The 144,179-nt window shown below is 35.9% G+C and overlaps 4 protein-coding genes across 18 annotated transcripts; all 4 read left to right on the top strand.

Annotated features, from left to right (window-relative positions):
• The first annotated feature begins 49,753 nt into the window (after positions 1 to 49,753).
• LOC117325568 lies at positions 49,754 to 70,928 on the top strand. Its single transcript, XM_033881893.1, has 31 exons — positions 49,754 to 49,920; positions 50,018 to 50,274; positions 50,461 to 50,585; positions 51,489 to 51,612; positions 51,808 to 51,993; positions 52,137 to 52,259; positions 52,445 to 52,664; positions 52,885 to 53,055; positions 53,153 to 53,409; positions 53,597 to 53,721; positions 54,624 to 54,747; positions 54,943 to 55,128; positions 55,272 to 55,394; positions 55,576 to 55,795; positions 56,016 to 56,186; positions 56,284 to 56,540; positions 56,730 to 56,854; positions 57,758 to 57,881; positions 58,076 to 58,261; positions 58,405 to 58,527; positions 58,709 to 58,928; positions 59,353 to 59,970; positions 60,170 to 60,355; positions 61,088 to 61,261; positions 61,450 to 61,722; positions 63,266 to 63,481; positions 63,755 to 63,946; positions 64,208 to 64,381; positions 65,174 to 65,431; positions 65,585 to 66,547; positions 66,816 to 70,928. Exons 1-31 carry the CDS (start codon positions 49,860 to 49,862, stop codon positions 66,893 to 66,895), a joined length of 6,642 nt encoding a protein of 2,213 aa, XP_033737784.1. The 5' UTR covers positions 49,754 to 49,859; the 3' UTR covers positions 66,896 to 70,928.
• Positions 70,929 to 79,679: 8,751 nt separating this feature from the next.
• On the top strand, positions 79,680 to 120,853 carry LOC117325566 (helicase with zinc finger domain 2-like). Of its 13 annotated transcripts, none has more exons than XM_033881880.1 (39): positions 79,682 to 79,865; positions 83,761 to 83,838; positions 84,660 to 84,758; positions 84,867 to 84,944; positions 85,702 to 85,869; positions 88,746 to 88,844; positions 89,223 to 89,303; positions 89,927 to 90,013; positions 90,221 to 90,304; positions 91,076 to 91,195; positions 92,407 to 92,505; positions 92,632 to 92,715; positions 94,525 to 94,602; positions 94,868 to 94,966; positions 95,404 to 95,484; positions 96,108 to 96,194; positions 96,402 to 96,485; positions 97,257 to 97,376; positions 98,588 to 98,686; positions 98,813 to 98,896; positions 100,711 to 100,788; positions 101,036 to 101,134; positions 101,566 to 101,646; positions 102,348 to 102,434; positions 102,642 to 102,725; positions 104,076 to 104,168; positions 104,576 to 104,638; positions 105,212 to 105,289; positions 105,487 to 105,573; positions 107,800 to 107,848; positions 108,443 to 112,061; positions 112,225 to 112,310; positions 113,341 to 113,478; positions 113,798 to 113,935; positions 114,134 to 114,777; positions 114,898 to 115,206; positions 115,689 to 115,845; positions 116,072 to 116,239; positions 116,557 to 120,853. In XM_033881880.1, the coding sequence occupies exons 1-39, from the start codon at positions 79,809 to 79,811 to the stop codon at positions 116,703 to 116,705; spliced, it is 8,073 nt and encodes a 2,690-aa protein (XP_033737771.1). In that variant the 5' UTR covers positions 79,682 to 79,808; the 3' UTR covers positions 116,706 to 120,853. The 13 variants fall into 13 exon arrangements, with proteins under 13 accessions (XP_033737783.1, XP_033737776.1, XP_033737781.1 ...); XM_033881881.1 differs by having other exon boundaries at positions 104,070 to 104,168; positions 107,800 to 107,830; XM_033881879.1 differs by having other exon boundaries at positions 104,070 to 104,168.
• LOC117326453 lies at positions 116,778 to 122,188 on the top strand. The gene is made up of 2 exons (XM_033883201.1): positions 116,778 to 116,798; positions 120,998 to 122,188. Exons 1-2 carry the CDS (start codon positions 116,778 to 116,780, stop codon positions 122,186 to 122,188), a joined length of 1,212 nt encoding a protein of 403 aa, XP_033739092.1.
• A 10,048-nt stretch (positions 122,189 to 132,236) lies between these two features.
• On the top strand, positions 132,237 to 139,003 carry LOC117325564 (cobalamin binding intrinsic factor-like). Of its 3 annotated transcripts, none has more exons than XM_033881876.1 (9): positions 132,237 to 132,462; positions 133,970 to 134,156; positions 134,413 to 134,693; positions 135,070 to 135,212; positions 136,550 to 136,628; positions 136,915 to 137,010; positions 137,592 to 137,769; positions 137,981 to 138,099; positions 138,473 to 139,003. In XM_033881876.1, the coding sequence occupies exons 1-9, from the start codon at positions 132,411 to 132,413 to the stop codon at positions 138,541 to 138,543; spliced, it is 1,206 nt and encodes a 401-aa protein (XP_033737767.1). In that variant the 5' UTR covers positions 132,237 to 132,410; the 3' UTR covers positions 138,544 to 139,003. The 3 variants fall into 3 exon arrangements, with proteins under 3 accessions (XP_033737767.1, XP_033737768.1, XP_033737769.1); XM_033881877.1 differs by having other exon boundaries at positions 132,238 to 132,462; positions 137,595 to 137,769; XM_033881878.1 differs by having other exon boundaries at positions 132,377 to 132,462; positions 133,990 to 134,156.
• The last annotated feature ends 5,176 nt before the right edge of the window (positions 139,004 to 144,179 follow it).

Here is a 144,179-nt window from a genome sequence, read left to right as displayed (position 1 = left end):
CTGTTAGGTGTCGATGGGGACACTTCCTTACTCAGAACTGTTAGGTGTCGGTGGGGACAGTTCCTTACTCAGAACTGTTAGGTGTCGGTGGGGACAGTTCCTTACTCAGAACTGTTAGGTGTCGGTGGGGACAGTTCCTTACTCAGAACTGTTAGGTGTCGGTGGGGACAGTTCCTTACTCAGAACTGTTAGGTGTCGTTGGGGACAGTTCCTTACTCAGAACTGTTAGGTGTCGATGGGGACACTTCCTTATTCAGAACTGTTAGGTGTCGATGGGGACACTTCCTTACTCAGAACTGTTAGGTGTCGGTGGGAACACTTCCTTACTCAGAACTGTTAGGTGTCGGTGGGGACAGTTCCTTACTCAGAACTGTAAAGTGTTGGTGGGGACACTTCCTTACTCAGAACTGTTAGGTGTCGGTGGGGACACTTCCTTACTCAGAACTGTTAGGTGTCGATGGGGACACTTCCTTACTCAGAACTGTTAGGTGTCGATGGGGACACTTCCTTACTCAGAACTGTTAGGTGTCGAGCTGGACAGTTCCTTACTCAGAACTGTTAGGTGTCGGTGGGGACAGTTCCTTACTCAGAACTGTTAGGTGTTGGTGGGGACACTTCCTTACTCAGAACTGTTAGGTGTCGAGGGGGACAGTTCCTTACTCAGAACTGTTAGGTGTTGGTGGGGACACTTCCTTACTCAGAACTGTTAGGTGTCGAGGGGGACAGTTCCTTACTCAGAACTGTTAGGTGTCGGTGGGGACACTACCTTACTCAGAACTGTTAGGTGTTGGTGGTGACACTTCCTTACTCAGAACTGTTAGGTGTCGAGGGGGACAGTTCCTTACTCAGAACTGTTAGGTGTCGGTGGGGACAGTTCCTTACTCAGAACTGTTAGGTGTCGGTGGGGACACTTCCTTACTCAGAACTGTTAGGTGTCGGTGGGGACACTTCCTTACTCAGAACTGTTAGGTGTCGGTGGGGACAGTTCCTTACTCAGAACTGTTAGGTGTCGGTGGGAACACTTCCTTACTCAGAACTGTTAGGTGTCTGTGGGAACACTTCCTTACTCAGAACTGTTAGGTGTCGGTGGGGACAGTTCCTTACTCAGAACTGTTAGGTGTTGGTGGGGACAGTTCCTTACTCAGAACTGTTAGGTGTCGATGGGGACACTTCCTTACTCAGAACTGTTAGGTGTCGATGGGGACACTTCCTTACTCAGAACTGTTAGGTGTCGATGGGGACACTTCCTTATTCAGAACTGTTAGGTGTCGGTGGGGACAGTTCCTTACTCAGGGTGTCGGTGGGGACAGTTCCTTACTCAGAACTGTTAGGTGTCGATGGGGACACTTCCTTACTCAGAACTGTTAGGTGTCGATGGGGACACTTCCTTACTCAGAACTGTTAGGTGTTGGTGGGGACACTTCCTTATTCAGAACTGTTAGGTGTCGGTGGGGACAGCTCCTTACTCAGAACTGTTAGGTGTCGGTGGGGACACTTCCTTACTCAGAACTGTTAGGTGTCGGTGGGGACAGTTCCTTACTCAGAACTGTTAGGTGTCGGTGGGGACAGTTCCTTACTCAGAACTGTTAGGTGTCGGTGGGGACAGTTCCTTACTCGGTGGGGACAGTTCCTTACTCAGAACTGTTAGGTGCTGGTGGGGACAGTTCCTTACTCAGAACTGTTAGGTGTCGGTGGGGACAGTTCCTTGAGTCGGTCGACTCACAATCTTATCGAGACCTTCAGTAATTACCCGTTGTAAAGATGAATTAATATTTAACTCTGACCCTTTGCAGCAGTACGACAGCGTACGGCCCGGTAGTCGGCATTCACACCGTACTACGCCAATGACACTCCCCGAACTCTCTCCATTGTAGATGTCTTTATCACCATTTGCAATCAACGAACTGGTTCTTAAGTTAAGATTCGGCCCTCCCTAAAGCAAATTGCCCCCCAGACTATTAGTAATGCTTGTGGTATCTAAAGTAGTAAGTCGGGTTTGGTAGCACGCCAAGAAATGTTACATTAATTTTATATCCATACAATTTGAATATATACAATTAGTTCAATGAGATAAAATTGCTATTGTCAGCAAAGATAAAAACAAAAACCGATCCAATGTATAATTCTAACTGTGGCTAGGCTTGTTTAAGACATAGCAATTCTCCATTTTGTCTAGGTAATGGTTGGGTAGCACAATGTTACTTATAATCTGATTCTACTGGCTCACGATGACGGACATAAATATCCTTACTCTCCCCTGGAGAGAACGACATTGCTATTTTCACTAAAACGTAAATGACAGGGATAAATAGAAAAAAAAAGTAAGACCTCATTTTGACATACCCATTACCTGTACAACTATTGTGTGCATTAATGATATCCCTCTCTAGAGACGTGGTCATAATTATTACCCGACCAAGGTACCAACTGATAATTTTCTTCTGTGATTACTTCTGATATAAGGGACATTGTATCATGAAAAAACAGGACATGATGTTGATATATTTAAAAAAAACTATTCAGCAGTAAAACTCAACATGTAAGAACAAGTATGTTTTACTTTTTATGATTTCGTCACGAAAACAATTTCTAGTGAGTTCCAAGCAACCCTTCATGTGAATATTTGTTTGTTTGTTCGGGGTTTAACGCCATCGCAGAAGACAGATTCATATTTGCCGTCTTCATATGACTGGCTTGTGCTAGGACGTTAAATCCAAACAAAAACAAAGCCATACACATTGGGTTGAGTTTAGAGCTCCATTCCTTTAGTACATGCATAACTATAGTTTGTTTCAGACATTCACAACAAAGTCTAGTTTACGTTTCCTAGCGCTGGCTACATACATTGTATCTGGCGTTAGTCTTGGAAACAGAACGAGTACCATTTTATAATAGGGCTGACGTCATACGATTGATAACGTGTTTTATTTTTATTTCTTCATAAAACATAAAACTATTAGGTCTAGCTTAGCAACATTGCCTTTTGAAGTGACACGTTTTATTACTTCTAACAATCCAATTCTTCGAACATTATGGTGACAATGGCAAAACTTCGGATTTCAATCAATACTGGCTGAAACACATGCCAATTCAGTAAAGATATTGCCCTCTCGATCAAACAATTTGTACCAGGAATGTTGTTTACCGATACCGGTTTGATAAAGAGCGTCAGTAGACAGGGCCAGTATCAGTCACACACAGGAAGCGAAAGGACTTTGAAATTCCAGTTATTTCTAGAAAGTGTCAAGTGACAAGTTCTGGAATAGCGTGTTACCCGGGTTTATCACCAGTGGAATGGGGAAATGGAAATTTTAGAAGATTGATTTTTATTTCAGCTTCCGGATCCGATGCGATGATACGTCTCAGTTATCGTGACGTGTTTGTGTATCATTCATCAAGTTATATTGGTTTATGTGACTTGTAGAACAGTGATGCCACTTTTGTATAACGCAGCTTTACAGAGGATCAGAAAGGAAGTGACAAAGGTACACTTAACACAAATACCGTCACTTACCGAATTTTGGAGGTTTTATTCCTACTCCTGAATAACTTCTAACTTCTCAAGCCAACTTCATTTATATTAAACAATCGTTCATTTTTACATATATTTAGTTCCGAACAAGTCTTCGGTGAGGTCCGAGAGGGAACCAGTCCTCGAGGAGACCCGAGAGGGAGACAGTCCTCGGGAATATCCGAGACAGAAACAGTCCTCGGGGAAACCCGAGAGGGAAAGTCCTCGGGGAGATCCGAGAGGGAAACAGTCCTCAGGGAGATCCGAGAGGGTGAGAGTCCTCGGGGAGATCCGAGAGGGAAACAGTGCTCAGGGAGATCCGAGAGGGAAACAGTGCTCAGGGAGATCCGAGAGGGAAACAGTGCTCAGGGAGATCCGAGAGGGAAACAGTCCTCGGGGAGATCCGAGAGGGAAACAGTGCTGGGGGAGATCCGAGAGGGAAACAGTCCTCGGGGAGATCCGAGAGGTAAACAGTCCTCGGGGAGATCCGAGAGGAAAACAGTCCTGGGGGAGATCCGAGAGAGAAACAGTCCTCGGGGAGATCCGAGAGAGAAACAGTCCTCGGGGAGATCCGAGAGGGAAACAGTGCTCGGGGAGATCCGAGAGGGAAACAGTCCTCGGGGAGATACGAGAGGGAAACAGTCCTCGGGGAGATCCGAGAGGGAGACAGTCCTCTGCCGGGGAGATCAGAGAGGGAAACAGTCCTCGGGGAGATCCGAGAGGGAAACAGTCCTCGGGGAGATCCGAGAGGGAAACAGTCCTGGGGGAGAGTTTCGTAATTTGTAAAACACAACAGGGAATATCGACATCAAAACGGAACTGTGGATTTAAATCTAACTCAAAATAATAACAATACTTATAATGATAAGTATATATATATAAAAAAACAAAAACAAAACAAAAAACAAAAAATACAACGATTAAAGCGCGATTGTAGGTGTTGCAGTTCAATATAAACTAATAAAATCATTTTTATATTTCTAAGGGTTTTGTTTATGTCTGTTATCATTTATCTTTTAACTTCAAATTCAAATCCCGATTTCCACTGTTTGGCTGCTGCCAAGAAAGTTTTGTCTGACAACAAATCAAATAAATATCCATATATAAAAACAAAAACAAAAGTCTTTCTATCTACATCCCTATGGGCACGTTTCCATAGTTTTATTTATGTGGCGAATAAATTCCCCCCAAGATAGACTGCCAAGTTACATAGAAAACAATGAAATAAGAGTGTCTGTGCTATGTTTTTACAGTCGATCATGTATTTGTTTCCCCACATCTTAGTTACCTCGGACCAGGTTAGCGCCTCAGACATGTAGATCACGCGCTCACTCGACAGTTGATTTATTTGGTCGGAGGACATTTTGTCTACGTCACTAATGTGTTTATCAATTCTGTAATCCTTTTAATCGACAGATGACAACACCCAGACAGTTTACCTAAAACTTAATCAACTGTTAACACCCAGACAGTTTACGCTATAATCGACAACTGTTAACACCCCGACAGTTTACCTATAATCGACAACTGTTAACACCCCGACAGTTTACCTATAATCGACAACTGTTAACACCCAGACAGTTTACCTATAATTGACAACTGTTAACACCCCGACAGTTTACCTATAATCGACAACTGTTAACACCCCGACAGTTTACCTATAATCGACAACTGTTAACACCCCGACAGTTTACCTGTAATTGACAACTGTTAACACCCCGACAGTTTACCTATAATTGACAACTGTTAACACCCCGACAGTTTGCCTATAATCGACAACTGTTAACACCCCGACAGTTTACCTATAATCGACAACTGTTAACACCCCGACAGTTTACCTATAATCGACAACTGTTAACACCCAGACAGTTTACCTATAATCGACAACTGTTAACACCCAGACAGTTTACCTATAATCGACAACTGTTAACATAACACCCGACAGTTTACCTATAATTCGACAACTGTTAACACCCGACAGTTTACCTATAATCGACAACTGTTAACACCCCGACAGTTTACCTATAATCGACAACTGTTAACACCCAGACAGTTTACCTATAATCGACAACTGTTAACACCCCGACAGTTTGCCTATAATCGACAACTGTTTACACCCCGACAGTTTACCTATAATCGACAACTGTTAATAAACTGAAAGTTTACCTAAAATTGACAGTTTACCTAAGCCTTACTCGACAAATGTTAGCGTTTGGTTTGGTTTGTTTTTGTTTAACGTCCTATTAACAGCCAGGGTCATTTAAAGACGTGCCAGGTTTTGGAGGTGGAGGAAAGCCGGAGTACCCGGAGAAAAACCACCGGCCTACGGTCAGTACCTGGCAACTGCCCCACGTACAGTGTAGGTTTCGAACTCGCAACCTACAGGTGGAGGGCTAGTGATAAGGTGTCGGGAGACCTTAACCATTTGGGCCACCGCGGTCCCCCAAATGTGAGTGTACCTAAACTTTAATTGGAAAATGAAAAGAGTGATTTAAATGAATTCGCCATTGCCTATCCTTTAACGTCAACAAAACGTTTTAGATTGATAAACAAATATACAATGTAGGAACATTCAAATATCTTGAACAATGAAACATTGTTATACAGCTTTTAACGTAGACTTGTCACACAAAAACAATATCCATCACAATGAGACAATACCTAGGTGACGAACAAAAAATTCAGGAGAAAAACATTAACACCGAAGTATATGGCATGTTATTTAAGTTTTAAATAGATAGACAAACGGCGAAAAATGAACAAATGAATGAATTACACGGAAATCCTTGGATAAGTTACAGGTAAACATCACCTTATTTCTATGTCGGAATATAGAATATATCGTAAAGAGTCATATTTCTATAAACAGCAAACAAAGGTTAAAAAACCTATACCACGTGCAAATAAAAACTAAATCGCTCTGTGTGACCTGATGGTATTTGCCGTTAATGGCTATTGCGTACAAGTAATTACTTAGGTCAATACGGAGATCAGGCTCGAGTAAGTATCTGATTAATTGTAGGAAGCATCGAACTCTTACACTGTTCTCGCGTTCAACCAAGATTTGGCGTGTTGGTTAACCTTAGTTCGTAAAAGGAGCAAATTATCACAAAATTCCATTAGTCGTCTCAATCAAGCGCGCCTAAAACCATGTACAATACTGCGCAATACTGAAAGGTACAGCTACTTCCGTGTCTGGTTTGTATCACTAGAACCATAACGTCATACAGTCACCGGTGAATAGGCGTAGGTTTTGTAATTGAAATATTAATGAAAAATGTTCAGTGATATTAGAAAGAATTATTTCTCTAGAGAATTGTAAGATATAAAACCTAAGGGGCGTAATAGAGTTACGGTCCGGAAATGTCATCCGTCCTGATAAAGACTCGGCATAGAAATTAGTTCTACCTTGACCTAGTTTTTTGGTTAAAAAACTCGTCTAAAACACGAATTTATCGTTCCAAACAGAACATAAAAATTTTGCAAATCGAATGACATATGATGTTCACTAGTGAAAAAAACGTTAAGTTGCCGTGACCTATTCATTATGAGAAAAACAACGTCACCATGGACGTTTTAATATACATAACAATGTATCTATGAAAACATTCCATTTATGATGCACTGAAATAGCTTGGTCCGAACATCCCTGACGACTCGTATGATGCAGTTTTGATGCAAATAATCAATTTGTGCCAAATTATTTCAGATAGATAGATCGTTATTGTATTCTAATTTTATATGATGTAGTAAGCCAAAAAGATGATCTCTTAAAGCTTAAAAAAGAAGGAAAGAAAGAAAAATAGACTTTCACGGGAACTATCTTTATTCCTCAACCTTCATTGGAAATATAGAAAAAACGTTTAAAACCTGGACAAGTCGTCTTTAATAATCAAAACTAGATCAGACTTCTTCTGTTACGTTAATGATACCGGGAAATTAAGTCTAAATTTGTTCATACATATATGCATAGAAGACATTGAAATAATTTCTGAAGACAAAACAAAAACTGCACGTGGTAGATATATTCCTGCAGTGGCAGTGCGAGTTACAGGATAAATGATATAGGGACTTATTTGTGTTTTTCTTGTTGTTTCTGGTGAAGACGGAGTATTTACGAAATTGGACAGATAGATCAATGGATTTTACTTCGTTTATTATTTCTTTCGGTATACACAAAGATGTACTAACATAATGTGAAAAATGGTGTCGGCACATTTCAATCCATTTCCCAATACATATCATAAACGTATCCATATGTTAGCTATTTATAGTCTGACAAACGTGCCCTTCACATCAAGTACTTGTTACAACGACAAAAACCAGACAAATTTTATCTGGCAAGTGATAAGCCGTTATTCAAAGTACCAACAAGTATAAAAAGTCTGCGGCGAGTTTGTGCCACGGTATCCTACAGCATGTCTATGAGCACGAGAGTTCAGGTTTGGGTACATTTTGTTTGGCAGCATGACCGTCATTGTAGTCCATCCCACAGACGTAGACTCAACAATATTGTAACACATTCAACCTGTTTTTAAAGTTGATTTGGTTTCGTCTGTTAGACTCAATTCTAAAGGTGGTAAACCTTGCTAAAGCATACTGCGGAAGACACCAAGCAGAACACCATAAATGGTCACATTATACTGACACCACACCCGGTCAAATTATACCGACACCACACCCGGACACATTATACTGACACCACACCTGGTCACATTATACTGACACCACACCAGATCACATAATGCTGACACCACACCCGGTCACATTATACTGACACCACACCAGGTCACATTATACTGACACCAAACCCGGTCACATTATACTGACACCACACCAGGTCACATTATACTGACACCACACCCGGTAGTATTATACTGACACCACACCCGGTCACATTATACTGACACCACACCCGGTAATATTATACTGACACCACACCCGGTCACATTATACTGACACCACACCCGGTCACATTTTATTGACGCCACACCCGGTCACATTTTATTGACACCACACCCGGTCACATTATACCGACACCACACCCGGTCACATTATACTGACACAACATCCCGGTCACATTATACTGACACCACACCCGGTCACATTATACCGACACCACACCAGGTCACATTATACTGACATCACGCCAGGTCACATTATACTGACACCACAACCGGTCCCATTATACTGACACCACACCAGTCCAGGTCACATTATACTGACACCACACCCGGTCACATTATACTGACACTAAACATGGTCACATTATACTGACATCCCACCCGGTCACATCTTACTGACACATCACCCGGTCACATCATACTGACACCACATCCGGTCACATTATACTGACACCACACCAGTCCAGGTCACATTATACTGACACAAAACGCGGTCACATCATACTGACACCCCACCCGATCACATCTTACTGACACATCACCCTGTCACATTATACTGACACCAAACCCGGTCACATCATACTGACACCACACCCGGTCCCATTATACTGACACCACATCCGGTCACATTATACTGACACCACAACCGGTCACATCATACTGACACCACACCCGGTCATATTATACTGACACCACACCAGTCCAGGTCACATTATACTGACACCACACCCGGTCACATTATACTGACACCACATCCGGTCACATTATACTGACACCACACCCGGTCACATTATACCGATACCACACCAAGTCCAGGTCACATTATACTGACACCAAACCCGGTCACATTATACTGACACCACACCAGGTCACATCATACTGACACCACACCAGGTCACATTATACTGACACCACACCAGGTCACATTATACCGACACCAAACCAGGTCACATTATACTGACACCACACCAGGTCACATTATACTGACACCACACCCGGTCACATTATACTGACACCACACCCGGTCACATTATACTGACACCACACCCGCTCACATTATACTGACACCACACCAGGTCACATTATACTGAAACCACACCCGGTCACATTATACTGACACCACACCAGTCCAGGTCACATTATACTGACACCACACCACACCAGGTCACATTATATTGACACCACATCCGGTCACATTATACTGACACCACACCCGGTCACATTATACTGACACCACACCAGGTCACATTATACTGACACCACACCAGGTCACATTATACTGACACCACACCCGGTCACATTATACTACACCCACACCACCCGTCACATTATACTGACACCACACCCGGTAATATTATACTGACACCGCACCAGATCACATTATACTGACACCACACCCGGTCTCATACTGACACCACACCCGGTCACATTATATTGACACCACACCAGTCCAGGTCACATTATACTGACACCACACCCGGTCACATTATACTGACACCACACCAGTCCAGGTCACATTATACTGACACATCACCCGGTCACATTATACTAACACAACACCCGGTCACATTATACTGACACCGCACCAGGTCACATTATACTGACACCACACCCGGTAATATTATACTGACACCACACCCGGTCACATTATACTGACAACACACCCGGTAATATTATACTGACACCGCACCAGGTCCCATTATACTGACACCACACCCGGTCACATTATACTGACACCACACCCGGTCATATTATACTGACACCACACACGGTAATATTATACTGACACCGCACCAGGTCCCATTATACTGACACCACACCCGGTCACATTATACTGACACCACACCCGGTCACATTATACTGACACCACACCCGGTCACATCATACTGACACCACACCAGGTCACATTATACTGACACCACGCCCGGTCCAGGTCACATTATACTGACACCACACCCGGTCACATTATACTGACACTAAACCAGGTCACATTATACTGACACCACACCAGGTCACATTATACTGACACCACACCCGGTCATATTATACTAACACCACACCAGTCCAGGTCACATTATACTAACACAACACCCGGTCACATTATACTGACACCACAACCGGTCCCATTATACTGACACCACACCAGTCCAGGAAACATTATACTGACACCACACCCGGTCATATTATACTGACACCACACCAGTCCATGTCACATTATACTGACACATCACCCGGTCACATTATACTAACACAACACCCGGTCACATTATACTGACACAACACCCGGTCACATTATACTGACACCACAACCGCTTCCACCTGCTGTTATTTAAGACTCTCACCTCAATGGCTTTAACCCCCTCCTTATTCCCACTCGCCATTCACATCTATTTCAGTAACTCTTCCTCTCTCTCTCTCTCTCTCTCTCTCTCTCTCTCTCTCTCTCTCTCTCTCTCTCTCTCTCTCTCTCTCTCTCTCTCTCTCTCTCTCTCTCTCTCTCTCATATATAGCTGTTTCCCTTTGTGGTTTAGCCGGTCATGGACGAATAAAGATGGATTTCTATGATCACTTTTAATATTTACTGTATCCAATACCTATTCCTGACGTAAAGGTGCTATTCACCTTTGTTTCCTTTTACATATCCCTAGCTGTGATATTCAATGATTTTCTCCCTCCACACATCATTTTGGAATTTCATTAAAATTTAGCAAAATGTGTAATACTTCAATTTTAACACCAAATATTTACATTCCGTGTTGCATTTGCCTATATGTCGTTAGTAAACCAAATTGTATTCATGAGACTGTATACTACAATTTACAGTGATTCGGTCAGTGTAGGAATACAGCTTCAGGTGTTGTAGGTTAAAACAATGGTCCCCAGTTACACTCGGCCTAGAGAGCTTTCAAATGCTAGCATTTATCTTCATTAACCACCACAAAAAATAAAGCAACACAAGTTACGAGGAAAAAAAATTAATAATAAAAAAAATATTGAAATCGACACAAAACTATTATAAGCGTTATTCTTGGTCTATACGAAATCGTCAATGACGTCACACACACAGGGGCTCGTTGCCGAATTATAGAAATGCTAAGCTAGACACGAGTCACACGATAATATTATAAGTCCAGCATTTATAAAAAGAAAAAAAAAAAAAGAAAAAAAAGAGCAGTATCGACATGGTTTCCGGTTGTGTATGCATACTGAATTATAGTTTTGTGGGTTATTCACTGATGTCAAAGGCCTACCTTACTCCAAAATCGAGCCCCTGTGAAGTTGAACATCGTCTGCTAAGTCAGCGACTCTGATGTGACGGGTTATAGACTGGAATCGGTTTCGAAAGAAATATCCTTGGAATCGTTATCAACTACTGCCAAGCTGACTTTCATTTAGAATTTAAGAGCTGATATGATATTCCTCTGAAAATAATGTAAATCCAGTCGATAGAAACATAAGTGTTTCCGAGGAATCGAGTCTGTCCTGTGCAACACCCGTTCAACGCCGCATCACTTCTAAATGTTAACCGTATATCATTGCACCGAAAACGGCTTTGATTTTAAACAATCAGAAATTATGCAATTGTGAACAATCTGACGATATCTACAAATGTATATGAAATATAATATAAAGCCAAATTTGTGCAAAAACCGTTTTATGTGATTGCTATTAATAACGACATGATGGACCATATTATTCCTTCTGGAAATTCGGCTGTTCCGGTATTTGAACTTGATGACGTAAGTGATAGGAGAAGCGGCAAATTCAAGCTCGTCTTACGCTACAGTAAATAAAAAGAATATGAGTGTAAATATGAATTATTAGATAAATATTTCATGTCGCCCTAACTATTTATCTGTCACCCAAATTGTATTCATATCGACTGTATACTACCATTTGGTAACAATTCAATGCTTAAATAAACAACACAACTAGGCTTACGCGATTGTGAATTCAATCTCTGTTGATGAATGTATAATTAAATGACGCTATCATGAATTCAATAGTGAATTCAATCTCTGTTGATGAATATACAAATTATAATTCATTGACGCGATAATAAATTCCATCTCTGTTGATGAATATATAATTTAGTGACAATGTCCAATGCTATTACAAACAATGTGATGATATTTTATTTCTATTGAACGATAATGCTATAAAACTCAACTAATATAACCAGAGGAAATTGAAACCATCGATTAAACACATACCTTTTAATGTGACATTCTAGTGAAATGGATAGCTATTGTCATCGACCAGACGGAATGTTATTAAAAAAAACCCACAAAAAACCATGAACTGCTGGCAATATCTAATAAAATATGAAATCATCTATCAACGCTGTGACCCTTAAAACCGTGGCCGAAACGACAATACAAAATATAAACTATTGTAGACAATGATACATATGATGAAAATCTATTTAAAACGGTTACCACTGAAAATACCTTTTCCTCATCAAACAGCATCATGTTACCGGTTTATCTAATCAATACGTCAGTCGTCAGCTATGGTATGGGTTACACTCAGCCGTCGTTACAATTAGATTGTATGTTCATTTGCTGATCATGTCCGTGATTCAGCCGGCTGGTTTTATTGGAGGTACCCCGTGGCTGTTCGAACGTGTCTCTACGGACCTAACATCACGAGTTATAGAGTGTTTGTATAGTTTTTAAATGAATTGCTATAACTACCTTCCTACCCAGAATTACTGATATGACGTTCAGTCAGTTCAAACACAATTCTCATTGGAAGATTTCTAATAGGAAGTGATCACCGGAAGTAGTCAGTATTCTTTTGTTGTTTTATAACAATGCTGTTAAAACTGACGTTTAAATTATATTGTGGTAAAAGTTTCTGACCACGTGTATAGTTATATTTAGGTGGTTAAAAAAGATGACATCTCATGTAAAACAAGCCCCTTATTGATTTCCGCTCTAGAAAGACAGACAGCGGAGCCCAGTCCTTACAAAAAACCTAGCCTAGCCAAACTTTAAGGACGAGGACATATCTAAGAGTCAGTCTAACATCTCATTTTTTAGTGATGAAATGTCACCAGTCGTGTTTAGAGTTGTGCTTTAATTGTATTGTATATTGTTAGAAAATCGATGTCATGTATATAATAAACACGTGGTTCCGTGTGCACCTATGAAAGAATTGTTTACTTAAAATCAAATGATCATTGCTGAAACAAATTTTGAATTTACTCTTTAAACACTACTGAACACAAATTGAAAGAAACATATCATCAACCTGAAGTCGATCATCAGATTTTACATGTCGAGCATTCATAACCATAAATGGAAAATACCCTTCATTTAACGTCCTAAGGTCGACGGACATAAGAGACTGGAACAAATGTAGAAAACCGTTACACAGATAAAAGACTGATATGGATATCATATTAAAGAAAGTATCAATCATAATTATAAAAAATGTACAATAACGAAATGGTTCGGTCAGAAGAACACCATATTATTATCTACCATGTTATTGATGTAGACTGCTTATTGCTTATTTTTGTTAAAACTAAATAAGAAAAGATATCATAATACATGTAATCATAATTAATTTTACATACATATTGTACCAAAGACGATATAGAGCTAATTTTAAGAACAAGGGAAAAATAGGGAAAGAAAGTCACGCACAGTGAATATCACATACATATGGTTTAAACAATAGATGCTGTATACTCCGAATATTTAATAATATATTGTATGATATAATTGTGTCTTCCTTCCAGGACTCGCCGGTGGTGCTAGAGACAAAAGTGTTTGGATACAAATGAAAGGTAAGTAGAACCAGACTAGACTTTAACATATATAATGGGGCTCACTAACTACATTACTACTACTTTAAGTAGATGTTTATATTCTGGCACAACTACCCACAAGCAATAAAACCTGTCAAAACTAACAAAATTAATGATAATAAATCAATTTCATTAGCGATGTTATATGAATTTCAATAGTAATGGTGCCAATCTAAATCATTCAGTAGTATTATTTATGTTGTTGAATAAAAACTACAGGTTCAAATAATATCTATCAATCTGTTTACCTTAATTATTCATGTCCTCGTCTAACAAACTTGATCAATGCCAATTGTTATGCGATATTAATTGAATATGTAAATATGGGTTTGTAATCTCTTAGGAACGCGAGAATATTCATTAAAGGGAATAGAAAACTCGCATACATAAAGTGACAGTATAGATAATTACTAGTATATGAAAGTGCTGACTGTACAGCGGTATACCACACGCTTGTTTTACATTAATGTATCATAGAATCGTTTAAATAATGAATACGCGGCACTGTCTACATGTGTTCCAGTTCGACCGCCGTAATAACCATATAATTATCAGATGAAGCTAAAATGATAGTGGTTATATTGAATTGACAGCAAACACATTAATTATAATGATAACGTTGGATTTGAGACGTTGTGAACACTTTTCTTAATTGAGTAATTAAGAAATGATAATGGTTATTTTAGATTTAACAACACTTTACTGACTGTGAGAACAACACTTTTCTGACTGTGAAAACAACACTTTACTGACTGTGAGAACGACACTTTACTGACTGTGAGAACAACACTTAACTGACTGTGAGAACAACACTTTTTTGATTGTGAGAACAACACTTTACTGACTGTGAGGACAACACTTTACTGATTGTGAGAACAACACTTTACTGACTGTGAGAACAACACTTTACTGACTGTGAGAACAACACTTTTCTGACTGTGAGAACAACACTTTTCTGACTGTGAGGACAACACTTTTTTGATTGTGAGAACAACACTTTTTTGACTGTGAGAACAACACTTTTTTGATTGTGAGAACAACGCTTTTCTGACTGTGAGAACAACACTTTTCTGACTGTGAGGACAACACTTTACTGACTGTGAGGACAACACTTTTTTGATTGTGAGAACAACTCATTTCTGACTGTGAGAACAACACTTTTTTGATTGTGAGAACAACTCATTTCTGACTTAGATTGAAATTGTCCAGACTTTGAGAACGGCACTTTTCTGACTATAATGATGATGATTATTTTGGATTTGAAAACAAAACTTGTTTTTACTATAATAATAATAAGTTATTTAGGCTTTGAAAACAACATTTTATTATTATTTTTTGTCTGGTTGACGATACATAAAACGACATTCTTTATTTATAAATGAGATTGGAAAGCACATATTAAAGCAGAAAAGTCAGTTACAAACAGTAGTGATTCCAAAATAACAAAAGGCGAATGTATCGTCTAAATGTTTGCATAACAAAGTAAATGCTAATTGTACTTAAAAACACAACAAGTATTTATGCCATTACAATGACAGTCAAATATATCTAATTCGACAATGATAGACTTATATATTTGTTTAAAGGATTAAATATTTGTTGTGTTTAGAAAAGTTTCTAACTTCTGGTCGCACCTTAGATTTATGAACGATATGTTGGATCCATAAATACTTGAACGATATGGTCGCACCTTAAATACATGAACGATATGGTCGTATTTTAAATACATGAACGATACGGTTGACCATAAATACATGAACGATATGGTCGCACCTTAAATACATGAACGATATGGTCGCACCTTGGTCGTTTGTTGGTTTACACAGGTTGACGTCACGGTATTGATTTCTGTTCTCAACTCTTGTTGCCAAAATCAATCACATAATTTCTTTACCGGGGCTTCGTTAATACATTACTCTCGAAATAGATTTGTTTTTCTATCAACAGGTGGTAAATTGTACACGAAATTTGTTTTTAACGATATGGTGGACGACTGTATCGATTCCAGAACCCCAAAGAACCCGCACCGTCTTAAGTTCTCGCCACCAGGCCGTAAACCCATGGTGATCAACAGAGGACCCTTGTCTACGCCTGTCTACTCACGTACTACTGCCATGTCAGATATAGAGGTTCGCAACGATTTATTTTCCTTATTGGAATATAATTTTAACAAGTACATGGCTATATATTCAATTTGTAATCAATCTGAATGAGCACCAAGTTAATGTATATATTAATTATTAAACAAACCACACAACATAATAACGTAAGCAGCGTTGAGTGTTTACAGTGATTTAAGTGAAATTAATACAATCTATTGAACAATAATGCTCATTCCGGGCAATGATACGATATGTTTATGTGGAAATAAAACAAGTGAATTTACTACCATATAGTAACCACTACACAACAACATCATACAACTAACCCACAAAACCAACTGCAAACGAGTAAATAACTCATGTGGCCACAGACACATGTTACGATGCATGGAATGGCCGTTCGATGAGTGAGGAGGCAGAAAAATGTCCTGTCTTGTTTATTTTCAATCCCCCATCCATATACTTTATAAGACCTTCAATATATCGCAACGTGTATTGGTGATTTGGCCCACTGCTCCACAACAAACCCTACAGACATTTGTACACCCAGCGAACAAAATAACCATACCAGGCAGTGACTCTCAATTAGCATCAATCTGTAATTAGAAAAGCGCTTGTCAACATGTTCTAAGAAAATCGATAAAGCATTGATTTTAACAAATAAGAAGAAAAGTACAGATTTGTTGAATATTTGCTTGTTATTTTTTATAGAAATTATTATATACACAATGCTGTTCTCGCGACGTCCGAATTGCACATGTTGATTGTTTCTTGCTAAAAAAGACAATTCTATTCATAACTCTGTGTTTATCGTAGTAAAAACATAGAAGGTACCAGCAAGCTCTGAAATCGTATAAGGAACTACGCATCGTTCCATTCCATCCTTCTTAATCATGTCCATGATTCAGTTACAATTGTACATAGTGAAACAGGATGTATAGCAATATCACTGTTATTAGACACTGCCGAACCAGCGGCTGCCAAACAAATCATCTCCGCCGGTAGACTTACGATTTGTCCTAATTCATAAGTTCTAAAACAGGCCGATAATGAAGAAGTTCCATAACCCCACGCGCCAGCACGTGCTAACTTGCTGAAACATTGCCAGGTTCCGTGATCCCGCGCACACAGTGTGAGAGAAACCCTCGGTTACGCCCTCACACGTGGCAACAGTATATTGTGAGATATCTCTAATATACATCAAAAACTCAAATTTGGGGAACAAGTAAATATTACCTTGGTTCATCATTTGACTTACTGATATCACACATTTTTAAAACATATATGCATTCATAAAAATATCCGGACTTGAACTATTATACAGAGTGGAGATTGCATTTTCCTAACACATTTTCCAATGTTATTATTAACGTTAATATATTTGTGAGACGATTCCAAGTCACATGGTTTTCTCTTTTACTGATGATTTTAGAATCCAACATTTCTTGTAACAATCGCAATGCCCTTGAGCTTTATCAATATCCATCCCAGCATGATACATAAAGCTATATATCAGACCCCTGGAGAAACGTAATTAGAAATGACAAGAACAAAGTCTCAATGTTTCCTATAATTTTGTGTAGAATTGATTAACAGCAGGGACATATGGCTTGTGCAGTCGTCCGGGCTGTTGTTGCTGTGTAAACCTAATTGGTATTCGTGCCAGTGACATGGAGTGAAGAGACTTGATATGTAAATAATTCTATGTGCATATTTAAAAATAGATCAGAAAAAGACATGTCTTGATTACAAGGATAATACAGCCTCCGTCAATCTTTCAATCCATATATGTAACAGCATTGGTGACTTATTGAGAGATGCCCCCACTAACAATGACGGATTTAAGTCTGGATTACCAACATAGAGTCCGAGTCATTCTTTAGTTTAATGACAGTTAGTAACTGACGTTAAGTCCGTGTCATGCTTCATTTCTAATGATTGACTCACTCATGTAGAGTCCATGTCATGTTTTTTCTAATGATTGACTCACTGATGAAGAGTTCGTGCCATGCTTCATTTCTAATGATTGACTCACTGATGTAGAGTCCGTGCCATGCTTCATTTCTAATGATTGACTCACTGATGAAAAGGCCGTGCCATGCTTTATTTCTGATTGACTCACTGAGTAAGAGTCTGTGCCATGCTTTATTTCTAATGATTGACTCACTGATGAAAAGGCCGTGCCATGCTTTATTTTTGATTGACTCACTGAGTAAGAGTCTGTGCCATGCTCCATTTCTAATGATTGACTCACTGAGTAAGAGTCTGTGCCATGCTCCATTTCTAATGATTGACTCACTGAGTAAGAGTCTGTGCCATGCTCCATTTCTAATGATTGACTCACTGAGTAAGAGTCTGTGCCATGCTCCATTTCTAATGATTGACTCACTGAGTAAGAGTCTGTGCCATGCTCCATTTCTAATGATTGACTCACTGATGAAAAGGCCGTGCCATGCTTTATTTCTGATTGACTCACTGAGTAAGAGTCTGTGCCATGCTCCATTTCTAATGATTGACTCACTGATGAAAAGGCCGTGCCATGCTTTATTTCTCAGGATTGACTCACTGATAAAGAGTCCATGTCATGTTTTTTTCCCTGATGATTGACTCACTGATGTAGAGTCCATGCCATGTTTTTTCTAATGATTGACTCACTGATGAAGATAGTCCGTGTCATGCTTTATTTCTGATTGACTCAATGATGTAGAGTCTGTGCCATGCTCTATTTCTGATTGACTCACTGATGTAGAGTCTGTGCCATATTTTATTTCTGATTGACTCACTGATGTAGAGTTCGTGCAATGATTTATTCCTCAGTGTTGACTCTCTGATGTTGAGTCCGTGCCATGCTTTACTTCATTTATTTAAAAAAAAGTTAAGCAGAGCAGAATGAAATATTAGAGCAATACAAAAAGATAAATCTTCAATATAAAGTAAATACGAGGTTGTAGCATTAAACAGTGGAAAACAAGCGTTCTGAACAGACATGGATAAAACAAATCTTTCGGAAGATTTAAAACGTTAGTTACACATTATCGGAAACACTGTATATTCTCATAGGAAATCATAGAAGATCATAGACATTGGTTGATTGTAAAATTTGCATATTGAACTTGGAAGGATAATTGTATTACTGCCATTGCCTTCATCAATCTGTAAAAATCTGTGTGGTTAATTCTTCCATTAGTAGTTGACAACTGTAAGTGAAATCGTGAAAATAGAAACAAATCGTTGAATATTGAATCAAGTGGGACATGTTAATATGGTAGGTGAGGGAAGCTGGTATGTTACTATCTGAAAATTAAAATTCAACCCTGGGAATTGAAATCACCACGCTTATCAAACAACTTACTCGTAATCTGTCTCTGCTGGTTACGTTGTAAGTAAGTACAAGTATATAACCTGTCCCTTCTAATCACGTTGTAAGTACATATATAACTATATTATATGTAGTATTAGCAATATATGGCTAAATAACAGAGAAAAATAGTAAAAAACGACCACACGATATAAAACACCAATTCAAAACGTGATATCCCCGACAGCGTCCACAATTCAGCGTTATTGTAGTATGAATACATTTTAAAATAAGAGACAAACACATTATCGTGTGAGAAAAGTTTATTATAAAGTGTAAAACTGGAACACTTTGTGTCAAAATATTAATTACCATGACAACAATCATCTGATCAATTTTAATTCCCTCGACATGCACTATTCGACAGCAGTACAAAAACAAGGGATGTGGAAAAATGATGGGAGTGTGTGTACGTTTTAGAAAAGAACAATACTTTCAAAGAGTTTCATACATAACCAACATTCGCTCGTGCATAGAATGAATAGTTTGCAACATAGACAATTAAAACAAGTAGGACATCGATTGTTTAACGGTAGCGTTGTTTACTGCTTGCGCTACCATTTATCAGGCATTTGCCTGATTACATACTGGGAGAATCCATGGTCCTACATCCCTCTCATTCCCGTTTAATTACCGTTCTCAGCCAACTCAGTTTTGAAAATCAATTTATAAAGACCGGGAGAAAATAACAAGAAATTAAGACAAACCTATTGTGTTCTTAAGGTAACCTCGGCACCGGTGTATTTGATATTGGAATTCGTGAAAGTGATATTTTGCTTATACCGACAAATTCCTTTGAAATAATGCAAAATGGTGGAAACAACTACGACATAAATTCACATGACTTTCTAACAATATAAGTAAAAAAAAAAAAAAAAGAGAATAGATGCGTAATCCGTCTATTTACATCGGGGTTTCAAATTATAAGCTAAGTTGAATTGAATTTAAACCCACACATATCAGAATTTCATGTCGTTCTATGTCTGTCATGATTTACAGGATTACTAAGTTGTGACGTTAGCGGAAATCTTTCACCATCGGACATACTTAATGTAGAGATCACAAGTCAATCTAAGTATCGCCCACGGTAGAAGTCCACAAACAGGACTCATTGTAATTAAGACAAATGGCGAGCATCCTACACAACCAATCTGATTAAATAATCACCTGCCTACAAACATCACAAGCATATAATCACAATATATTTCCATGGTTACAATTCTCTCGAGTTCCGAATCCGTAACAAAAATAAATCGACAATTGATCACATTATGCGGCCTTCAGTAGCTCTTTTTATCGTCGTTCCCGGCACCAAATGCAGTGAAACAGATTAATCCGACTCCAGATTGGACAAAATGTCTTTGTGAACTTTAAAAGTTATCAGCATACAGTATATTCATGGTGTCCTAACATAAAATATCAAACAGGCCGTCGAAATATTTGGTCGTCGTATTAAACAGTTTTCATAAATAATGTATACAAAATCGACAGGAAACAGACGTATTATCCGAAACATGACAATTTTTCGGCACAGTAATGTTAAAGGTATCACTTATGCTTATAAACCTTACTTCCGGGTATTGTACTCCACTTTCTCATCCGTCAACTCACTAAAGATCCGTCTCTAATAGTTTCACCTTACCATTCGTATCATGATAGTTGTGATGGTGGTGATGATAACGATTGTTTTCGTAGGATGACGTTGTCAGTGTATGGAATGCTTTGATAGCCATGTCGTTGACCCGATGTTCATTTATACTTTTTCCTGACGGCATACCTTTGAAGTAATGGTCCATGGCCGTTTCCTCGTCCATCTCTTTTTTCTCCGTTTTTGAGTATTTGATGATCATTATTACGATACCCAAAGAGTAAAAGACTAGAACAGCCACTATATACATCACTGCACCATGGTCACCGTTTGAATTCCACAACGAAGAGTTCGTTGAATTCCGTGTTTTGTTCAGTTGGTGCGTTATGAGAATAGAACCTTGTGTGATGTTTAGCTGGCTTTTGAGGAAGTCTAGCTCCTTTTTCCCTCGACCTGATGCACATACCTTGTACAAGATGGCCAGCAGGTCTCTAGTTAATGTTTCATTACCCATTAGATTAATGGAGGCGGTCAATCCATGTCCATCACTTATGTATGGTTAAACGGACTATGTTGATTTTGTTCATACGCGAAAATATCTATGATAGAGACAAAAATTACTGTCGTCTGTCAACCTGCCTAGACGCCATGTTGACAACTGTCTATGTACCCGGCTTCAGGTGAGCTGATCTCGCCGTGCACAATGCATATTTTATATCTAACCGTGAGGTATAATCAAGATGGCGGGTCGAGCTACAGTAGTTCTGATGTATTTAGTTGTTGCTTACCTTGGGGTTATGTTGGAAACCTCTCCTGAGAACACATCAACAATGAGATGTGTTTATTGACGAACTGAGGCTAAATAAACAGAACACCACCAAGCGAACAATTCGCCGTATCGATATCCCCCAGGGAAGCAAACACAAAACTGCTTTAACAATTCACAACTGTATAATTATTCCGTTTGTCAGCGATACTGTGAATGACCAGTGTCGTGTGTCAATATGTCACCAGGACGTGTTCTGCGAGGTGTACCACTACTTCATCCGTAATAACCAATGGCGTGTCACACAGCACTCACAGATAGGGCTCCCTTGTATAACGGTCAATACGATTGTTTTAATGGTATACAAACACAAATAAATCTGATCTTTTCCGTTATGATGCAGCATCTGTGTAGCTCCCAGACACAATACTATATGAATTGCAGTATGATGTTAATCTTAACTATCCATTTCATAACCTCGAACCTGTTTTTCTTCAGTTTGCTTTACCAAATTCCAGTTACACCGCCGCCAAATATTCCTTGAACTTACACATTAGCGTTAATAGAACTGTAAGAGCAGCCCGGCGGGGACGTGTCAAGTCAGGAGATTGATCGTTAGTCCTTATTTTTCATTAAGTGTTGTCGAAAGTTCCAGTGGTCAATGCGTGTGAAAGTCACCTCTCCTGTAGTCTAATCAATCAGACAGTCCAATCGGAGACAGGCTGTCCAGCGTTGTAAATCAGTTAAAACTTATTTCATAATGAACTCTGTTTCATTCAATAAGGCTGAGTGCTGTGTACAGGCCCGACAGGCGGTGTTATCGGGATGAGCAGAACTGCCTCGCTCTATTCCTACCCACGTGTAACACAGCCACAGGTGATGCCCTACACTGCAGAGCGAATTTGATGATGCTATTTCAGGTGGGTGGACACAAACAAGCCTCCGTGCAGCGTTCGTACGTGAATACAGTACATTGTAACATGTAATTGAATACAGAACATTGTAACATGTGAGAGAATACAGTTCGTTGTACCCATGTGAGTTTATATACTACATTGTATCACGTTAGTTTATATACTACATTGTAACAGCGTTCGTGAGTGAATACAGTACATTGTAACATGTGAGTGAATACAGAACATTGTAACTTGTGAGTAAATACAGAACATTGTAACTTGTGAGTGAATACAGAACATTGTAACTTGTGAGTGAATACAGTACATTGTAACTTGTGAGTGAATACAGTACATTGTAACTTGTGAGTAAATACATAACATTGTAACTTGTGAGTAAATACAGAACATTGTAACTTGTGAGTAAATACAGAACATTGTAACTTGTGAGTGAATACAGAACATTGTAACTTGTGAGTGAATACAGAACATTGTAACTTGTGAGTAAATACAGAACATTGTAACTTGTGAGCAAATACAGTACATTGTAACTTGTGAGTAAATACAGGACATTGTAACTTGTGAGTGAATACAGAACATTGTAACTTGTGAGTGAATACAGAACATTGTAGCTTGTGAGTGAATACAGAATATTGTAGCTTGTGAGTAAATACAGAACATTGTAACTTGTGAGCAAATACAGTACATTGTAACTTGTGAGTGAATACAGAACTTTGTAACTTGTGAGTGAATAGAGTACATTGTAACTTGTGAGTAAATACAGAACATTGTAACTTGTGAGCAAATACAGTACATTGTAACTTGTGAGTAAATACAGGACATTGTAACTTGTGAGTAAATACAGAACATTGTAACTTGTGAGTAAATACAGAACATTGTAACTTGTGAGCAAATACAGTACATTGTAACTTGTGAGTGAATACAGAACATTGTAACTTGTGAGTGAATACAGAACATTGTAACTTGTGAGTGAATACAGAACATTGTAGCTTGTGAGTGAATACAGAACATTGTAGCTTGTGAGTGAATACAGAACATTGTAACTTGTGAGTGAATACAGAACATTGTAGCTTGTGAGTGAATACAGAATATTGTAGCTTGTGAGTAAATACAGAACATTGTAACTTGTGAGTGAATACAGTACATTGTAACTTGTGAGTGAATACAGAACATTGGAACTTGTGAGTGAATACAGTACATTGTAACTTGTGAGTAAATACAGAACATTGTAACTTGTGAGTAAATACAGTACATTGTAACTTGTGAGTAAATACAGGACATTGTAACTTGTGAGTAAATACAGAACATTGTAACTTGTGAGTAAATACAGAACATTGTAACTTGTGAGCAAATACAGTACATTGTAACTTGTGAGTGAATACAGAACTTTGTAACTTGTGAGTAAATACAGAACATTGTAACTTGTGAGTAAATACAGAACATTGTAACTTGTGAGCAAATACAGTACATTGTAACTTGTGAGTGAATACAGTACATTGTAACTTGTGAGTAAATACATAACATTGTAACTTGTGAGTAAATACAGAACATTGTAACTTGTGAGTAAATACAGAACATTGTAACTTGTGAGTGAATACAGAACATTGTAACTTGTGAGCAAATACAGTACATTGTAACTTGTGAGTGAATACAGAACTTTGTAACTTGTGAGTAAATACAGAACATTGTAACTTGTGAGTGAATACAGAACTTTGTAACTTGTGAGTAAATACAGGACATTGTAACTTGTGAGTAAATACAGAACATTGTAACTTGTGAGTAAATACAGAACATTGTAACTTGTGAGCAAATACAGTACATTGTAACTTGTGAGTGAATACAGAACATTGTAACTTGTGAGTGAATACAGAACATTGTAACTTGTGAGTGAATACAGAACATTGTAGCTTGTGAGTGAATACAGAACATTGTAGCTTGTGAGTGAATACAGAACATTGTAACTTGTGAGTGAATACAGAACATTGTAGCTTGTGAGTGAATACAGAATATTGTAGCTTGTGAGTAAATACAGAACATTGTAACTTGTGAGTGAATACAGTACATTGTAACTTGTGAGTGAATACAGAACATTGTAACTTGTGAGTGAATACAGAACATTGTAACTTGTGAGTAAATACAGAACATTGTAACTTGTGAGTGAATACAGAACATTGTAGCTTGTGAGTGAATACAGAACATTGTAGCTTGTGAGTGAATACAGAACATTGTAACTTGTGAGTGAATACAGAACATTGTAGCTTGTGAGTGAATACAGAATATTGTAGCTTGTGAGTAAATACAGAACATTGTAACTTGTGAGTGAATACAGTACATTGTAACTTGTGAGTGAATACAGGACATTGTAACTTGTGAGTAAATACAGAACATTGTAACTTGTGAGCAAATACAGTACATTGTAACTTGTGAGTGAATACAGAACTTTGTAACTTGTGAGTGAATAGAGTACATTGTAACTTGTGAGTAAATACAGAACATTGTAACTTGTGAGCAAATACAGTACATTGTAACTTGTGAGTGAATACAGAACATTGTAACTTGTGAGTAAATACAGGACATTGTAACTTGTGAGTAAATACAGAACATTGTAACTTGTGAGTAAATACAGAACATTGTAACTTGTGAGCAAATACAGTACATTGTAACTTGTGAGTGAATACAGAACATTGTAACTTGTGAGTGAATACAGAACATTGTAGCTTGTGAGTGAATACAGAACATTGTAGCTTGTGAGTGAATACAGAACATTGTAACTTGTGAGTGAATACAGAACATTGTAGCTTGTGAGTGAATACAGAATATTGTAGCTTGTGAGTAAATACAGAACATTGTAACTTGTGAGTGAATACAGTACATTGTAACTTGTGAGTGAATACAGAACATTGTAACTTGTGAGTGAATACAGAACATTGTAACTTGTGAGTAAATACAGAACATTGTAACTTGTGAGTGAATACTATAAAATTATTGACTTTTGTTGAGGTTTACATGAGACTATGCAGACCAGCTCAAGACTTTCTCCATCGAGGCCTCAGTCAGTATAGTCTCGTGTACACCGAACACAAAAGGCAATAACTGTTTTGTAATATGGCTAACTAAAACAAACGAATAAAAAAAACCCATTGCTCCTGTCAGAATCAGGTTGACTTAAGTTTTCAAAGTCGGCATGCCTACTGACTTTTGACATTTTACAATATTGCCGGAATAGTTTTGTTGCACCTGAAGTATTTTACCGGCTGTTTAACTAGTCTTTTTTCGTTAAAATATCTTGCAATTCCTCTTCGTTTATTGTAGCGAAACGTTGTTGGGGTATCTCATCTGACATATTGTGAACAAAGTGATGCAGAACAATCGTTTGTTTCCAGCATTCTGATTGGCTGTTTTCCAGAGTAACACGTTGCGTGATTGGAGACAAAGATGATGCTAAAACATTTAGCTATTGCTAGTAATTTGACTCTTTAAATACACAGGGACATCAAATGGGAAATCATGTTAACATAGAAGCATTGAATATATCTTTAGTAACGTTTTAACCTAGTCTTTCAGCAAAACCATTAAACCGGAAGTAACATTTTCCAGTTTTCAAAAATTGTATAAGAGCGTATTAAATCGTGATTTCCCTGTTTAACAGTAAGATAATGCAATAATAAAATTATATTATGTAACAAGAAGAGCAAATGAGCAGCAAGATGAAAAGTCAATATGACATGGTATTTTCCCAAATCAAACAGGCCGTCTCGTTCTTTCTATTCTATACACAGTCAAATCTCGTTTTCTTCAAGTATGGGCCATGGAAAAATCGAGCTACACGAATATTCAAGGTAACCTAGTGTAGTATATTTACATAGATGTTGCCGTCAGATCTGAATGTCTACTTATTTTAAGCGATTGACACTAAGCATCTATGAACTTTGGAAACCGACTTTCGAAGGTAAACTAATGTTAAGTTATGAAATAGTTATTGCAAATTAATCTTTATGTAAAATTCAATTGAAAAACTGGAACTCAGGCGTTCCTGCTAACAGGTGTGTGTGAAAAGAACAATACCTGAATTCTGGCGTTCGTTCCAACAGGTGTGTCTGACAAGAACAATACCTGAATTCTGGCGTTCGTGCCAACAGGTGTGTCGAAAAAGAACAATATGTGGTTCCACTCTATGTTTACGGATGTCATGGTAACTGGTTAAACAGATAAAATATGATACAAGGCCACTCAACAAACTGTGATTTTTTTTAAAATCTCCATCATATTGCAAACAGTGATGTCGATCTTTCTTCTTTCTTCTGGTGAAAAAAGCCAACTCTGCATTATGTTAGTTTTGTTATGAAAATAAAACACTGCTTGCTGATGTAACCGTTTTCGTTGTATTTTTATCTTCGCCATTAAAATATGTTAATGGATTCGGTGAAATGCTTTGCGAGTAAGTTGATGGTGGTCGGTTTGGATAATGTTTTACGGTGCTGTAGAGCACAGAGGGTGACTATAGATTATTAATAAGTATGTAAGTGTTATATTTGTATAAACCATCCGTTACCATACCATGAACATTTACCCGACTCCGAAATCACCATGGCAACGTATTTATGCCGATAACAATAATTGTCAGGATACGGATATAGAATGGGTTTTATGAGTTGTAATACAGTATAATTGATTAGTTAAATCCGATAAAGTTTTCAGAAGACGAAACAATATTTCAGTAATGAAATATAAGCAGGTGGGATTGGTTCCTGGTAACTCTCGGCAATATTTTACTCCGCTAGAGAACGATATAATTGTTATAAAATAAAATAAAACAAATCAACGCATCAATTATCAATCATCAGATATGACTAAATAGCTGACATCTTATATTTCATTAAAAATTGATAAATAACCTACACGTGGATCCAAAGATGATTGTAATACGTGCACGATCGTATTTCACAGTGAAATAAATCGATAACTACCGACCCGAAGATATACATATCAAATGCATATAATGTGGTTTAGAATTATCGATAACAAGTCTTCTTTCATAGTTCGACTTTGCATGATATACATGTATATTCTATATCAATTACGATATAAGTTATATTAGATAATAATCATGATATACATGTATATTCTATATCAATTACGATATAATTTATATTAGATAATAATCATGATATACATGTATATTCTATATCAATTACGATATAATTTATATTAGATAATAATCATGATATACATGTATATTCTATATTAATTGCCATAATTTATATTAGATAATAATCATGATATACATGTATATTCTATATCAATTACGATATAATTTATATTAGATAATAATCATGATATACATGTATATTCTATATTAATTGCCATATACTTTATATTAGATAATAATCATGATATGCATGTATATTCTATATTAATTACGATATAATTTATATTAGATAATAATCATGATATACATGTATATTCTATACTAATTGCCATATAATTTATATTAGATAATAATCATGATATACATGTATATTCTATATTAATTGCCATATAATTTATATTAGATAATAATCATGATATACATGTATATTCTATATTAATTGCCATATAATTTATATTAGATAATAATCATGATATACATGTATATTCTTGATTAATTACTATATAATTTATATTATATATTGATTATGATTCACATATGTATCCTTTATCAATTATGATATACATGTATATTCTGTATTAATTATGAAATACATGTACATGTATATTCTATATTAATTGTGATATTATAAAAATACAGACTTTGGTGGAGAACCATGGATTGCCCGAAACTAAAGTCTGCATATACTTTATTATATGATTTTTATTAATCTAAAAAAAAAAAAAAAAAAGGTAAAAGTTCCTTTAAAACACCTCATGACATCACCGGGAGGTCAATATAATGTTGCGTCAGGTCTGTGGATGTTTTATTAACCTTTGCTAAAAATACATCTCAGCACAAATGATATAATTTCTATTTTTAAAAGGAGTCAACATGCATGTAAGATTCTAAGAACCTGACAAAACATTATATTGACTCCTCGGCCATGTCACGAGGTGATGTCATGTGATCCCATTAAGACCAATGAGTGATAGTGTTACATATCAATCATCTAATAAATAGAGGATGTTGAATGGTTTCCCATTGAATATACAAATGTACGTGTAGCATAAATTTCACGAGCCTTACTGAATATCGATATCTAATATATATAAAAAAATATCGAAACATTCTGTCATTCGAATGAAATGTACGTTATATGCAAAGGTAAACCATTCAATTAACTTTTATTGCATTTTTATGCTAAACAAACAAAATTAAAAACATCAAAAAATTGATAGTCAGAAAGTGCAACATAATTCATTACGTCGTCTCTTTTTGATGTTACTCCGTGTTAACTTCTTCAGGGAGGGCGCCATTTTGAAAGGACTGATCAACGCAATTTAAGCGTTTTCTGATGTTATTGGATAATCTGTGCATAAAAAGGTTACGTCAAGTGAGTATTTTGTCAAAAACGAAGTCTGAATATTTCAGAAATACAGCAAAATAATCCATTTATATGTATCTTCGATTTGATTGGGAAAATTGGCAAGTTTCAATGAGGTGAATTAAATGGTTCTCACTGATTGGTAAAAAAAAAGAAAAACTTTCATGCAAAACTTATATAAATTTTCACTGCAAAATCTGATATTTTCAATGCTCGACGCTGCAGTGAAAATAAAAGTTTTACAAGCTTGATACATTTCTATAGCTCACTGGCAAAAATATAACAAACCTGTATATTCTGTATTAATTATCAGATACATATGTACATGTAATTACAGTATGATGGATGCATGATTAAAAGTGGCATTTTAGATCAGTAGCTGACCGAGGATATACATTATACACTGTATACATAGTTCATAAGACAAGGGATAAAGTGTAGCAGGAGGTCTTTGTTACACTCTATCATTAACACAAGTAAATTGATCAACTTTTAGTATATATAATGACTACCTACCCATGGACCTTGCTGTTGACATGCAATTTGAGAAGTAATTTTTAGTAAATTTCGACAAATCATACTAGAGATGGATGTTTCAGGGGAACACAATTAATTTATAAGTATCACATATATTACACAGAATACACAGACTGACTGTATCTTGACCTTGAATTGCAAATGGCGGTTGTGATCATTACAGAAGACACAGAAGAATCCAAGAATTTTCAGAGGGCCCACTTTTTATCGCCTCCTACCATTAACATACATTGTGGTTCAACAGGCCATATTCTTGGGCTTTCCATTTTCTCCTGAACAGAAGAAAAAGGATAAACCACCCCCGGAATACAGTGAGATACAGCGGGCATATTCTTCCCCGCTTCTGCACGGGTTCAGAATGGACAGAATACATGTTAACTCATGTACACAAGACATATTTGATATGATGACTAAGCAGAGACATGGTGAAATGTCGCATATGAACCTACATGTAAAATGTCTATAATATGATATTGGATCTAGCATCGTTTGGGACCAGATGTGATAGCGGTTTCTCAGTGACCTTTCACCCCAGCTGGATATTCGGAGGGGTCTACAATGATACCATACCAAGTGCACCTTATAGAGACAAACAGATAGATTTCAACAAATACTTAAGTGTTTCTGACATTTCCAATCGTGCAATGCAGTCAGAACATCGGAGAGATATTCTATATTTGATTCACGGAACGATCGATATTGATGGTGTGTCTACAGATATAAAACAATTATCGTGACAATGGACGAGGATTTCTGGGAGTTCTCCTACGAGATATAACTACATTATAAAGTTTCACGAGGGACTACCACATTCCCTGAGCAGGCGACCGCACGTCAGGTGACTCAATCGATCAGATTCACGTGTCATGTACGGTCATATAATGCATCTGTAATTCAGCTAGGCTTCCATTGACATTTAAATTAGATCAATGGTTCTATAGGCATAGATAATACCGTGTTTCTATCAAATTTGGAACATATTTATGGGATCCATATTGTAATATTATACATTAATCTTAGATTTCACATAGATGGCCGCGATTCAATTTTCCGTTCAGACGTGAAAATGTATGTGTCATGCATCTGCCCGACCACGTTGGTTTTCTCCAGGTACTCAAGTTTCCCCTCACCACAAGGTCCCCCACACGCTTTCATCATATAACCTGTTTCGTAATTGTCAAAAATAAAATAAAAAAAAAAGTTTGCATTTACATCATAATCTTCAAGAAATTTACAAATAGGTTATGGAATGTGATTCTTTAAGCTGAATCATAGAGTGTATCGGTTGAAAGCCTGGGTTGGTCTTGATAGTCAAGGACGCCGCGTGCCATGTGACAGAGCGCGTATTATCGGACTTTTGTTTCAGGTGCGGTAAGGTATCAAAATCTCGGCTATCTTGGTGAACATCGAGTGCTCTCTCCACTGCTCCAACCAACCACCGATTAACCGTCGCCGGAGATTTAGCCGTTCCAGAGTAAACACATCACATTCAAACCTGTCAATATTGTAGTATTTTTTAAAATTACAATATTATCAATATTGTGATAATATTGTAGTGTTTGATTAGGCTACAACATTTTAAATATTGTAGTGTTTTGTTAAACTACAACACAATCAATATTGTAGTGTTCTATGAAACAAAAACATGTCGATATTGTAGTGTTTTATTCAGCTACAACTTGTCAGTATTTTAGTGTTTCATTAAACTACAAAATTATCAATAATGTGGTGTTTAATCAACTACAACATGTCAATATTGTAGTGTTATGGGAAACTACAAAATTATCAATAATGTGGTGTTTAATTAACTACAACATGTCAATATTGTAGTGTTATGGGGAACTACAAAATTATCAATAATGTGGTGTTTAATGAACTACAACATGTCAATATTGTAGTGTTTTATTAAATGTATTAAACTATTACATGAAAAATATTGTAATGTTTGATTTAGCTACTACATTTTCAGTTTTCAATACTGTTGTTTTGCGGTATTTTATTAAGATACAGCATGATCAATATTGTACTGTAGTGCTATTTTCAGATCATTTTCAGTAACTGGGTTTTCATTCCATGCTTGAAAAATAAAGATAGCAATGAATACAAAGGTTATCTTTAGACCATGTAGAGTTGACATAACAAAAATTCTCTTGCTCGACAAAAAAAAAAAAAAAAAAAAAAAAATTGTGAAGTGATGTACACGTGTAGCCTTATCCCATACACTTTCTTATTCCGTTGTTTATGGAACACGGTGACCGGTGACGAAATATTGACAGGAAAAGGCGTATGACGTGTGAGTTTAGAAATACGTCCCGAGAATACGTTTGTTTCATTTTGTTTTGAGATCTGTAAGACAGAACCATTAAACTGTTCCTGGAGTCTATAACGGTACAGAGAATGCCCGATAAAGTTACAACACTCAAACAGAGTGTCTGTGTGGGGAATATGCCTGGCGTGTGGTAATTGGTTCTTGGCTACTGTTTCTCACGACTTTTGCTGTTCTGTTTCAGAGCGATCATTCGGAAGGACACGACGTTCCATTACTAGGTAAACATAGATTAAATTAGGGTTGTTACCATCACGTCTCACCTACATCTTCCCCGAGTGTCTCCTTCCTAAAATGATTTCCTGAATGTTGTTTTCATTACCTGCATATACACATGTTCAATGGTCAACAAAAAATGAAAAAGACTCAAATTGGCATTGATATGTGTTTTGTTATTAAAGATAATGCATTTTTTTTATTACAGGATAGCGATAAATGAAACGATCATTCAATGACCTTCGATGTTTAAAATGTATTTAGACCGACTTACAAATCAGCACTGTCTAGATCAAATTACTATTGACACTACCTATCTGGACAACGAAAGATACCATCTAAACATCACACAGACAGGTTAGAAGCCGGAATCTGAACGTGACAGTGACAAGGCCGTGGTAGTTAGAATGTTAATGTGACGGTGACAAGGCCGTGGTAGTTAGAATGTTGATGTGACGGTGACAAGGCCGTGGTAGTTAGAATTCTAATGTGACAGTGACAAGGCCGTGGTAGTTAGAATGTTGATGTGGTAGTGACAAGGCCGTGGTAGTTAGAATGTTGATGTGACGGTGACAAGGCCGTGGTAGTTAGAATGTTGATGTGACAGTGACAAGGCCGTGGTAGTTAGAATGTTGATGTGGTAGTGACAAGGCCGTGGTAGTTAGAATGTTGATGTGGTAGTGACAAGGCCGTGGTAGTTAGAATGTTGATGTGACGGTGACAAGGCCGTGGTAGTTAGAATTCTAATGTGACAGTGACAAGACCGTGGTAGTTAGAATGTTGATGTGACGGTGACAAGGCCGTGGTAGTTAGAATGTTAATGTGACAGTGACAAGGCCGTGGTAGTTAGAATGTTAATGTGACGGTGACAAGGCCGTGGTAGTTAGAATGTTGATGTGACGGTGACAAGGCCGTGGTAGTTAGAATGTTAATGTGGTAGTGACAAGGCCGTGGTAGTTAGAATGTTAATGTGACAGTGACAAGGCCGTGGTAGTTAGAATGTTATATTTTCGTGACAACCTGGTATAGAACAATATTTAACAATACTAAGTGTTTAGAATTTAATGTGCAATGCAGTCAGAACATCGGAGAGATATTCTATATTGATTCACGGAACGATCGATATTGATGGTGTGTCTACAGATATAAAACAATTATCGTGACAATGGACGAGGATTTCTGGGAGTTCTCCTACGAGATATAACTACATTATAAAGTTTCACGAGGGACTACCACATTCCCTGAGCAGGCGACCGCACGTCAGGTGACTCAATCGATCAGATTCACGTGTCATGTACGGTCATATAATGCATCTGTAATTCAGCTAGGCTTCCATTGACATTTAAATTAGATCAATGGTTCTATAGGCATAGATAATACCGTGTTTCTATCAAATTTGGAACATATTTATGGGATCTATATTGTAATATTATACATTAATCTTAGATTTCACATAGATGGACGCGATTCAATTTTCCGTTCAGACGTGAAAATGTATGTGTCATGCATCTGCCCGACCACGTTGGTTTTCTCCAGATACTCAAATTTCCCCTCACCACAAGGTCCCCCACACGCTTTCATCATATAACCTGTTTCGTAATTGTCAAAAATAAAAATTAAAAAAAAAAGTTTGCATTTACATCATAATCTTCAAGAAATTTACAAATAGGTAATGGAATGTGATTCTTTAAGCTGAATCATAGAGTGCATCGGTTGGTCTTGATAGTCAAGGACGCCGCGTACCATGTGACAGAGCACGTATTATCGGCCTTTTGTTTCAGGTGCGGTAAGGTATCAAAACCTCGGCTATCTTGGTGAACATCGAGTGCTCCCTCCACTCCTTCAACCAAACACCAATTAACCGTCGCCGGAGATTTAGCCGTTCCAGAGTAAACACGTCACATTCAAACCTGTCAATATTGTAGTATTTTTTTTAAAATTACAATATTATCAATATTGTGATAATATTGTAGTGTTTGATTAAGCTACAACATTTTAAATATTGTAGTGTTTTGTTAAACTACAACACAATCAATATTCTAGTGTTCTATGAAACAAAAACATGTCGATATTGTAGTGTTTTATTCAGCTACAACTTGTCAGTATTTTAGTGTTTCATTAAACTACAAAATTATCAATAATGTGGTGTTTAATTAACTACAACATGTCAATATTGTAGTGTTATGGGAAACTACAAAATTATCAATAATGTGGTGTTTAATTAACTACAACATGTCAATATTGTAGTGTTATGGGGAACTACAAAATTATCAATAATGTGGTGTTTAATTAACTACAACATGTCAATATTGTAGTGTTTTATTAAATGTATTAAACTATTACATGAAAAATATTGTAATGTTTGATTTAGCTATTACATTTTCAGTTTTCAATACTGTTGTTTTGCGGTATTTTATTAAGATACAGCATGATCAATATTGTACTGTAGTGCTATTTTCAGATCATTTTCAGTAACTGGGTTTTCATTCCATGTTTGAAAAATAAAGATAGCAATGAATACAAAGGTTATCTTTAGACCATGTAGAGTTGACATAACAAAAATTCTCTTGCTCGACAAAAAAAAAAAAAAAAAAAAATTGTGAAGTGATGTACACGTGTAGCCTTATCCCATACACTTTCTTATTCCGTTGTTAATGGAACACGGTGACCGGTGACGAAATATTGACAGGAAAAGGCATATAACGTGTGAGTTTAGAAATACGTCCCGAGAATACGTTTGTTTCATTTTATTTTGAGATCTGTAAGACAGAACCATTAAGCTGTTCCTGGAGTCTATAACGGTACAGAGAATGCCCGATAAAGTTACAACACTCAAACAGAGTGTCTGTGTGGGGAATATGCCTGACGTGTGGTAATTGGTTCTTGGCTACTGTTTCTCATGACTTTTGCTGTTCTGTTTCAGAGCGATCATGAGGAAGGACGTGACGTTCCATTACTAGGTAAACATAGATTAAATTAGGGTTGTTACCATCACGTCTCACCTACATCTTCCCTGAGTGTCTCCTTCCTAAAATGACTTCCTGAATGTTGTTTTCATTACCTGCATATACACATGTTCAATGGTCAACAAAAAATGAAAAAGACTCAAATTGGCATTGATATGTGTTTTGTTATTAAAGATAAATTTTTATTACAGGATAGCGATAAATGAAACGATCATTCAATGACCTTCGATGTTTAAAATGTATTTAGACCGACTTACAAATCAGCACTGTCTAGATCAAATTACTATTGACACTGTACCTATCTGGACAACGAAAGATACCATCTAAACATCACACAGACAGGTTAGAAGCCGGGATCTGAACGTGACAGTGACAAGACCAGGGCAGTTAGAATGTTAATATCGTTTATACATTGTATCATGTAAGCATATCTTATCCCAACGTCTATGACAATGTAAACTGGTACCGAGATCCAATACTTTTATGTGGTTCACTATTCAACGGGGTCCATTTTCAACGGGTATGTAAAGAAAATTTAATATTTGGTTCCGTTTTCCACGGCATCCCGGTTCCATTTTCAACGTTGAAACGGTTCCATTTTCCATTTTTTGCATGGTTGGTGTTGAAAGAGAGAATGAATTACACGGGCTAATTCTCTTTTACTGTTAAATCTATATTTTATTCCTGAAATTACGATTGGTTTACGTCAGTATATCTTATTATTTACGGGGCCGTTACACTATTTAAAAAAGAAAGAAAAAAGATCGTTATATAAAAAAGGCTTGCTGACAACTGAACTGCGCAACAAATTGATATCCATGTTAACTACTTCATTTATACAATGTATGAAGTGATGGTGTGTACACATCCATGTTTTGACATGTCCATGTTCTGTAATAGGAAATCAATAAGTATGCGACATTTGACTTTCTGTTACATTAACTTTATTTCTTTTATTGAACTGTGAAACAGGCCGAGGTACTAGACGATTACATGATAACTGTTGATGTATTTGTCGCGCCCAACACATTACAACATAATTTCGATTTAAACTATATCAATAAAAAATACTACAGATGTAATTGGAAAAACGGCATTTATTTGATTAAAATTAACAACAATGAGGTTTCCTCTTTTTGAATGTGTTATGGACCAGAGCTTTTTACGACTACCAGCAATTTGCCGTTCTTCAATGACGGAAAATCTAGGTCACCATACATCAACGTCAGTCAATAACGACAAAGCTAGAACAAAACAATTTCTACCGACAGGTAAATCGTATTTTTGAAGCAGAACAAGTTATCTGGTTCTGTTGTTCAACGATGAAACACATTAACGTTTTGTCTATGGCGTGGAACATAACGCCCTGATTTTTGGAGGAGCGCCCTCTGTTGGCGTAGAGCTGGTAGTAATCATGTGCTGTCGGAGTTAATATAGGGCTATTCTCTGTGTACTCCAGTCCCACCACACAACCAATCGAGGTACCAGCCTCCACCAATCACTTTCTACAGCAGTCGGATTTGTCGCCCGTCACTGTTGTTTATCGGTATAGTGCCCTTACCATTGTTTGCTGTCATATTCAATTGATATTGTTACGAGATTTACTGGTTTAGTACATTTTAAGGTAAACATGTAAATAATACGTTGCTAGGAAACGATATCAAGAAATCACGAACCAAAGAGATTAATAACACAACTCTTGAGCAGCTCCTTTCTAAACAGAGGGTCTCAAATGGAAGATCCCCCGCTTTCACAGTACATTTCTGGTTGTCAAATACGTGTAACATATCAAAATCTAATTAACCCATATATTGTCAAATACATGTAGCAAGTTATCTCTAACAAAACAGATGTGGCCCATTCGATTCTTAAACTCTAACGGTACACTGTACAGTCCCCGTCCAAATACTTCCCTGAGGGACCGCTCACCTCTGTAAACCAAGCGGAAAATAACCTTGCAGGGAAAATTTCTTTGTATTACAGCATTGAAAATCTTAAAAAATGCGGTCCCTATCAGAATATATTTAGATAGTTAAGAAATTAATTAATTCGAATTAAAACCAACATTAGATTAGTTTTCGTTTTGAACTGTATCCCACTACTTTTGTCTTTATTCACTTTAACCGATTACTTTATGCAGATTTAGTTTGTATTTTTAATGAATTAATGTAAACAAGGCTGATAGAAAGAAGAGACAGCTGTGATGTAAGGACTATAACGTTCTGGGTATAAACACCATCACTTGATTGTTCAAAATTGTACCCTAACACAGTAGAATGATCATTGGTTCATGACTTAGCAGATCTTACTACAGAGTTTTCTCTAACTACGCGATAGCTTAGAAAGTTAGAAAATGACCTACAACTGGCTTTTAGGTCTGAATAGTTTTACACTCAAACTGTCTGCAGAAAGTTCTTGAAACTGACGTACTGATAAAACCGAGAAGTACTGGACATCTTGTCAAATAAAGGTTATTGACGGTGTTTGTAGAGTTATTATTGTATCGTTAGTACTATGTTATGTAGAGCTGTGGATGATATTAAATCTGTCTACAACGGTACAGTGTATCGCGCATTATTCAGCATCAGTACCGATATTTCTGTGTTGAATATTAGAAGTGTTTCACTACCACGACAAAGATTTGTTCCTGTGACATTTACAACTGTATACTGGTATCTCTGGCAGAATACACGAAATGTGTAAAAGCTGGCCTAAAACTAAACCAAGGGAGGTAACTCTAAGATAATTTTAGTACAGGACGTTTATACATGTAGCTATCTATGTCAACTTAAGGACCTTGTTAAAACTCTATTACTCTTAATACCAAGTCATATGTTCAATGGACGGTCCGACCAAGTATACCGACATAAGGGAGTTAGGTTTGAGTACTCCAGTACCCTACTATCACACGTCATGTCTGGACACAAGGTACCCTGGGTCATCTATATAGCAAAATAATCCTGAATTTTAAACACGAATTGACATATAAAAAATTGCACAAAAATAGTCATGTAATATACCAAAATGTTTGTTAGGACATGCTGTTTCTTACAATTACCAAGAATTTGCTGTAGATGCTATCAGCTTCTTCTATAGAGTTACTTTGTGGTAAGATGTAGCATGGAATAATTCTGAGTCACAAAAATGACCAAACCTAAAAGATACATTGTAGATAAGCTGTTATGCTCACAAGTGTCTATAGCACAGGGTAGGAACATTTGTTTGACCAGATTTGACATTATATACGTATATTCACATTTGTCTGGCATTGTCACTATATAGTCTGTTTGAGAGTTCTTGCATTGATGTACGTTTAAATGCCATCCATCACGCGCTACACTTATCAGCGTATTAATACAACACAAACCGGAACTACAATATCCAGGATAATTAAGTTTAACGACTTATTATTTTGTCTACAATATTTGTTATAAAAAAATATACCATTTACGCATTACGTTGATTATAAAATGATTAATTGATTTAAAAAAAATCCATGTACTATTTTGTTTGCCAAAAAGCACACGACTATGTTCCGGCTGTTCCAACGACTGACAAAAAATCTGCTGACTGTCGGTAAGGCGGGAATTATCAATTTTAAATATGAATTATAGTATTTAGAAAAAAAAGTAAAAGGAATGTAAATATAAGCGTTGAACTGTTTTTGTATGGTATTTATAATCTATTTGAATGCCAGAGCTTTGCAAGCAAACAACATAATGTGATAGAGCTTTAAGCAAACAAATCATAATGTGCTAACGCACATTATGTTGTTTACTTGCAAAGCTCTGGCATTCAAATAGATCATAAATACCATACAAAAACAGTTCAATGCTTAAATAAACACCTATTTTGTTTTGACCTTAAAATGCGAATGGCGGCTGTGAATAATATTTCACGAAGGTAGCATAAAGCTAGGCATTTCAATCAATACTAATGCTCCTATATCATAATTTTAAGACATCTGATCATAGTAAGAATGACCTTTTAAAGTCAAATTGTTAAACTGGTGAGTTTGTGGCCTCTTTCTGAAATAGGCATATTTTACCCCAAACTCAAAAGTTGAACATTTTATTCTAAAAGTAGTCTTCCGTGACGTGTCTAGAGTTCTTTATATTGTCTAATAAGATCATTTTTGATGTTTAGAATACCTCCTTATACGCTATGTTTGTGTGATATTGTTCAAGACCACCATCTGCATTTCAAGGTCAAAATAATAACAGTGTTTATACATATCCTAAAGTAAAATCTGGCCAAACCAATACTCCTATTTTTGCTTTAGACACGACATGGCTATTCTGTGTAATCTATGCGATATAAATGAACGAATTAAATCCCCCTGAAACTTGCATTTTTTGTTTGTTTTGGTGAAATGTACAAGCTTCTTAACAAACTACATTTTAACAACAAGTCCCACGGTTTGTCATGATACATACTAAAAGTTCATCAAGTTATTTCTGTTAAAGTGCATCATAGTAGGAATTTATAGGCTGGTAAAATATCATTGTTTTAACTGAATTTGCTGTTTAGATGCCCTTAGGCACCGACCATTGAACTTCAAGGGGGGAGGGGGGATCTGGGATTTTAATCAGGGTCATTTTTTTTCTCGAACTCGATGAAAAACAGTTTCTTTTTTCTGCCTAGAATGAAAGGCAAACTTTTTTTTTGTCAAAACATTTCAGCAAAAATCTTTTTTTTTCATATCCGTTATATCAAAGTTTAATTACTCTAATATTTTTACTTCCATTTGAACTTTTCAACGTTTTTTTTCAAGTTTCAAATGGCATTGTGAATATTTCATTCGTTTTGAAAATAAAGTGTTGATATTTGCGATTTCATCATCCGTCGCTATCTATAACAGTTTATAAAATTTGATCATTCATCATGTACAGCAGTCCATCTTTTAATTGATAGGAAGGATACAGATCTTATGTATGTCAAATATCAACAAAATACCTTGACTACCCACTTAGTAAAGGGAGATAATAAGTTTAATGAACTAAAGCAATACTAGCTATTATAAATGCATGCAGATTAAAACAAAACAACAATTTAATACATCACATCACTTCTTTATGCTATTGTAAGACAATAGTTTTGAATACATAATTATGAAGAAATTCACAAATTACACATATATTAGATATTAAAAACAATTATGACCTAGTATTCGGGGGCGAATAGATATGTAATAATGTATATCCCAAGCGTTGCCGTCGGTGAAGCAAACTTATATTGGTCACTTTTGTGTCCCTAAGAAAATGGAGAGCACATTCCCAATTCTGAAGGGGTTACCATATTGGTCATCGCTAACACACACTCGGCACATGATCATTGTATGGAATTCTAATTTATGATAATTATTTCGACCAATTCATACTCAATACACATATAGGTACGTATTGTTAGTAACTCAGAAAACTGCCATGTGGTGTTTACATTTTATGGATATGTCGGGGTCTTCAAAGAATTCTCCTGACCTTGAAAGTGTTAAGGACAAAACAGGGACAAAAGAATAATTGATCGTCAGATATAAGGTGAAAGCTATTCAAATACGAAAGCTTACATGTCAACAGTTGTCTTGACTTACTTTTACTGAAACAACGTCAGCAGAAGTAGTTTAAATGATGTCGAACAGTAATGGATACCAGTTGTATCCATTGTATTATAGTAGAATGTCATTCGTTTGTTAGATACCCACGTGTATAGATAGGTACATATATATATTGTAAATCCTCTGTAAAGTTTAGTTGGTACTATAAGATAATACCCAACCTATAAAAATGGTGTCTATTTCAAGCTGGAGCTGTAACATTTAAATTCAAAATAAATTTAAGAAAGTTTAAAATCCAAAGAGACAACATTTGAAGTACTTAACAGGGATCTACGGTCCGTAACGAAAATCACTGGTACAATGGACACTGATAATTCGTTTTTGAACATAAACACACTTACGAAATGTAACTGAATGATATAGAGCCGACCAAGTGTAAACATATACGGTAAACATTTCTTTAGTTGTAATAATATTTTTCCATTTCCCGTGACAATTGAAAAGTTGCAGTAAGAGAAATGTTTCTACAGGGAATAATGATCACAAATGTGTAACGACAATAGCCGCTTCAACGGAATGTCATGTCACAGACAGCCATAACAAATATTGTATCTCATCGCCCATTATATTGACACCGGAATGTCATGTCACAGACAGAAATCACACACATTGTATCTCCTCGCCCATTATATTGACACCGGAATGTCATGTCACAGACAGAAATCACACACATTGTATCTCCTCGTCCATTATACTGACACCGGAATGTCATGTCACAGACAGAAATCACACATATTGTATCTCCTCGCCCATTATATTGACACCGGAATGTCATGTCACAGACAGAAATCACACACATTGTATCTCCTCGTCCATTATACTGACACCGGAATGTCATGTCACAAACAGGTATCACATATATTGTACATAATTGACACCGGAATGTCATGTCGTGTCACTATTTTAGACGATAATAGGCATGAAAGTTACGCCTCCCTTAATTCGTAAAAGTCTCGTGTTAATGTTCGGAATCATAGGATGTCCGGATGGAGCTATGTGGGACATTTTAAAGGATATTACAGTATAAACATTATACCTGGACAGATTGAAACAGTACAGTAAAAACTACGACAAAGTGACAAGAGTCATAAACCAGAGCAGTCAGGATATAAATCAGACAGACATTGATTTTGTCGGGGAAAGTGGTGTTCAGGCACATTGCGCGGCCATCTTGAAATAGTTTACTGTGATCATGTAAGTGTATGAACATTATAGTGGTAATTAACAAATTATCTTGATACTACCTTGGAAAGTTATACATGAAAAACATCATTTAGTTTGAAAACAAAATAAATTTGTTAAAAAAGAAAGTTATCTTAAAAGTAATTAGATTTCTGAAAAATAACATGAACATCATCTGTTACATTGTACCATCCAGGAATGCATTACTACTTTTTGAAAATTAGGATTGCCTAAAGGTGCTTCACCTCCGGCAAATAATATTTTTTAATCAATTAAAAACATGAATAGACTCATATGTATTTTTCTTCATCGATAAAAGTTACACACTTTACACTATTACCACCCTTGGAAATTGTCAAATTGGCATCTTCTTATTTATCTTAAAAATTACCCCCCCCCCCCCCCCCCCCCCCCCCCCCCCACTGAAGAAATTCCATTTCGATCCGCCTCCATATTGAATGGGATACTGATTGCACATGCGCCGTACAGAAACACAGAGAGTTATGGCGCTCGCACTAAGAAGCGAGGAAGCCACAAGTGTCCATCTCCAGAAAAGAAGGAATTAAGCGTAAATAAGATTATGAAACAAATCTAGGGAATGATTAAAAAAACAACAAAAAAAAAAACAGCAACAAAAAAACCGACAACGTGTAACGTCGTTCTCTAGTACATTATATGTGCCGGTCCATTGTGTATAGTCGCTAGAACGCTATGTGATTATTGGTTAAATTATGTATATGTTCAATCAATTTATTATTTCAACATTTTAATTTCAATGGTAACTTTATTCTGAATAACATATTCTGGTTTTTACTGAAAATAAATAAATAAACATTATCTTGTGTTCCGTTTCAAATTTCATTTAAATAGTATTGTTTATGAAAAAAAATGTTTTTGTCATTTTGTTTCTTTTCGAGGTAGGTCTAGCCGATACTTAACAGATGTGACTGAGAGTTTAGACTTGTCAAATTCTCTGATCAGTTCGATCCTTACATACTCATGCTAATTACACGCTAGACAACACATCATCTAAAGACCCCACTTAACCACAACAGTGGTAATCAGAATTTACATATATGTATATCTTAGACAAGGTTACTGATTTAAGCCTTGTTTATTACGGTGACAGTATAACAAAGGTAAGTACCGTGTCAATCTACTGTAGTGTACTACCGATTACTGGAATACGCCGGTGTTAAATGATGCTAACATGATCTGGAATCTAAGTTGATTATCCAATTAACCTATCTCAAAAAAATTCAATGTAGGTCACTGGGACCATTACAACCTGACGACCATCTAATACACATCATAGCTACCAAAGTCATCAAAGTATTTAGTATTTGTAGGTAACAGCGATAAAACACTTCAAACAAAGAGTTTGAACTATGCCATCGTTTCAGATAGAATGCCTGTAGATCCGTAATCACAGAATATACTTTTGAGATCCCAAATAACGGTGTTTTGGAACCAAGTAGATTACCAACCAGCTTTATTACAGGGACATTTATTCGTTCGACCCTGGCTGTTAACAGGACGTTAAACAAAAACAAACCAAACAAACCAAACCTTCGTTCGAACGCCAGATGTGTGTTGTACATTAATTTATAAGATTAACGACTAAACGTAGCTCACACTCATATTTATGGATAACTGTGATGGCATAAATACTATATTTGTACAGAATATCCGCAGAACTCCGTCGCTCTGCATCCGCACTGGAATCATTAAGATATCACGTGACACAACAGACTCGGTTCGCCAAAAATCACACCACTTCAGTAAAAATCACATCGACTGGGTAAAGCTTATCGTACTGTTTTTGTTGTGATGATAAACCCCAGTTATAGCCTGTCTTACCTCAATTACTTATGTTATGGTAACAAACTGAAATGAAGGAAATGGGCTAAAGATAAGAACAATACAGAATTTACTTGTAAAATAATTTATTATAATTCGATGAGGTAATATTTAGTTATAGTGTCTGTGATTTGTCAGCACGGTAACCAGTGTAACTTCGAGCATAACATCATTACGAACCTGCTAGTCTGTTGAGTCGACTATCAGTATATCCTGCAGAACTTTCCAGAAGCAATGCAAATTCCTCGTTTGACTCGACTGACACGGCCTCCTTCGCTCTCTTCCGTCTTTCCAACTAGTTGCCAATATTCATACATTTTTTTAATACGTTCGCTATCTTGTCGTGTCCTCATTTTCACGCCGATTGACCCATTAGCTAACCTTCTTCGTTTCTGTTCGTGAACTTGTCTGCGCATGCTCGTATTGATAGTTCGGTGGCGGCGATTACTTGTGCACTTCGAGTCGAAGTGATTTTGGGTTATCTTTGGGGCTTTGAATGTTGTATTAAGTTAAAGTTTATGACCTTTAGTCGTTGAGAAAAATACAAGATTCCCGTTTACTTAAGTTTTTATAGCATAAACTCATTTCAACGACGGATCGCCTCTTTAAAGATGAATCAACTTCTTTCAAAACGTTTTAAGTACGGACAAATCTATAACAATTTCACCAGTAGACAAAAGAAAGGCGACAGTCGTCATGGACATGATTATGAGACCTGGAAATGACTTGAAGTAACACCTTACATCCATTTGTTTTGGAGACTTGAAGACGGTTTACGTGCTACAACCTCAAGGTTACCTGTCACAACGAGTAAAACTACTGCAAATAAATGGATGTTTGTCAATAAAACCATATTTATGAATGATTTTATAGCCACTTACATCGACTAATTAATATTTATAATAACCAAACTCAGTTGAAATCGTTTAACGGGCAGTAATATACTAGTAATAGAAAATATAATTGTTTTACACTCGACTGCCTTATAGGGTGCCTAACCGGTAGTCAAGCCGTTCGAACACAATATCGTCACAACTCAGTTTTATTCAATTCAGTCATTTGTGCCTTTATAATATATGTTTGGATAATATATCTACCAGTTACGATTGGCTAATTTCTCTAAATAACAACCAATATATATATACTGATAGGAACACATTTAATAGGCTCATAATTTACAGTTATTACTACTGACGCAGATTGTATGTCAATATTTTCACCCGACTGATTCGTCAGGACTACAACTGAAACAGCGTATGTCTAAGAAAGGATCAGACACGGGTCGGCGAGGTCCGGATAGCCAAGCGTTTTAACTGTGCTTCTTCACGGGATTAATCATAGCCTGAATTGTCTTAAGTGAATATTTTATTTAACAATTCTGATACATGCATTTATAACAAATTCATTGGAAGGAGTGAATTCAAAATATTTTTTTAAGGGACAAATATTGAATCCAGGAGTTTATAAGTGACACATTCATTTTTTAACTTGTTACGGGAACCTTATTATATTTGGCGACAAAAACTAATGCCGCCGTCATAAAGAAATACACTTTTGTGAGAAACCAGCGATGGGACACTGCACATTAACCTATCGGAGATAACGACGAAGAGTAATCACAATACACTGATTGTGTAGTCAGTAATGTATGTCTAAATAACGTTTTAGATATGATAGTGTATGTTACAGTGAATAAAGTATCTTTAAAGAGGGGAAACAATTCGATGGAGTAACTATTTAGTCAGCAAAGCATCATACCAGTAAAGTATTCCTGTGGCGTGTCGGCGGAGAAACAGCTGGAATCGCGTTAACTCTTGAATGATGGATTAACTCATAAATGAGTCAATAGAGTAACTCCATTTTGTGGATGATTGTGTATTAGGAATCGTCATCAACATTATAAATGTAAGTAAAACTCTCGAGTACCCGCATATATACGACACTAGTCCAACAGGTAGTAAGTGTGGACACACTCTCATCTGTAATCAGGCCAAGTAGGGAGCTAGGCGACATTAACATGCGGACAAATTTTCGTCTATATATATTCATCCCCTGTAGTGAGGCATGTGCCATTATTCAGCCCATGTAGTGAGGCATGTGCCATTATTCAGCCCCTGTAGTTAGGCATGTGCCATATTCAGCCCCTGTATGGAAGTATGTGCTATAAGGCAGCCCCTGTAGTTAGGTATGTGCTATTATTCAGCCCCTGTAGTGAGGCATGTACCATTATACCGCCCCTGTAGTGAGGCATGTGCCATTATACCGCCCCTGTAGTTAGGCATGTGCCATATTCAGCCCCTGTATGGAAGTATGTGCTATAAGGCAGCCCCTGTAGTTAGGTATGTGCTATTATTCAGCCCCTGTATGGAAGTATGTGCCATATTCAGCCCCTGTAGTGAGGCATGTGCCATTATTCAGCCCCTGTAGTGAGGCATGTGCCATTATAAAGCCCCTGTAGTTAGGCATGTGCCATTATTTAGCCCCTGTAGTTAGGCCTGTGCCATTATTCAGCCCCTGTAGTTAGGCCTGTGCCATTATTCAGCCCCTGTAGTAAGGCCTGTGCCATTATTCAGTCTATGTAGTTAGGCATGTGTCATTATTCAGCCCAACACCTGGGCATGTTCCATTAAAGCGCGGATTGATTGACTTCTGTATTCAGTCCCTGTATTCAAACGCATGACATAATTAGGTGCGGACTGATTGTCCTCTATATACATGTCCTGTATTCAGACGTTGACATAGTTGTAGGAGCTGGTAGATTATCGTCTGAATCTATCCCCTGTAGTTAGCGCACACGACATACTTAGGTGAGAACTGATTATAGTCTGTAAACAGAGACATACCATATTTAGGGATGGATTCAGCCCCTGAAGTCAGAACCATCATTTATATGTATATTTCAGGCATCCAAATATTAAACTTGTTAAAACAGCAATATTCATCTACCTATTCCCGAATAACGCCGTGATCTATATAACGCTTAATGATAAGGACCATCTATTGATGGCTATACATGTATATACGGTTATGAATGATTAATAAGGTTTTGAAATCTTACTACTTAAAATTCGTTAATATGTTTGGAAAGCATATCTCCAACTGTCATCAACAATTCACTTAAAGTCAAATGCTCCATAAACTATATTGACCAGGAAGGTGTCTCCCATTTATCATTGGGATTCATTAAAAAACGAAATAAATATATCTAAATAAAATGTATTTATTACATGTGATCTTCATCGTATTTACTCTCTTCTAGTAAACCACGTGTGAAGTGACCACTGGGCACGCGTTGACAATTGTTTTAATTTCTAGAAGGTATTACTGTTAAAACATGTTCTAGACATAACTCCGAAAGCCAAAGGTATAGACATTTGACTATTTGCTACAATCTGAAGAAATTGTTCTTCCGCGGTGGGTCATTTTATTTTTGTATGTAATTTAGACTCTATCTTTTTTAATGAGTTACAATCATTTTCTGATACTGACTTCTTCAATGGCCATGAACGTGGATGGAGGGTAGTGGAGGGATCGAGAACGGACGTAGTGCGAGGTGTGTCGCTTTGAGGATATATTGAACGAGTAATACTGATTTGACGAGTTATACCGGCTTTTATTATAGAGTAAGGTCCAGGTGTTCGTCACCAAACAACCAAACTGTGGACACTTCCTTATAGACGATGACTGGAACACAGTATCACCATTGGGGGATGTATCAGAAATGATTTCCGAATTCTGAAACTTTCTATTGTTTAATCGCAATTAGAAGCTTTTTAACTTACAATGAGCAAGAGAAAGAATTTTGAATTAATTTCCTCTCAAACTACCTTATATAATTGCCATATACAACAGTATTGTTTCCCTTGTTGTTTTAGATGCCGATACTCTGGACCATCCTGGCAATTCTCAGTGCTCTAACAGGTACATTGTAATGATACAATCCAACTCATATGATTATGATCCTCCCGTGGTAATGTCTAAGCGGACGCAGCATATCCTTAGTAGTAAGCTATGTATAGCTCACAATGTTATTAGTTTCCTGATGCCGTAGTGTTATTTATTAACTATGGGAAATATGAATGTATTAAATATATCAGACTTTAGCAGTGTAGTGAAGGAAACGGCCCCCGTCGATATTTAATTGAATATAACTGCCATGTCATACATAACTCTGGTATGAACCAGTAGAGCGACCCCAGCTTGTTTCTGAAGAATAATAGAGACAGTTGGTAATGTCATTTACTAATGACTTATCACTCATATGCTCCAAACAATTTTTATTGACGATTTCTTCAATCATTTTAAAGATTTTAGCTTGCAAAGGAAACGAACTGAACGATGTTACCCAATATGAAAACAATAACCTACATGTATCTTGTACATACCTGCTAAAGATAAATAGAAGCAAAAGTTCCGGGAAGATCATTTGGTTTGTTTTGTTTGTTTTTGTTGAACGTCCTATTAACAGCCAGGGCCATTTAAGGACGTGTCAGGTTTTGGAGGTGGAGGAAAGCCGGATTATCCGGAGAAAAACGTATGTTTCGAACTCGCAACCCAGAGGGCTAGTGATAAAGTGTCGGGACACCTTAACCACCCTTAACCCCCCCCCCCCCCCCCGAGAAGATACGGGACTAGCTTCTTATTGAGCGTAATTCTATACATGTACCTTATTTGATTAAGCTCCTTAACTCTTTTCACTTAGGAACTTTTCCAGAAGCCTGGTCAACTGGGTGCATTGTACCTGTATATAAGAAAGGGGGTACTGACAGTACAAATAATTATAGAGGAATGACGCTGGTCAGCTGTATGGGAAAATAATTTACATCAATACTGCACGATCGATTGGTGAAGTGTGATATTGAATATGATGTTATTGTCGATGTCCAGTTAGGCTTCAAACCCGGGCGTTCTACTATTGATGCCATTTTTATTCATCAAGCTATAATAGATATATATTCAAGCAACAGTAAAAAAGTGGTTTTATGATAACAAAGAATTAGATGTTTGGAAAACATTTGTATGTAACAGCAAAGATGGGAGTAAAGGCTCATGCAACAAACTTAGCAATAGTGTGTAAACCAATACAATGATTTTATCATCAAAATTTAAAAGGGTCTGAGGGAAGAATATCGAAAAGCATAGTTCACCTTTCAGTAGTCAAAGTTAAATTCTGTGTCACAGGGAAATTGACATAACAAAGAACCTGGCGAAATTAAATATACTAGCAAACTCAATACATATTATGACAGAGATGATCACATTTGGTGTAGCTACGTGTATTAAGACACAACTGTTCGGCTTTATTGTGAACACATCTATTTTGGCAGATATCTTTCGCGCTGTTGAATATATAATGATTGTGCTCAGGGCATTTTCTTCGTATTGTTTTCTACGACAAGTAATATGGTGAGCCAATAATGTTTCCTAGACTGTGTCAATTCAGAGGTGAGCAAAACTTCGGTAAGCCAAAATTAATGTATCAATATCTTAATTTCGGATCGTTATCAGATGTAAAAATGATAATGGATGAAATATATTAAAGGTTTTGTTTACTTTTCAGCTATTTCTACAGGTAATTTCCAATACAAAAGGGTATGTTACTTTACCAACTGGGCGCAATACAGAACGAGTCCAGCAACGTATACAGCTGCCGATATAGATGCCCATCTCTGTACTCACATCATGTTTGCTTTTGCACGGATGAGTGGTAACAATCTTGCTACCTACGAATGGAATGATGAAGGTAAGTATTGCAGCAATATCGGGAACAAATTGAATGAAACATCGTTCAGATAGGTATATCAACTGTGACGAATATCAAATGTATATCTTCACTTTAGCTCAATACGCTGTTGTCATGAGTAAGAAGTTGGCGAATCCTGACCTGAAAGTGATGCTGGCAGTTGGAGGTTACACACACGGTGTTCAAACATTTTCCGCTATGGTTTCATCACTGGCGAATATTGAAGAATTTGCAGCAAACGCCATCATATTTTTGAGACAGCATGGCTTTGATGGACTTGATTTGGACTGGGAATATCCGGCTCATCGAGGTAGTCCTGCAGGGGACAGAGAAAAATTCACACAACTCACGATGGTAAATATAATCTATAATTGATTAGCTAAACAAAGAGGATAAGTCATTTTTAACATACTATTCTCCTAATAATTATGCTGCTACATAAAACTTTATTTGAGTAGTGTCTTTCATCTCCTTCTAACGCTGATCTGCATCTTTAACATTGTACTATTAAATCGAGACCGTGTTTTCATTTTTTTTCAGGTTTTACGGCAGGAATTCGACAAAGAAGGTTCTGCAACAAATCGCCCTGCTTTATTGCTTTCTGCAGCCGTATCTGCAAGCAAAGAAACAGTTGATACAGCTTATGAAATCGGCCTTGTGTCACAGTAAGAACTGTCATGTCTTCCTACAGAATTGAATCAATCAAGCTTTATTGAAAAAAAGTACAAGCGATAAATGAGTTTAACGTTTTGAAATATGTACTGTATACCTGGTAATTTTCGCCCCCGTTTAATTTTCGCCATTTTCGCCCTTTGATGATAGGGCGAATTTAAGATGACGGCGAAAATTTCAAGCTCAATTGCAGGATTAACAAGTTATCGTACATAGGCTACTTGTAGTCGGATCCAAAACATAGCCTCGTACTTTTCAAGTGTTTTATCCTATACACTTACAAGCAACACGTGTTATATATTTACACTAAGATTTTAAAATAAGTTATTGTTTTATTCCCATCTATGCATGTGCAATAAAATCTAGATATTAATTAAGGCCTAGTAAATTTGCGATATCACGTGGAGTTAATCGAGAATAAGGGCTAAGACAGCGTACTACGTTTAGTATATTTGATTTAGAAAAAAACTATAAATACTAAGTAACTTTATAAAACCAGTAATCTTTTAAAATGATGAACACAAATTAGCATTAATTTCTTGCCATTGTGAAGACTGATTTTATGAGTTCCCCGTCGCTTGTGGCTTCAATCGATGACAAATGAACAAGAGAAAACACTGGTCAGTAGACTTCTAATTAGTCACGGCACGGTGAACTTACCACTCATCGTGTTTGCTTAAAATCGACCATGCATACCTGATACTATTTGAATCAATATAGGCTAAAAGTATATCTGACGAAAAATACCAGGTATACAGTATTGTATTTTGTATTCACAGAAAATAGACGTATAAGACAATCTACTTTCATTGGTATCGCTACTTTATGAACTCGTAAATATTTCATGATTCTACAAGTAATACCATTGGCCAATGAATTGGTTGTTGTTATTGCAGGTATGTTGACTTTATCAACCTGATGTCATATGATTTTCACGGAACGTGGGATTCTACTGCAGGACATAATAGTCCGTTATACAATCGTACTGGAGAAAGTGGAAACGAACTCTATAAGAATCAGGTGTGACATATGTATATCTAGTTAAAGTATGACACAGATTCATTACATCTTTCTTCATATGTTCGTATTCATTTTGTCTTTAAGGATTAAGATGACAAGAATTTAACAAAAAAAAATGTCAAGGAAGTCTCAATTCCAATGTTGTGAAATGTTGGAAAGGCGAATATCTCTAACATAGCGTTGTATCCGTTTCAGAATGCCGGAGTTGAACACTGGTTATCTAATGGAACTCCTGCAGAGAAATTGGTCTTGGGACTTGCCTTATATGGCCGTTCATTTACACTGGCAAGCTCGTCCGACACATCAATGGGCAGCGCAGTGGTCGGCGCAGGCAACATGGGGACCTACACAAGTGAATCTGGTTATCTCGGTTATTTTGAGGTATGCCTCTATTACTAAATTCCCATTCAAACATGGTGTCCATCGAGATGATATTTGAACACTCCTACTCATAAACAAGGCATGATCGATTGTTATATATCTTTGTACAATGGTATGAAACATTACCCCATTTCGATTTGTAGATATGTGATAGAATTGAAAACAACGGATGGACTAGGATGTGGCATAACGAGCACCAGGTTCCTTTTGCCTACGCTGGGAACCAATGGGTCGGTTTCGATGACGTCCAGAGTTTTGGAATAAAGGTAAGTGATCAAAACCTATCTTATTAAGGTTGAACAATTTGAGTACAATAATGGCAATTCTGTTTCTTTTCTCATTTTGGACTGTTGTACGTATATTTAAAATGGGAGAGTTTAAGCTTAAATATTCCCTACAACTGATATGGAACATGTCTGCTATAGTTTGACTCACTATGTATCTGTTAAAGGCTGAGTACATAAAATCTATGGGCCTTGGAGGTTCGATGGTTTGGGCTATGGATTTGGACGACCATAACAACATATGTAGACAAGGAGTTAATCCAATGATGACTGTTCTTAAAACTGTCTTGGAATCAACAACTACTGCTTCAACGATGTCACAACAGCCAACTGTGACTGCCATACCAACAACCACCAATCATTTAACAGTTGTACCGTCTTCGCCTGGTGAGCGTTTCATCATACCTGATAAAAGAATAAGTGCTCTGTGGCCAAAATTGATAATGAATTTCTCATTTTTAAATGCAATATGTTTTGTGCGTAGGAATCAAAATCATCAATCAATCAAAGTATATCTACCTAAGAGTTTTAAATTGGCTTAAAGAAAGCGAATGTTTCATGTATTACGAACCTTTCTGACTGAATGTTTCATACTATAACTGTGCAGGTAATTCCCAATACAAAAGGGTATGTTACTTTACCAACTGGGCGCAATACAGAACGAGTCCAGCAACGTATACAGCTGCCGATATAGATGCCCATCTCTGTACTCACATCATGTTTGCTTTTGCACGGATGAGTGGTAACAATCTTGCTACCTACGAATGGAATGATGAAGGTAAGTATTGCAGCAATATCGGGAACACATTAAATGAAACATCGTTCAGATAGGTATATCAACTGTGACGAATATCAAATGTATATCTTCACTTTAGCTCAATACGCTGTTGTCATGAGTAAGAAGTTGGCGAATCCTGACCTGAAAGTGATGCTGGCAGTTGGAGGTTACACACACGGTGTTCAAACATTTTCCGCTATGGTTTCATCACTGGCGAATATTGAAGAATTTGCAGCAAACGCCATCATATTTTTGAGACAGCATGGCTTTGATGGACTTGATTTGGACTGGGAATATCCGGCTCATCGAGGTAGTCCTGCAGGGGACAGAGAAAAATTCACACAACTCACGATGGTAAATATAATCTATAAATTGATTAGCTAAACAAAGAGGATAAGTCATTTTTAACATACTATTCTCCTAATAATTATGCTGCTACATAAAACTTTATTTGAGTAGTGTCTTTCATCTCCTTCTAACGCTGATCTGCATCTTTAACATTGTACTATTAAATCGAGACCGTGTTTTCATTTTTTTTCAGGTTTTACGGCAGGAATTCGACAAAGAAGGTTCTGCAACAAATCGCCCTGCTTTATTGCTTTCTGCAGCCGTATCTGCAAGCAAAGAAACAGTTGATACAGCTTATGAAATCGGCCTTGTGTCACAGTAAGAACTGTCATGTCTTCCTACAGAATTGAATCAATCAAGCTTTATTGAAAAAAGTACAAGCGATAAATGAGTTTAACGTTTTGAAATATGTACTGTATACCTGGTAATTTTCGCCCCCGTTTAATTTTCGCCATTTTCGCCCTTTGATGATAGGGCGAATTTAAGATGACGGCGAAAATTTCAAGCTCAATTGCAGGATTTACAAGTTATCGTACATAGGCTACTTGTAGTCGGATCCAAAACATAGCCTCGTACTTTTCAAGTGTTTTATCCTATACACTTACAAGCAACACGTGTTATATATTTACACTAAGATTATAAAATAAGTTATTGTTTTATTCCCATCTATGCATGTGCAATAAAATCTAGATATTAATTAAGGCCTAGTAAATTTGCGATATCACGTGGAGTTAATCGAGAATAAGGGCTAAGACAGCGTACTAGGTTTAGTATATTTGATTTAGAAAAAAACTATAAATACTAAGTAACTTTAAAAATCCAGTAATCTTTTAAAATGATGAACACAAATTAGCATTAATTTCTTGCCATTGTGAAGACTGATTTTATGAGTTCACCGTCGCTTGTGGCTTCAATCGATGACAAATGAACAAGAGAAAACACTGGTCAGTAGACTTCTAATTAGTCACGGCACGGTGAACTTACCACTCATCGTGTTTGCTTAAAATCGACCATGCATACCTGATACTATTTGAATCAATATAGGCTAAAAGTATATCTGACGAAAAATACCAGGTATACAGTATTGTATTTTGTATTCACAGAAAATAGACGTATAAGACAATATACTTTCATTGGTATCGCTACTTTATGAACTCGTAAATATTTCATGATTCTACAAGTAATACCATTGGCCAATGAATTGGTTGTTGTTATTGCAGGTATGTTGACTTTATCAACCTGATGTCATATGATTTTCACGGAACGTGGGATTCTACTGCAGGACATAATAGTCCGTTATACAATCGTACTGGAGAAAGTGGAAACGAACTCTATAAGAATCAGGTGTGACATATGTATATCTAGTTAAAGTATGACACAGATTCATTACATCTTTCTTCATATGTTCGTATTCATTTTGTCTTTAAGGATTAAGATGACAAGAATTTAACAAAAAAAAATGTCAAGGAAGTCTCAATTCCAATGTTGTGAAATGTTGGAAAGGCGAATATCTCTAACATAGCGTTGTATCCGTTTCAGAATGCCGGAGTTGAACACTGGTTATCTAATGGAACTCCTGCAGAGAAATTGGTCTTGGGACTTGCCTTATATGGCCGTTCATTTACACTGGCAAGCTCATCCGACACATCAATGGGCAGCGCAGTGGTCGGCGCAGGCAACATGGGGACCTACACAAGTGAATCTGGTTATCTCGGTTATTTTGAGGTATGCCTCTATTACTAAATTCCCATTCAAACATGGTGTCCATCGAGATGATATTTGAACACTCCTACTCGTAAACAAGGCATGATCGATTGTTATATATCTTTGTACAATGGTATGAAACATTGCCCTATTTCGATTTGTAGATATGTGATAGAATTGAAAACAACGGATGGACTAGGATGTGGCATAACGAGCACCAGGTTCCTTTTGCCTACGCTGGGAACCAATGGGTCGGTTTCGATGACGTCCAGAGTTTTGGAATAAAGGTAAGTGATCAAAACCTATCTTATTAAGGTTGAACAATTTGAGTACAATAATGGCAATTCTGTTTCTTTTCTCATTTTGGACTGTTGTACATTTGAAATGGGAGAGTTTAAGCTTAAATATTCCCTACAACTGATATGGAACATGTCTGCTATAGTTTGACTCACTATGTATCTGTTAAAGGCTGAGTACATAAAATCTATGGGCCTTGGAGGTTCGATGGTTTGGGCTATGGATTTGGACGACCATAACAACATATGTAGACAAGGAGTTAATCCAATGATGACTGTTCTTAAAACTGTCTTGGAATCAACAACTACTGCTTCAACGATGTCACAACAGCCAACTGTGACTGCCATACCAACAACCACCAATCATTTAACAGTTGTACCGTCTTCGCCTGGTGAGCGTTTCATCATAACTGATAAAAGAATAAGTGCTCTGTGGCCAAAATTGATAATGAATTTCTCATTTTTAAATGCAATATGTTTAGTGCGTAGGAATCAAAATCATCAATCAATCAAAGTATATCTACCTAAGAGTTTTAAATTGGCTTAAAGAAAGCGAATGTTTCATGTATTACGAACCTTTCTGACTGAATGTTTCATACTATAACTGTGCAGGTAATTCCCAATACAAAAGGGTATGTTACTTTACCAACTGGGCGCAATACAGAACGAGTCCAGCAACGTATACAGCTGCCGATATAGATGCCCATCTCTGTACTCACATCATGTTTGCTTTTGCACGGATGAGTGGTAACAATCTTGCTACCTACGAATGGAATGATGAAGGTAAGTATTGTATCAATATTGGGAACAAATTGAATGAAAAATTGTTCCGATAGATAAATCAACTGTGACGAATATCAAATGTATATCTTCACTTTAGCTCAATACGCTGTTGTCATGAGTAAGAAGTTGGCGAATCCTGACCTGAAAGTGATGCTGGCAGTTGGAGGTTACACACACGGTGTTCAAACATTTTCCGCTATGGTTTCATCACTGGCGAATATTGAAGAATTTGCAGCAAACGCCATCATATTTTTGAGACAGCATGGCTTTGATGGACTTGATTTGGACTGGGAATATCCGGCTCATCGAGGTAGTCCTGCAGGGGACAGAGAAAAATTCACACAACTCACGATGGTAAATATAATCTATAAATTGATTAGCTAAACAAAGAGGATAAGTCATTTTTAACATACTATTCTCCTAATAATTATGCTGCTACATAAAACTTTATTTGAGTAGTGTCTTTCATCTCCTTCTAACGCTGATCTGCATCTTTAACATTGTACTATTAAATCGAGACCGTGTTTTCCTTTTTTTTTCCAGGTTTTACGGCAGGAATTCGACAAAGAAGGTTCTGCAACAAATCGCCCTGCTTTATTGCTTTCTGCAGCCGTATCTGCAAGCAAAGAAACAGTTGATACAGCTTATGAAATCGGCCTTGTGTCACAGTAAGAACTGTCATGTCTTCCTACAGAATTGAATCAATCAAGCTTTATTGAAAAAAGTACAAGCGATAAATGAGTTTAACGTTTTGAAATATGTACTGTATACCTGGTAATTTTCGCCCCCGTTTAATTTTCGCCATTTTCGCCCTTTGATGATAGGGCGAATTTAAGATGACGGCGAAAATTTCAAGCTCAATTGCAGGATTTACAAGTTATCGTACATAGGCTACTTGTAGTCGGATCCAAAACATAGCCTCGTACTTTTCAAGTGTTTTATCCTATACACTTACAAGCAACACGTGTTATATATTTACACTAAGATTATAAAATAAGTTATTGTTTTATTCCCATCTATGCATGTGCAATAAAATCTAGATATTAATTAAGGCCTAGTAAATTTGCGATATCACGTGGAGTTAATCGAGAATAAGGGCTAAGACAGCGTACTAGGTTTAGTATATTTGATTTAGAAAAAAAACTATAAATACTAAGTAACTTTAAAAATCCAGTAATCTTTTAAAATGATGAACACAAATTAGCATTAATTTCTTGCCATTGTGAAGACTGATTTTATGAGTTCACCGTCGCTTGTGGCTTCAATCGATGACAAATGAACAAGAGAAAACACTGGTCAGTAGACTTCTAATTAGTCACGGCACGGTGAACTTACCACTCATCGTGTTTGCTTAAAATCGACCATGCATACCTGATACTATTTGAATCAATATAGGCTAAAAGTATATCTGACGAAAAATACCAGGTATACAGTATTGTATTTTGTATTCACAGAAAATAGACGTATAAGACAATCTACTTTCATTGGTATCGCTACTTTATGAACTCGTAAATATTTCATGATTCTACAAGTAATACCATTGGCCAATGAATTGGTTGTTGTTATTGCAGGTATGTTGACTTTATCAACCTGATGTCATATGATTTTCACGGAACGTGGGATTCTACTGCAGGACATAATAGTCCGTTATACAATCGTACTGGAGAAAGTGGAAACGAACTCTATAAGAATCAGGTGTGACATATGTATATCTAGTTAAAGTATGACACAGATCCATTACATCTTTCTTCATATGTTCGTATTCATTTTGTCTTTAAGGATTAAGATGACAAGAATTTAACAAAAAAAATGTCAAGGAAGTCTCAATTCCAATGTTGTGAAATGTTGGAAAGGCGAATATCTCTAACATAGCGTTGTATCCGTTTCAGAATGCCGGAGTTGAACACTGGTTATCTAATGGAACTCCTGCAGAGAAATTGGTCTTGGGACTTGCCTTATATGGCCGTTCATTTACACTGGCAAGCTCATCCGACACATCAATGGGCAGCGCAGTGGTCGGCGCAGGCAACATGGGGACCTACACAAGTGAATCTGGTTATCTCGGTTATTTTGAGGTATGCCTCTATTACTAAATTCCCATTCAAACATGGTGTCCATCGAGATGATATTTGAACACTCCTACTCATAAACAAGGCATGATCGATTGTTATATATCTTTGTACAATGGTATGAAACATTGCCCTATTTCGATTTGTAGATATGTGATAGAATTGAAAACAACGGATGGACTAGGATGTGGCATAACGAGCACCAGGTTCCTTTTGCCTACGCTGGGAACCAATGGGTCGGTTTCGATGACGTCCAGAGTTTTGGAATAAAGGTAAGTGATCAAAACCTATCTTATTAAGGTTGAACAATTTGAGTACAATAATGGCAATTCTGTTTCTTTTCTCATTTTGGACTGTTGTACATTTGAAATGGGAGAGTTTAAGCTTAAATACTTCCAACAACTGATATGGAACATGTCTGCTATAGTTTGACTCACTATGTATCTGTTAAAGGCTGAGTACATAAAATCTATGGGCCTTGGAGGTTCGATGGTTTGGGCTATGGATTTGGACGACCATAGCAACATATGTGGACAAGGAGTTAATCCAATGATGACTGTTCTTAAAACTGTCTTGGAATCAATAACTACTGCTTCAACGATATCACAACAGCCAACTGTGACTGCCATACCAACAACCACCAATCTTTTAACAGGTGTACCGTCTTCTCCTGGTAAGTGTTTCTTCCTATCTGATAAAAATAAATTTCATTGAAAATTGTAGATCTTCTTTTCATTGAGGTTGTATTAACGTAGCCGGTGACTACCTCTTTGAACAGCACATCTCATGTCATGTCTCATTTCATTAGGAGAAATTAGGAAAAGTGTCTTGCCCAAGGCCATAACCCTTACAATGCATACAGGCACGGGCAGGAAGCTTGGAAACACACCTGGGATAATAAATCTTACATTATATTGACTGACGTCCTTTCCGACTGAGCTATCGTAGACCATTCCAATGATGAAAGAAAAATATAATTCAATGTATGTTTTAATTAAAAGAAATCCAAATTGTTCATGATTCTTGCGTTTCTAAATGCCTGTCAGAAACTTTTAATACAAAATGATTTAATCTCACCACGATGATTTTTTTAACAGGTATGGTATCTACAAGTACATTGACGTCAAGTACTTCCCCATCTAGGCCTGGTATCTCAATTACATCTTCTACGGTCGTCTCTATTCCAAGTACAGTAACATCTACGAGCGCCTCAATGTCAAATACAGTATCACCTACGAGCGCCTCAATGTCAAATACAGCATCACCTACGAGCGCCTCAATGTCAACTACAGCATCATCTACGAGCGCCTCTGTGTCAAATACAACATCGCCTACGAGCGCCTCAATGTCAAATACAGCATCACCTACGAGCGCCTCAATGTCAAATACAGCAGCATCTACGAGCGCCTCAATGTCAAATACAGCATCACCTACGAACGCCTCAATGTCAAATACAGCATCATCTACGAGCGCCTCTGTGTCAAATACAGCATCACCTACGAGCGCCTCAATGTCAAATACAGCATCATCTACGAGTGCCTCAATGTCAAATACAGAACCACCTACGAGCGACTCTATGTTAAGTACAACATCATATACAGGCGTCTCGATGTCAAGTACAATATCATCTACAAGCTCCTCGATGTCAAATACAGATCCTTCTGTGATAGGTGCAACATCATTTACGATTGCATCTACGTCTTCGAACAATTGCGGTATGATATTTTTTATATAGATGTTATACAACCCTAAGGTACTTTTATCATTTGTACAGAAATATAAAGTAAATATTCGGGAGCACAAAGTATACTTTCATTCCATAGCATGACTTTTACATTAAGTCGTTTTTAAAACATTCATCGCAACCATATTCGATTCCTCAGTGACGGTGTCGTGTTTAAATCATTAAAACAGAACCTACAGTGTGTCCAGGCGGCCAAGTCTTACAATCCCTCTGTGACTCGTCCTGTGTGTTCCAATGCTGTATCGGAGGGAACATACAACACTGCTGTCAGTCTGGCTACACGTGGAATAATGCCGAGGAGAAATGCCAAATGATAGCAACAAGTACCTCCTACAGCAACGTCCCAAACTGTGACGGTATGTTGTGCTGTATATTCCATTATTTAAGCAATGAACAATGGTTTTAATGTTGTTATAGTCGATATGGCGGCAAGATGCATGGTGGGCAAATGGCATGGGAACCCGTTAGGGTTCCAAGCTACAGTTGTCCACCATACATCTTGCTGACATTTCCACTATAACAACATTAAAACCACTGTTCAATACTTATATTTACATTGTCTTACCATTTTCCTCAACTTTGAAAAAAACTAAACCAACACAAACACTCCCGCCTTTTTAATATCACATGACCCACTGGGTGTTATAGCCTTAGGCACTGGGTGTTATAGGCGTATGGTGGCAACTGTCTCTTAGCATTATGTCAATGGGGAAATGCGGAGCAAATGTTAATATATCACAATAACATGCACATATGTTTGATTTAATATAACATTTAGAAATGAAAAGAAAGATAAAGTATTCTAGGTTTTAAGCACACTATGTACTTACAGCTTACATTAAACGCAGACACAAGTTCGCTAAATATATACATGTATAGGGTAAAGCTCCCATGCGAAATTTGAGTTGAATGAAACACTTTTATTATTTTCGTTAAGCTCGATCGAAGATACGAACATAGTTTCTACTATATAAAATGATATTTTAATTTCAATCGGTAGATCATTGCCCTTGTTCTGAAGGACACACTAAGTTATCTGATCTAGTGAGTTTTCAAATTGATCAACATACTTGGCGTATCTGTTTCAGTGCCTACGTCCTGTACTCACGGAGAATTCCTCGCTGACCAGTGTGATCTACAGTGTTACTACAACTGTGCCCATGGTACAGCCTACCACTACTGTTGTGCTGCTGGAAGTCTTTGGGACGATTTTATAAAGGCCTGTAACCACCCCCACCTTATACAGTACGACCAGGCGTGTCGTAAGTATTGTACGATTGTACTGTTGTATTATTATAAATGAAGCCAGATAGAACATGAATTTGCTATGACATTTTCGTGTAGGTATTGATATCAGTACACTTTATTCGATACATTCATTAACAAAGTAGAAAAGAAAAACTTTAAATGTAGCAAAGATCACCTCTCGAATTTTCCTTTAACCTTGTAGATCACAGTGTTTGTCCACCACATGAATTTCTTCCTGATCCGTGTGTTCCTGAATGTTACTATCAGTGTTCCCCTACTGGCGTCGACTTCCGATATTGCTGTTCTGAAGGACTACTTTGGGACCAATCTATCAAAAACTGTAACTATCCGGGAGCAATACCTCCTACTACTTCAGCGCCAACAACAAGCACGCGCCAGGCCAATACGTCTTCACAGACTAACGGAGAGCAAACCGGAACAGCTATATTTCATTCGATTATAGTTTCAGACTGCAGTAAGTTAAAAAATGTATCAATCTTTCGCAGATCTATTTTCTTATATCAATTTATAGTGATATAATTGTTATGTAGAGTTTGGATCAAATACCGTAAGGTATGAACACTACGTGTGTATGTACTTTTGATAAAGAATATATATGAAAAAAACATTGTTTTTTTTTTTATATATTTTTTTTATTTTCCAAAACACATATATCATTAACAGTCAATAATTTTAATATATCACCTGCACACTACTGCCATAATCTTTTAACAATTATCCTAACTACTCACACTTATCTTCATCCTCATCATCCTTATCATATCATCCTCTTCCTCATCCTTATCATCACCATCACCATCCAATCATCATCATCATCATCATCATCATCATCATCATCATCATCATCATCAGCACCACATCATCAAAACATCATCAATAGTCATCATCCTCATCTGCAATAATCATCCTCGTTCTCACCACCACCATCATCATCATCAATCATCATCAAACATCAATCGTCATCATCATCATCATCATCATCCTCACCATCATCATTCAATTACTATCATCCTCACCATCATAATCATCATCATCATCATCAACATCATCATCATCATAATCATCATCATCATCATCATTCAATCACCATCATCCTCACCATAAAAAAAACATTGTTTATACAAGTAATAGTTATTGTAATATAGAACGATACCAATTTAATTGAACACAATTCTATAGAATTACCTGATGCTATACACATTTACGACTTAAATATATAAATCTGATTGTTCAGTATGGATTGTATGTGATCAATAATATTTACCTCATCACTGTAGTATATTCCCGATGGATATGATCTTTCTCACATACTTCACAAAATTATCCCGCGGTTGCTAGGGGAAAGATAAATCGGTCTCACACAGCTCAAATAGCGTGCACGTGCTATATGACGCCGCGCACAATAATGTGACGTCATCATTTTACCTTCAGCAACCATGACGTAAATGATGAGCTCATAAGTTTTGACGAACATTTAAGGAGCAATGCAGATGGCGCGATGCTTTTGTTTTCATAAAAAATTACATGTGCCTGCAAGTATGTGAGAAAAATGATCAAATATAGGTCTGTTTCGCGAACAAGAATATCTTAACCCTCGTGAAAGAGTTTAGCTGGCCAGCGCTCGGTTAAAAAACCTCGTGCTGACTGGTCAAACATCCACTAGTTAAAAAATATGATATTCCACTTGCCTTTCCAAACTTATGAGTGTTCATAACCTAGCTCATATTTATGGGAATGTCAATGAAAACGCTGAAATTTATTTCTATGTAAGAGTTTTGACTAGGATGATATGTTTTTCTCTAGAGACGGTAATATATTGTTACATATCAATTATGACGTCATCAAAAATGTATGACTTCATAAAAGAGTTATATCGCGTGTGACATTTGATTATATTTACATTTTATGTAATGGTTGTATCGCGTTATAGAAGGTAGTACAGACTATTCAGGTTAGAAATATGTTACATAATTTGTTGGTAATTACGATATTCACAGATGTACCAATGACATCGCAAACTGAATCTACAAGCATGCATACGCCAAGCATGACGTCTTTAACTGGCAACCCGACTCGAGTGACAGACCAATTCATTACGACATCCAGTAGTGACGCAATAACACCAACAATGACATCAACACATGTGCCTGCTTCAATTATGACGACAACAGGGGAATCTAACACATCGTCGAATTCATCTCTAAACATTTGCGGTAAGCTAATATGAATAGAAAAAATAAGAAGTTATGCTCAACGATAATAAAAGAGTTGACTTGTTCTTTTATCAATGACGACCATAATTAAAAATGCATGCATTTGTTTAATTTTGTCAGGGTCAGAAATATATAGATAAATTCGTTTTTGCAACTACATGAACCAGGGTAAACAAATTAGCAAATCATACGAAAATGTCACATAACTGTGTCTGCCGCATGACAACATATATAATACCTTTTTCTAAGGTTATTTTTTTTTTATTAAAACAGAGCCCACAGTGTGTCCAGACGGCCAAGTCTTACAATCCCTCTGTGACTCGTCCTGTGTGTTCCAATGCTGTATCGGAGGGAACATACAACACTGCTGTCAGTCTGGCTACACATGGAATGATGCCGATGAGAACTGTCAGATGACAGTTACTGTGTCAACGACATCTGCCAATAACATACCTAACTGTGATGGTACGACACATATATTCATATATGTTGTACCATATCTCTGTTATATCTTATATCGAACGGTGATTATTATGATGAAATAAAATCAAATAAAAATAAAACAAAAAAAATTCTACTTACAATTCAAAGGCGATTAAAGAAAACCTTTTCCCTATTACTTATATATTTTTGTGATTGGACTTTCACGGTCCACTTTGCCGAACTCCTGCATAAATTAACGGGTTATCTCTTCGATCTTTGACATATGTGGTGTATCTGTTTCAGTGCCTACGTCCTGTACTCACGGAGAATTCCTCGCTGACCAGTGTGATCTACAGTGTTACTACAACTGTGCCCATGGTACAGCCTACCACTACTGTTGTGCTGCTGGAAGTCTTTGGGACGATTTTATAAAGGCCTGTAACCACCCCCACCTTATACAGTACGACCAGGCGTGTCGTAAGTAACAGCTCACATCTACGATGCCATTAGCAAAATATAATTTAATTATATTCATGAAAGGTTGTTTATTAACAGACTTAATATTGTGATTGTTTTATTTGTGTATCGAACGAATAAAAAATCTGTATCCAGATAAACATCAAGTGTTTCTACATATCATAAACTGTTAAAAAATATTTTTAAGGTCTCGTCCCAGTTGTTCAAAAGGCAATATAACTTTTATCACTTGATTAATTGAAATCTTATTTCACCTTTATTCTTTCCTTAAACTATACAGGTTGGAATTTTGGTTTGCAAGATATTATTTTATCAGGATTTTAAAGTTGATATGAACAGATGATAAACGTTCTCACCTTTTGAACAAATGGGCCCTGATATCAAAGGTGTGTTCATCACAGGAAAACTCGTTTTGTTGAATTTAAAGAACGGAAAAGATGTTTTAATAGTTTTGGTTTTTGTGTAAAAGTGTAAAATAAATATAATGCCATTGGTTCTAATATTTATCCATACTGTTTTAAAAGCGTCGAAATAATTACTATGTAAGGCAGGTGTCGGCTATATAGACATTTAGTCATTTATATTGTTGTTAAGCACTATCTGAGCAACTCTTTACCAAAAACATATTGTACTAAAAAAAATAAAGTGATTTCATATTTGAACTTGCAGTAGGAATATAAAAACGTAAGATAATTCAATTGTGAGGAAATTGATATTGATTATTAAGTGCAGTGTCCAATATGTCATGTGTTATGCACAAGGTGCTGTTGAGGTAATGCTTTCAATTTTCAGATCACGATATTTGTCCACCTCATGAATTTCTTCCTGATCCATGTGTTCCTGAATGTTACTATCAGTGTTCCACTACTGGAGTCGACTTCCGGTATTGCTGTTCTCAAGGACTACTTTGGGACGAATCCATCAAAAACTGTAACTACCCCGCCGCAATGCCACCTACTACAGCGCCAACAACAGGAACGAACCATTTACAAAATGGCGGACAGACGTCTGGAACAGTCGTTATTCATCAGATTATCTTCTCTAACTGTGGTAGGTTTAAACACATTTTAATTCTGTATTCTCAGTTGATAACTTGGTAATATACTTAAGCATAAAATAAGTTTTTGTTTCTAGATGACCTCTGATAATTGTAAAGATTATGTTTTTATTCATATGTATGTATCCATTTACCATCACTTATAGTTTCTACTGGGACTACAAGTAACGACTTGTCTGAAAACTCGTCGTCTCCGACATCTACCAAATCAGATCCAACATCAGCAGCGGAAGTCGTTAGTTCTACCTCATCGTCAAGTGCTTCACATGCGATGATCTCTACAAGTTCGACGTCAACATCATTAGAAACCAGGCCATCTTCCCCTTTAATCTCATCGCTCATACCAACTTTTCCCGCAAGTTCTACCACACAGCCAACCTCCACAACTCTAGGGAGATCCTCCTCTATATCAACGAGACAGGAGACAACCTCATCACGTGCGACTCTGCCAACAACAGAGGTATTATCATCGAGCTCTGTATCAAAGACATCCGCAAGTTCTACAACACCGCCAACCTCAACAACTCTGGGGAGATTCTCCTCAACGTCAACGAGACAGGAAACAACCTCATCACGTGCGACGCTGCTTACAACAGAGGTATTATCATCGAGCTCTGTATCAAAGACATCCGCAAGTTCTACAACACCGCCAACCTCAACAACTCTGGGGAGATTCTCCTCTACGTCAACGAGACAGGAAACAACCTTATCACGTGCGACGCTGCTTACAACAGAGGTATTATCATCGAGCTCTGTATCAAAGACATCAACAACACCGCCAACCTCAACAACTCTAGGGAGAACATCAACTGGCTCAACAACACAGGAAACAACCTCAACTAGTGCAACAATGACAGCAACAGAGACGACGGCGTCTTCTAGTGAAACATCAGTACCAACATTTTATAGCTCAACAACAGCGGAACTATCTTCAATATCTACGACAACCCCAGCAGCACTTTCTGGTTTTACATCAAAAAGTAAAACGACATCAATTGCGACATCAACAGTGAAAGCGACAACAGTACCGTCTGCATCCAGTCAAGATGTACCTTCATCAAGTTGTGCTTCTGGTTTATGTGACACCGACAGTTTTGGAAATAATAACGGTAAGATAACTAATATTTCCTTTCTGTGGATCAGATCTTCTGTTTTACATACACACTTGTGTGTCGTATTTACTTATCTATTTTTACTATTGGTAAAAGTACATATTTCCAATTAAATTTATAATGTAGGCAAAGAATTCATTTCATCACTTCTCAGAAATGTCCGAATTTTAGACCTCGATTTACTAAAACCGACACAGCTGTTAACAACATTGCCTAAGATATTGTTCTTCTATAATGTTCACAATTCGTTTAATTTTATTTTCAGGTTGCACCATCACGTCACCAAACGGAACATTTGCTGTTTATTTGTCCATTTTAATAGCAGCATGTTATGTTTTGATGTAGATTCAACAGTAGGATAAGTGCTATTAGTTTACATTGCACTTTCTTAAAATATATTTTAACACATGTTTTGTTAAACAGTAACGTGTTCAAACCTTTAGTAAATAAACAAAATATATGTTGGCGTGAACGATTAATACTATATATATATACTATATCATTGATACATCAACGTCATCAAACTGGAAGTTAATTTGTAGCGTGTATTGTTTCAACAGACATCTAAAAAAATAACCATCTTCTATACAGAAAACTTGAAAAGCTTAAATCATACTGTAAAGTGCTTTTATTTGGCGGGGTCTGTATTTCGCCATATTCGCGGTTTGCTATAAAAACGTGAGTCCAAAACCTCTGCGAAAATTGTGTTTACGTGTTAGTCATTATTAAATTATTAAAATAAATATTTGATGAGCGTACGTATGTATACCAAGTAACTCGTACCTCCTATTATGCATGAATACATGCACACATGATTTTGTCTTCAATGATTTATAAAGATATATTATTAGATACAACAGGTTTGGTTTTAAATATTTGATTTCCAAATGTATTATACAGAGCATTTAAATAACACAGTTTAGCCAAAGGATTAAACGGTGTAGCCATATCACTTGCACCGTTTCGAGTAGCGCGAAATTAAGACCCCGCGGAATAATTAAAAAGAAGTAATTTAAAAGATATTTGAAATGGAGAGATATCGATATGGATCCATAAATCTTACATGGAAGATATGTGCTATAGAGGGGTACGTGATGTCTGACCTTTAGGTGATACCCGCCATTCTAAGTCTGGTCACAACTTTAACAATATCAGTTGTAATACGTAATATACCTGTAATCAAAGCTGGTACCTGTAATGATTTCTTCTGTAACCATAGGTGTTGACCCTGATGATTTCTTCTGTAACCATAGGTATTGACCCTGATGATTTCTTCTGTAACAATAGGTGTTGACCATGATGATTTCTTCGGTAACCATAGGTGTTGACCCTGATGATTTCTTCTGTAACCATAGGTATTGACCCTGATGATTTCTTCTGTAACAATAGGTGTTGCCCATGATGATTTCTTCGGTAACCATAGGTGTTGACCCTGATGATTTCTTCTGTAACAATAGGTATTGACCCTGATGATTTCTTCTGTAACAATAGGTGTTGACCATGATGATTTCTTCTGTAACCATAGGTATTGACCCTGATGATTTCTTCTGTAACCATAGGTATTGACCCTGATGATTTCTTCTGTAACCATAGGTATTGACCCTGATGATTTCTTCTGTAACCACAGGTGTTGACCCTGATGATTTCTTCTGTAACCATAGGTGGTGCCCTGATGATTTCTTCTGTAACAATAGGTATTGACCCTGATGATTTCTTCTGTAACCACAGGTGTTGACCCTGATGATTTCTTCTGTAACCATAGGTGGTGCCCTGATGATTTCTTCTGTAACAATAGGTTTTGACCCTGATGATTTCTTCTGTAACCATAGGTGGTGCCCTGATGATTTCTTCTGTAACCATAGGTGGTGCCCTGATGATTTCTTCTGTAACAATAGGTATTAACCCTGATGATTTCTTCTGTAACCATAGGTATTGACCCTGATGATTTCTTCTGTAACCATAGGTATTGACCCTGATGATTTCTTCTGTAACAATAGGTGGTGCCCTGATGACTTCTTCTGTAACAATAGGTGTTGACCCTGATGATTTCTTCTGTAACAATAGGTATTGACCCTGATGATTTCTTCTGTAACCATAGGTATTGACCCTGATGATTTCTTCTGTAACCACAGATGTTGACCCTGATGATTTCTTCTGTAACCACAGATGTTGACCCTGATGATTTCTTCTGTAACCATAGGTGGTGCCCTGATGATTTCTTCTGTAACAATAGGTATTGACCCTGATGATTTCTTCTGTAACAATAGTTGGTGCCCTGATGACTTCTTCTGTAACAATAGGTGTTGACCCTGATGATTTCTTCTGTAACAATAGGTATTAACCCTGATGATTTCTTCTGTAACAATAGGTATTGACCCTGATGATTTCTGCTGTAACAATAGGTGGTGCCCTGATGATTTCTTCTGTAACAATAGGTATTGACCCTGACGATTTTTTCTGTAACCATAGGTATTGACCCTGATGATTTCTTCTTTAACCACAGATGTTGACCCTGATGATTTCTTCTGTAACCATAGGTGGTGCCCTGATGATTTCTTCTGTAACAATAGGTATTGACCCTGATGATTTCTTCTGTAACAATAGGTGGTGCCCTGATGATTTCTTCTGTAACAATAGGTGCTGACCCTGATGATTTCTGCTGTAACAATAGGTATTAACCCTGATGATTTCTTCTGTAACAATAGGTATTGACCCTGATGATTTCTTCTGTAACCACAGGTGTTGACCCTGATGATTTCTTCTGTAACAATAGGCGGTGCCCTGATGATTTCTTCTGTAACCATAGGTATTGACCCTGATGATTTCTTCTGTAACAATAGGTGGTGCCCTGATGATTTCTTCTGTAACAATAGGTGTTGACCCTGATGATCTCTTCTGTAACAATAGGTATTAACCCTGATGAATTCTTCTGTAACAATAGGTGGTGCCCTGATGATTTCTTCTGTAACAATAGGTATTGACCCTGATGATTTCTTCTGTAACAATAGGTGGTGCCCTGATGATTTCTTCTGTAACAATAGGTATTGACCCTGATGATTTCTTCTGTAACAATAGGTGGTGCCCTGATGATTTCTTCTGTAACAATAGGTATTGACCCTGATGATTTCTTCTGTAACCATAGGTGGTGCCCTGATGATTTCTTCTGTAACAATAGGTATTAACCCTGATGATTTCTTCTGTAACCATAGGTATTGACCCTGATGATTTCTTCTGTAACCATACGTATTGACCCTGATGATTTCTTCTGTAACAATAGGTGGTACCCTGATGATTTCTTCTGTAACAATAGGTATTAACCCTGATGATTTCTTCTGTAACAATAGGTATTGACCCTGATGATTTCTTCTGCAACCATAGGTATTGACCCTGATGATTTCTTCTGTAACCATAGGTATTGACCCTGATGATTTCTTCTGTAACAATAGGTATTGACCCTGATGATTTCTTCTGTAACAATAGGTGGTGCCCTGATGATTTCTTCTGTAACAATAGGTATTGACCCTGATGATTTCTTCTGTAACAATAGGTGGTGCCCTGATGATTTCTTCTCTAACAATAGGTATTGACCCTGATGATTTCTTCTGTAACCATAGGTGGTGCCCTGATGATTTCTGCTGTAAAAATAGGTATTTACCCTGATGATTTCTTCTGTAACCATAGGTATTGACCCTGATGATTTCTTCTGTAACCATAGGTATTGACCCTGATGATTTCTTCTGTAACAATAGGTGGTACCCTGATGATTTCTTCTGTAACAATAGGTATTAACCCTGATGATTTCTTCTGTAACAATAGGTATTGACCCTGATGATTTCTTCTGTAACCACAGGTGTTGACCCTGATGATTTCTTCTGTAACCATAGGTGGTGCCCTGATGATTTCTTCTGTAACAATAGGTATTGACCCTGATGATTTCTTCTGTAACAATAGGTGGTGCCCTGATGATTTCTTCTGTAACAATAGGTGTTGACCCTGATGATTTCTTCTGTAACAATAGGTATTAACCCTGATGAATTCTTCTGTAACAATAGGTGGTGCCCTGATGATTTCTTCTGTAACAATAGGTATTGACCCTGATGATTTCTTCTGTAACAATAGGTGGTGCCCTGATGATTTCTTCTGTAACAATAGGTATTGACCCTGATGATTTCTTCTGTAACAATAGGTGGTACCCTGATGATTTCTTCTGTAACAATAGGTATTAACCCTGGTGATTTCTTCTGTAACAATAGGTATTGACCCTGATGATTTCTTCTGTAACCATAGGTATTGACCCTGATGATTTCTTCTGTAACCATAGGTATTGACCCTGATGATTTCTTCTGTAACAATAGGTATTGACCCTGATGATTTCTTCTGTAACAATAGGTGGTGCCCTGATGATTTCTTCTGTAACAATAGGTATTGACCCTGATGATTTCTTCTGTAACAATAGGTGGTGCCCTGATGATTTCTTCTGTAACAATAGGTATTGACCCTGATGATTTCTTCTGTAACCATAGGTGGTGCCCTGATGATTTCTTCTGTAACAATAGGTATTAACCCTGATGATTTCTTCTGTAACCATAGGTATTGACCCTGATGATTTCTTCTGTAACCATAGGTATTGACCCTGATGATTTCTTCTGTAACAATAGGTGGTACCCTGATGATTTCTTCTGTAACAATAGGTATTAACCCTGATGATTCACTCTGTAACAATAGGTATTGACCCTGATGATTTCTTCTGTAACCATAGGTATTGACCCTGATGATTTCTTCTGTAACAATAGGTGGTACCCTGATGATTTCTTCTGTAACAATAGGTATTAACCCTGATGATTTCTTCTGTAACAATAGGTATTAACCCTGATGATTTCTTCTGTAACCATAGGTGTTGACCCTGATGATTTCTTCTGTAACAATAGGTGGTGCCCTGATGATTTCTTCTGTAACAATAGGTGTTGACCCTGATGATTTCTTCTGTAACAATAGGTATTGACCCTGATGATTTCTTCTGTAACAATAGGTATTGACCCTGATGATTTCTTCTGTAACCGCATAGGTGGTACGACTGGCTGTTACCTTTGTCACAACGTGTGGTATCTCTGATGGTTTATTGATGGGTTGTTCCCATCACGGTGCATTTTCGCCAAATATGATAGGTGTCATTGAGTTTACTGTCACCACATGTGATAGATGTCATTGTGTCTACTGTCACCACATGTGATAGGTGTCATTGTGTCTACTGTCACCACATGTGGTAGATGTCATTGTGTCTACTGTCACCACATGTGATAGGTGTCATTGTGTATACTGTCACCACATGTGGTAGGTGTCATTGTGTCTACTGTCACCACATATGGTAGGTGTCATTGTGTCTACTTTCACAACATGTGATAGGTGTCATTGTGTCCACTGTCACCACATGTGGTAGGTGTCATTGTGTCTACTGTCACCACATGTGGTAGGTGTCATTGTGTCTACTGTCACCACATGTGGTAGGTGTCATTGTGTCCACTGTCACCACATGTGAAAGGTGTCATTGTATCTACTGTCACCACATGTGGTAGGTGTCATTGTGTCTACTGTCACCACATGTGGTAGGTGTCATTGTGTCTACTGTCACCACATGTGGTAGGTGTCATTGTGTCTACTGTCACCACATGTGGTAGGTGTCATTGTGTCTACTGTCACCACATGTGGTAGGTGTCTATGTGTTTGCTGTCGCAACAACTATACTTCCATATACGAGGTGGCAAGGCCCATTTGACATTTAGAAAGAAAAAATGTGATATTTCGAATTCTTTTCATTTCGTATTTATACTTAACTAAAAAATACTGAAAATCGACGCGATTCTATGATATTGCAACTTTTTTAATACGATAACGGCCCTATATCGTGTTTTGAAACATTGATCACTACTGACAGACTTCGACGCCCTACATGTGACAAAATGTGCATTGACTTCCATGTTAAAGACTGCAATCATCTGTAACCAATTAAAGCTTAAAAGAAAGGCGTTGGAAATATTTTATAATTTGCTGTATTTAACGAATAATCAATGAAATAAAAATTGAGCATTTTACGATACAAAAGTAAGTACTTAAAGCTGTATAGTGTATTTTCTTCAATAATGGTGTCCGCAGAAATTGAATCATTCTCCATGTTTCATCATGCATATATATGTTTTGACCTTGTGTGTTTTTTGCTCAAAATACTTCGTAGTGATCGGGTTTCACCTAAACGGCCGGAATTCGATTTCAGGATCGTATATGATAAGGTATGGGGTCATCTATATCATACAGCTATAATATATGTACACATGTACATGTATATATGTAGCGGAACTGGACCGGGTCGATCGTCGGCGACCAGGTAGCTCAATCGGTAGAGCATCCGGCTAGTGTTCGGAGGTCCCGGGTTCAAACCCCGGTCTGGCGGTGCATTTCCCCACTCCTACTACATATGTACAGCGTCGCAATATACTCTAGAGTAAAGGTCATCTAAATGTGCAGTACAGCATCAATACTTTCCTGTCTGGATTTAAAAAATATTATTCTGCACTCGGTGGAGACGGATGTTAATGATTCTCCATACACTCTCAATAATGTTTCTATCTGGAGAAGATCAATGTAACGAATGTTGCTCAATGATAGCTATTCGTCAGTATTAATGTCGTCTTGTTAGTCAGCGAAGTCACACATTACTCTCCAATAACCGATAACGTCTTCTATCAGCTCTGTTAAGTATAGGGCAAAGCTTTTCTACATTATCTTACTAACCACGTTCTTAGTTTACGAAATAAAGCAAGGCAATACTAAAATTCACTACATATAATTCTTGATTTCTTATGATACGACATTTTTACAATCGCTCTCACACAGAATCATTCAAGTGTTCTCTAATGAGTCTGAAAATCAAATATGTAGGCCTATAGAGAAGTGAAAGCTGTATGCGGATAGCTTATCTCCTGTCAGAATATCGGAAGGACAGTTCCGATCTGATAAAATGCATATAAAAATCAATTGTCTTCAATGCGATATGCGTTATTGAGATGCAGAGAAACATATAGAGATTTCTTATTGATATTGTTTACACGGGCAAAATGTCTTCATGTCAATTTCGGGATTCAACAATAGTTTGTTCAAACAGATATTGCTTTAAATGAGCAAAAATCCAAACAGCTTGCAATGATTGACATGAACATTTTTCCTGAATTCACATGAAGAAATGTTCAGGTCAATTTCAGGTCATTTTCAAGTCAATTTGACCTGAAAAAAATCTTCATATGAAATTGAGGAGAACTTTTCATGTCAATTTCAGGTCAATTTGATGTAAATTTCAGGTCAAATTGACATGAAAAAATCTTCATATGAATTCAGGTGAAATTCATGTCAATTTGACATGAAAAATCTTCATATGAATTCAGGTGAAATTCATGTCAATTAGACATGACCAACTCTTTATGTGAATTCAGGAAAAATGTTTATGTCAATCATTGCAAGGTGTTTGGATTTTTGCTCGTTTAAATCTATATCTGACATTGACAAAATGCAGACATCTAATGAAATAAAAGATTAAGAACATAGGTCTTGAGGCAATATTATTAAACTTTAAAGCTTGTCTAAAGACAAATTGAAGTTTATAACTTCAATACTTCTCTTTTGAAAAGAAAACAAAGCTTCAATTTATAATACCCCCCCCCCCCCCCCCCCCCTCAATATCTGAATATGTCAAAATACATACATAACTTCTCACCAAATATGCACTTGTTTTATACTAAAACCATAAAGTTGCAATGCAATCAGATATATACAACCTGTGTATTATTGAGTTTGAGTACAAAGAAGTCTTTCCACACACTCTACACTCTGTCTATTCATTATTATTCATTATTTTGTCTTTATTTTCTTATTTTTGCATTGTTCCTTGTTTTTTTCTAAGCCATATTTATAATTGATGGTGATTGATACTGCATATGTCGCTGTCACTACATTAATAACATAAAATTGAGAAGGAGGCTTCTTCAAGTTATAACTCCACCCATATATTTAAACACCCACCCGTATGGGACTAGTGTAAGACTAACACAAATGACGTTCGTGACGTCACCTGTGAAGGAAGTAACGTCACAGATATTCTAATAACTGGGTAAAGTCCCGCTCCGGAATACTATTTAATGCAAAATTTTTATTTGTATATGATTGCACAGTACACATCCGTACTATTGTTCGATAAAGGTAAAAAATAAGTATGTTCTGAACGAACTTGAATTTTATTTTTAAAGGCTGCATTTAATCATTATCTTTTAAATTCTATTGCTCACTTGTTTTCCTGATTTGTCGAGCCGGCATTTACTCTATCCCCGCAAGTACACTCGGAACTCCTCGGATGTAACTACGCAACAGCAGAGGAGTTCCGATTGCGGCAAGTACACCACAGCAGACGATCGATGAATTTGCTAGGTAGAACAGCAACTGCGTGGTAAGTAGTGATTGAAATTAATACCATTTGAACAATATGTAAACTGTGAGCTTTCACTGAGAAACAACGTATCATTTAACAATGATTGTAAAATATACATGGATGTCATAATTTCGCATAAGGCGCGCGGCTCATATTCGTCATAGGCGGCACAGGCGCTCGGTTTCGGCATAGGGCCTAGATCAACTTGCGGGATGTTTAGTAGGCTACCAAAGGTCAACATTAGCACTCGCACATTCGCCAAAAGAGAGTTGATTTTTAAAATTGCGAATCAAGCCAGTCTTGAGATCTACACCGACCTGTCAATACAGAACTACCCGTTTTGATTTTGTGTAATGCTGCTTGTGCTGTGACCGCGCTGCTTGGTAAGCATTCTATGTGATATATCAGTGACCATGATTATTGTATATGTATGTTTTATGTTGGTGACACTACACGTGGTTTCACTATAAAACTTTGAGGTTGGACAAATAAAAATGTAAATATCCGATAATAAATATTAAAAATCATGAAATGAACTGTCCAATTCTTATATTGTAGGATACTTAATAACCACGACACGTAAAACCTTTTTAAAAAAATATATATTTCAAAAGTGACTAGGTACTATCAGTTTCAAAAATCTATTCCTAGGCCTATTAGGCCTACCAACTCCATCTTCGTACCAACTCACGTAGCCCTACATGAAATCACCCCTGGTGGACTGTGGACCTGGAGTGCTGGATGCACGAACAATCTTCGTTCAGAATGTGACAGAAAATAAATGAACGTGTTTGATAATCAATAAAGGAAGATTTAATGAATGTTGGTATGTGTAAAAATATTAGGCCATATCACCTTAAGATAAATTGAATTAAAAAAAAAACTTTTCCCTGAAAAAAAACCCCATTTTGCTTGCTTTAGAGTGTGTTATATACATGTGGGTAATGGTATGAATTATAATTATATCGGTTATGTAAATCTTTATTTCATGGATTTTCTTGACTTGACTGTAAATTATATTGAGCCATGTACCTATAAGAGAAGAAAGATTGTTACATGTTGAATTTTAATTAAAACATTGCCATATGTGTGAATAGCATTGTGTTTTTTTCTGCAGACATGCTAAATACTGTGCAGTATGACCGGGACCTACCCACCTGTATTAACTACACGTGTACCTCCTGGAGAAACTATTGGTATATGAACTGTTCCATTTGGTACAATAAGGACGAGGAAATCTCACTAGAAGTCACTCTAAAGGCTACAAAAAGATTTATAAAAATGACCTGAAATGTTTTATTATGTTAATTTCAGGTTAAAATATTGACTTGAAATTGACCTGAATTCTTTCCGAACTCACATGGAAGAAATTTCAGGTCAATTTCATGTCAAGAAAATTACCTGAATTTGACCTGAAATTGACCTGAATCTGACATGAAATTGACCTGAATTTGACTTGAATTTTTTTCATGTTAAATTCAGGTTAATTTCAGGTTAAATTCAGCTCAAATTCATTGAAAGTATAGTTCGTTATAAATGGTTGTTTGTTCGATTGTAAATCGCCAACTGATCAACGGTTTGAATATGGCACACCAAAGCGCGAGTCAAAGTTGAGACTCGAATAATGGCGAAAATAAAACAAAGTAGTGCGTCAGGGTGGGTTAAAAGGAGTAACCTGAGCGATTTTGTTACGATGGTGGACCATGAATTGTCATATCTTAGCTAAAGTTAAATCTATATAGCAGTGGACGTTTCTCCGTTTGTTAGTGCTGGAATTCGTGGAATCCGCACGCGCTGTTGTAACAAGCAATTCGATTGGCTCAATGAATGTCCGGTTGGCAACGACGCTAAGTATAAAAGGACGTCCGAAGCAGACGGACGAGACAGTGTCCTAGGCTCGGTTATAACCGGAACAAGGACGTTAAGCCCCATCAATCAATCAATCAAACGGACGAGACAAACTCCGCCGTAGCCGGTCCGATGCCCGCGTTGAGAAAGGAGGAGGGGAGCACCAACTGACAACACCTACATGTAACAGTCACCCCGAACTAATGTTCTAACCTAGAGTCGCGAGTAGAGGTTGTAACCTAAATCGAGACTTTAAACCTGCAACATCAACATCAACAAGGACGAGGCATCTCTTCTGACCACAGACCTGTTCGACTATCGAAGTTTGAACGTCATCAGTCAAAGGGAAACAACTCTTACTGTGAAATTGTCATAATCTTGGGCTAAGAATGTCCAGTGGTGGAAATCATGTGAATCCGAATGTGGAAAACAGGAACCGTCTCCAAAAATGGACAAGCCAAGTTATGAAAAGTAAATTAGTTGTTAAGTATTCACTACAAATGTACTTCAAAATATTTATTTCCTGACTAGATATTATTAATAAATCTGTACATAAAATAACTAGAATTAATCTAGACCTCAGTGGATGTTTAATAGATCCAGTCTCTAAATCCAGCATCTGCTGAAGTAAAGTTTATTCTTATTGGATGATTTTTGATATCAATAAATTCAAATTAGCTTTATAATTACTTAAGTTCTTTAAAGAGAAGTGCTAGGATGGAACCGAATCCTTATACTAAGAGATTGCTGAAATATACAACTCTAGTACCAACTTACAGTCCACACTGATAGATGTAGGGTCGAAAAGTTACACTTCATTCGATCAACATTTGATTTAGATGTACAGTGACACGGTATTGCTTTCTTATGTCTTTTTGTCTTATATATATATATTATCCCACTTAATAAAGAAACCAAACTGTATAAATTCTATTCTGTGATTTATAAATGAAGGTAACCAACAATGAATGCCAGGAATGACTTGATATGTAGTCATTCTATCTCTGAAAAAAGTGTCACAAAGTTGTAATAAGCACAGGCAATGATTAAGGTCATCATTGTAAGTATTAGCTAACCTGACAACAATAAAAATAGAGCAATTATCTACTAGAAATGTATAGATCTGAGTAAACAGTCCCTCTAATGCTATGTGAACACTAATGTCATATTATTAGCTATATATCGGCCTAACAGCAATAATCATATTTATAGTAATTTTTATAATATCAATGGAGATTTATTATAGAATTATTTTCCTCAACGCCATTTGACTTAGTCTGCCTTATATCTTATATCCCCCCCCCCCCCCCCCCCCCCAATGACTTTTGTGAGCTACGGCGTAATGAAACCTGGAAATACCAGCGGTTCAAACTATCGGACTGAAGTTGCTGTTGGTCTGTTGTAGAGCACGCGCCTCCAATCTTACCTGCAATTTCCATATAAGGAAATATTAACTTTTGCCAGAGACTATTCTACTTTTACTTCGAGATTATTTGACCGTTTCATTCATTAACTGCACGGGAGCACAATGATTGGGCGAAGTAATGTACCGTACAAAATGCACAATTATTCCTTTATAAACATTTCACCACATATGTTAGTTAAGAATGCATCTCTCCGTGTTAAAACTACCACCATGGACGTCACGACACCTACTCCAGTAGCACAAACACTTCCCCAAAACGACACAGTCACACGGCTGACACGGGAGCTACCGTGACGTGAACTGTCCTGGCCGCAAGACATGTACATGTACACTCGGGACACCAATTCTCGCCGGCCCTTCTCCAAACGTACACTTTCTGCCAGAACAACTGGAGTTTCATAAGAAAATATCACTGAATTCCAATTTTCATCAATTGTCCAGTTTAAATAAATGTATGTTCACGACATCACTCTACCTTCCTTTTCCTGTTGATGGCTGATATTGTCAAAGTCTCACAGTTCGTTTTGACACATTGTCAGTATGTGAATTAAATGGTGTATCATTTAATGTTTATCGATGATCATGTTTAATAGTGCTTTAAACACTCCCAATTTTTGGCTGTTTTCAAAGCTATCACGGTCTTGATAATTCTTTAAAAACTTACTTGTAGCAGGGACATATTTTAGTGTGTTTGATAGTTTTTTTTTTATAGGATTTTCTTGTCCGTGGAACGTAATATGTAATTCGTCTGTAACTTAATTCGTCCGTTATAGTATCGTCCGTATTACTGTAGTTATGTATACGTTTTGGGTGCGTTCGTTTCGTTTGTGTTGTACCCCGTAATTTTAGTGTCCGAGTGGTCAGTCTGTTTGATGTATTGGCTGTTTTTATTGGCGGGATATATTCTTTGGTAGGGTCAGACATACAATTCCCTCTGACTGACTTTCACCAACTTGTTTGTGACCCGATCAATTCGCTTTGGAAGTCTTTCACTATTTTACTATTTTAATATTCTCTTATTATCTTATAGATATGTGGAATAATTATCAGGCAGGTGCGATTAGGTATTATAGAATTAATTATTAGATAGATTATGTAAGACGAAATATAAAGTATTCGAGTATGAATTTCATGGATCATTAAATCTGTCAATTAAGTATAGCTGTTAAAGACATATCATCAATTGAAGGATGAATGATATATTCCTTTCATTTTCTTACATTTCCTGCAATTATTGTAAAATACAACTATTATTTTCACTGTTAAACGACGTCTTTAGAAATACGAAAACAAATCACATTGAAATGGTTTTCCCAGACAAGGTTGTTGACGTAATGTTATATATTTAGTATATTTGTCCATGTCAAGTGCACATGTTTCCTGTTATATAATAAGTGTATATCATAATGAGTGTTATCGGCGAAAGACATATCAGCTCATACCAGGTCTACGAATACCTTGCTGTAGGATAATGTCTCCGCGTGATATTGCCGTGTAATACATAGACATTTATAATGGAACACAGATATTCTAAAGATGTAATCACAAAACCTGAACATCGACAGACCAAGGTGAGTGTATGATTAGTTTTTGTTTACTATCAATAGCCTTCAAGAAATGTTGAACTAAGTTCAGTGAAACAATATGTCTCTTTTAATTGTCAGATTGTTTGTTATTATTGTTTACAAAGAAGCATATATGTCACAATATTTTCTTCGCAAGTACAAGACACCTCAAAAGAGAAAGTGAAAGGAATTGCTCAAACATCTTCCGGGTAAGCTCAGGTGTTTATGAAAAATACACAACATCCTGTTTGAGCTATCGTGATACGTACACAGCAGGCTGTTTTATCTACATGTAGTACAGTGTTTAGCTCGATAAGGCCTGCATAAACTATTTGTATGGCAGGTATACGATAACATTGCCCAATATTATTTACGATGACGTCAATGGTTCAGAATATGCACATTGTTTTTTTTTCTTTTGACAGTCAGTACAAATATAGATTAACGGTAAACTCAGTGTGTAAACTCGCATAACAGGCCATTGATATTGTGATGAAATTGGGTTTTTTTCTTGAAAGTACATGTACGTTCGAGCTGATTCTATTTTTGTTTAGATATTGACTATTCATAGATTAAGAGTAATTGTATCATAAACGGTTCAATGCTAGAGTGGGTTAAATCTAGTATAAGAGTTTAAACATGTTTTAAGCTACACTAAGATCATCATGTTTCTATGAATGGACGTTATGTTGGGACGTGCACAAACAATAAGTATATCAGTCATTGCATATACTTAATGGCAGTATATCATAATACGAAAGTTCCTGTATAATAATGCCTGGATCCATATAGTAGTACCATCAACGTTTCAGTATTGCACATTAGTTTACATTTATAATGATAATTCTTGTCGCGTATATTAAAAAAGATCCTGCGATAAATATGACTTAAAATTATTGATATACAAAATGTATGTTAATTACCGTTTGCACCTTATTCATCAATAAGCCTGCCGTGAATTTTATATTGGTGTCATGTACTCATCTTGCAGCTGGTCAATTGTTTAAGTTGATAGGCAAAGCGTCACTGAAATCATGCTGTAATATATTTATATATATTGCAGTTAATGATGTAAATGGAAGATAACTCTTATATGCGTTTGGAAATCAATATAATCTGAACTGCACAAACGAGGTCATTGTTTTTTAAAGGCTTTGCTAAAAGATGACTCATGCTCTTTTGTTGTGGTGAGCACATGTTTCAGAATATATTCTTCTATAAACCGATTGTATTAATGCGAGTAGCTTCTGTTCATATACTACAGCAAATATTTGTAAACAGAGCCTTATATAAGTCCGAGGAGTTGCGCTGCACATTAAATCATTTTCAAACGACATTTTGTCATAAATATCCTTTTAACCACTGATATTTTATCTAAATGCTATCAACATAATAATTTACTTCAGTACAGTTTTATTTGTATAATATTTCATACACTCAGTTAGATAAAATATGTCTTCACTTTACTTCCGTCTGTTAACCCGGAAAGGATATAGGCCACCAAACAAATCATCGCCAGGTATGTTTATCCTAGACCAGACGTTCATTTTGTCCCATCCTCTTTACATCAGTGTTCTGACGCCATGTGTTCTTTTGACCGACTCGCTTTCCCCATGGATTTTATTTCAGACTTCCCTTGTTTATTGCTGCATGGTAGTTGAAATAGTGTGTGCTATATAATTATACCATCGGGTGATGTCATCCGCTCTTGCCTACTGTAACGGTCTCTCTCAAGAATTTATGATTGTCAATGATGACAGCTCATAGGACGCTGAAAAACTTTCTGAGACCTGTGTTGATGACGGTAAGTAATTTCTCCGCTGTGTTTTCAGTGGTTTTGTTTGGTGTTGTTTTGTTTAACATCCTATCGACGTCTAAGGTCATTCATGGACGGGGAGGGGGCAGAACCCAAAGCCTCCCGCCGGGCAGGTTCACAGTGGAACTTAACTGATGTCCTGTAAATTATAGATAAAGAAAGTTGTGTAAAATATACTGGTTTTGACATGGATGCGAAACATCATATTATCTTAAACTGATAGAATGTGGTCATGCCGATCCCGGCGCTTATATCAGCGACAATATGATCCTAATTGTCTATAATTCTGTCAAGGTACATATGTGAGGTACTCCACACCTCCCTGCACTTTGCAACACTTATCCCGGATGATCTTTACGTCTCTTCCCTTTGTGGATGTAAGGAATAAAGATAAACTCTGCTACATGTAGCAATATTATCTGTTGATTATGAGCGAGAAGAGGAGTGTTGTCGGCAAATTCGAGGTCATCACTTTGTTTCCACATATATGTAGCCCACTGTAAACCTTTCCCCTTCTGGATATGTCAGAGATATGTCTGGATATATATAAAGAGATAACAGTCTTGTCAAACAGCGGTCAATGAGGAAGCTGCAGAAAGTCATTTCGGTTAATACAGATATATGAAATGTTGTCTTTACTATATTAGATGTTCTATTTTGTTTGTTGATCATAACGATGACCATATTAATAGAAAATTGACAGAAGATTCACATACTAATGCATGCACACTATATTTAACTACATTATTTTAAATAAAATATATTAAATGCATTTTCGCCTGTGAAATATAGATATTTATCAAATTAATAAAACCCAGCGATGAAACTATCAATTTTTCGATGTTTTTAATTTTGTCTTTTAATATAAAATACAGTTAAAAGAAAAGTGAATTTTAATACTATCTTTGTTTTTAATTTTAATTTTAATATTTCACGCGTACAATAAATTTGACCGTCTTTCCCAAAAATGCAATATTGTGTCTAACTGAGGTACATTGAATATCCTTCCTTTAAGGTATAGAATATGACCTAAATTTGCATCAGGCATCACATTTATATAAATAAATTTCAAATTAAGTAACCACGTCAATTAATCGTGGCCTATCAATTAATGTACGAAGGTCAAGGTGTAGTAGGCAGGATCAAGTAACCTACATCAAGAAATTGAGATCCAGTAACTTTTGTCTACTAATCAAGGTCGGGCGTGATTAATCAAAGTCAAGTTATTTTGTCTGGTTATTCTAGTCACGAAATCGAGTTCAATTAAGGAATTATTGCTGATTAAGACGGGTGACTGCTAATGGAGATCAAATTATCAATTCTGTTTTAATAAGGTATAGAAAGCGAGATAGAATGATCAAAGTCAAAAAATTATCCAGGTCATTAAATCAATGTTTAGGAATCAATGCCGAATAATAATAATAAAGGCCAAGCATTAATTGACACCATTTACATAATAAATATATACAAAACATTGATAGTACAAAGGTATTTTTATGAAACAATTTTAAAAACTGATACATATTGTTCAATTCATGTATCTTTTATATAAAGTTGGATATATGACAGTTGAACTATTGGTGATAAAGTATTGTTTGTTGCTGGAGTTGAACAAATCATTATCAAGCGTTGAAACATGCAATGTGTACGCATAATTGTATACCTAGCGAGATAAATGATACCGAAAGGGATGAAACAAAACACAAGTGCAGTATTCAGAAACTATAAAATATATTTAACGAAATTTTCAGCTTAACATTTAGATTTTACATGTCAGTAGGATTATTTTGTTACAATCTGTGTTTTATTGAATTATTGACCTTAGACCCAATATAGAATTGATTTTAAAGATATAATCAATTTCTGATACCCTCTTGAGAATTGCGTGTCTATCTGACGGTGACTAAGTCGCCGTTATTACATTAAATTTTGCATATGTAATTTATTATATGTTCAGTGTTTTGTCCTTAATGTGAATTTGAATACCTTTCATCGTGTGTTGCCTCACAGCTTTGCCTTTACCGCGATGTAATTTGTTGATGATATCAGAAGGTGATTAATATGTTTTGCTTTCTGGTTGGTAAGGATGAGACTGCAGCTGGTGCTTCGGCCACTCACAAAAAAGAGCCGACAAGAGAACAGCAGGGCAGTGATGATACACAGGTGAATAAATGTCTCTATATATCTTACAAAACACTATAACTTCGGTTGTATTGAACCATTAGGTACGTTAACAACATTAAAAACACAGTTTGTCCTTAATTTACTTTAACTGCGGTAAGTATGGCAACATAACCTCTCACTGTTCCATATGTTACGGGTGGCTGTTTTATATGTACCTTATGGGGAAATTACAAGTAATGTTCTTACAATGCCAGACAAGAAGTACAAAAAGAATGATACGGTTAGCCATGTTTCAAAAAAGCTAATTTCAGTCATCAATACAAAATACCTATCACTCTTTGGTTGAACAAACTATATAGTCAGTTTGTTTTTGTCACAAGCCGGTAATTACCGGTATGTTTGTATTATCTAATGATTGAAGATATATGGCCAGTGTTATCGGTCAGTAGCTTGTTATTACGGGTACGTTTGTATGATCTGATGCCTGATGATATGTGACCAATGTTTTAAGTCACTAGCTGGCGATTACCGGTACGTTTGCATGATAAAATGGCTGATGAACTATTGCCAGTGTTTTCGGTCACTGGCTGATACGATTTTATAATAAAATGATCGATGATCTTTAGCTAGGGTTTTCAGTGTGAAGCTGGTAATTACCGGTACATTTGTATAACATAATAGATGATGATCTTTTGCCAGTGTCTTCTGTCACTGGCATATATATGTATTAACATATTACACAAAATAATAACACAAAACTATCATTTGCATTTCCGCATGCAATACAAATAAAAAGGTTTTGTATTTGAAATTGATTCTGTCTGTGTATTCAAGATTTATATATGGTTTGTAATTTCAAGGGAGATAACTCCGGTTCCATTTCGATACCATTAGAACATGGCAACATGTCAACAGTACACGTGGATCCAAGCCAGAAGACATTGAACACGTTGAGAAAGGTAACATGGACTTGAAATCGTATTTGGTGTGTCTATCATAATTCCGCAAAGTGAATTGTTTTTAACAATTCGATCATAAGTTTAATAAGTATAATCGTATATAACTAGGGTGAACCTGTCTCTGGACGTAAGAAAAGGAAAAGAAAGAAAAAGAGTACAAAAATAGTGCAATCGTCTGAGTTACAGGTAAGATTTCCTGAATATATATATATATACTAAACTAGCATTTATTTAACTCTAAGGACATGTATATTTCGGATACAACTTCAAACTATTGGGAATTGAAAAAAAAAAAAAAAAATTTGAAACCGATCATCCATTAAAGGAAATTGAAAACTTCCTACTAAATTGATATATGTGCACAAAAAAACATTAAAAACTTGATATATAAAAAAACTACCGAGGTATAGAGTAAAATTAATTATATTCTCGATTACATTAGCACGTGGCATACAGATGACTTAATGTCTGGCAGTGTAAATATAAAACATCACCTAATACAGTGACGTATTGTTTTTTGATTCAGTCGATAAAACACTACACCGTGTATACACCTTATGATGCAGCGTGTAGGAAAGATTAAATATGTACGGTATGCGCACATTATGAAATTTGATCATCCTTCATACAACTTAGGTACTTTATACAACCAACGTCATAGACTGGGCTGGGAACCAATACGGCGAATGTGATACACGTATTAATGGATTTACCTCTACATTATTGTTGGATATGATGACCGATCTCGTTACTTCAAACATTATTAAAGTGTGAACAGTTATCATCTTTGTATATTTCTATATAAATTTAATAATATTTAATATATACAATGGGATCTTGTTGTCTGACTTATACATCAACAGGCTAAGATATGGCTATTCGTTCAATATTTGGGCAACACTCAATTCATGCATTTTCTTTGTATATTTGATCCAACCCAAAGGTGGAGAATCCAGGGACTGCAACCAATGCAATCCCTATGGATCCTTATAAAGTCATACCAAATCAAGAATCATTAGACTCGGAAAGACATGTAAAGACATCAGAAGTAGAACATATCACTGTAAATGAGATAGATACATCACACAATGAACACAAGTCCGAGTCCCAGGTAAGATGTTTTATGATTTTGTTATTGATGAATCAATAACAGATCGATGTAAAAACATTTGATACGTCTCCAATTTAGGTTCACCGATATAAACACGAATATTACGTCATTGCGACAGGACTCCAAATGAAATTTGAAGTCCAAAGAACCTATATCACTCACCTTGATAATGAAAGCGATAGATACAAGTGATATATTTCAAAGAATACTTGATAATTGGCCTCGCAGTTAATTCAACGGAAACACCTTTTCCATTTATATCACTAGATTTCATGGTTCCAAACATGTTTCATAACAAATTATGTTGAAAAACACATATTTAAGGGCCTCAATGAAGCTATTATAGAACTCCTTTTCTTGGCTGTTCAGAAAGTCATCCAATGCATGTTAGGGTTAGGTTTAGGGTTAGGGTACCTGAAATAGCTGTTTTCAATTTTGGAAATACAGTGGAACTTCGTTAACTCGAACTCGGATAACTCGAATACCCCGCTTAACACGAAGTACCTCGCCGGTCCCGGCCGAATTCTCTCTTTATCTTAGTAAAAAAAACTCGGATAATTCGAATTCGGATAAGTCGAAAAACTCGGATAATACGAAGTAAAAATTTGGTCCCAACAATAAAAATCCTACTTGAAATGTTCGAATAACTCGAAGTATAATTTTCGTCGATCGGTGGCAAACGCCGACATTTTTTAAGAGCTAAATTCCGTTTGTAATACTGAACATATCGGCACTACTAACCTACATGCTATTATAAGTGTTTCATAAATTCATAAAAGAAATTGTCGGTTGAATCTTATAACAACAAGTCTTGGTGATAAAAAGTACTGCTTTACTTACATCAGGTAATTTCCCAAGGCGGTCGCCGATATCAGTACACACGATAGTCAACAACTCATCTACCCGTTCGCTCAAGCGGAACTAATCTCTGACACAGCGGTAGATATACCCGGCTGATGTTTTTACAGGTGTAGGAATGACACAGTCACCGGCGCCTATTAAATCTTTAAACTGCTGAAACAATAGCGTAATTACTGCCGAGGTGTTCAGAGTACAACTGTAACGGTCAGTGCTGTCTATTAAATCGGATAAAACGCCAACTCAGTTACAGTAACATTTTATACGCACATGCACAGCCCAACTTCCGGTGCTAATACACATGGAAATGGCGTGGTTATCAATAAAAAGTAAGTAGGCCGATCAAACAGTATTTTATATATGTCCAATAAAAGGTAATGGTTCTGTTACGTTTTGTATGCAATCTGTGTTAAACTTAAACGTTTATTTGTTTTGACATTAATAACTTGTTATTTTGCCGAATTCCGTTTTATCGTTTACCTTTTGCAAACATGACTTGCACATCAGATCGTTATTGAAGTGACTAAGTGAAAGAAACTTTATCGTGACGACTGTATATCGGCAAAACTACACCAAATAACAAGTAACATAACGAAACATTACATATATATTTACATGTATTGACCAGTCTTCACACTAAACTGATGAGCGACAGAGCGAAGTTATTATGATTATATAATGTTGACAAATATTGACCAAACTTTTCACCAAAAACGATAACTCGCTTAATTCGAACACTCGGATAACTCGAAGTTTTTTCGTGGTCCCGTCGACTTCGAGTTAACGAAGTTCCACTGTATATGAAAGTCTGATGGAGCGAGATCAGGTGAATAAGGCAGAGGCTCAATCAATTTAAAACAACAATCGTGAATGTCAGCCATAGCAATGACAGACTCTTTCACACAAACCCTAAACCTACCCCGTTTTGTCCAAGAGCTGGACCCAATTCGGGAAATAAATGTTAATCTTACAAAATTCTTCTTCTGTATTAGATGAAAGTTTTTTTCGTATAATTTTCATTCCAGAAAACTCGATATGGCATTAATGTAGAGTCTGTCCCGCGATAGACAAACGAGCGTGGTCAATGAGGGGCAATTAGTTTGACCGACTTTGGTCGGCAACATATTTGGATGAAACTGCCACAGTGTTGTATAACGGGGGTTCTGACAAAACACCTTTCACCCGAGGAAGTTTGGCGGGGACAGATATGGGAATAATACGAGGGCTGATTGATAAGTTGTGAGCTTCGTATTGAAGGAGGTACTCAGGGATGTTCTTTTTAAGTCCTACTATTCTCTGACTAAATAGGGCTTTGTTCCAATGGATTGGTCTCATTTGGTAAGTTTTATCGACGAGGTACTCTCTTCTGGGCAAGTTTTTAAAAAAAAAGGGTAATGGACGAATTAACAGATGGTTGGACAACTCTTAACATAGAAAATATATTATATAATATTGATAACAAATTGTGTATGTTCCTCACTCAACTAGTTCGTGTTGTTTGTATGTTAGTGGCTAATACTGTAATTTGTATTTCTGTGGACTTATTACCGATTAAGAGAGCCGAAATACATAAAACAATTCCTTCAAGGTTTGCATATCACTAGTAGTATAGTTCATCACAATGCAAGATTAAAATTGATACTCGTACTCCATGGAGTGTACACCAGACAAACAGTTCTTTCAATAAGCATGTATTATGTATTAAGTGGTATATATTTTTTTTTACATCCTTCTAGTGTTACCGTTAAAAAGGATGGAGAATTGACAGGCGATAGTTGCGAAACAGGGGTGATTTGGTTTTCGTCGATTACAAATAACAGCAAAATGTTAAGGTTGAATGTATCCCATTTCACAAAAAAAGAAAAAGAAAAAAAAAAGTTTTAGGATAAAGATGGATTCGGTATTTTTGTTTCTGTTTAATATTCATTTTGATACATGCTTATCTCACGGTTTTGGATGACTATACTTACTAGTAAATTAGTAATCTTTATAAATAATACATATACTCTAATTTCAAGGCCAAAAATTCCAGTCCTACCTCCAATGAATCTATAGTGGGAGAGGGCGGTGCCATACATACAGATCCAAGCCAGGAAACACTAGATACTGCAAAAGATGTAAGACCAATAATGTTGCAAAATATGGCTTCTATTATCACAGATTTTTATTATTCATATTCGGATAGATAGATGTCCCTGAGTACGAGAAAAAGAAATCTAAAAAGAAGAAAAAAAGAACAAACAGAAAACAGACATTACATGTAACATGTGGGTTAAATTGGTAACTAATCTATAGCATTTAATGCTTGTTAAAAGCACCAATACAAAAAACTCAGTTTATCAATAATAATAATAATGAAGAGGTGATATTAATTGATATCAATTAAATAGGTACAAATTCCACACCCAAGAGAAACAAGGTACACATACAATATTGCATGTCACTCGTAAGCTATGTAATTTGATATCAAGCCCCAATTGTTCTTTATATATCAGGTTGGTCAGACTTCACATAGTATCACGATTATCTACGACCGAGAGTTAACAGTGGAAAAGCACGAAAATGATGACATACAGGTAAATTTGTTTATATGAATTTGTGTAAATAAAAGTGTATACAAATATTTTCTATATACTGTTCTGAAACTAAATTTTACAAATGATACAAAACTTTCAGAAAATATATAAGATCGAATATTCATTAAAGTAAACGTGATGCTTGTTTATTGTTCGATTTGTATCAGATATATTTATTACAGAATGTTAGGCTATAACTCTAACGTGTTTTCTACTGAACAGGACAATGTTTTGTCTGCCAGGATCCTATATATTTGGGTAAACGTACAACGATATTACTATTTCCTGACCAAATGGACGTTCTCTGAGCACTAAGATTTCTTCCCGCATTAAGAGCCAATGCGCGCTTCTATCTGAGCTAACATGAATAATCAATATAAGTTTGATAAATAAGTATTTGTACAATACAATTAAAAGCGTTTATTCATGACATCTCGCACATCTACACAATCTCTTTAGATTGTATTATTTCATACTTCAGGTGTATAATTCTGATTAATTTGATAAAGGACCAATTGATACAATCTTTATGAAATTTCCAACTTTTTTGCTGATAGGATAAGAATGAAGTTGGTTTAAAGTTTATAATATAGAGTGAAATATTCTAACATTTGTTTGAATAGGAGATGCACCCGTCTGTTCCCATTACTAATCACAATGACAAGTCAACGGAGGAACAAAAAGGCAGCAGTGTTAACAGATTACCTGAGGTAAGTTAATATAAATGTTATATTATCACATTAACTTGATATTTTCGCGTACTTTCATTTGTGTTATTTTATCATTTTGAACTTAATACTCATCTCTCGAATTTAATTTAATAGTGCATTTAGCGTGTCTTTTACATTTCTGCATATCAAAGTAGGTTTTTCAACAATTACATCACTTATTCTATGAGTATAAGATATTATCTCTAGGATGAACCTATCCCTGAACGAAGACAAACGAAATCGAAAAGAAGGAGAAAGAAGACAAAGATGGATCAAACAACTGAGACACAATTAAGATGTCATGTTTATTCATCTCTATTGTCACTTAAACTGTATCGGATGTACTGCAAAATATTCCGAATGAACTGCAAACAAGTATTAGTAACCGACCAGATACCAAATGAAAATATAAAATATCCTACTAGATTGATATTTTCCTGAAAAAACCAAGTTAAGAGCTCAATGAACTACTGATAGAGATGGTAAAATAGTAGATATTTTTAGTAATTTAATAGAATACGTCACGATCAATCAAGCAAAGGCGATTGTCATGAAAATTGAAACGAACTATATCTGCGCCTCCATTTGTTTTGTTGAAAAATGGCAAATTCGGTAAAAAAAACCCACCTCTTTCTAAAACCTGTACCCATAAAGTAGGTCGATTGGCAATTTTCTTCTGTTGAGAGATCATTTTACATGCGTTTACATCCGTTACCAAATGACATCCCGTGACTAGCTTTTGTCACATATCATCTTATACAGGGACGAATTTCAAATTGAAACAATAGAGAACATTGTTTATTCATCTTATGATAGCGAATTCGGAGGACGATTATGATACATGTGTCAGCGGAACTATGTGTACATAAATGTCGGATATAATCAGTTACTAGTATTTCTCACTTTTTTAACATATGAGGTTTTTCTCATTTAAGTAATTAAGCGTATAGTTCTTGTGGGATTCGGTGATCATATAAAGACCTTTATGTGATTTTGCAGTGTTTCATATCTGAGCTACTCTCAATTAATGACTTTTGTTTTTACTTTTGATCCAACCCGAAGGCGGAGAGACCTAGTCCTGCAACCAATGTGTTCTCCATGGATCATTGCAAAGTCGTGGAAGAACCAAACACCGAGAATAAGATAAGGACATCAAACACAGAACAAACTTCCGAGTCCGAGGTAATGTGTTTTAATGATTTTCTAATCGATTCCTCAATCATGGATTGTTGTAGAACCACTTGAAGAGTACTTCACTTGAGTAAGCTCCCTAACTTGGTTGCACTTCACCATATATACACACGTACACATGTAAAATATGATATACATTGTTATTATTATTTGTATTATCTGTTAGAAATACTGTGTATACTTATGCTAACTTTTGATTGGATGTGTGTATGTCCTCCTGCGAGAGGAAAAAGAATAAAATGATACATATTTTTTCTGATCAGTATTTCGTTTTCGAAGTATTTGAATGTTTGAATAAAATTAAATAATGCATGTAACGGGTAAAATAATGAACTTAATGAATAAATGAAGTATGGCGAATGCTTGCCCCCACGTTTGAGGCATTTTTGGATTTGCGTAAATAAGATTTATATGAACCTAAAAACAAAAATGGAGGAGAGATTATATATCTGCATTTTAAGTATCTCAGATACAACCACGAATACAAGGTCATAATAAGAAGACTGCAAATGGAAAATAAAGCCAAAAGATCCCGAATAATCTTCTTTGATAAAGTAGATATAACATGTCGAAATAAGTTTATTAAAGTAAAACATATTTCCTTTCGATAGCATCTCATTAGATGGTTCCTATTATGAATATATAATAAAAAAAGAAACATGACTTATTATTCCCAAATCTCCACCAAACTGCTCGAGATAAAGAGAGAAAATAGATGATGCAATGCGTTGGACCATACTATCCTAATTTAAGATGCATGTATTACTCTAAATCAAGATCACGATGGAGGGAAAAAACCTCTGAGAAATGTAAAGAACGATTTTGATTGCAAGTTGAGTATGTCCTCGATTCAGCTAGTTCGTGTCGTGTTTGAGGCTAGTGTTTTAAATTCTATTCCCGATGGATTTATGTCAATTTAAGATGCAAGATCCAGTTGGTACGTATCATTAACACAAATATTTACTTTTCCCTAGTAATATAGAGCCTGAAGATACAAGATTTAACTTGATATTTTTACAAGGGTATCTGTTTTTATGTCAATTCCAAATAACATCAAGATGCTGAGATCTGTTTAAAAGAAGTGATTTGGTCACCACTTTTTAATAAAAGTCATTTTAGTTCACAGTGAAACAAATGTTCAAAAGTTTAAGTTTCATTTTGATACATATAGCAATGTTTCTTTAATATACTCTAATTTAAAGGTCAAGACCTCCAGCTGTACCTCAAATGTATCTACTCTGGGACAGGGCGATGCCATACATAAAGATCCCAGCCAGGAAACACTAGACTCTGGAAGAAATGTAAGGTCACTTATATTGCAAAATATGACTTTCATTATCACAGGTTTTGATCATTTAGGTAGAGATGCATATTTTAGGAGTTAAAAGTTAACTTTTTAACATAGGATTATGATTGCTTGTTTGAAGGAAGAACCTGTCCCTGAGCACAAGAAAAAGAAATCTAGAAAGAAGAAAAAGAGGACAAAAAATGAACATACATCTGAGTTACAGGTAGGATGTGCGGGGTAACTTTTTGATTTGCCGATAACAATTAGTAATTGACACACGTTGTATGTCCTAAGCGTAGCTGTGATGCATCTTAAATTTCCATGTAAAAGTGTATAGATTAAAAGTATATAAAATAACATCAAGTAAAAAATGTAATGATTCGACTGCTCAAAGTACACATTACAACCACAAAATTTGATGACACACCTAAAAGGCTATGTAATTCAGACTAGATTTTGACAAAAACCCACTTAACGTTAGCTTTTCACAGATTCGCCGATTATAGCAGAAAACACTTAAATTGCGTTGATTAGTCCTTTCAAACCGGTGCCGTTATGTTACGTTGAGTAACTTCACAAAGAGACGACGTCATGAAATATGTTACTGAATTCCGCACTATTTGATATTATTGATTTTTCGATGTTTTTAATTTTTTTCTTTTTATCATAAAATACGGTAAAAATAAAATAATTACCGGTATGGTTGTATTATCTTATGGTTGAAGATAGATGACCGGTGATATCGGTCACAAGCTGGTAATTACTGGTACGTCAGTATGATAAAATGGCTAATGAACTATAGCCAATGTTTTCGGTCACTAGCTTGTACGTTTTTATAATAAAATGACCAATGCTTTCCCTGTGGATCCTTACAAGGTCATGCCGAATCAGGAATAAATAAATTCGGAGAGACATGTAAAGACATTAGAAGTAGAACATATCGCTGTAAAAGAGATAGATAAATCACACAATGAACACACGTCCGAGTCCCAGGTAAGATGTTTAATGATTTTGTAAAGGAGAAATCATTAACGGATCGCTATATAAATATTTGATACGTATTCCATTTAGGTGTCATATCATCTCCGATTTACAGACGAATATTACGTCATTGCGACAAGATTTGAAATAGAATATGAAGCCCAAAGAACCTATATACTCACCTTGATAACGAAAGCGATAGATATAAGTGATATATTTCAAAGAATACTTAATAATCGCTTCACAATTCATTAAAGGAAAACACATTTTCCTTTGATATCAATAGATTTCTTGGTTCAAAACATGATCAATAACAAATGCTGTTGAAATACACATGACATATTATTTCCACATTTGCCCCCGCCAGAATGCCCCAGGTGGATGGTGCTTTGTCAGAACCCCCGTTATACAACACTGAGACAGGTTCACCAAATATGTTGCCGACCAAAATTGGTCAAACTAATTATATCCACACAGATGGACATTTTGTTTCCGTTATTGCCCCTAATTGGCCACGCTCTTTTGTCTATCGCGGGACAGACTCTACATGTATACCATATCGAATTGTCATCACCAATTTACGTTAAAAAAGTACAAATATGTGAAAAAATCTTTCATTTAATACAGAAGAAGGATTTTGTAAGATTTATATTTATTTCCCGAATTAGGTCCATCCCCTCTGGCTCGGTGACATTTCCTTTATTGATACAGCGTAAGCCTGTCTATTTCAAAGATTATTCCAGAACAGACAGTCAACTCTTAAAACAGGAAACATATTAAATGTTATTAATGACATTACAAGCTGTTTATGTTTCTCATTCAACAAGTTCGTGTTGTATGCATGTTTTGGACTAAAACTGTCATTTGTATTTCTGTCGATTAACTACCGATTAAGAGAACCGAAATACATCAAAAAAAATCCGTTAGGGTTGGCATATCAATGATTAGTTCATCACAATGCAAGATAATAATTGATATTCGGACTCTATTGAGTGTACACCAGACAAACAGTTGTTTGAATATGTATATATTGTTTACATCCTTCTATTAGGATGGCCAGGTGGCGACTCTAACAAGTGTTACCGTTACGAAGGACGGAGAATCGAATGGAAAAAGTTGCGAACCAGGGGTAATTTTGTTTTCGTCAATTGCAAATAACAGAAAAATGTTTAGTTCTTAATGATCTGATCACTACTTCTTAAAAAAGAAATTCCATCCCCACCCCCCCCCCCCCCCCCCCAAAAAAAAATCTAAGAATGTTTTAGAACAAAGATGTATTAAGCATTTTTGTTTGTGTTTAATTTTCATTTTTAAACATGATTATCTCACGGTTTTGGATGAAAATACTTAGTGATAATCCTTTTCTCTCTCTCTATATATACTCTCATTTGAAGGTCGAAAAGCCCGGTCCTACCTCAAATGCATCTACAGCGGGACAGGGCGATGCCATACATACAGATCCCAGGAAGGAAAAACTAGAGACTGCAAAGCATGTAAGGACACTTCGTTTGCAAAAGATGCCTTTCATTATCACAGTTTTGATCATTTATATGGTATACATACTTCTGTAAATTCTGGCTATCTTTTTTGAAGAATTATAATCGATTTATTTAATGAAGAACATGTCCCCGAGTACGTGAAAAAGAAATCTAAAAAGAAGAAAAAGAGAACAAACAGAGAACAGACATAACATGTAACATATGGGTTAAATTGTTAACTAATCTATAGCATTTAATGCTTGTTAAAAGCATCAATACAAAAAACTAAGTTTATCAATGATAATAATAATAATGAAGAGGTGATATTAATTGATATCAATTAAAAAGATAATAATTACACCCCAAGAGAACTAAGTTACACATACAATGTTGCATATCACTCGTAAGCTATGCAATTTGATATCAGGCCCCAATTTTTCTTTATATATCAGGTTGGTCCGACTTCACATAGTATCACGATTATCTACGACCGAGAGTTAACAGTGGAAAATCACGAAAATGATGACATACAGGTAAATTTGTTTATATAAATTTGTGTAAATAAAAGTGTATACAAATATTTTCTATATACTTTTCTGAAACTAAATTTTACAAATGATACAAAACTTTCAGAAAATATATAAGATCGAATATTCATTAAAGTAAGCGTGATGCTTGTTTATTGTTCGATTTGTATCAGATATATTTATTACAGAATGTTAGGCTATAACTCTAACGTGTTTTCTACTGAACAGGACAATGTTTTGTCTGCCAGCATCCTATATATTTGGGGAAACGTACAACGATATTACTATTTCCTGACCACATGGACGTTCTCTGAGCACTAAGATTTCTTCCCGCATTAAGAGCCAATGCGCGCTTCTATCTGAGCTAACATGAATAATCAATATAAGTTTGATAAATAAGTATTTGTACAATACAATTAAAAGCGTTTATTCATGACATCTCGCACATCTACACAATCTCTTTAGATTGTATTATTTCATACTTCAGGTGTATAATTCTGATTAATTTGATAAAGGACCAATTGATACAATCTTTATGAAATTTCCAACTTTTTTGCTGATAGGATAAGAATGAAGTTGGTTTAAAGTTTATAATATAGAGTGAAATATTCTAACATTTGTTTGAATAGGAGATGCACCCGTCTGTTCCCATTACTAATCACAATGACAAGTCAACGGAGGAACAAAAAGGCAGCAGTGTTAACAGATTACCTGAGGTAAGTTAATATAAATGTTATATTATCACATTAACTTGATATTTTCGCGTACTTTCATTTGTGTTATTTTATCATTTTGAACTTAATACTCATCTCTCGAATTTAATTTAATAGTGCATTTAGCGTGTCTTTTACATTTCTGCATATCAAAGTAGGTTTTTCAACAATTACATCACTTATTCTATGAGTATAAGATATTATCTCTAGGATGAACCTATCCCTGAACGAAGACAAACGAAATCGAAAAGAAGGAGAAAGAAGACAAAGATGGATCAAACAACTGAGACACAATTAAGATGTCATGTTTATTCATCTCTATTGTCACTTAAACTGTATCGGATGTACTGCAAAATATTCCGAATGAACTGCAAACAAGTATTAGTAACCGACCAGATACCAAATGAAAATATAAAATATCCTACTAGATTGATATTTTCCTGAAAAAACCAAGTTAAGAGCTCAATGAACTACTGATAGAGATGGTAAAATAGTAGATATTTTTAGTAATTTAATAGAATACGTCACGATCAATCAAGCAAAGGCGATTGTCATGAAAATTGAAACGAACTATATCTGCGCCTCCATTTGTTTTGTTGAAAAATGGCAAATTCGGTAAAAAAAACCCACCTCTTTCTAAAACCTGTACCCATAAAGTAGGTCGATTGGCAATTTTCTTCTGTTGAGAGATCATTTTACATGCGTTTACATCCGTTACCAAATGACATCCCGTGACTAGCTTTTGTCACATATCATCTTATACAGGGACGAATTTCAAATTGAAACAATAGAGAACATTGTTTATTCATCTTATGATAGCGAATTCGGAGGACGATTATGATACATGTGTCAGCGGAACTATGTGTACATAAATGTCGGATATAATCAGTTACTAGTATTTCTCACTTTTTTAACATATGAGGTTTTTCTCATTTAAGTAATTAAGCGTATAGTTCTTGTGGGATTCGGTGATCATATAAAGACCTTTATGTGATTTTGCAGTGTTTCATATCTGAGCTACTCTCAATTAATGACTTTTGTTTTTACTTTTGATCCAACCCGAAGGCGGAGAGACCTAGTCCTGCAACCAATGTGTTCTCCATGGATCATTGCAAAGTCGTGGAAGAACCAAACACCGAGAATAAGATAAGGACATCAAACACAGAACAAACTTCCGAGTCCGAGGTAATGTGTTTTAATGATTTTCTAATCGATTCCTCAATCATGGATTGTTGTAGAACCACTTGAAGAGTACTTCACTTGAGTAAGCTCCCTAACTTGGTTGCACTTCACCATATATACACACGTACACATGTAAAATATGATATACATTGTTATTATTATTTGTATTATCTGTTAGAAATACTGTGTATACTTATGCTAACTTTTGATTGGATGTGTGTATGTCCTCCTGCGAGAGGAAAAAGAATAAAATGATACATATTTTTTCTGATCAGTATTTCGTTTTCGAAGTATTTGAATGTTTGAATAAAATTAAATAATGCATGTAACGGGTAAAATAATGAACTTAATGAATAAATGAAGTATGGCGAATGCTTGCCCCCACGTTTGAGGCATTTTTGGATTTGCGTAAATAAGATTTATATGAACCTAAAAACAAAAATGGAGGAGAGGTTATATATCTGCATTTTAAGTATCTCAGATACAACCACGAATACAAGGTCATAATAAGAAGACTGCAAATGGAAAATAAAGCCAAAAGATCCCGAATAATCTTCTTTGATAAAGTAGATATAACATGTCGAAATAAGTTTATTAAAGTAAAACATATTTCCTTTCGATAGCATCTCATTAGATGGTTCCTATTATGAATATATAATAAAAAAAGAAACATGACTTATTATTCCCAAATCTCCACCAAACTGCTCGAGATAAAGAGAGAAAATAGATGATGCAATGCGTTGGACCATACTATCCTAATTTAAGATGCATGTATTACTCTAAATCAAGATCACGATGGAGGGAAAAAACCTCTGAGAAATGTAAAGAACGATTTTGATTGCAAGTTGAGTATGTCCTCGATTCAGCTAGTTCGTGTCGTGTTTGAGGCTAGTGTTTTAAATTCTATTCCCGATGGATTTATGTCAATTTAAGATGCAAGATCCAGTTGGTACGTATCATTAACACAAATATTTACTTTTCCCTAGTAATATAGAGCCTGAAGATACAAGATTTAACTTGATATTTTTACAAGGGTATCTGTTTTTATGTCAATTCCAAATAACATCAAGATGCTGAGATCTGTTTAAAAGAAGTGATTTGGTCACCACTTTTTAATAAAAGTCATTTTAGTTCACAGTGAAACAAATGTTCAAAAGTTTAAGTTTCATTTTGATACATATAGCAATGTTTCTTTAATATACTCTAATTTAAAGGTCAAGACCTCCAGCTGTACCTCAAATGTATCTACTCTGGGACAGGGCGATGCCATACATAAAGATCCCAGCCAGGAAACACTAGACTCTGGAAGAAATGTAAGGTCACTTATATTGCAAAATATGACTTTCATTATCACAGGTTTTGATCATTTAGGTAGAGATGCATATTTTAGGAGTTAAAAGTTAACTTTTTAACATAGGATTATGATTGCTTGTTTGAAGGAAGAACCTGTCCCTGAGCACAAGAAAAAGAAATCTAGAAAGAAGAAAAAGAGGACAAAAAATGAACATACATCTGAGTTACAGGTAGGATGTGCGGGGTAACTTTTTGATTTGCCGATAACAATTAGTAATTGACACACGTTATATGTCCTAAGCGTAGCTGTGATGCATCTTAAATTCCCATGTAAAAGGTTATAGGTTAAAAGTATATAAAATAACATCAAGTAAAAAATGTAATGATTCGACTGCTCAAAGTACACAGTACAATCACAAAATTTGATGAAACATCTAAAAGGCTATGCAATTCAGACTAGTTTTTGACAAAAACTCACTTAACGTTAGCTTTTCACAGATTCTCCGATTATAGCAGAAAACACTTAAATTGCGTTGATTAGTCCTTTCAAACCGGCGCCGTTATGTTACGTTGAGTAACTTCACAAAGAGACGACGTCATGAAATATGTTACTGAATTCCGCACTATTTGATATTATTGATTTTTCGATGTTTTGAATTTGTTCTTTTTATCATAAAATACCGTAAAAATAAAATAATTACCGGTATGGTTGTATTATCTTATGGTTGAAGATAGATGACCGGTGATATCGGTCACAAGCTGGTAATTACTGGTACGTCAGTATGATAAAATGGCTGATGAACTATAGCCAATGTTTTCGGTCACTAGCTTGTACGTTTTTATAATAAAATGACCAATGCTTTCCCTGTGGATCCTTACAAGGTCATGCCGAATCAGGAATAAATAAATTCGGAGAGACATGTAAAGACATTAGAAGTAGAACATATCGCTGTAAAAGAGATAGATAAATCACACAATGAACACACGTCCGAGTCCCAGGTAAGATGTTTTATGATTTTGTAAAGGAGAAATCATTAACGGATCGCTATATAAATATTTGATACGTATTCCATTTAGGTGTCATATCATCTCCGATTTACAGACGAATATTACGTCATTGCGACAAGATTTCAAATGGAATATGAAGCCCAAAGAACCTATATACTCACCTTGATAACGAAAGCGATAGATATAAGTGATATATTTCAAAGAATACTTAATAATCGCTTTACAATTCATTAAAGGAAAACACATTTTCCTTTGATATCAATAGATTTCTTGGTTCAAAACATGATCAATAACAAATGCTGTTGAAATACACATGACATATTATTTCCACATCTGTCCCCGCCAGAATGCCCCAGGTGGATGGTGCTTTGTCAGAACCCCCGTTATACAACACTGAGACAGGTTCACCCAAATATGTTGCCGACCAAAGTTGGTCAAACTAATTATATCCACACAGATGGACATTTTGTTTCCATTATTGCCCCTAATTGGCCACGCTCTTTTGTCCATCGCGGACTCTACATGTATACCATATCGAATTGTCATCACCAATTTACGTTAAAAAAGTACAAATATGTGAAAAAATCTTTCATTTAATACAGAAGAAGGATTTTGTAAGATTTATATTTATTTCCCGAATTAGGTCCATCCCCTCTGGCTCGGTGACATTTCCTTTATTGATACAGCGTAAGCCTGTCTATTTCAAAGATTATTCCAGAACAGACAGTCGGACAACTCTTAAAACAGGAAATATATCAAATGTAATTAATGACATTACAAGCTGTATATGTTTCTCATTCAACAAGTTCGTGTTGTATGCATGTTTGGGACTAAAACTGTCATTTGTATTTCTGTCGATTAACTACCGATTAAGAGAACCGAAATACATAAAAAAAAAAAAAAATCCGTTAGGGTTGGCATATCACTGTTTAGTTCATCACGATGCAAGATAATAATTGATATTCGGACTCTATTGAGTGTACACCAGACAAACAGTTGTTTGAATATGTATATATTGTTTACATCCTTCTATTAGGATGGCCAGGTGGCGACTCTAACAAGTGTTACCGTTACCAAGGACGGAGAATCGAATGGAGAAAGTTGCGAACCAGGGGTAATTTTGTTTCCGTCAATTGCAAATAACAGAAAAATGTTAAGTTCTTAATGAACTAATCACTACTTCTTAAAAAAGAAATTCCAATTCACAAAAAAAAAAAATCTAAGAATGTTTTAGAACAAAGATGGATTCGGCATTTTTGTTTGTGTTCAATTTTCATTTTGAAACATGATTATCTCAACGTTTTGGATGAAAATACTTACTGATAATCCTTTTCTCTCTTTATATATACTCTCGTTTGAAGGTCGAAAAGCCCGGTCCTACCTCAAATGCATCTACAGTGGGACAGGGCGATGCCATACATACAGATACCAGCCAGGAAAAACTAGACACTGCAAAGCATGTAAGGACACTACGTTTGCAAAATATGCCTTTTATTATCGAAGTTTTGATCATTTATATGGTATACAAACTAATGTAAATTCTGGCTATCTTTTTCATAGAATTATAATTGATTTCTTTAATGAAGAACATGTCCCCGAGTACGTGAAAAAGAAATCTAAAAATAAGAAAAAGAGAACAAACAGAGAACAGACATTACATGTAACATATGGGTTAAATTGTTAACTAATCTATAGCATTCAATGCTTGTTAAAAGCATCAATACAAAAAACTAAGTTTATCAATAATAATAATAATAATGAAGAGGTGATATTAATTGATATCAATTAAAAAGGTAATAATTACACCCCAAGAGAAACAAGGTACAATATTGCATGTCACTCGTAAGCTATGTAATTTGATATCAAGCCCCAATTTTTCTTTATATATCAGGTTGGTCCGACTTCACATAGTGTCACGATTATCTACGACCGAGAGTTAACAGTGGAAAAGCACGAAAATGATGACATACAAGTAAATTTGTTTATATGAATTTGTGTAAATAACAGTGTATACAAATAATTTCTATATACTTTTCTGAAACAAAATTTTACAAATGATACAAAACTTTTAGAAAATATATAAGATCGAATATTCATTAAAGTAAGCGTGATGCTTGTTTATTGTTCGATTTGTATCAGATTTATTTAATACAGAATGTTAGGCCAAAACTCTAACGTGTTTTCTACTGAACAGGACAATCTTTTTGTCTGCCAGGATCCTATATATTTGGGTAAACGATATTACTGTTTCAAAATGTAAAGGAATATGCACAAACATCTTAACAAAAATTGTTTTAATATCCTGACCAGAAGTGAAAATATATGGAATAAACTTCCTGACCACATGGACGTTCTCTGAGCACTAAGATTTCTTCCCGCATTAAGAGCCAATGTGCGCTTCTATCTGAGCTAACATGAATAATCAATATAAGTTTGATAATTAAGTATTTGTGCAATACAATTAAAAGCGTTTATTCATGACATCTCGCACATCTACACAATCTCTTTAGATTGTATTATTTCATACTTCAGGTGTATAATTCTGATTAATTTGATAAAGGACCAATTGATACAATCTTTGTGAAATTTCCAACTAATTTGCTTATAGGATAAAAATAAGTCGGTTTAAAGTTGATGATATAGAGTGAAATAATCTAACATGTGTTTGAATAGGAGATGCCCCAGTCTGTTCCCATTACTAATCACAATGGCGAGTCAACAGAGGAACAAAAAGGCAGCAGTGTTAACAGATTAACAGAGGTAAGTTAATATAAATGTTATATTATCACATTAACTTGATATTTTCGCGTACTTTCATTTGTGTTATTTTATTATTTTGAACTTAATATTCATCTCTCGAATTAAATTTAATAGTGCATTTAGCGTGTCTTTTAGATTTCTGGATATCAAAATAGGTTTTTGAACAATTAAATCACTTATTCTATTAGTGTAATGTATTATCCCTAGGATGAACATATCCCTGAACGAAGAAAAAGGAAATCCAAAAGAAGGAGAAAGAAGACAAACATGGATCAAACAACTGAGACACAAGTAAGATGTCATGTTTATTCATCTCTATTGTCACTTAAACTGTATCGGATGTACTGAAAAATATTCCGAATGAACTGCAAACAAGTATTAGTAACCGACCAGACACAAAATAAAAATATAATATGTCCTACTAGATTGACGTTTTTTACGGAAAAACAAACGTATTACTGATACAGATGATAAAATTCGATATATTCCCGAATAGACTTTTAAAAAATTGAAAGGAATACGTCATGGTCAAGCAAAGGCTATTGTGTTGAAAATTGAAATGAGCGACCTCTGTGGCTTTGGCACCATACATGTAGAAATAAGTTAATTAAAGTAACTCCCCCCCCCCCCTCTCAAAAAAACAACAACAACAAAAACCACAAAAACCCCCCCAAAAAACAAAATTTACAAAAAACCCAAACAAACAAACAAAAAACAAAAAAAGAAACATAACTTATTATTCCCATATCCCCACCAAACTGATCCAGATACAGATTGTTTATTGCAGAACTCCCGTTATACAACGTTCATCACAATACGTTGTCGACCAAAGTCGGTCAAACTCATTTTTTTTCCACGCGAAGGGACCCCCCCCCCCCCCCCCCCTTAGTTTTCCGCAACTTGTCACGTCCCTGTGGCTATAACATGTAAGCTTTCGAATTATCTTTACCAAAGTACAAATATTAAAAGCCTTTCCTAAGACGAGAGGAAGATTAAAAAAATTACAACATTTATTTGTCCAACGGGTCCCAGCTCCTGTTTCAAAGTACAGAACCCCGAACAAACAAATATTTACACTCTGGACAGGTAATGTCTAAAGAAAAAAATATCCAATGCATTGTACCATACTATCCTAATTTAAGATGCATGTATTGCTCTAAATCAAGATCAAGATGGACAAAAAACCTCTGAGAAATCTAAAGATCGATTTTGTTTGCAAGTTGAGTATGTCCTCGATTCAGCTAGTTCGTGTCATTCTAATGTTTGAGGCTAGGGTTTTAAATTCTATTCCCGATGAATGTATTGTCAATTTAAGATGCAAAGATCCAGGTGGTAGTATCCTCAGCACAAAGATTTACTTCTTTCCTAGTAATATAGAACCTGAAGATACAAGTTTTTTTTTTATGTCAATTCCAAATCACAGAAAAATGCTGAGATTTTGAAAAGGAAGTAATTTGGTCACTACTTTTTAACAAGTCATTTTAGTTCACAAAGAAACAAATGATAAAAAAATATATTGTGCATGACAATTGTGAAAACGTTTTAAGCAAAGATGATTTAGGAATTTGTGTTTGTGTTTAAGTTTCCTTTTGAAACATATAGCAATGTTTCTGTTTTTTTTTCTCTCATTTAAAGGTCAAGACGTCTAGCTCCGCCTCCAATGTATCTACTCCGGTACAAGGTGATGTCATACATACAGATCCCAGCCAGGAAACACTAGATTCTGGAAGAAATGTAAGGACACTTATGTTGCCAAATATGACTTCCATTATCACATGTTTTGATTTAAGTAGGGATCAAAATTTCAGGAGTTTCTGTTAACATTTAACAAAGGATAATGATTGCTTGTTTGAAGGAAGAACCTGATCTGAGTTACAGGTAAGAAGGCGGGTAATTCTGTTGATGCACCAATAATAGTTAGTTTTTAACACACTTTGTATGTCCTCAGCTTAGCTATGATGGTCTCAAGCTTTTAAATAAAAGGATATAAGATAACATCAAGCAAAGAATGCAATGATTCTACTGCGCAGGTACACGTTACAATATCAAAATTTGATGACACACCTAAAAAGCTATGTAATTTTTGTATCCGGCATATTAATATCTTTATATATCCTGGGCTATATAATTTGTTCTATCAGGTTAGTCCGACTTCCCACGACCGAGAGTTAACTATGGAACAGCAGGAAAACGGTGATATACAAGTAAATTCGTTTTATAATTTTGTGTAGATATAAATATAGAGACATATCATTTAAATATGTTTTCATTCATGCCAAATTACAGCTACATGTTTATCATTATTTTTGAAATTCTTGTGGTTTTATATTTTTACAAAGCCAAATTTTTCAAGACCGAATAGGAATATGTTTGTGTCAAATTTTGAGTAAACGTGATTCAATTTTTTTTTTTTTCAATATACATTTCATATTCAATTAAAATATTAGGACATTGCTACTTTCAAGGATTCAATATATGTACATGTACTACGTTAAATGTACAATTACATTACCGTTTCAAAATGCAAAGGAATAAAAACACGTATATATCATTTTCACATGAATGAAAAACAGATCAAAAATAAGATTGTTTACTCATGACATCCAACACCACAATACATACTCTTATTTTATACTAAAGTTCTGAGTAACTCGATATAGGACCAATGTATCTAATATTTAATAATCTTCCAATCTTTTTGCCTATAGAACACGAAAGCAATTTTGCTGTATTTTCTGTAGTATAGTGTACAACTATTCTAACGTTTGTTTGAATAGGAGACGTCTTCGTCTATTTCCATTACCAATCACACTGGCGAGTCGACAGAGGAACAACAGGGATGCGGTATTAACAGGGTATCATCGTTTTTGCTTTTTAATTTCTTTCATTTACATACAAGTCAAAGCGTTCGTTACTGGCTGCATCAGAATCAGTGAGACAAATTAGGACATGTTTTAAAAGGAAAATATTTTATATTGATTTAAATGAATATATGTAGCTATTTAAAGTAGTTTCTGATCAAAACCTTAATGCTTAATGATATTTGTTTTAGGAAAACAATGAATCTAAGGATGTCAAAACATGCAACAACAACAACAACAACAACAACAAGGTCCGGAAAACAACGTCAGAGACCAAAGTAAGATTTTCTGTTGGTAATTACAAAATAAAGCACTGACGCTTGAATGTGTACAGTGAAGATATTGTTCATTATTAATAAGCATTACATTCAGTGCACCATATGATATGGTTATGTTTATGCTACAATGTATTTAGTATATACACTGTTTTTATCAGTGAAATATCGCAAGTTATTAATTCTACTTTTGAAAAATATCACGTTTTCCTGATATTTTTTATTCCTGAAAAAAATCACTTTTTCTGATTTGACCAATCGATACACTGCTTACAAACGAAAATGTAAAAATTAGAAGCTGATCCGTTATATTTCCTATAAAATGTGGTCTAACAGTATCTTCAGTAATACTAAATATATTCCACTCGTGTGGCTGATATTTTGATATCTTCACTCGTGCTGCGCACTCGTGAAGAATATAAAAAACTCGTGTGACAATTGTTTTTGTATTTTTCACCCGTGCTGCGCACTCATGAAAAAGAAAAAGAAAAAGAAAATCAAAATTTTAGCCCCATACATTTGTAATGAGTAATACACTGACATATAAAGATATATACACGTTTTTGTTTTGATACAATATTATAAGTGAAATAAAATCTTACGCTTTGCAGTCCCTTGAATATTTAACTTTGTCAGTGAAAATGGCAAATTTCTATGAGAATAATCTATCCCGGTTAAGTTTTTGGGAGTCAAGGGAAGGATCGATTTTCGAAACCTTCCAAAAAATGCATTGTGCACAAACAAGCCCTGAGATAACAAATGCTCTGAGATGTTTATTGGCCTCCTCCTTTGATAGATGTATCGCTAGAGGGTAAGAAACTGTAAAATAACAAATACAAACTGTGATTACAGATATGAGTCTATGAACATATGTATACATAATATGTGTTAAACTGACTCATAGTAGACTCACTTGTAGTTCAAATTATACACTAGTACTGATACAATATACTAGTTAATTAACTAACAAATTGACATAATAAGGCATGCGTTCAAAACCAAAACAAATGAACAAAGTGGCACATGCCATTCTGGAATTTACTACATGCCAATTTTAGAAAAACCTTGAAAACGAGGTTTTCAGAGCACAACTTTTTGTTGAAATTACAGTTTTCATAAGCATATGTTTGTAAAACACTTCCTAAACAAAAACTGAATATTGTTTCATGAAAACATCGTATATATTGCGAGATATTGTTACTATTTTGAAATTATAGTCCATATTTCACACAATGCCTCGACCATGTGCTTCTTACATCGAACGTAAATGCAAAAAATCTAAGCAAGATAAGGTCGCTACCAAGCGCACATGTAAATCATTATTATTACAAGGTTTTACAATAAAAGAAAACTTACTCTTTGGAGTACCAAACATTAAAGAAAACGTTGCATAAGATATAATGCGTGCATAACCAGTGTGTGCACTAGCGCACCGGATGTAAACAGAAAACTAAACACGGAACCGGTCCGGATTCAGATCCGGCGATACTATACTAAAATTAGAAACGAAGTCCGGCGACGTGACATGCATAAAACGATTTTCAAAACAATTACAATACCCTGAATGAATTATCCCTTAAAATTTTTGTCATTCTATGACAATATATATATGCCCTTAAATTAACAAAATTTCTAAAAAGACATTTCATTGCAAAAATATTGCACTTGGTGGATTTGTCGGTCATTAATAACCGTATCGACTATTGATAGACTATAAAAGCGTTATCATAAGAAGTTTACAGACAAAAAGATAATACACAATATTTCCATGTTATTTCAAAATAACATTATTTGAATTTCAAAATATTTTCTGCACGGGGTACGGGAACGTATAGATAGCAATGTATTTGAAGTCCTGTTGTCGAAACAGGTAACTCTTAACTTATTTAGCTACGAAATGACTGCAGCGGTTGCTATCACTAATCCTGCGAGTGAGTTAACTTGAGAACGACAAGGCGCGACTGTCTAAAGTTCTCGTTGATGACAAAAGATTTTGTTCTGGGTCGTGTTTTAATGTAATGTCTATTATTGTTTTATGAATAATATACATCAAACCAATACCAAGTTCCTATATACGATTTAGTGTGTGGAACCAGGTATCTTTTTGAAGCTAAATATATATTTGAATAAGTCTATATATTTCATGACATTTTGTTTTACACACAGGACAGTACTTACAGAATCACCATGGTTTCAAGTTCATATATTATCATGTATAATAAATTTCAGGGGAGGAGTTACGCTGATTGTGTGAAGACAGGTAAGATAAAACATAAAGGTCAGTATACCACCAATTTTAATTAGAATAATCTATACTGTGATATTTTCGTCATGTGCAATTGCTGGGGTATCCTTAAAGCACCACAATAAACTCACTGACTGTTGATTTCTTCACGTCCTGTATATATCTAGGTTGACGATGTTGTTAAATGTAATTTCCAAGGCCAACCTGCACTTGGAGGCACATTACAGTGTTGAATGAACCACTTTGTTTTTCGAAATAATATGATAACCTCTGCAATTTAAGTCCTAGCTAAACGTCATACATATATTGGTGTGTACTAGCAATTGTATATGCTTAAAACATTCAATGTTGCATAAACCTATAAATTGACACCAATCTTAATGATCAAAACAGGCCGTCATTGGATAGTATATACTAAACCTCTAAAATAGTAGCTACGTTTGCTATCCAATGTATTCATTTGTTTTGGTCTTCATTCAGCCCATACTTTAAAACACTTAATGTATCTCGAAATGAATAAAATGCATGTTTGTGCAGCTTCAATCTGCCAATAATCACAGAAAAATCAACTAATACTAGCATTTGAAGGAAAACATATCTAAATGTCTAATATGATATTGCTTACAGTACCAAAACACAACAGAGGTCATGTAGATATTACTGAACAATATCCGGTCGAAGGAAAGTTATATTCTACGACAGCCGAGTCCGATGTAGAATCGATTTCTTCATTTCAATTCGATGATGAGGAAGGCGACTTAGTCAACAGTGACATGGAAAAAAACGAAGAATCAGACATTTACATCGGAGATGATACTGAGACATGGTTTGAAAAAAGTCGCAGAAAATATGATTTTCCAAAAGATGATTCTGGATTATTTGAGGATGATGTACTTGACAACAGTATTCTGACAGACGGAGTCGAACTAACAGATGTTTACATGGAAAAATTTACGAGACAGTCTTTCTCGTTAAAAAGAGACAATTTCTATGGTTTTAAGTCTGAAAGAGAGTGCATGGAGCTATGTAAATCTAATCCTAACCTTTACGTATGTTGTCAACTTGAAATACAATCGCCTCACCGTGCAGTGGCAACACTATTAAATCCTAGAAAAAACCTAGAGAGAATAGAAATTTTAGGTAGATTTAAATGTGGACAGGCATTTACAGCAGATGAGGTTGTAGTTGAAATACTCCAAAAGGTAAACCGTGCGAAAGACACATCTGGTCGTGAAAAAGATAAGAAAACTTTGGATGCCTACGGGAAGGTCATAGGGATCATTGAGCGTGTAAGACATAAAGATATCGAGCATCCTGTTTTCATTGCAACACAAGATCCAAATGCTGGTCACTTGATGTTACCAATTTGCAAGACGATACCGAAAATCAGCGTACTAAATAAAAACATAAAAGAACGCTACCCCACACAGATGATGCATAAAGTGGAAGTTTATGATTATGTTGCATCTAAAGGTATACTGCAATATAAAGAAAGTCAAGATATAAAACCAGACGAGAGAGATCAATACAGGTTTCTTGTTTGTTACCTACACTGGGGAGAGAAATATGTGTATCCACGTGGAGCGGTCATAGCTTTAATGAAAACAGACGTGAATGATATTAGGAGAGGATTACGCATAATTGGCATTCAAAACCAAGTACCTACCCATTACAACGAATCTACTATCGGAGCGGTACAACGCTTGATTGAAAACTCCCAAGAAACAGCAAATAGTAATCGGTTAGACCTCACCGATAAAATCAATGCCTTTACCATAGATCCACCGCATTCCAAGGATTTGGACGATGCGCTAAGTGTTGAGGACGTTGGAAGTGACACATACTTGATTGGTGTTCACATTTCCGATGTAACTGCCGCAATCCCTTTGGATAGCGACATTGACAAAGAAGCACGATCTAGATGTTCTACTTACTACTCGATCCCAAGGGCTAGAAATATGCATATGCTACCAGAGCCACTCAGTCAGGATATGCTTAGTCTTCTTCCCAATACAAAACGTGCTGCAATCTCAGTATTCTTCACCGTAAACAAATATGGTGTTATAGAAGAAACCAGAGACATTCGACGTACTTTTATACGGTCTAGTAAACGTCTAACATATCAAGAAGTCCAAGCTATCATTGACGAGACGGCCCTTTCATCTGATCGTCTTCATCGAGATATCAGATGTTTGAACGAGCTAGCACAGCACATTCGCCGTGACCGTTTGAAAGGAGCCCTGCATGCATACCCTGTAGAATTTGACTTTTCAGTCGACACAAACGACATTCTACACAATATAGATGCTCACAATTTAGTGGAAGAATTCATGATCATGGCAAACCATAGTGTTGGTCGATACCTCGTGAATGCATATAGTGATGTCGTTCCTTTAAGATGTCAGAGCAATCCTGAAAGTGACGCCCTCTCTTCATGGTTGAGTAAAAACACTCATATAGCGGACATCATCGTAGCATTGCAGGATTTGAAACTTAATACATCCTCGGTCACCAGAACATTGAGCATTTCAAACGCTCCCAAGTCTAGATGGAATCGTTTATTGCCTATTCAAAACTGGGTGTGGAAGGCTATTGTCAATGCAGCTGAAAGAAATGATATAGGACGCGTAAAGCAGCTGATCGGAAGTGATGACCTACACCCTCAACAAAGTTTTGCCCTTCAAGAATGGATGTCTTTCCAGGAAACTGCCAGTTACAAATGTTCAGGATCCGATGGTTTATCAAAATCAGGAGGACATCACTTTTCGCTAGGTCTTGATAACTATGTTCATTTCACTTCTCCTATCAGAAGATATGTTGACATTGTAATCCACAGGCTTCTGCATGCAGCTTTAGATGGCTTAGACAAGCTACCTTATACAAAAGAAGACATAGATGACATTTGTGATCAAATGAATCAGGCACGCAACCGAGCGAAGATATTTCAGAAGCAATGCGACATGTTGCTCCTCTCAACAAAACTAAGGAGATGTCCGCAAAAGTTAGTAGGTTTTGTCGAAGACATGTCTGATGAAGGAGTGACCTTGCATTTTCCCGGATTGAAACATGTTCCAGTGCAGAAAAGAATGCTCAAATTCAATCTTTTATACTTAAATTCGCAACCACAACGCAGTGAGGATGTAGATCTCATTCCCAACACAAGTGAGAAGCGAGAGCTAATCTCGGTCAAATGGCATAGACGTATTTATCTCCACAGAGGTGTAAAAAGAAAGCAACAGAATGACGAAGATAAAGAAAGCGATAATTCGACTGTAAAGAGTGTTGACCCACACCAACGGACAAAATTCCTCAAATATACAGCTTGGGTTGAAATATTGACTGCGCTTCTTGACAGAAATAACGATATCCTCATTCAGGTTATCGATGAAACAGAAACCGATGGCAAATTTGGAGCATTGCGCAAATATGTCCAGTCAAGTCTGAAAGCTGTACAGGACGTAAGCTGTGAGAATCAAACAAGTGTGTTTGTCAATCCGATATGCAAATTCAAACTTCCATTTCACCTCAACCAGACAGTCGCTGTGCATATGACAGCAGAGTACGACAGAGGTACATTATATCCATATATACAGGTATTTGACATGACTCCAAATGTGTCGTTTTGCTTACAGCACGTAGATAACCCTGTAAAAGTCCTAGCAAGATATTCAACTGTGCCTTCAAAGCTCGAATACAAAGATGTACAAAACTATATCAAGTCATGGTTACCCATCATTCAAATGGAAGCAGCAACAAATACTGTGAGAAATGAAGAATCGGCTACAATATGTGGTGTACCAATACAGTTTCGAGGAAGAAATGGTAAATTCTATCTCAATACCCATTACTGCAAAATGAGGGAAATAGAGTTTGGAAACACAGAGTTAGAGATCTTCAAAGAGGATACAGAGGAAGTTACACGTGGCAATCGTGTCAATGATGCTAAGAAGAAAGAGCTGTTGAAGGAAATTGTATGTTCCAATTACGTTTGTATTCGTTGTCCAGTTCGTGGGAATGAGCAAAAAAAGCAAAGTCAATCCGCCCAAGGCAGAATTACTGACGAGAAGAGGATTTGGATTGGCCATGGCGAATTTACACATAAGAGATCAGTAAAAGTAGAGAAATTTGGACATTGCTTTGAAGTTCATTTTAAGCTGCATGAAGACAACGCACCTGCACCAATGAAAGTTGCTGAAATTTCGGACGGATGTAGCTTGGAAATACTAAGCAAATCCAAAGTTGACAGGTAATATATCTATTCCGTATATCGAATAAAAATATTGTTAGACAGTCATTCATGTTTATAATTACAAAGCAAATCAGAATTTGATATTTTGCAACTTTGAATTAAAACCTTTTTGAAATAGTCAATTAAAATCGAAACTAATATTCAAATTTCAAAATCTTAGGCGAACAGAAAGTCTGATGAAGTTACTTCCAGAAGCGACCAGTTTAGCCCGGGCCATTGCTCTTGCGAAACGAATTCCGGTTTTAGGTGTGTATAACTTACGTTTGTGGGATCGCACAATGCCGCAAAAACCATCCTGCATGCATCATCCTCACACCAAGGGCTTATCTTCCGCACAAATCAATGGTATTTTACAATGTCAATCGCATGAAATCGAAATCAAAGGTTTAATAAATTTTTAGACATATATAGGCTTTCAACGCCAGTAGGTCTTATGCAAGGCCATAGCGTATTTATCTAGCTGTATGGTATGTTCTCAATTATTCCATGTTTCGGAGATCAAACAAACGTGTTGATTTTGTAAGGCTTCAAACCAATCACAGATTGTGTTTTGCCTCCTCATATCTTACAAAGGTTGAACATAAAGGTGTCTGATATAGATGATTATCCTTCTAACAGCATCACCCTCCCTACAGTCGCAGGTCATGGTTGGGCGACTGATGTTGATCGCAAAATCGGCTACTTCAGTAACATGAACATTACATTATGTAATCTTGTTTTGACTGAATTTTGTTTACATTTGAAACGTGTTATTATCGAATTACTCAAAAACCCGGACGTTTCATGTCACGACGACGAGTGATGATACGTTAAGTCCTTTTTGATCGCAAGCTGCTGCGGACAATTTGTTGGAAAATATTGACAATTATTTCGATCTGTTTTCATCTAGTTTCATTATTAGAGAAACAGTGTATACAATCCCATTATCAAAATCGTTCTCAACGTTTTAACATTATTCTAAATCAATTTCTGAAATAACAGCCACTATAGCAATATTAGTTTTGATCGTCCATCGTTTGCACATTCGCCTGCACAATACAACCGCATAAACATTCTCTCGGGTATACACCATGCAGACTATGAGTGCAGATCATGTAACATTATGCGATCCCACAACTTAATTATTAGAATTAGCACGTATGATGAGTTTTAGAAAAAAGATTGGTATTAATGTTTTTTGATGGAACAACGTATTTCGATACTTAATATATGTCAAGGCGAGTCATGATGAATCTGCAATATAAGTGCCTTATTTTATCATCTGAAATCGTTTCAGATGATCTTCATGAAGAAATTGCAAAAGAAATCCCAAGAGATATCGAAATAGATTCGTTGCCAAGAAATAACCACCAGCAGAACAATGCCATCGAGAATGCCCTCACATCTCGTTTCAGTTTGATTCAAGGTCCTCCAGGTAATGTTTTATGTTAGAAGAAATTACGTTTTGAGGATTTTAACAAAAACTTTCAAGATTATTCCAATATAGGGAGTGTCTGGGAGCTGAAATGAAACATTCGTTATGATGTGAATTGACAATTGAATGCCATAAACCTTTTGGAATATACAATTTTTTTTATCGCAGCAACTGTTTCCTCAAGGTACATTTTTGTTTTGCGTATCTCACAATGAATAAGAAACACTGGTACCTGAATATAAATTCTGTAAAAAAAAAAAAAAAAAAAAATGTGATTCTTGACAATATAGCTAAATATAATCAGTATCATTTAATACAGGCACTGGAAAAACTTTCACAGGGATTAAACTCATCTACCTTTTCAACCTTTTCAACCGAAAGTTTTACGAGAAGACGCATGAAAGGCGATACCTCGTCTTTTCTGGCCCATCAAACAAATCGGTTGACCTTGTAGCAAGTAGGTATAGTGCATAAAATGAATGATTAAGTCTAAAAATAACTAAATTAAAAGACTAACTGTTAACACTACAAATCAGTTTTCTTCCAAAACCCTATCGTTAGGTTTACAAATTGCATTGTGTTTACAGATAAGTACGTATACAAATGTAAATTATATGTTAGTCAGAAATGAAAATTATACATTCTACTTTTACAGACCAAGTCCTTCAAAGATTGTCTCAATCCGATCTCGCTCCAAGGATAATCCGAATGTACGGCCAGGCATACGAATTCCTCGATTTTCCAGTTCCAGGAAAGATAAGTTGTTCCCACCGGTCGATACGTGACTCTAAACCTGACGAGGCTCTAAAAGGAAAAGGTGTAGTTCTCCATCATGTCATACGGGAGAGTGGGAAAACTTACGCTGATGAATTAAGGTCGTTTGATAGAAAATTTAAAGCTGAATCATATACAGCATCAATTGAAGAAATTGACAAATATCAGGAAATTCTAAGCAAAGCAACCCAAGAAGAGCTACAGAATTATGATGTTATCTTATGCACTACTTCTATGGCTGGGAATCCAAAGCTGTTGAAGGCGACAAAGGGTAAAGTATACCAATGTATCATTGACGAATGTGGCATGTGTACAGAGCCAGAGTGTATGGTACCACCTATAGCGACACGAGCCGAACAAGTGGTGTTGATAGGAGATCATAAGCAACTCCAGCCGATAATTCTATGCAAGGAGGCTGGGGAATTGGGACTAGCGACGTCATTGTTTGAACGGTATGCAAAGCTGAGAAAGAAAATGGAGAAGTTGAATATGAAATATACCATGCTTGTGTGGCAATACAGGATGGTAAGTATATATTGTAATTCAATGTGCAATGCGTTAGTATTTACGTACTGGACAGTGTCAGATCATAGTTTTTCCTGTTATGTCCAAGCATTAAGATACTGAATTTATCTTGAATTGTAGAACCCTAAGATATGCGAATTTCCGTCGCGGAGATTTTACGACGGGAAATTAAAAACAGCAAATTCTAAATACTGGATTGTGGATCAACCTTTGCGAATTTGGAAAAACACAAATCGTAACAAACACGAATTCTCGAACAAGCCAAACAGTGACAAAGACAATTCTTCGGAGATCTGTAAGAAATCAAATACCAATGAGCACATACCACTGGTATTCTGTCACATCGAGGGCTCTGAGGAGGTGCTGACTGTGTCCACAGAGGAGGGCAACGAAAGGTCCAGGAAGAACAAGGAAGAAGCAGACCATGTCGTATGTTCACTAGAAGCATAAGAAGTATACTCTTGAACAGTAATAACGATTCAAAAGATCATTAGTTAATTTGTATAATACTTTTGTTATCGTTGTTCCATTACACTTTTACTTTTGTATTCTTATTAACAGGACAATTACCATGCTGGCACATTGTAACAATTTGCATCTTCAATACGACATATTGGCTATTTTGTAGATAACGCTCTGGTAGTGAGTGTCATTGTTCTAGAAAACCTTATATATTCAACATATATATGCATTCCAAATTGCGAAAAAAACATCAATACTATTTATAGTTTGGGTTTTTTAATAGACATTTGTCAAGTTGCATTCATTAACAGAAATTCATTCTATTATAAGCTGGCGTTCTCAGGTATTTAGCAGACTTGAGGAATGTGCAGCATATTGGAAACATTGCTGATATAAAAGGCTAGAATAAATCAAGTTCATCGCCTTGACAACATTTCTTCATATTCTAGGCTAAAGTGTTCAAGTATTTGAGGGATGTTGAAAAGGTTAATACTAACTACATCCAGATCATCACCCAGTACAACGCCCAGCGTCATGCTATTCAGGAGACCTTGACAAAGGAAAATATTATCAACATCAAGATAAACACTGTTGTCAAGAGTCAAGGTAAACTTTCCATCAGAATGGAGTTACCAAAACGGACGTGAAATTACTCTCTATCGTGCATATTGTATAACATACCTAGGTGTATATTTTGCGATTTTAAGCAAGTTAATGGATAAAATGTATATTTTGTGCTAACATGATTATTTTCCTAAAATCAACTATTAGGTTTACAATACATATACGTTATCGGTGCATAAGATATTGTCCAACTTTTGTATTATGTCAGGAAGTGAATGGGACTACGTAATATTCAGCACGGTTCGGTCTTTGCCAAGATATCTGATAGAGCATAACCCTACCATTGGCTGGTGCCGTCAAAACTTGGGCTTCATCACCGACCAGCATCAGATTAACGTCGCACTTACTCGCGCACGTAAAGGACTAATTATCATTGGTATGTCTTTTTAGGATGATCAATTGAATGAAAATGCAAATCACTGATATACGAAATTTCCCTCAATCCAGTGATTCATTACCATTAAGTTAAAGGTTATCATCAAGTTTGAGAATATTAATTGATGTAGCAGTACCTCTATCACTCAATATGTATTTTGTACTGACATCCATTTAACTAACATTTATACCATTATAGTATATAGAAATTCTGCATGTGTTTTTATACATGAACAGGGAAACTAATTTCATGCGCGATATCACATATAACTTGCATTCAACATGTATGAATATGCATTTTGTTATATGTCATTATAGGAAACAAACACCTGTTGCGGTGTGACGAGGTTTGGAGAGACCTAATCAGGAAGTATGAGGATGAGGACTTAGTGTACACACCGCAGCAGTTCCCACCATCTCCTCGACGTCGACGCGACCGGCCGACACGCCCACCAAGACTAAAATAATTTGTTGACGTACAATGTAATGCTCATATGAGTGCAGTACTATCAACTTGATAATTCCTGAATATTTTAACAATGGCCAAAGATATTGCCAAAGTATGAAAACCGAACACGGAAAGACAGTCATCTTATCACTTTATTTCGTGTAGGTCGCTTGTGATAATGGAACTTTTATCAGACTACTAACTTATGTACACTTATGCAACATAACCTTACACTCAGTTACAAATTGAGAGAAAATCAAAGATGCATACAAGGACACAGAGGACGTTGACCAGACACCTATTGTAGCATGTTATGATTAAGGCGATGGTCAGATTTGAATTAGATTTGTATGGATAGTGTTGTTGTTGCTACTGAAGCAGAAGACGATTACTATATCAGATAACCTAGTATTATTTTCCTTGTGCTTTTATCAGGAGGGTGCAAATCTATCCTCTAAAGGTTTTAGGGACCAATTGTTTCTATTGTGTTTTTATTAGGGTTTTTGACCAACTGGTGAAAGGACCTATTATTTTAGTTTTGCTTTTATTCTTATAAGGGGGCTTTCCACCAACTGATGAAAGGACCTATTCTTTCTATTATATTTATTATTATTAGGGTTTTGTTATCAATGGTAAAAAATACCTACTATTTTTGTTATGTTTCTTCTTAATCTAGCTATTCTTTCGGAAATGAATGGGTGGCCTCCTAATCTGTAAAACCGAAGCAGATATGACCAAAGTCTATAATGTACAATAAAGGTCAAAGTATGAAGGTGTGAGAAAAATCTTTAAATGAAGGTCAAGAAATCCATGATGTCATATCAAAACAATTGCCATAACTCAAAACGTATTACTTATTCAGAGGTCATATATTATATTATTTGTAGATATTGTCCGGAGCTAACTTTTCCTAATCACAAGGTTTAAGGTCAGAGGTCAAATAAAAAAGCTCGCAATTGGGTCCAAGGTCACTATTTTTTTCAGATTTAAAAACAAAATCGATGCAGTATGTCATTTCGAAGAATATGATGCATTCAAGTTTATGATAACCCTTCCGATTCAGGAAGTACGTCATTTTGAAAATTTCAATTATTGCTCATTCACTACGCTTTTCAAAACCTTTAAGTTTTGAAGCCCGCTAAATTGTTAGCCAATAATTTGTTTTGTTTTCGGGCAAAATATATCCAAAATGGTAAGAGGTTTATCAATTCCTTTTTGCTTGTTATATGGCAAATTTAAAAGGGGAAACAGTTACAAAATCAAGTAGGTCGAAAATCAAATATGACCGCCACGACAAAGGGTTTTTTAATGGTTATAATTCGAGAACCTTTGACTTGACAAGGTTAATACAATTTTTATTATTTTTGGTTTATCTTTAACTTTTCCTCATTACATTTCAATGAAAAAGATGTCGAATCAGAAATATCTTCATTTTTTTTTTACAACATTTAATGTTTTTCATAGATCAATGCATTATGTTATTCGAATTATTTTGATGTCTTTAGTTTTTGCTGAAACAATCGCCGTTAACGTGATACGCCATTTTGAATATTTTCCTTTTTATCTTTTTGGTATGCCGTCGATTCACATGTCAATTTTTTCTTCATCTTCCCTTACTCGGATTCAGCGCAAACTTCTATGAAATAACTTTTTCATTCTTAATTTATTTTGGAAAGCTTTTTTTCAAAGACTCATACAGTATGCCATTCCAATAACTTTGATGTTAGTTTTTCGATACAATTTCTCATTAACATAGTACGCGATTTTGAAGACTGCCTGTATTACTTTTGTTGTTGGATAAAAACACATTTTATTCATATTACACATAATATATACAATACAATAGGTGTCTTCTCGCAGGAGGGCTTTCACTCATTCATTCATATTTTTCAACTTAGTTTTTTCAATCTTTAACTCGTCATCTATATACTGTAAAATTCTTTTTCCTTACAATCATCATATTTTCATTTTTTTTCTCCTGATTAGTTTCCCAAATATTTCGCTCTTCATTCATACATTCTTTCTCATCATTTTATGGATATTTTGATTTTTTTTTTATAAAATTAATAATATATATTTAAATTAGTAAAAAAAATAACAATAACACCTATATTACTTTTAGGAATGTTAAAATGTAGACGAATCGCATTTTAACCTTCTCGGGTGGGTCCAGCATCTAAAATGACTGTCATGGTCGCCATCTATTGGTTACATTGAATTGAAACATTCAACATCGTAGCCACAACAGCCACTTGGTATCGAAATATTGGTTATAGGACATGTACGAGTTATCTCCTCTCTTCCATTTCGTTTGTTGGCATATAATACTTTGATAATTCCGATTTCATAGAATATCATGAAATAGTCATTCCTCTGGAAATATTGAGCTTTTGGTATTTTGTACTAAGTAGGTGAAAAGCCCGTCAAATTGTCTATGACAATTTCTAGTTTCGAGGCTCTTTTTTTGCCATCGTATTATCGGTTTTAATTGCGAATTATGGATTCGTTATTATGTTAGTATTCTTCATTGTTTTCATTTGTTTTGAATAGAATATGTTAGAATTTCACGATGACTTAAAGAGAGATATGTTACATCCGTAGTGCAACCAATTCGCTACATAAAAATATTAGTCTTTTTGTCGATATAATACTGTCTTTTCACTAGACTGTCATATTAGTTTTTGCTATTTTACAGTGTGTATCTTTATTATGATTATGTTTTAAAAAAAATATCGAAAACATATCGTACAATGTACTAAGAGCAAATGCAGTACAGATGTAACACTTTCAACTATGTATGTGGTCGCGTTAGGATCACAAGACGATGGATAGCAATAATGAATATTGTAGTGATTTGCAACAAATATATAATATTATTTTGTTTAATTTTCGTTATATTACTGACGACTATATCTTAGTGATGAATAATATGTTTCATTTATGTAAATTACAAAAAAAAAAACAACAACATCCGACCAGTTCAAAATAATTGCCAAAGCTGATCGTACTACATTTACATTCGCCAGGCGACTAGACATTCAGGCAGCTGAATAACCGAAAATATATTTTTTTAAATTACAAAATGATGCGTTGTCCCTGTACTCCATATTATAGGTTGCAGCACAGACATATACATCAGTTGACAGTAAATTATTTTTTTTTCAATATAAAACTTGCTGTACATGTTTATAAGTGATATATATGGTTTTGTGTATTTGTTACAAATGGACAAAGGCTAACAATAGTTATTTTTTATAATCAATACTGATTATTTATTTGTAAAACTGTTTTTAAAATGTTGTTTTCTTAGTATTAGTATTGTGTTCTGTAGGCATATATAGTCGTTGTGCGAACAGGATATATATAGAAACTACTTTGAGGGTTATACGATTGTCTATGTTCCAGCTCCAAACATTTTGGTACCAAGGAGTGGACCCAAGTTAAAGTTGACATGACACCTCGTAGGATGACTCTCTCTAAACGTTTCTCTAATTACGACCATTACACGTACTCTACATAATAATAGTCATTGATAATGTTACCATGACATTTTCCTAGTATCATCAATGAAATTTGTGTAATTGATTTGTACACCTATGATGAAGGGTCATTACATGTAGCTGATAATAATCGCAATATTGACTTAATGTTTTTTGAAAAAAAATAAACCTAGCTATTTTATTAAATATTAATCTCCATGTGACCAAATGTTAGCAAAATTTAATGATACACACACTTTATACTATACCAGTTATATCAGTATACCATTTATTTTTAATGCTTCAGAACAGGGTCGAACATTTGTAATATTTGTATGTAGTCTTGTTGTATCATTAAGCATTAAAACCTAAACTTTGTGATACCTACGATGATAAGTATCCAACAGTTTTAGGTTTATTGATCAATAATGAGTTATGAATTATTACCATTTCTCTCTATTAATTCGATATTTATATTCTTGTACTTATTATCTCGATTACGCAGGCAGATGTCGGCTAATCGGGGAGAAAATGTTTTTGTAGAATGTAACTAAACCTTGGTTTGACCTAGATTTGTATGGCTAGTGTCATCAATTATTGTTTGGCATAGATTTGCCAATGTTTCATCAGATAGATGCAATTGTGAGTTGGGACAGAATCATCAACAAATAAAAGTTTTAGAGAATCATTTTCTTAGTATTTTCTAGAAGAATCTGCTTTGTAGAAGCCATGACGAGTCCTATCAGAATACCGTTGTTCTGAAACGGAAACATGGAAAACCGACAGCTGTGATTAAAGTAGGTAAAGTAAGTATATGTCTCATATATTATAGGATCTAACGGTGGAGCATGCTAATAAGGTCAATGCCGCCATCAGCAGGATACAACTTAAAGGAGATATTGACAAGGATACAGCTGAATTCTTGCGCTGCGATTCCCCACGAGCAGGGAATTTCTATCTCCTTCCAAAATTCCACAAGGCTGGTAACCCCGGTCGACCCATCATCAATTCGATTGGCCACCCCACAGAAAAAATCTCAAAATTCATCGACTTCCACTTGAGATCCCATGTCGAGAGCTTGCCATCTTACTTGAAAGACACCACGGACTACCTTAAAAAGACGCCATGTAGTAATCTACCTGATGACACACTCCTGGTCACCATTGATGTGGTTTCCCTTTACACCAACATCCCACATGAGGACGGAATCATAGCCTGCCGTTCTGCTTGGGACACTCGGAGGAATAAGCACCCTTCAACAGATAGTTTAGTGGAACTTCTTAAGTTAGTGCTCACGCTGAACAACTTTACATTCAACGGAGAGCACTATCTTCAAGTTAGTGGTACGGCAATGGGCACTAAAATGGCACCATCTTACGTGAATGTGTTTATGGGCCATCTCGAGACAAGGCTTCTAATAGCGGCCCCATCGAAACCTCTCAGCTGGTTTAGATTCATTGACGACATCGAGATCAAGTGGACATCCGGTAGAGAGTCCCTCGAGGAATTCGTTCGTTTCGCGAACGAGTTCCATCGGACCATTAAGTTTACTGCCGACATCTCCGAAGAGAAAAATACTTTTTTGGACACCCGTTCCACACTCGTCAACGGAGAAATACACACGGATTTATACAGTAAACCCACGGACACTCACCAGTACCTTCGCCCGTCCAGTTGTCACCCACCCCACACTACAAGGAGCATTCCATACTCCCAGATTTTGAGAATCAGGCGTATCGTCTCCGACGACGATGACTTCAGACGTCGTTGTGTAGAGCTTAGATCTCATCTTCTCAATAGAGGATATGGCGCAGCCCTAATAGATCGTGAAATTGATAGGGTGAAAAAATTGGACAGGGCGAGTACACTGGAATATAAAGACAGGCCGAAAACTGGAAGAGTACCTTGTGTGGTAACCTTTCATCCGGTCATGCCCGCATTGTCAACAATCTTCCAGAAACACTGGCACATCGTGTTGTCGTCCAGCAAACTCCAGGGTATTTTCCCGGAACCCCCATACTAGCTTACCGCAGACCAAAAAAACATCAAAGATTTGGTAGTCAGTGGTAATCTACCTTCACCATCTAATGCTTCAGCCAATGGCTGTTTCGAGACGTGTAGCAGTAAGAGATGTAAACTCTGTCCGTACACTCACAACACCAATTAATTCAATTGTGAGACTAATGGACAGAAATACCACATCCTTCAGTCAGTCTCCTGCACATCGGCCAATGTAATATACCTTATTACGTGTGCCAAGTGTAGCATGCAGTATGTAGGGGAGACCAAAACACCACTGAATCTGAGGATAAATAACCACCGTTGTTCGGGTGCACCTAATGAGTGTCCTGTGAGGAATGAGTGTCCTGTGAGGTTTTTTCACGCCCCGCAATTCGTTAAGTAATATTTTTAAATAATTTTTTCTGTATCATACAGATAAACTTCGAACCCATTACCATGCCAAATTTCACTTGGATTGGACGTGTGCATATTATGCATTTTTCACGACAAAGTTACGGTGCAGCGCACATGCGAGTGTCCTGTGAGGTTTTTTCACGCCCCGCAATTCGTTAAGTGACATTTTCGAATATTTTTTTCTGTATCATACAGATGAACATCTAACCGATTAATTTGCCAAATTTGACTTTGATTGAACGAGTGCATATTATGCTAATGTACCCTTGAATATCGGTTGAAGTACCGGTATGTAGGCCCAACTCGAAGCCGAGTGTCCTGCGAAGATTTCGATCGTCAAGCAGTTGGTTTAATCTGTTTTTCGAATAATTCTTGTGTGATATTTACCTGTTATCTTTAACTAACATCATGCAACATTTTACTTTGATTTTACAGGTGTTTTATACAGAGCATAAACAAAATATACCTGTATGAACTCGCGATGCATTGTGCACACCCAAAATGGAAGGGAGGTAACTCGTTTCAGTTTATTATACTTTGGAATTATTGGTAGAACTCTCAGCCATTCCTATGGATTAATAAGAATGTTTCCAGACTCTGCGACGTGGACGCGGTTCTACATAAGAGCCCTTTTATTTTTTTTTCTTAAATTACTTAATTAAATATTTAATGATTTTTTCCACCTATTTGAAAAGCTTTACAAATTTCCTAATAAATTAGTCAATAGTAAATAGTAAAATATTAAAATATATTATACATAAAATATATCTATTTAAAATTCTAAGCCTATATTATTGTTTGGATATATGTATTAGAATGTTACTATCATAGATAATTGATGTATGTCATATATGTCAAACACTTTATGCATAAATATAACCTATAAAATATAATATAAAAGTTTTGGTTCATTTATTATTATCTTAAGCTTTAATTGATGCTATTATGGATAACCTTTGAATATATGAAACTATCAAATTGATGGGATATGAAGTTTAAAAGTACATTATTATACATATTGTAATGTTATTTATATTATCTAATTACTATTGTTGATTATATCATAACATGTCATATAACATGATAGATATTTTTTTTATAATTTACTTTATTGATCATCTGAGTTTTAAAGCTATACTTATGTATAAATGTTCTTGGATTTCTGATATTGACTAATGATTTAAGAAAGCTATTGCCAAAGAAATGAACACAATTTACTTTAGACTTGATAAAATAAATAAAACTGATTTTTTACGACTTAAGTTTCTGTAGGAAAATACTGAAATTTTCTGTAAAATACTTTCTTTTAAATTGCTATAGCCAAAAGATGAAATAGATGAAAAACTATTTGAAATTACAAAATGGGTATATTATAAAAGGTAAATAATTGACAGCCCCCGTCTTGCGATTGGTACATCATAACAAGGATATCGATCTAATGGGAATGGGGCACAGAGGAGGAGATTCAAGACTTGAAATCTCGGTATGCATCTATAAGTGAGTAGATAATTAAGAATCTACTCAGGCACATTCTCCCTGGGTATCCTCGGGGGAAAATAACTAACCTAAACCTTTCTTTTTTTGATAACTGTTGTGGAGTTGGGCACAGAGGAGGAGATTCAAGACTTGAAATCTCAGTATGCACCTATAAGTGATTAGATAATTAAGAATCTATTCAGGCACAGTCTCCCTGGGTATCCTCGGGGAAAATAACTAACCTAAACCTTTCTTTTTTTGGTGACTGTTGTTGTCTTAGCATTCCTTACCCGCTTAACTTGTCCTGGTTTCCTGGCAACATGGGAAGTGACTGGTATCACTAAGTCACCATCTGTGGATGACACAGTGTCTCTAGGTTTTTGAAATTTAATGAATTTCAAAAAGCGCTTATGACGCTGGTCGTCGTTTAGATCAACCCATACGTGGTGTGACACGAAGCAAGTGTTCGCATGTGTTGCCAATTCATAATTGCCTCTGCCATGTATGGCTCCCCTGAGATCAAGTTGCTGAGCCTCTTCAATTTCTTGAAACCGCTCAACTAATTGGGGTAACTTGGATGTTTTCCAGTCCCCAAGTAGCTTGATCTTGTTGTTCATGGATTCACAATTGTTGTTTTTCCAGAACAGGGGAATGGATGGGCATATCAGACGAGGCTCAAATACTTTTGAATAAAGCACCGGGAGCAATCTGTCCGATAGGTACTTACCTCCAATATCAGCATACTCTTCCAGGATTTCCTGCTGCCTTTCTCGAAATAACACCCTATCCTTTGATGTCAGAATACCATTTGACCCAAAAAGTCTGTGAACCACAGCTGTTCTAGAAGCCTCTGGTACATTTTCTTTAGTCAAATTTCTGATGACATTTTCTTGTAAATGCCTTGTACAAAGGATATGGAGAGACTGTGGGAAACACGAAGATAAGGCATTTACTAATGCTAGTTCCTCGTCTGTTCCGAACACAATCTTCTCCAGAGGGAAGTTAAAACCAAGTTTAGCTCTAACATGGGAAAGAAACTGACAGTAAGTAGCATAAGTACCATCCCAGTGCAGAAAGATAGGCCCTAAAAGGATTGGTGATGTACACTTACCTCTTCTTTGGAGATTAAAATTCTGAAAAACAATGCATGTGACATAGCATGCCCCGAGGTTAAATGTCCGGTCAAGGCCGATGACACTACCACTCAATGCACTGGTTTTCATTAGCTCCATCTGGTCCTCGGTGTAGCAAACAACATTTGGTGGCTTATTGTCATTGTTGGCAATTACCGACCTTATGTAGTTGCTAGTTTGAAGATTACTGATGAGTGTTTGTACATCATCAGCAATATTCTGATGGGAAGAGTGGTGAGCTGGCCTGTTTTTCCTATTTGCATTATAGTTGCCATTTTGGACAACTTTTAATGAAATTGGATTTTCAGGGTCAACTTTGTTCACCTCTCTAAGAATTTGAATTGGTTTTTTACCGTGGCTTGTGCCCTCAGTAATAACCTTTCTCTGGTCAGATGTGGTGCGCACATATGGCTGCGTTATGTGTTTCGCGTTGCCATGCATGCTGCACCCAGGATAAGTACCAATGTACTCAACCACATCTTTGTACAAGACATTCTCATTATTAGGAATGTGCTCGAACCAACTTACCCTTCTTTGATATTTGTTATCTTTCAGCAGTTTTGAATAATACCGCTTCATAACAAAGACATCACAGATTTCTGGTTGCGGTAAGAGTGGCAGCATCTGGTTTTTCACCTCTTTACAATAAACACCATCTTTTTTGTATTAGCACTAAGACCCACACTAAATTATCTAGTGAAACAAGTTGTCTACTGTAACTAACAAAACTAGCTAGTAAATAGTGAACTACACTAATGCACTAAGAACAAAAAACTACCTATATATAATGACTATAAAAGTGAACTACACTGACGCACTAAGAACAAGAATGCACCAAGTATAAATATATATGCAGGAAGACTTATTAGCACTAAGACCCACAATATATTATCTAATGAACTACACGACGTGTGTGGGGGAAGGAAGGGTTAATATAACATAATGGACGTGTGTTAGGGAAGGAAGGGTTAATATAACATAACATAATGAACGTGTGGGGAAGGAAGGGTTAATATAACATAATGGACGTGTGTGGGGGGAAGGAAGGGTTAATATAACATAATGGACGTGTGTGGGGGAAGGAAGGGTTAATATAACATAACATAATGAACGTGTGGGGAAGGAAGGGTTAATATAACATAATGGACGTGTGTTAGGGAAGGAAGGGTTAATATAACATAACATAATGAACGTGTGGGGGAAGGAAGGGTTAATATAACATAATGGACGTGTGTGGGGGAAGGAAGGGTTAATATAACATAACATAATGAACGTGTGGGGAAGGAAGGGTTAATATAACATAATGGACGTGTGTGGGGGGAAGGAAGGGTTAATATAACATAATGGACGTGTGTGGGGGAAGGAAGGGTTAATATAACATAACATAATGAACGTGTGGGGAAGGAAGGGTTAATATAACATAATGGACGTGTGTTAGGGAAGGAAGGGTTAATATAACATAACATAATGAACGTGTGGGGGAAGGAAGGGTTAATATAACATAATGGACGTGTGTGGGGGAAGGAAGGGTTAATATAACATAATGGACGTGTGTTAGGGAAGGAAGGGTTAATATAACATAATGGACGTGTGTTAGGGAAGGAAGGGTTAATATAACATAACATAATGAACGTGTGGGGGAAGGAAGGGTTAATATAACATAATGGACGTGTGTGGGGGAAGGAAGGGTTAATATAACATAATGGACGTGTGTTAGGGAAGGAAGGGTTAATATAACATAACATAATGAACGTGTGGGGAAGGAAGGGTTAATATAACATAATGGACGTGTGTGGGGGGAAGGAAGGGTTAATATAACATAATGGACGTGTGTGGGGGAAGGAAGGGTTAATATAACATAACATAATGAACGTGTGGGGAAGGAAGGGTTAATATAACATATATATAGGAGGCAACGACATCTCCGCTACTACTAACCCCGATGACATTGTAACTGACATTTGTGACGTGGTGAGCATGTTTCTAGACAGCGGATGCCAAGTTATACTAGGGAGCCTGTTCAAGAGGTACAAACCCAGGAGAATGACTGCAGACCAGTACGAACACCAACGCACTATCATCAATGAAAGACTACGGCTACTATTCCATGATGATCCAGACGTGACATTTTGGAGGCTAAGAGGGTTACAACATTTAGACACCAACGCATTTCCCGACGGAGTTCACTTGTCAACAACATTACAAGAGCGATATGTACGCCAGATAAGACTCGCACTGTTCTGCAAACAACGACAGTAGGAGCAACATAAATCAAAACGGCCCTTTTTAGGGCCAACCATATTTCACAAAAAGTGTCATGAAACACTCGAGAATACGCATTACAGAAAAAAGACGACTAAAACATCTATTAGCAAATAAATAAAAGGAACACGAATTATCCTGTTACATTGAATACAATAAAAATACTTTCATTGATTACTGTCTTTGTTGCGACAATTACGTCCATGACCCGTACATTTAGATCAACACAGCATGGGACTGTATTGAATAGTCGCGTGTTACGGGTCATTAATTACTACATAAGACGTGGCCGGTATTACCTGGAGAAACAAAACTGTACAATTGACAGGCCATCACGGGGGGTTGACACCTAACTACCACACATAATTGAGGCAGTAATTGATAGTGAAGTGGCTTCACTAAACCATCCATACACTCATTCCTCTCAGGACGCTCACATCGTAACTTTGGCGGTACATTAGCATAATATGCACACGTCCCATCTAAGTTAAATTTGGCATATTAATCGGTTAGATGTTCATCTGTATGATACAGAAAAAAATATTCGAAAATGTCACTTAACGAATTGCGGGGCGTGAAAAAACTCTCACAGGACACTCATTCCTCACAGGACACTCGCATGTGCGCTGCATCGTAACTTTGTCGTAAAAAATGCATAATATGCACACGTCCAATCAAAGTGAAATTTGGCATGGTAATGGGTTCGACGTTCATCTGTATGATACAGAAAAAATTATTTAAAAATATTACTTAACGAATTGCGGGGCGTGAAAAAACTTTCACAGGACACTCATTCCTCACGGGACACTCATTCTTCTCAGGACGCTCACATGTGTAATGCATCGTAACTTTGGCGGTACATTAGCATAATATGCACACGTCCCATCTAAGTCAAATTTGGCAAATTAATCGGTTAGATGTTCATCTGTATGATACAGAAAAAAATATTCGAAAATGTCACTTAACGAATTGCGGGGCGTGAAAAAACCTCACAGGACACTCGCATGTGCGCTGCACCGTAACTTTGTCGTGAAAAATGCATAATATGCACACGTCCAATCCAAGTGAAATTTGGCATGGTAATGGGTTCGACGTTCATCTGTATGATACAGAAAAAATTATTTAAAAATATTACTTAACGAATTGCGGGGCGTGAAAAAACTTTCACAGGACACTCATTCCTCACGGGACACTCATTCCTCTCAGGACGCTCACATCGTAACTTTGGCGGTACATTAGCATAATATGCACACGTCCCATCTAAGTTAAATTTGGCATATTAATCGGTAAGATGTTTTTCTGTATGAAACAGAAAAAAAAAATTAAAAATATCACTTAACGAATTGCGGGGCGTGTAAAATCACTCACAGGACACTCATTCCTCACAGGACACTCGCGTGTGTAGTGCACCGTAACTTCGCCGATAGATTTGCATATATTTGCATTATATGCCCTTGTCCAATCATAGTCAAATTTTGCGTGCTAATATGTTCTATGTTCATCTGTATGCTAGAGAAAAAATTATTTAAAAATATTACTTAACGAATTGCGGGGCGTGAAAAAACTTTCACAGGACACTCATTCCTCACGGGACACTCATTCCTCTCAGGACGCTCACATCGTAACTTTGGCGGTACATTAGCATAATATGCACACGTCCCATCTAAGTTAAATTTGGCATATTAATCGGTTAGATGTTTTTCTGTATGATACAGCAAAAAAAAAATTAAAAATATCACTTAACGAATTGCGGGGCAGATTAATCGATTAGATGTCCATCTTTATTATACAGCAAACATAATTTTAAAACATCAGATAATGAATTGCGGGGCGTGAACAAAAACGCTCAAATTTTATTAACATGACAATATATCACCTGTCGACCTGTTTGTGATTGTACATTACAAGTTTTCAGACTGAGATTAACAAATTATATGTATTAATAACAGTTTACCATTATATTTGGTTATATATTATGTAGTTATATAAGTTATATTGTTCAATTCTATATTAATACATCTAACTCAAGTAGCTTAAACAATGCATTAATTTATCATATGTGCGTAAAATACATGTAAAAGGAGCAGCACAAACCGGCCCGCACATTTAAGAAAAAAAAGGTTTCAGCAGTTTAATTAACAGTGATCCATGCCTGCGGCAAGAATATATATATAACTAACACGTCAAGGTACCCGAGGTTGGCACGGCGCCACAGGACACAGGTGGTACATGTGTGTATAACCATAGGTAAATGGGGCGTGCGAACAAATCGATCAGCACCGTAACTTTGTCGTAAAAAATGCATCATATGTACACTTCCAATCGAAGTCAAATTTGGCATGGATATGGGTTAGATGTTCATCTGTATGAAACAGAAAAAAAAAATTAAAAATATCACTTAACGAATTGCGGGGCGTGTAAAATCACTCACAGGACACTCATTCCTCACAGGACACTCGCGTGTGTAGTGCACCGTAACTTCGCCGATAGATTTGCATATATTTGCATTATATGCCCTTGTCCAATCATAGTCAAATTTTGCGTGCTAATATGTTCTATGTTCATCTGTATGCTAGAGAAAAAATAATTTTAAAATGTCTATTAATGAATCGCGGGGCGTGAAAAAACTCTCACAGGACACTCATTCCTCACAGGACGCTCACATGTGTAATGCATCGTAACTTTGCCGGTACATTAGCATAATATGCACTCGTTCAATCAAAGTCAAATTTGGCAAATTAATCGGTTAGATGTTCATCTGTATGATACAGAAAAAAATATTCGAAAATGTCACTTAACGAATTGCGGGGCGTGAAAAAACCTCACAGGACACTCGCATGTGCGCTGCACCGTAACTTTGTCGTGAAAAATGCATAATATGCACACGTCCAATCCAAGTGCAATTTGGCATGGTAATGGGTTCGACGTTCATCTGTATGATACAGAAAAAATTATTTAAAAATATTACTTAACGAATTGCGGGGCGTGAAAAAACTCTCACAGGACACTCATTCCCCACAGGTCACTCATTAGGTGGACCGCCGTTGTTCTATCAAACAGAAACGCCAGGACTTGCCAGTAGCGAGACATTTCAACATGCCGAGCCACACATGGCACGACATGCAGGTTGTCCCCATTGACCACTGCAGGGGTTGGAATGACCAGCAACGCCTGAATAGGGAACGACATTGGATCAACCAACTACAAACCGGCTACCCACTCGGCATGAATGAGAGATAATCCTACACATGTTACGTAGTTGAGGGACTCTCACAATAGAAACTTCTCACTATATGTCAAAACTGCAGATTTATTCGCCTCTATCATTCACTTGGAGTTAAAATGACGGAATAAATATCTATTCTCGCCACACACAACAAATATCTTGCACAGGTTCATAGCATATAGGAGCACATGTGTTATCAAAGGACCTTACAACGGACGGGGAAACCCCCATCTGGGGGATTCCCGCCTTTTTTTCCCACCTGTAGTCCTACGCCATCCTATTTTTAGTAGGGATGTATGATGTTTGTTCTTCAAACATTATTCCTATAATCTCTATTCTCGCTTATAGGAAGTACCCACTCCATATGTTATTTAATCAGACCAACCCCTACAGGCCCCACAAACACACTTTCCTTAGGGACTTGGTTTACATGAAACAGCAGCTGATTGGCTGAATAAGTTGGGCGAGTACATGTTGTCGGTTTGTGACGAGTCGTCCTGACATTCGGTTTTCGTCACGATAATAGGATCTTTCGACCACCTTTTCGTTTGGTTTCTAATGTCTAAATTTTACCTTTCTACACAATTACATCTATATGTTTTTAAAACTTGTTCCATTTCATTTAAACGAACTAATTTTAATATGGGATTGGCCACCCGATATTGTCACTGCAACCCGCTGTTTGGGCCGAGTTTTGCGGGACGAAATGTACATATCGAGGGAAAAAAACAATAACAAAAACATTCATGACATAACACGCGCTGCCATCACATCGAATCGACCCGCGATGCTTTTCTGTTAAACCTTTAAGTTATATTTATTTATTTATTTATTTATTTGTTCATTCATTCATTCATTCATTCATTCATTCATTCATTTACTTTTAGCATCTGTACACCACCAAAGATGTTTCCTTATTAATCATAATAGGCCCTCGGCGAATTTAGTATCGACCGAGGGGGATCATTTTTACAACATTATGATACTTTTTGTTGTTTATACCTACTATATATTTGTGTAACTGTTCCATGTATTATGTCTATATGTGATCGTATGTAATTTACCTGTGTCTTGATAAAGGGGCAGATTGCCTCGAAAATTTGACAATTTACTTGTCTGTACTGTCGACGTTATTACTACTTGACATATATCTATTTCTAGTAATACGCATCCAACATTTGTTTGTTAGGATCCAGTACCTATATTGGTTTATACCGTCGTTATTTCTTACTAGACCCTGTCTTATATATTATATATATATATATATATACCTCAGAGAGAGAGAGAGAGAGAGAGTATCTATATCAAAGGTTTTTGAAAGCCTTAGGTTTGTATTAAGAGACAGGATCCGCGGTCTCTCAGACACCTACACTAGTTACTGGTTGTAATATACGGAAATATATTCACATCATTCCTGGATGGCATGAATAAAAAATACACGTTACTTTCTCACAAAAAAGTGAGATAAAAAAATAATAAAAAAAATCTTAACACTATTTTTTTTATGTTATACGTGAAATATTGATAATTCATACGTCACACATATACAAAGTACATAAACAACACAAACAAGTCATATACAAATGATATATGAAATGAATACTTTTACTGCGTATTGCACAGTAACAGGTGATATGAAGATAAAGGACACAGCCGCCTGACAGGTATACGCGTACACGGATCGTAGTTTTGTGGTATAGCTTACGTTAACTTTCAGACGTACAACAGGAACAATGAGTGCAGCCAGCACAGCAATATTTGCTATCTACGCCATTTACAATGGTGGTATGTATTTCAGTTTTTAATGTTATCTTTCTTTTTAAAAATACCTTTAATTCTAAAATCAAGTGTTCAGTACACTGTTTTTAAGTTTCTTTTTGTTTATTTGAACCTGGCTAAAATATGTTATCAAACACAATAGTAAATACTTAGAACTTTATATTTCAGATGTTTAAAACCTTTAAGAACGTATTTTACCTTTACAGAATTTTGTTTACAGAATTTTCAAAAGTATGTATCAAGTAAATTAGCTTAGATCAACTTTGAAGTGGAATGAAGACATGCGTTTGGTATTATAGGAAGAAACTTGATTAACAAATGAACACATATACTGAATGTAATGTATATAGTGTTGATTACCTTATTCAATTACATTCAATTCAATTCACACTTTATTTATAGTCGGTACATATCATAACAAAATCAAAATTTACTGTCTATGACATCAAGGAACAAATCATATTCGGCCAATAAACTGACTTTTGGTTTGATCTATTATTGGTTATTATATCATCATGCTATATGCCAATAGGTTATTCATTAATATATAAAACTTGAATCTGTTCCTAGTTCCTAATCTACAATTGTTTGTAATACGTTTGTTTGGTCTTGAGATGCAACACAAAGTTTTTATAATATATTTCACTAGATTCTTAGATTATCTAGATCATAAAATGTAGGTATACGGCTTTTCACGGATGAAAACACACAAGTCAATAGCACGAAATATGAAATTCGTCACAGTAACAAAAATAGGTTAATACTGATAATAAAACTTAAACCATACAGCTGTATATCCCTTCCATGACTCCTCAGTAAGGACATAATAATAGTGTTGACATTGAGAATGAATATGTGAAAATAAATAGATAAAAAAGATAAGAACAACCTAAACAAAAACAAAAAAACAAAAACAAAAAAAGACATTAAAATCTGGAAAGCGATGTGCATATACTCCAAGAAGCCCCTTTTCATAGAATTTAGACGTGGTATGCAGAGTGGCGACAAACCTCTATCAAACACGGAATACATATTACAGAACAGGATGTGAGTGTGGAGAAAAACACCTATCAGGATGTAATTTGACACTAATTATAAATAAATTGCATAATAGTAGCGTAAAAACATACCTAATTTCTGGGAAATGTTTGTTTACAGTGATGTATCGTGTTTTGGATTGTACAAGGTTTTGTAGCAATCTGAATCTTACACTACTACAACATTGATTAAGTATATTGATAAATTACACGACTTATTCATAGGGGGATAATAAAGGGTGTCCCTATCCCTAAATTCCGCAAACATAAGTACATTTTATCTTGCAGTGTTGCCTCTATATACCGAATGTTATAATTGAAGTTTGAAGGGCAGTTGTTTTACGTGTGTATATCGTTGATTTAAATACCGGAGAATACTTTTGAACATATTATTGATGATATGTGTGAAGCAAAAGTATAGTACCATATTTGTGTGTAAAGTCTTCAATATTTGCTTTTTATTATTTTAATAAAAGTTATCAAAGATTCCATCAAGGTGTCATTGACGACGACCCCAAAATGGAGCCGATCACGCCTGGACACTGGGGAAGCCGTGATGGGTTTGTCATTAGCAGACCCATACTTGAATAAAGGGAATTTTAGCGGACTTTACAAGGCCAAGCTTGCAAATATGAATATAGACATTCTTGCGGCATTGGGGAAGTAAGAACATGTTGCTTATATCTTTTGCTTAATAATTTCCTTTTTATCGGCTTAATTCATATAGTATTCGAAGTCCAATATGTATCTTTTAATATATCCCTTCATGTTCATTGACGGGGAGAAAATAAATATACTAATATATATTATTATACTGAGTAGTGGTTAACAAGGCAACAGTGATACGTGCAGGCCGTGTCGGTATAATTATATGAAAGAAATTTTGAAATGGTAAATATCAACCTCTGTCTGGATGCAGGGATCCTGAACTTACCAGCGACATTTGGGCACGTGGTAAACTAGCTCAATATATCAGCGGTATCATGGCAGCTCGGCAAGAGCAGACCCCAACTTCCTTCTATGGTTACAACCTGGTGAACATCCTGAAGAAACAGCTAGCTAAGTCTATAGAATACTTCCGTACCAATAGATTTGCACTGTCATTGATGGCCATAGCTCTTTGTCAACAAAATGAGACTTTTGGTACACAATACGAGGAGATTTTGACAGCAAATCCGGGCTCTTATATATATGGAATAGGTAATAATACATGCATTTGTAACATTTAATTTGCAAAATTCTAGAAATACGACGCAGAGATATGCTGTTGTAATATAACGCAGAGATATGCCGAAGAATATAGTGCAAAAACCATATCTTAAGAGATATTGATATCTCCCTCAACGTAATATTGGTAATCGATTATGACATTTAAGTTGGAATATAGGGCATAATGACGGAAGGGAAAATACACGGAAATATTTGAGTCGGATGTTGATATGAATGTACCGTATTCGAAACAGCCATAGTCCAATGGAGATGGCTTAACATTGATAGATTGATATTCTGATATTTAACACCAATATCATCTTATACCAACATCAACTAATTAGAATGTACCTTGTTTTATAATCAGATGAAGCTTCAATGATCACTATGGCGTGTGTGTGCCTCAACACCACAAATTGCTCCATAGCTGCGGAGATCTCCGCCAAGACCGTATCGCGAAGACTTACAGAAGACAATTTGAATGTATATTCCGTTGGGCTTGCAGCACAGGTAAGATAATACAGTTATTGTGAAGTTCAGTGCATCTGGCTTACAACAGAAATGAGGTTTCACACTCATTACGTTTGGCTAATTTGCAACCAGTTTTTTTCTATTGCCTCCTAGATGTCGACAGTTTAGGCACATAATTTCACAGCGAGTCCTATATGGACAAAAGACAAAAATGTGGAAATTCCAACCTCGATACAGCACACTCAATGTGAAGTTCCTCTGGAATAATTGGTTTCGAATGTAGAGAATACATGAATGATATCGGATATTTGCTGATAGCATAAAGTGTTGATAGATAGGTGATGATGTGGCAGACATGAAATAAGTTGACAGAAATGTCAAAATCTGATGGACAGGTGTCCAATTCTTCAATAAAGGTAACTAAATTAAATTATAAAAAAAAATCAAAATATGTGGTGACATACCTTGTACATTTGGATTTAGTTGACAGATAGGATGCAAACTAAGATAGGTCACATAACAAAATAACATGTTTGTTTCTGAAAAATGGTCGGCCAGTTCGATAAGTATTCTGAAAATTGCCACCATTGAATATGTTTTTCTTCTTTACAGTTTTTAAAATGCTGCAGATTTAAGTGAGTCGTTAGTTAAAACATGTTCAATGCTCAGGGGTCTAGAAGGCTGATACTTTAACATTAGTTTGTTTTCCGTTTCGTATGACCCTTGCTTACAACGTTTACCGACTGATAAGGTTTCGTGTTAAGAAACAAATATTTGAATGTTGTAATAAATATAATGATGAAGGTATGCAATATAACGGTATGACAGGTAGAACCATATCAGACAACGAAGGTTATGACATATAACGATACAATTTGTATTAGTGAAATCAAATCAACGATGATATTATGTAATTAATTTTGAAATCATACCATACATTATGATGCTAAACTAAATCATTTGCTTTTAATCTCAAACCATATAATGCACAAACAAAATTATCTAACGATGAAATCATGTCAGATTTTGTATAGTTTGTAATAACCGATCCAATTTAATTTTACTTTATTTAGTGGCTTCCAATACCGGGAATAAATACCAGTCGAACATTATTAGCTGGGATTATAAATATACACACTCACATATATAAGTGCCCGTCTATGTACTGCAGAATATATATCAGGCTGTACAGCGCGATATTTAATTCCCGATAATTTATTCCCGCCACGATAATTGCGAAATACTAGCCTGCGATATCAACCAACATAACAGTACTGCACAAATAAGTTCATGTAATAGTTATGTTCGTGGCAGCTATGGTGTTCAATATTGCAATATATTTGAACTATATCATTAGAAATTGTTGCATTTTTCAGGCATTAATTGCTACCGAAAATGTCACTTACAAGACGCAAATTGAAAACGCTGTGAAAGACATTCGGAACAAGACGAACAGTAAGTAAATGATGTAACCATGTGTACAAGCATCGATAATATCCACAGAACTATATTAATACTAACCAATGTATAGATAGTTCTGTTGAACTGGGTTTGCAAATGCCATCCGGGTCGCCGTTTGCATAGAGATGAGTAACTTAATGAGTTATGAGTTCGTCCCTTGATACGACTAAAAGACCAACTTGATTTTAGCAATGAAAATAGGCAAATGTTTTAATTAATATCTAAATGGATGTAATGCCCACAGATGTTTAACGTATTTGAAAAAAAGTAAGTTTCTCAGTTCCAGCGACCATGAATTCTGGCCTTGGAGTTTCCCAGATCCTGCCGCCCATTGCAAATAAGTCTTTTCTGGACATCGTCCACCTTCCGCCTCTCTGTAAGTCATTAAGAAATATTTAACCAGCCTTATAATGTGAAAGCTTAATATACGTTGTATTTTTTTTTTATTGTTTAACTAGCCTAATTATGTCAAGATTCCATATGCGTTGCAGTATTTAATATTCAGCTAGCCTAAATATGTCAACTCTCCATGTACGTGGTATTATTCAATTTCCCGCTAGACTAGCAAAATAAATCCCAAAACTATGTAGTGTATAATGTTACTTCGGTATTATGATTTAAATAAAGCTTTCACCTCTTTTTTTTGCATATCAGTGCTCACTCTTCAAGAGCAAATTGTCGAAACCTGTGTTTTTTTCAGTCTTTGTTTAGTTTGGCATTTTTGTCCCTATTGTTCATTAGTCTACGTGTTAATTTTTTTGTCCTTATTTGGTCATTGTCCAGTGTATATTTATATCGAAGTAACATTTCCTCCTTTTTTATTATATTATTTATATATTATATTATATATATTATATTATTATATTATTTAGATGCATTTTTGCATTCACTTTCATTTTTTAGATGGATATTTAATAACCTCCGGTCCGTTTTGTTGACATTAATACATTCTTTTAGCAGATACTACGACACCCTCAGACACAGGAACCACAAGTCTTGGGATATTTATCACCGTAGAGGACCTCATTATGACCAATACCACTACACAGTATAGCGCAAACGTGAGTGTGACGACTAACCCAACACTTCTACAAGCTATGATAGCTCTTCAGGAGCACCCAGCCTCCAACTTTAGGTATGTATAGCAAAGCTACAGTAAAGTTCTCGTTATAAACCTTTCTCTCACATTATTATAAATCTATATTAAATGTTCACAAACATAGTTCAATGGAAATGTTTTCCTTTATCGTTGTATGTAAAACAAATATGTGACGTCTCTTTTTAAGGGAGATACTTCATAATTTTACTACTGATAATTCTAAAGTACCGTTTGTTAACGTCTCTAGCTTCGAGACCATCCAAACAAGTCTTGGGCCGTTAGTTATCACTGTCAATGATATAACAAGAAATGAAACCAACATGTTCTGGCAGATCCTGTTAGCTCCCGACAAGCCTCTCAAACAAGGTGACTCTCAGCTATTGTATATCTAATGTTAACTGTCAGACACTGATATCCGGGATAGTTTTAAATGTTTAATGAATTCCATTAACGTTGATATGTAGTCTAAAAACTTTTCTTTTCTGACATCTTGATTTGGTATAAAAATAGGTTTTGAATTTGTTACATAAGTACAATTGTACATAATGGATGGGGAAATTGACTGAAATAGAATGTGAATACAGTGTAAACATATTGTTTTTAACTAAGCAGAAGGCTGATATGAGCTTCTATTTGTCGATATCTCATTTACCAATAATGATAATAATCTAAATGAAAAAGCGGGAAACGTTCTGAAATCTCTAACATTGTTATATTCAATATTAACTTTTCATTACAGGTGTCGCAGCAACCTTTCCCGACGACGGAGATCACTACATATTTAATCTCACCTTCTTTAGGCGTCCATAGACTGCATGTCAAATCGTATCAACGCAGTTGTACCAATCTATGTAAGAACAAAGTTCTTTGCGCAAATCCTATTTTGGTCAGGGACATATGACTTGTCAGGAAATGGTGAAATCAAAAGAAAACAAAATGGCTGTAGAAAAAAGAACAAAAAGATAGCAATTTTATCAATTCCGAATGTGGCGTTAACTGCGCAATTGTATGCACTAATATTGACTAGTTTTAACAATAGTTTACTAGTTTACGGTCATTCCTCTGTAGCCCTTAAGTACAGCGCTCGGTAGGCTTGGTGAAAATACAACAGACTCGGCTTTTAAATTTCATTTCTTGCTTTAAGTCCTATCATAGAATAGAATCATTGTATATGTACACTATTTTTTTTATCTTTTTTTTTTAAACCTTAACCTTCCTGCTTGTGTCAATTATATGTTAATAAACAACAAATTAAAATTTGTAAATCCTGTTTTCTGATATTCTTATTTATCAAAGTATGACTCAATTAAACAGGAAATAATACTTGTTGTTGATAAAAGTGTGCTGTAAGCCTCAAAAACAAAGAAACAAACATAAGATGCTGTGAATCGGTATGTGCCTGGATTTCCCAAACATGTTGAAACACTTAATATCCACGTGTTGTGTTCCTCATACATTGTGTTGTACTTAGTATTCACGTTTTGTGTTCCATAAGATTGTTGTAGTTTCTAATATCCATGTGATGGGTTCACCATATATGTTGTAGTTTTTAATACCCACGTGATGTGTTCCCCGTGTATGTTGTAGTATCGAATATTCATGTGTTGTGTTCCTCGTATATTTTTGTAGTACTTAATATCTACTTGGTGATGTATTCCATATACATTTTGTATATGTTAAAATACTTAAAATTCACGTGTTGAGTTCCCGTGTATTTTTAAGTACATGATGTCCACATGTTGTTTGTTATCCCGAAGATTTTTTAGAACATATCCACTGCCTGTTGTTAACCCCATGTATGATGTAGTACTCAATATTCGTCTGTTGTTAACCCCATGTATGGTATAGTACTTAATATCCACGTGCTTGTGTACCCCATGTATGGTATAGTACTCTAATACCCACGTGTTGTGACCCCATGTATGGTATATAATAGTCCATGTGTTGTATACCCAATGCATGATGTAGTACTCAATATCCAATGTTGTTAACCCCATGTATGGTTTAGTACTCAATACCCACGTGTTGTGCACCCCATGTATGGTATAAAACTTAATATCAAAGTGTTATTTACTCTATGTGTGGTATAGTACTTGATATCCATGTGTTGTATACCCCATGTATGATGTAGTACCCAGTATTCACATGTATGGTATAGAACGTAATATCCATGTGTTGTTTACACCATGTATGGTTTTATACTAAATATCCACGTGTTGTGTGCCCCATGTATTTTGTATGTAGTACTTAATATCCACGTGTTGTGTGCCCCATGTATTGTGTAGTACTTAATATCCACATGTTGTGTTCCCTATATCTGATGTAGTACTTTATAGATTTTTAGAACATATCCTCTACCTGTTGTGACCCCCGCACATTTCTAGTTTTAATACCCGCATTTGATGACCCCTTAGATGGTATAGTATTTAGTATTCATGGACTGCGTTTGCCCAAACATAGAATATATTACGACACTGCTAATACTCCCTATGGGGCTTCCTGTTTCATGAACCAGTAAAGGAATCATCTTTACCACTCAAGAAAGTTCGTTTCCCTTTCCCGTTATGTACACTAGAAATGACTGTAAACTTTCGTGGTTTTTTTTGTATTTTTTTTTTTTGACAATTTGATTGTTTGCATCTACTAGAGATGACAGCATTGGATCAAGTGTTTCAGTAGATATATAAAACAATTTTAATCCAAAATGCTTCTAAGAATCTTACTTATGTGAGGTTTGGTAATTAGGGATTACTGTCTTCAGTAAACAATCTCCTTCAATATAAATCATTAAGACAGTTATAAAAGTATGGTTCTTAAACGTTAAAATAACAGTGATATCTAGTATCAAAAAGACGTACAAACATGTTATATTATGAATTAAATGTAGTATTTACACTGGATAATGCTTAGCCAAAGATGTCGTTTTTTCCTGACCTGGACATTCATTTGTCATTTTAAGGTCGACTGACTGGTACATCTACAACCCCTGTCATATTTTAAATGGCTTTATAATACTTCTACGTATTCCTATAACTGTTAAGATGGGAACTTTTGCCTTTTATACTTCTTGATAAACATATATATATATCCATTTTGAATATATACCAATTAACGTATATTAACCTCGTAATGATATATGAATACTTTTGTAATTGTACTTATTCCATTTGATTTGTGAAGCACTCAAAATAATTTAAGGTGACAAAAACACCAGAAAGTGGGAATCCTAGATATCTTAAATCTACAGGATTTCTGTCACCAAATAACCTGTTACGCAAACATAAAACACTCTTCAGTGTTTTAAGGTAGCAGTGTACAGTAAAAATGCCAAATTCTGAAAAATATGGCACATGCTTTAGATATGTAAACATTGCCAGTTAACCTTACATATAACCTCTAATAAAGTACATATATTTGAAATCTGTACAACATTTGCAATTTTAATAGAGCTCTGAAGGATAAGTAAACTGATATTTTCTGTGATTTTTAGAGCTGTGAATACCATGGTAACAGCTTAAAAAATTCTCAAAAATTGCAAAATATTATGATATTTGACCCAAAATGGCACAATTCTCTACACAATTTTTTTTCTGAAACCTATTTAAAATTAAATATCTCTATCCCAAAGACAGAATTAATCTTGTTTGGACATATGTTGTAAATTAAGTTTTTCCGCTATCTTACCTTTTCTGTGGGCTTCCATTTTGCGCTGTAGGCGAAACTAAATTTCCTGTGTAAACACACGTTCGCAAAATCCGGATATTTAAAATCCGGAACCAATTTATTGATTTTTGTTTTAATAAATGTGAAGCCTGTATGTACTACTTCATACTGGATATACCAATTATAGTGTACATTTATTTTTTCATTTTTTATACATATCATAATACAGGAGTTATTTGCCTAACAAAAAAATTGCCCATGGCCAGGCTGTCTTACTGTGGTGTGCTACCTTATACATCACTTTTGTTAATTCTAATTTTACTAAAAACCCCATGAATGTCTAGAATATGTTCCGACGAACAAAATGACATATCGGGTTACTGTGTATCTTTAATAGTCACCGAGTATTGCTGATTTCCCTGAGAGGTGTATTTTGACAACTTTTTCTCCCAATCCAGTAATAAGGGGAGGTAATTTTAAAGATGAAAACTCCCATAATTCTGTATATCTCTTGAATAAAGTTGTGTTTTGAGTTGAATGTGGTACTTTGAGTCTCTGTGCATGTAATCAAGCAAGAAATACTATACAACTATCAAATTTAGCCTTGTAATATGACGTCATAGTTACCATGACGTCATCAGTAACTATGACGTCATCAGATGGTATCTATGATGTCATAAATACTCAATGGTGTCATAATAAATAACCAAATTCCTTTCCAAACCTCAGCTTAGCAACACATGCAATATTCTAACTGATAAATCATGACATGACATCCAAGATTTCAAAATGTCATGCCTATGACATCACAGTCATCTGTTTCCACCCCGGTAATTCAGATACGTACCAATGATCATATGAAAGTGTCCGCTGATCCCAATTTATGCGGAAAATGCTATTTTTTCTGCTTTACCGAAGGAAGTGACAATAATTGACAATATTGTATCAACCGTACACTCCATCAATTGAAATTACATGCTTACCAATGTATAAATAAATTGAAAATAATGGTTTCACCAAATATTTAAAAAAATAACACTTACTGTAATAGTTTCCATGGATACGGGGTAATAAATCAGGTAAAACAAACCAGAATTCAGTCTATATGGTTTGTTAGATACCCAATAAGTTATTTTGGGTTTGTTATAAAACATAGAATATCTTTTCAATTTACACTGACTCATTAACATTATGCTTAATTAACCCACCCTTAAAATGGGTAAATATGCGAGTTACCTCCCTTGATTCCTCTAATATGACAAGCCTGATAATAAACAAGTTTTGAATTGTTTTTATGCATTTTTGAGCAATAATAAACTAAAATGAAGCTTAATCAAGCATAATTAAGCACAATTTCCAAAAAATAACATTTTTCAGCCCTTATAAGGTAGCAGTGTACAGTAAAAATGCCAAATTCTGAAAAATATGGCACATGCTTTAGATATGTAAACATTGCCAGTTAACCTTACATATAACCTCTAATAAAGTACATATATTTGAAATCTGTACAACATTTGCAATTTTAATAGAGCTCTGAAGGATAAGTAAACTGATATTTTCTGTGATTTTTAGAGCTGTGAATACCATGGTAACAGCTTAAAAAATTCTCAAAAATTGCAAAATATTATGATATTTGACCCAAAATGGCACAATTCTCTACACAATTTTTTTTCTGAAACCTATTTAAAATTAAATATCTCTATCCCAAAGACAGAATTAATCTTGTTTGGACATATGTTGTAAATTAAGTTTTTCCGCTATCTTACCTTTTCTGTGGGCTTCCATTTTGCGCTGTAGGCGAAACTAAATTTCCTGTGTAAACACACGTTCGCAAAATCCGGATATTTAAAATCCGGAACCAATTTATTGATTTTTGTTTTAATAAATGTGAAGCCTGTATGTACTACTTCATACTGGATATACCAATTATAGTGTACATTTATTTTTTCATTTTTTATACATATCATAATACAGGAGTTATTTGCCTAACAAAAAAATTGCCCATGGCCAGGCTGTCTTACTGTGGTGTGCTACCTTATACATCACTTTTGTTAATTCTAATTTTACTAAAAACCCCATGAATGTCTAGAATATGTTCCGACGAACAAAATGACATATCGGGTTACTGTGTATCTTTAATAGTCACCGAGTATTGCTGATTTCCCTGAGAGGTGTATTTTGACAACTTTTTCTCCCAATCCAGTAATAAGGGGAGGTAATTTTAAAGATGAAAACTCCCATAATTCTGTATATCTCTTGAATAAAGTTGTGTTTTGAGTTGAATGTGGTACTTTGAGTCTCTGTGCATGTAATCAAGCAAGAAATACTATACAACTATCAAATTTAGCCTTGTAATATGACGTCATAGTTACCATGACGTCATCAGTAACTATGACGTCATCAGATGGTATCTATGATGTCATAAATACTCAATGGTGTCATAATAAATAACCAAATTCCTTTCCAAACCTCAGCTTAGCAACACATGCAATATTCTAACTGATAAATCATGACATGACATCCAAGATTTCAAAATGTCATGCCTATGACATCACAGTCATCTGTTTCCACCCCGGTAATTCAGATACGTACCAATGATCATATGAAAGTGTCCGCTGATCCCAATTTATGCGGAAAATGCTATTTTTTCTGCTTTACCGAAGGAAGTGACAATAATTGACAATATTGTATCAACCGTACACTCCATCAATTGAAATTACATGCTTACCAATGTATAAATAAATTGAAAATAATGGTTTCACCAAATATTTAAAAAAATAACA

The sequence above is a fragment of the Pecten maximus genome, chromosome 4, assembly GCF_902652985.1.
Source record: "Pecten maximus chromosome 4, xPecMax1.1, whole genome shotgun sequence".
Taxonomy (NCBI): domain Eukaryota; kingdom Metazoa; phylum Mollusca; class Bivalvia; order Pectinida; family Pectinidae; genus Pecten; species Pecten maximus.
Note: the sequence above shows the minus strand (reverse complement) of the source record. Positions and strands in the feature narration are given on the sequence as shown.

Excerpts from the sequence above, each read along its gene's own strand:
- LOC117325566 (XM_033881879.1), top strand. The coding sequence starts at position 79,809 with ATGGAACACAGATATTCTAAAGATGTAATCACAAAACCTGAACATCGA. Across the intron at positions 90,014-90,220 it reads GTGTTAACAGATTACCTGAG|GATGAACCTATCCCTGAACG; the intron begins GTAAGTTAATAT and ends TATTATCTCTAG. Across the intron at positions 116,240-116,556 it reads TAAAGGACTAATTATCATTG|GAAACAAACACCTGTTGCGG; the intron begins GTATGTCTTTTT and ends ATGTCATTATAG.
- LOC117325564 (XM_033881876.1), top strand. The coding sequence starts at position 132,411 with ATGAGTGCAGCCAGCACAGCAATATTTGCTATCTACGCCATTTACAAT. Across the intron at positions 132,463-133,969 it reads CTACGCCATTTACAATGGTG|TTATCAAAGATTCCATCAAG; the intron begins GTATGTATTTCA and ends TTTTAATAAAAG. Across the intron at positions 134,157-134,412 it reads ATTCTTGCGGCATTGGGGAA|GGATCCTGAACTTACCAGCG; the intron begins GTAAGAACATGT and ends GTCTGGATGCAG.
- LOC117326453 (XM_033883201.1), top strand. The coding sequence starts at position 116,778 with ATGGCCAAAGATATTGCCAAA. Across the intron at positions 116,799-120,997 it reads TGGCCAAAGATATTGCCAAA|GATCTAACGGTGGAGCATGC; the intron begins GTATGAAAACCG and ends CATATATTATAG.
- LOC117325568 (XM_033881893.1), top strand. The coding sequence starts at position 49,860 with ATGTTTGCTTTTGCACGGATGAGTGGTAACAATCTTGCTACCTACGAA. Across the intron at positions 49,921-50,017 it reads CTACGAATGGAATGATGAAG|CTCAATACGCTGTTGTCATG; the intron begins GTAAGTATTGCA and ends TCTTCACTTTAG. Across the intron at positions 51,994-52,136 it reads GTTATCTCGGTTATTTTGAG|ATATGTGATAGAATTGAAAA; the intron begins GTATGCCTCTAT and ends TTCGATTTGTAG.